We start from the raw sequence: 144,179 nt of genomic DNA, 5'->3' as shown, positions 1-144,179 counted from the left end.
GGCCTTATGTGGAAACTCCCAGTGGGGCCCAGCAGCACATTCCCCTCTGGCCACCAGAGCTGTATGCTCCAGGGATGCCCCCTATGTGGGCTGCATGGGTCCTTCTATTGTGACAAGGCCAATTACTCTGGATATATTGGTAGGTGGAGCTGACCCTTGAGGTAGCTGGATGATGGGTTTGGAGGTGCTTAGGGATGGTGCTGATCTGGTCTTCATGGGATTGAGTTTCCATATGTCTATGCAGGAGGGTCCTGGGACAAGTGCTGACCAGCTAATGGGAGGGCAACCCCCAGCACTATTAGGATAGAGGGAGGGCTCCAGAATGGCACTTGCCAGCACCTGCGTCCTTGTGGTAGGACGAGTTCTCTAAAATGGTTGCTGCCAATATCTGTATCTCAGGGTGATCACAGTTGTCTTCTCACTCTTCAGGAGACTCTTCAAGATTAAACAAGTAGGTCTGACCAAGACTCCTCTCAAATTACTGCGTCTCCACATGGCCTTGGAGTGTGTGGGATTTTGTGTGCACTGTTTGAGAGTGGGCTTCCCTGGTGGCTCAGACAGTAAAGAATCTGCGTGCAATGCAGGAGATGCAGGTTCAATACCTGGGTTGGGAAGATCCCCTGGAAGAGGGCGTGGCAACCCACTCCAGTATTCTTGCCTGGAGAATTCCGTGGACAGAGGAGCCTGGTGAGCTACAGTCTACAGGGTGGCAGAGTCGGGCACAACTGAGTGACTAACACTTTCACTTTAAGAGTGGAGTCTCTGTTTCTTAAAGCCATCTGGTTGTCTTGTAAGTGTGCTCTGCTGGCCTTCAAAGCCAGATATTCTGGGCCCTCATCTTCCTGGTGTAGGGCCCACGGGCTGGGGAGCGTGATGTGGGGCTCAGACCCCTTACTCCTTAGAGAGAACCTCTGTAACTGTGATTGCCCTCCTGTTGTGGACCGCCTACCCAGGGGTGTAGGCGTGGTGGGTCTCGACTATACCACGTCTTCATCCTTCCTACCCATCTCATGTGATTCCTTCTTTACGTCTTCAGTTGTGGAAGAGCTTTTCTGCTAGCCTTCAGGTTGCTCTGATTGATAATTGCTCTGACAATAGTTGTAATTTTGGTGCATCTGTGGGAAGAGTTGAGCTCAGGGTCTTCCTATTCCATCATCATGGTCATTTCCCTTAAAATTTTGTTGAGTGACAATGCCAAATGTTGGTGAAGATGTGGAGCGATTAGCATTGCTCTGCATGGTGATGCAAAATCATGCAGCCGCTTTGGAAAAGAGTTTGGCTGTGTAAGTTTAACATATGTTTACCATGTGGCCCTGCAATTAAACTCCTTGTCACTTACCCAAGAATAATGAAAATATGCACCCCCTTTAAAAAAAAGAGTTGTACAAGAACATCCTTAAAGGAATTATTCATAATAGCCCCAAACTGTAAATAATCAACTGGTCATCAACTGGTGAATGAATAAACAAATTGTAGTGTATCCATGGGCTTCCCTGGTGGTTCAGCAGTCAAGAATCTGCCTGCCAATGCAGGAGATGCAGGTTCGATTCCTGGGTCTGGAAGATCCCCTGGAGAAGGCAATGGCAACCCACTCCAGTATTCTTGCCTAGGAAATCCCATGGATAGAGGAGCCTGATGGGCTATAGTCCAGGGGGTCACAAAAGAGTCAGACGTGACTTAGTGAGTAAAAACAACAACAATGGTATACTACTTGATAATAAAAAAGGAGTGAAATATTCATATACAAACAAAGTGGATGACTCTCAAAGAGCATGAAGCTGAATGAAAATACTACATACTGTATGATTTTATTTGCATGCAATTCTGGGAAAGGCAAAACTGTAGTTACAAAATGCAGATCAAGGGTGACTGAAAATCAAGGTACAAGGGAGGGGATTGACTGCACAAGGGCTCAAGGGAACCTTTTTTGGTGATAAAAATGTTCTGTATCTTGATTGTGGCTGTGGTTACATGACTATATATAATTACCAAAGTTAATCAAACTGTATCCTTAACATAGGTGAGTGTTATTGACTGTAATTTATGCCTCAATAAATCTGAAGAAGAAAATATGTCAAATACCAAAAAAACTGACATTTTCAAGTGCTAGGGAGGATGTAGGGTAAGTGTAACTCTCATATATGGTTGGCTGAGGTGTAAAATTGTACAGCCTCTCTGGGAAACAGGTTGGCAGCTCTTTTAAAGTTAAATATGCACTTAACGGTATCCCGTTCCTAGGTGTTTATTCAAGAGAAATGGAAACATATGTCCACCACGAGACATTTATATGAATATTAATAGCAGTTTCACTCCTAGGAGCCCCGAACGAGACACAGTCCAAATGCTCATCAGTAAGTGAATAGATAAACAAGTTGTGGCAATTCATGCAATGAAATAAATACCACCTAGCAATAAAGATCAGGAAGCTACTGAAATACACAGTCTTGTGGATGACTCTCCAAAACATTATGCTCAGTGAAAGAAGAACACATCTTCCAGGATTCCATTTACATGATGTTTTAGCACAAGTAAAAGTATCGTGATTGAAATCACATTCATTGCTGGCTGGAGGTGAGGGAAAGTGACTGTAAAGAGGGTACGAGGCAACTTTTGAGGGGATGGAATTACTCAAGATCTTGACTGCAGGTTCACATATGTGTGTGTATGCATACATACATAAACATGTTATATGTATATGTAAAATATACGTATAAAAATGCCATCTCTCTCTTTATATGTGTGGCCTAATGTAAGTTCTGACTAAAGATCCCTCAGTTTGAGTTTTTAGGCATCCTGAGTTATAAATATTAGAAAAATAAGTTAACCTTTTTACCCAAAGAGGTAGCTGTGTGCAGCCTTTAAAAGTATGCTTCCCTGGTGGCTGAGGGTCAATTCACACTCATTACGACCTTGAATTGTTACCCTTTTAATGTGATTATTTTACTTCTTCAGGGATTCTCTTTAGCTTGGTTCCCTGTACTGAGAGAGTATTGTGAGAATTACATTTTCACTTCTAAGTGCTCATCTTACTCTCTGCCAAGGCTAAGTCGTCCTTCCAGCTTCTGGAAACATGATTAGGGGCTGGTCTTTCATCCAGGGCCACTAAGTCCCCTGTTTACCAGTCTGTGTCTACTGTACATGTCAGAAACTTGAGGCCGTTTAGATAATTTCCATGGTTGGGGGGGGCGGCGGGGGAAACCTTGTTATTTCAATTATCTAGTGGCATTCATTAAAAAAAAAAGATTTTTGCTTTATCTAAGCAGTTGATCCACTGGCCCACTTTGAGAAGAAGGGTGCAGATGTACTGTATTCAAAAGTGCAGCCTGTTATTGGGAGCAGGGGATGCATGTTATGAAGTACCGGGGGTGTGCCAGGCACAGGGCTCGGTCCTTCACGAGCATTAGTTTTTGCCCTCATATCAGGCACTCAGGCAGCTCCCATCAGCTCCATCTTTCTCCAGTGCCTGAGGGGGTCAGCTTAGGGAATTAATGCTGCTTTCAAATTGTCGAACAGAATTGAAACCTAGAATCTTATCCCCAAATCCATGTTCTCTCTGCAGCATCTCTCCATCGAAAATAAATTATGGTCCACAGATGGCCAAGGAAACTGTCCCACTTTCATTGTATCTGAAGTGCCATCTTGCCTTCGTTTGTCTAGAGTGCATGTTCCTGCCACGTGTGAATGACTGAGGACCATGGCAGGGGACAGGTCCCCACTGTGTCACCATCCAACAAGCAGCCAGCAGGACTAGTTTCTAAAGTCCCTGAGATTCTGGCCTGATCTGGCTCCCCTCTAAGTCCGCAGAATGTGTGCCTCCTGACCTCTCAGCCCACCTGGAAGATCCCACAGTTTTCTTGTGAAAAAATCAACCCAAAGTTCTCAGGGTTTCAAGGGCTTGTGTTACCCACTCCTCTACCAAGCACATTTTACACTGGATTGAATTTCCCCTGCTTTATGCAGGAACTCTGCCCTGTGCATGAGCACACCACCGGAGTCATAAATATTAAGAACAAATTTTTCTTTCGTTTTTTTTCCCACTGCCCAGTGGTGATAAGAGTCAGCGAAACCAGGCAGGTGGATAATTCTGCATGGATCACCTCAGTTCTGTGGGTTCCCCATGGGCAGGGTGCACTGGGCTGGGTGGCGCTTGCTTTGCTGAGGCAGAAGAAATGCTTTTGTGCGTGTTGGAGGCTGGGGGAAGGTTCATGGCCAGGTCACGGCGCCAGCATTCTTGCCTCGGCCACAGAGGCAAGGCAGCGGTGGGCCCCAACCCCAGAAGCCCAGGCTAGGGAGGGGCGGGGGGCACGGGTCCTGGGAGGCAGAGCTGCAGCTGCTGTGTTTGGTTTCCCTTTGGTCCCAGGGATTTAGATAAAAGGGCTGCTTTTATTGATTGGGGAGATTGGGAAAGGGAGGGAGGGGGCTCTAGAATCAGTCTTTGCCTTTTTGTTTTTCTAAGCAAACATTTATTGAGCATTTACTGTGGACCAGGCATCGTGGTGAATGCTTTTCATGCATTATCAGGTCGAATCCACGTGACAGCCGTGCTGTTAGAGTCTCATTCCAGCGAGGAGGCAACTAAAGCTCAGAAAGGTTAAGTAATCTGCCCAAGGTCACACAGCTTGTAAACGGGTGAAGAGTGTGGGCCCCGGAGCCCTCTCTCACCTCAACTATTGCAGTGGTCTCTTTACTGCTTTCTTCTTTCTATCCTGCACCCCAAGTCCACTTGCCACTCTGACCCCAGAGTGATCTACTTTTTAAAAATTCTTTTTAATTTTAAACTTTACATTTGGTATTGAGGCATAGCCAGTTAATAATGTTGTGATAGATTCAGGTGAACAGCAAAGGAACTCAGCCATATATATATATACACAAACACACATACACACACATGTTCCATTCTTCCCCAAAGCCCCTCCCATCCAGGCTGCCACATAGCATTGAGCAGACTTCCATGTGCTGTACAATAGGTCCTTGCTGGTTGTCCATTTTAAATATAGCAGTGTGTACATGTCCATCCCAGAGTCCCTAACACGATCTCTTCCTCCTGGCAACCGTAAGTTAATTTTCTAAGTCTGTGAGAGTCTCTTTCTGTCTTGTAAGTTCATTTGTGCCATCTCTTTTTTGATTCCACATACAAGGGCTGTCACGATATTTTTCCTTCTCAGTCAGACTGACTTCACAGAGTGGTCTTTCCAGGACTCAGCCCTGCTCTCCAGCTGCCAGTGGCCCTGCTTTTCCCATGGTGCAGAATTTGCAGAGGGACCAGAGCACTACTTCCCCTTCCCCCGGGACCCCCACTGAGCTGGGCCCTTCCCCTGTCCCGGGCTTCCCTCCCTCACACCGGCCGTCCCCTACAATACCCCCACCCTGGCCTCCTGCCCAACGCTCAGAGCACCTCTTGAGGGCCCTGCTGTAGGGAGCCCCCTTGCCTGCCAGTCACCTCCCCTCCGCCGGCTCCTCTTGGCCCTGACAAGCTTGGCCGTGGTCGACAGGGTCCCAGTGGGGACAGCTTTGTGTGCTGTTTGTCTTCCCCCACGGCCCGTGTGGGAACGGGCTGTGTAGTGGATATTCTGCTACCCCTTGTTACGCTGACTTTTGTGGGAAAACTTACCTTTTCCCCGTTTTGTCCTCAGCACCCAAGGTGCTTCACAGTCTCAGGAATCTCCAAGACCCTTCTCCCACTTGGCAGCGGACCCATCCCTAAAGCGGGGCTGGCCTTGGTGGCCTTTTCCTGCCTAGTAATAAAGTCACAGGAAGAAACTGACCATCGATTTGAGAGGAAGATGCTGCCTCTGGGTGGGACGAGGCAGGCAGAAAAAGATGACAACTGAATGGGCCACACAGGGGGAGGGTCTGGGTGGTCCTGAGAGATGCTGGGATAGCGTATGGGGCCATTTAGGGACAACATCAGTCCCCCACAGGGATGCAGCATGAGAGCAGGTGAGGGGCCTCTGAGAGCCCAGGTGTTCCCTGGCCAACAGGAAACCAGAGGGGCAGGGATTATCCCACCTGAGATCACAGAGACAGAGGTGCTTTGGATGCCATTTGCTGAAATGAATTAGGGCCCCAGCTGGGTCTTCAGGCTGTATAAAAAACCTCCAAGAGGTATTTCTTGGGGATCAGTGTTACCCACTCTAGTTAATGAGCAGATAATGCTTCCATGGGAACCCCTCCACTGAGCGCTATTGAAGAGATCTCCCTGGGCCTCAGTTTCCTTGTCTGTGACAAGAGGCCCCAGCACAGCGACTTCCGTCAGGCAGGTGATGGTGTCTAGGAGATGAGACTCTGCACCTGTGCTGTGGGCAGTGAGGGCGCACTGCCTGGAAAGGTGTTGTCCTGGGATCTATAGTGTCAGCAGTCACTCCGTAGGATAGCATAGAACACGACTTGCTGTCGGATGCTTGCATTTCCTTATAGGTTCTATCAACTCAGAGTTTTCACAGCAGTTTCTGGGTGGGGGCACGTCTCCTGCCCCACCCATCCTGCATGTGGGGCACAGGGGGGCTCGTTTCCCTCCTAACAATCCTGGGGGTTGGCAGGGGTGGATGGTGGGGTTGGTATTCTCATTTTTCAAATGGGTGTGATGTGGCTCAGGACAGGTGGTGGTCCCAGGTCACACAGATGAGTTGTGGGGTGGGGGGTAGAAGTCAGGTCAGGCTCACTTGAGCGCTTGTGCCCAGGCTGCTCTGTTGGTGGCCTTGCTCTGAGCTCAGTGACAGAAAGGCCTCCCAAGTGCACGGCGTGGGACAGCAGCCTGGGGCTCATCCTTTGTCCTCTCTTCCTGGTCCTCCCAGGACACAGGGATCATAGAATGTACCAACCACGTTTCTCTGCAGCCACCCCTTGGCGAGGGCCAGCAGATCGTGGGTGGAGGTGGCCCTTCCCTTCTTGACCTGATGGCCCCCATGTGTCACAGGTGGCTCTACCCTGTGCAAGGCTCACTCAGTCTGGAAGGTCAAGCTGGAGGCAGCTAGGGGCAGCATTGCTTGGTTTATGGTTCCTTCCCAAGCTTACTGGCTCAGGTAGAAACAAAAGACAATGACGCTTGGGGTGATGGCACGGGCTCACAGGTGTACGTAACTCCTTACAGAGCGCTGCTCCCCTGACGTCATGTTGGAGAGGCCCACAGGCCTGACGTCTTTGCTGAAGGACGCAGGAAGGGTGTCTGGGACAATGGCTAGGGCTTGCGGCTGGCCGACCATGGCTGCCAAGGGCCTAGGGAGGATGCAAGTGCGCACAAGAGCTCAGGCCTCTGTGTCGAATGGCCTGGAACTAGCTCCCGTTACCTTCTGCAGTCTGAGCCTGAGCAAGGTTCTTTGGCTGCCTGCCCCCGCGTCTGTGCAGCAGGGGGGTGATGTTGTTGATGGTGGTGACAGTGACAGGTTCTCACCACTGGGGCAGGGAGGCCCTGCAGGGACCCTGGGTGGTGGAAAGCAGCCCCGAAGTGCTGGAAGTGGTTGACGGCTGCTGTTAGGGCTCTGGTGGAATCAGGTTCCCCCCAGTCCCCTTCCTCAGCAGGGCAGGAGGAGGCCGACTGGCTGCTGACCCCGCAGGACAGGTTCCTCCACAAGCCGGGTTTTGCGCCTGCCCAGAGCCCTCTCTGCACGGGAGACACATGGCGAGCGTGTTAAGGCCCCAGCGTCCATTGTTCAGTCAATCAGGCTAATCTGCCTGGCCCTCGATAAGGGCAGGGATCAGGTTTCAGGGAGATTTTCCTGGGATTACTTCTAGTAGCCGCTCAGTCTAGACAGGCCTCTCAGTTACAGAGGTGCAGACAAAGGCGAGGACCGGGAGTGCCTGGCCACGAGGCGGGCCCAGAGCCCTGCCCCAGGAGCCTTCCCCCACAGTCCCTGCTTTCTTCCTGGGGGGTCAGGGCAGGGAAGGCGTCACCTCACTGGTAGGCGGCCCTGGTCTGTCTGAGAAAGGGTCCTGAGCCCCTTTCGTGTGTCCAGGCAGGGCCCTAACATAGTGTGAGTACCTGGTGTCCATGGAGCCCTCGTGCTATATGAAAGCACAGCTCACACTTTGCCCCGTTCGGTCCTGCAGGGGTTCATGAGGTGACTGCTGATGACAATGGGCTGTCCCCACACTGAAGAGGTGGGCGGGAAAGTCTACCTACCTGCTCGCTTCTGGTTCCTAGCCTGGTTTTTTTTCCTACTTGCTTGTTCTGAGACTTGGGCAGTTGCTTTTGGATGTCAGTGTGCCCATCTGTAGAATACCTACCCCGCCAAACAGAGGCACCGTGTGAGTCACACAGTGTGTACGAAATTGTTTTGGAAATTGTGAAGGGCTGTGCTCATGATGGTCACGGGTTCCTAGCGTGCTGACTGCCGCAGAGCTGACCATGAATAAGTGGATGGACAAATGAGTGGGTGTGAGTGACCCACCCTCTAACACAGAATTGCTGAGTCTCAACTGCTCCCCTTCTCCGCCTCCCTCACTCCCCCAACCCTGGGAAGTGTGTGGAGCAGCCTGAGGCCAAAAGGGACAGGGAGCTGCAGGTCCAGCCTGCTCCCCAGTGTTTCTGGAAGATGAGGGGGAGCCATGTCCTGCCCTCACTGGCATCCTGGGGACATTGTCACTGTGACCCACTCCAGTGTCACTGTGTCCATATGGGATGTGTCTGCCCTTCTGGAGCCTGGAGAGGGGCTTTGAGGAAATGTCCTTTGGGGCTGGATGCCAACTTTGGTCACATACGTGTGCACAGGGCATGGGGGGTGGGAGGAAAGGAAGAGACGGATAAACCATTCTTTGTTTCCTGGCTCATCTGCCTGGGGTTTGAAACAGGCTCTCCATTACTGCCTGGTTCTCTTCAGCTATGCCTGTGCCCTCTAACAGAGCTAGACTAGGCTTAAAAGTACAAAGTATCACTCATTTAATGAATTGGGTTTTCTCAGAGTAGCAAAACTAAAAGTCAAAACAATGGAAATAACAACAGCAAAACTTACAAATTCAGTGAGACTTTCAGGCATTGCTCTCGGGACACGTGGAACCTACCTCTTAGGGTTATTTGATTTAAAGCCTCTGATCCAAAATTGACCTTGTACATGAAGCTTGGAGGGCAGAGGCTGCATGGTGATGACCCTGGCTGACTGACTTGCACACCCCTTACTCAGTGTTGGGCAGTTATCCAGTCTGTCTGCTCTGTTCTTCAGATCAGCGTGTAGAATGAGCAAGGGAGAATAGTGAGGTGGGCAGAGGAGGTCTCTATAGCCAGGAACCCCCAGGAGAGGCATGAGGAAGGCATGGGGACCTTAGGGAGCTTTGAGTCTCAGTGACCTGAGTTTGAGGCCTGGATCCACCATCTGCCAGCTGTGTGACTTAGGCAAGTCAGTTAACTCTCTATGAACCTCTGCTTTCTCATCTATGCAATGGGGAGAGTGATAGCAGTAACGTCATGGGGCCATTGTGAAGGTATGTTGGAGGCGGTGGGCAGGAAAGGGCGTGTGGGGAGAGCAGGCCTTCAGAAGGGCCTGCCTTTGGGAGGATGAGCGTGGGGAGCTGCCAGCAGGGCTGTGAATCCACCAGCAATGCCTTCTCTGTGGGCTGCGGCAGGTGTCTGACTTGTCTGGCCTTGGGTGCCTCAACTCATTTCCATGTTCACAAATGTATTAAAAAAAAAGGCCAGTGGGCTCAGGACAAATGCCAGGTGAACCCTGTAATGGAGTCTGAATCTCCATGCATGGCTGCTCCCAGAAAGACGAGTAGAGTTATGATGAAATCAGCATGTGTTCACGGCCATCGACTGTGTTAATAGCCTCTTTGGATCTGATGAACCCAACTCTTTTCCACAGTCCCTGAGCAAACCACATTGGTGGATGGGAAGTGGGAAGCGGGTGGAGCAGGAAATGGTAGTGGCTCTGCCACCGCCTCTCTGTAGGACTTTGAATGGACCTCTTGACAGCTCTGGGCCTCAATTTCCATCATCTGTCATACGTGATCATTCCTGTTCTGTATACCCACCGGGCCATTTTGAAGACCAAGTGGAAATATGTACTGAAAAGATGTCAGAATCTTATGTGAGCATCTTGAGTTGTTATTAATGGAAGAACACGGTGATGTATGGATAGTCACTGGCAACAGTTGATTTGTAAAATTCTGTGGTTGATTATTAGGTTTCTGAGCTCCATGGGTGACTTGGAAAATATACCAACCACAACAAACGTTTGCATTTTGAGGAGTCTACACGTTGTGTGTTTTACATTTAATTGCACACCCTTCTATCTTCCTAAATGGAGCAGAGGAGACAAAATTTCGCCTTTTCTTGTTGACCTGGCCATTATAAACATTATCAGCAATGGTAGCTGCTGGAGGCCAATTAATGCATATGCATTTCCCATGTATTATCTTACTTAATTCTTGTCAAAAACATGGGAGAGAGAGCACATTGTTTATTCTGTTTTATACTGAGAAAACTGAACTCATAGGAGTGAGATAGCCCACAGCACACTGCCAATAAGAAGAGGGACAGGTGTTTGAGACCCTGAAATCTGTTGCCCTCCTGTATTGCCAGTAAGTCGTTTAAAACTTCTTTGCCTCTCTTCCCTTGCTCTCTGTTTCCTTCCTTCCTTCCTTCATCAGTACCTCAGTCAGAAAGCCATCAGGCATTGGTCTGGTGGGAGTGAAGGACTTGGCAAATCCCCTCCCCAAATAACACGGGACCAAATTGTCAAAAACAACCATTTCAGGGCTCTAGAAAGTGACCAAGATTACACGTTTCTGGTAAGAAGGTAAAATGTTACAGCAGCTTTGAAAAACAGCGTGGCAGTTTCTTTAAAAGTTAAATATAAACATACTATGCAACCCAATTAGGTATCTGCCTGTATTGGTTTCCTGTCATTGCTGTAACAAATTACCACATCTTAGTGACCAAAAATCACACAAATGTATTATCTTACCATTTAGGAGGTTAGAGGTCCGCCAGTCAAGGGGCCCACAGGGCTGCACCCCTTAGGAAGTACTGGAGGAAACTGTCTGGCTTCTAGACGCTGCCCACAGTTCCTTGGTACATGGCCGCCTTCCTCCACCTTCACGCCAGTCGGTAACAGTGGGTTGAGGCCTTCTCACATCACTCTGACCTTCTCTTCTGCCTCTCCTACTTTTAAAGACCCTTGTAAGTAAACAGATAATCTTGCTTTCTCAAGACCAGTCTATTAGCGACCATAATTCCATCTCCAACCTAAATTCCCCCTTGCCATGTAACATATATTCACAGGTTCTAGAGATTAGGACACGGGGGCTTCCCAGGTGGCTCAGTGGTGAAAGAGTCCACCTGCCAATGCAGGAGACACAGGAGACTCGGGTTCGATCACTGGGTCGGGAAGATCCCCTGGAGGAGGGTATGGACAGAGGAGCCTGGCAGGCTATAGTCCACGTGGTTGCAGAGTCGAACATTACTATGTTACTGAGCATGAGCATGGGTGTTTAGGACATAATATAAAATAATCTAGGATAATCTTGCTTTATTAAAGTTGGCCGATTAGTAAATTAGACTTCTTTGGGCGCCATTATTCTGACTACCATACAACCCAAGATAATGAAAATATGTATCCACACAAAGACTTGTGCATGAATGTTCATAACATTATACATAATGGCCCCAAACTGGTAACAATCTAATCTGTCTACTGGTTAACAGCAGATAAACAAAGTGTGACACATTCTTAAAATGGAATATGATATGGTAGTAAAAAGGAACTCTGGATGCCTGTTACCTCATTATGTAAAAACATTGTGCTAAGTGAAATGAGATGCAAAAAATATATAATTCCCTTTATATGACATTTCCAGAAGAGGTAAATCTACAGACAGGAAGCAGATCTGTGGTTGGTCTAGGGACGGGGAATGGGGTCTGGCTGCAAATGAACACTGGGGAGCTCACCAGAGTGATGGAAGTGCTCGTAAACTGAATTTAGATGATGGTTAGGTGATGGTTACACAATTATATGAATTCCCTGTACAAATCTGTGAATGATATAAGGTGGGTTAATTTTATGGTAATGTATAATTCACTAAAACTGTTCAGGAAGAAGAGCGTTTATGCAGGTCCAACAGGGTTGTGGCCTGGTAGAGGTTCAAGGCCAGGTGAGGAAGGTGGCTGAATATGGTAGCAGCCTAGTAGACCTGAGAATTTGATTATACACAGGATGATTGAGCAGATAAGTAAATACATTAGGATAATCGAGGCTGGTTTTCTCACTATTAGAGGAAGGAGTTACAGACAAGGAAAGGGGAAAGTGAGATTGAACTCAGTGTTGTCAGCCTAGAATTGGAGGTGTTGGTATAAACACTTGGTTTTAAACATAGATAAATTTAGAAATTAGCATATATGTAAATGTGATGTATATTTATGTATTCACATATGTAAATATTACTGAGCTCTTTCTACTAGGAGGGCTTAGAAACACCTACATAGCAAATAGCACACCTGGTTGCTAAGGTAATGGTTTCTAATGCTGTTTTTCACTAAAGAAGACCAGGGCTACTTGGAGAAATGGCTGATTCCAGGGGTGGGGCAGGAAAAGAACACAATGAGTTGGAAATACCTCCTACCAGAAAGTATGGAGGTGGTCAAAGAATGATGTGGACATGTCAGAAGAACAACTTGAAAGGACTCCCACTGGTGCAATCTGGGACATTTGAGCATCATATTATATAATAGTAATGGGTTAAAACCTAATAAATAGCATTCCATGCATCCACACTGGTTTAAATTAACGCAGAAAAGAAAGCTCTTCATCATGGTAGAATGCCAGCTGATCAGTGTAGGAGTGATGGGGTTAGAAAAAATCTCCACTCAGCATTCATTATAGTAGTAATGAATTCAAGTAAAACTCATTCATTAAAGTAGTTTCCTATTAAAACATTCAGGGACTTCCTTAGCCGTTCAGTGGTTAAGACTTCGCCTTCCAGTGCAGGGGGTACCAGTTCGATCCTTGGTTGGGGAGCTAAGATCCCACATGACTTGTGGCCAAAAAACCAAAATGTGAAACAGAAACAATATTGTAACAAATCCAATAAAAACTAAAAAAAAAACAAACACCCAAAACATTACCAAATACATTTGCATGCAATGATAAGCCAGGTCTTGCTCTGTGCTAATCAGATATACAAAGCCGTCTGCTCTCTCTTGAATGGTCAGAGGCTACTTTTTTAAAGTTTATCTGTTTCATGGGTCTGCATTCTTTTCCTGGGCGTCTGCTGGCAGTTAGTAGCTGTCTTTTTTTTTTTTTGCTGTGGCCTGTGTTCCATCTTCAGGTGGTCCTGCTTGATCTTATTGGCAGCTCCCACCTGTAATTTCCAATCTGTTGTGGCCTAGGATACCATGGAACAAGCTTCTTAGGGGCAGCACCACTGGCTCTGAGGGACTTGTGCACGAGGAGAGGGCATGGGCTTTTGTACATGGAAGTTGGGACAATATTTTGGCTGCTCAGAGACCTTGTGGCCTGTTTCCTGGCTCCTATGATACTTTGAAGAGGTAAGATTGCCTGAGCGTTGGGTATAACTAATGACCGCCTTTGGTTTGGGGGGACATCTAAAGTTGAGTCGCTTGACAGGTCAACATGAGAATACACACTCTCTGGTCAATATTGGAGCCAGTAGGTTGCCCAGTGTTAATAAATTGGCCAAGACCACCTGCAGAGGGAGTCGTCCACAGACAGACACTTGGGAGATGGCTCCAGGGGAACACCAGTCAGATGATCCCTTTAATGAAAATGAGCAAACTCTTGGCCGTTAATGAGCCGAATAATTGCCCCAGTCACCGGTAGAGACTCAGACACTTTTGCTCAGAGACAAATGCTGTTTCTTCACTTGCCAGTCCACACATTCCACAAGCCTCTTCACTTCCATGTAGGCTGGGTCATCATGAACCCTGCAGCTGTGTCTGTCTTTAGCTCTCAGGGCCTGGGAGGAAGATATTTGCGGAGGCATATCCTCAAGACAGCTGTCATGGGGCCAGAGCCCTCATTGCCAGTGACACCTCTGGGACTGGGAACGTGGGCAGGACAGATGGCCCTGGGCTATGGGAAGCTGTCCCAAGATGTTTGGTCTACCACCCACAAATAGACATCCATCATCCTGAAGCTGGAAATTTGGTTTCTGTACTCATTTTTATGTGTGTTTATGTTGGCTGCTCTCCTCAGAATAACCTTGGCCAGCTGAGGAATAAGGAAAGTCATGCCGTGTCCACTCTGAGAGGGTAATTCCAAAGGGATGGGTGGGGTGGTCAGGGACTTTTCTGATAGGGTACGACATGCCTCTGCTTGGCTGAGCTTGGTTTTAATGTGGACCTAGTGCTCTCTTGGGAGTGGTAGCAAGGGTATGTCATGCCAGGAGAGGCCCCAGAAGCCAGCTGGCACCAGGTGGAAGGCAGTTTCTTCCAAGGAGCAGCCATCATGAGCCAAAGAAGGTCTGGGTCTGGGGCCCATGCATCAGAGCCCTCAGTGGCCCTCCTTTCTTCTTCTGAAAGTGAAAGTTGCTCAGTTGTGTCCAACTCTTTGCAACCCCACAGACTATAGAGTCCATGGAATTCTCTAAGTGAGAATACTAGAGTGGGTAGTCTTTCCCTTCTCCAGGAGATTTTCCCAACCTAGGGATCAAACCCAGGTCTCCTGCATTGCAGGCAGATTCTTTACCAGCTGAGCCACCAGGGAAGCCCAAGAATACTGGAGTGGGTAGCCTTTCCCTCTCCAGCAGATCTTCCTGACCCAGGAATTGAACTGGGGTCTCCAGCATTGCAGGCAGATTCTTTACCAACTGAGCTATCGGGGAAAGCCCTTTCTTCTTCTAGGCCCTGAGATATGGATTTGGGAAGTACCTGTTCTTTGTGTACCCCTCTGTACCGGGCTGGGCACGTTCAGCCTTCTCTGATAGGAAACACAGGCTGGGAAGTGATGCTCTGGACTCTCACATCTGCCAAGAGAAAGAGACAATCTACACAGTCACTTCCTCTCTTTCCTTTGGAGCCCCGTGTCCCCATTTGTCATTGAGGGGGCCAGATTAGAGACCCTCTAAGGTGCCTTCCAGATAACATGATACCTGCAAAGCCACCTGCCTGACAACTGTCCTCAGTGAAGGGTGTAAGCATCTGTCCCCATATGTAGACCCCTAGGCATGGAGTTCATGCCAGGCAGGGGATCAATGGCAGCCTTGTTGGCAACTTTTAAGATTGTTTTTTTTGTCTTTGAGTTTATACATTGTCACTATGGTAGGTCTAAGTGTGAGTTTCTTTTTTTCTGTTCTACTTGGAATTCATTTGGCTTCCTAAATCTGAGGGTTAATATCTTTTACCAATCCTAAAAAAGGATCTGATGAGATATACAAGAAATAAACTTTCTCAATCTATCTTCCATTAAATTTTGCAAGGAAGTACTTATGATAGAACCATTTACTCTTTGCTCACAGATTCGTCAGTTGGGCTCTGGTGGCTCCACTCCACATGGAGGGTTAGACTTGGATCTGATCCATATATTGTCATCCCAGGATCCAATCTGAAGGGACAGCAGTTACTGGGGACATGTGAGAATCCAAGGCAAACCACAGAAGCACGTTTAAACTCAGTGTGCTTCATGTCCACTCACAGTCCATTGGCCAAAGAAAGTCACATGGCTACGCCTAGAACAGTGGGTGGGAAGTCTCGTTCACTCATGGAAGGGGCTGAGGAAAGATGATTTTTTGTTGAGCAACAATGCACTGTACCACAGTCTGTCCACCTAGTCACAAATACTCACTTTAAGCCTCAAGCAGAACACATTTCCTTTCTCCCCAAGACCGTCTGAAGTTTTACTCAATGATAGAATCTGGCTCAGAGTCTTGTAATCTCAGGTCTCTTGGTCCAGAGTCTTGTGAACTAAAGAGACAAGTATTTGCTCTCTACCCCAGCCCCTTCCCCTGCAAAAGGAAAAACTACACAATGTGTAATTGAAGAATGGGGACAAAGTGGCCACAATTATTATTCCTGTTGACTAGCGAAGAATGGGAGGCACACAGCAGTGGTCCATGGTAGATTCCTCTTTCTGGGAAAATACAGAGAGATCCTCTTCTTGGGTGGGTAGGCAATAGTCCTTGATTCTTTCTTGAATATTCCTGGATTCCTTGATTCTTGGAGCAGTACCCACATCCATTGTTCTCCGTGGCTCCTGGTTTCACCTCCTGGGATTTTCTCCCTCTTCCATTACCCTCCTTGCGTCCCTCCAAAGAGAGTGTTAGAATGTATGCCTTCCTTCTATGGCCGAGAAACTTTCTGTGGAAAGTGGGGGTGGGTGGAGGCAAAGGCTTTTGAAAAAAATCTATTTGTGTTTGGCTGCTCTGGGGCTTCGTTGTGGTGCGCGAGGCTTTCTCTAGTTGCGGTGAGCAGGGGCTGCTGCCTAGTTGTGGTGTGGAAGCTTCTCATTGCAGTGGTTTTGTTGCAGAGCATAGGCTCTAGGGCTCACGGGCTTCGGTAGTTGCAACACGTGGGCTCTAGAGCACAGGCTTAGAAGTTGTGGCACACGGGCTTAGTTGCTCTGTGGCATGTGGAATCTTCCCAGACCAGGGATCGAACCTGTGTCCGCTGCATTGGCAGGAGGATTCTTAACCACTGGACCACCAGGGAAGTCCCAGGTGCTTTTTTAATGGTAATGTAACACTCTCAGAATCATGTTTTTAAATGTGTTTGATTTTATTGTATTTTTATTACTTACCTCTAAAAATGTTTTTGAGTTCCAACTCCATATGCCACAAGCCTTTGGAGGGCTGCCCCCCCTCCTTCCCTTTCCCTCTGCCTCTCTCTCTTTCTCTCTCACTTTAATTATAGGTATGCTGAGTTAATCAGGCTTCCACAAGAGGAAAGCCTGATTTTGTTCTTTATCTACCAGGTATGATCTTAATCCCCTCAGATTTTAGCAAATGCTATGTGATGGTCACGTCTGTGATTCGATCTGTGCTCTGAGACAGTGTCTTAAAGCCAGTGCCCTTGATTTGGTCTTTGACCTAAGACTGCATCTTTATGGCCATACCCTCAACTTGGTGAGAAAGCAGTTCCAGGTTGCAACTTTGCAAGTCCAGGGATTTCAGGACCCTCTCCATTCTGCTTGCATGGTCAGTTCTTTCCTGCGCTCTTTGCTCTCCTGTGTCACGCTATGAAATGCAGTGAGTAACATCCAACTCACTCACAGAATCATCTTTTATGACACTTCTTCACTGGAAGCCATAAATACATGAGGTGACTCTCTGGCTTTCCGGGTTTCCAGGGCAGCAGTTTTCCCACCACATAACGCAAGTGCCATTTCTCTAGCCCTGCTTAGTTTTCCTTAACCATCTGCTGCCCGGTCCCAAAGCCAGTGCCACATATTTTAGGTTGTGATAGCAGCCCTCACCTAACCAAGTTCTGTATTAGTTCTAGCAGCAGCAATAATTTCTGATAACTTCAGGGCTTACAGCAAAAACAAATACTTCCTTTTAACTCAGGGATGTGCAGGGCTTTTGTTCTGCTCCAGGCTGTGGGTCAGGTCTGGGTCCATGCCACTCTTTGAATATTCTGGGCTCCAGACTGAAGTGCCGACCGCTATGGAGGGTGTGTTCATCTCATGGTGTATCACAGTGTGAGCACTAGCTTATTTCTGCACAGTGGTTCTTTCATCCCCCTCTCCCTCATCCCACTCTATCTTTGTGCCAGTTTCTAACTTGTCTAGAGCTTTTCCAGTGAGTTAATTCTCACATCAGCTGTGATTCACCTGTTCCTTGGGCATTTAATTTTGTTTCATTTCTGAAAATTCCAAGTTGATTCTTTTTCAGGTATGCCTGGTCAGTTTTGAAATGTTCTTTTCCCATTATGTTTAAGCTCTGCTGCTGCTGCTAAGTTGCTTCAGTCGTGTCCGACTCTGTGCGACCCCATAGACGGAAGCCTACCCGGCTCCCCCGTTCCTGGGATTCTCCAGGCAAGAACACTGGAGTGGGTTGCCATTTCCTTCTCCAATGTGTGAAAGTGAAGTCGCTCAGTTGTGTCCAACTCTTAGCGACCCCACGGACTGCAGCCCACCAGGCTCTTCCATCCATGGGATTTTCTAGGCAAGAGTACTGGAGTGGCTTGCCATTGCCTTCTCCGATGTCTAAGCTCACCAGTCTTAATTTCTATTTCATGACTGCAAATTTAGTATCTGGTCCTTGGGGCCCAATTTTGCTGCCATTGTTCTTGCTGACTCTCACTCCTGGTGCCTTCTTTGGGTCTTTGGTAAATTTTCATGGCGAATTCAGAGCTGACTGATTGTAATCTGCAAGATTCCTGGGAGGCCTGGGCTGAGTGTGCATCCCCTAGGGAGCTTTTGTGGGTGCTTCCTCTTGATGCCCGAGGATACCACTCTCTGAAGTCATTTTTCTTTTGTTTTTTATTTTATTTTAATGTGGACCATTTTTTAAAAGTCGTTGTTGAATTTGCAACAATATTGCTTCTGTTCTGTTTTTGGTTTTTCGACTCAGTCCAAGGCATGTGGAATCTTAGCTCTCCAAACAGGGATCGAACCCGCACCCCCTCCATCGGAAGGTGAAGCCTTAACCAAAGGACCGTCATGGAAATCCCTGAAGTCACTTTAAATCAGCATACCTTCCAAAAGTTTCCCAGACTGAGAAGGTGTTGAAAATTCATGTTCAGAGCCAAGAGAGACGGCCACGTTTCCCAGTTCTCTTGTCCCAGGGACCGAATTGGAGGAAGTAGATCTCTTGCAGAGTCCTGGGTCCAGGCAGAGGTCTCAGTTCAGACCTCCCCCTTGTGTCTGCTTCTGGCTTTGGCAGAGGCCCCAGGGACAGCCCATGGCTTTAGTGTTCACGTGGCTTTGGACTCCATATAGCACTGTCGCCACATCTGTTTGCATTCCCCACATCTGTTCCTTGCCTCTCTCCCTGCTTTCTTGCCTTCCTCTGCTTCATCTTTGCATTTAAATTTATCTTTATTGTGCCCAATCCAGCATTTCTGGATGTTTATAGTGGGAGGGTGGTCGGGCACAAGGTAGAAGGTCTCCCCTCCTTGGGATACTTACTGCTTCCTGGGTGCACAGCAGGCCCTGTTTCTCTAGAGGCCTGGGGGCACAGTCCTGGACACAGCCCAAGGACCATCCAGAGGAAGGAAGAGGCCCAAGTGCCCTGCATTCAGAGGACAGGGTGGATGGGCACAAGAGGTGGAAAAGGAGTACTGACTGTGAATTTATTGAGTGCCTCCTGTGTGCGAAAGTCCCATGTTAGTGCCTCTTTACTCATATTTAATCCTGTTTAAATATGGACTTCAGTTCAGTTCAGTTCAGTTGCTCAGTCGTGTCCGACTCTTTGCGACCCCATGAATCACAGCACGCCAGGCCTCCCTGTCCATCACCAACTCTCTGAGTTCACTCAAACTCATGTCCATCGAGTTGGTGATGCCATCCAGCCATCTCATTCTCTGTCGTCCCCTTCTCCTCCTGCCCCCAATCCTTCCCAGCATCAGAGTCTTTTCCAGTGAGTCAGCTCTTCGCATGAAGTGGCCAAAGTATTGGAGTTTCAGCTTTAGCATCAGTCCTTCCAATGAACACCCAGGACTGATCTCCTTTAGAATGGACTGGTTGGATCTCCTTGCAGTTCAAGGGACTCTCAAGAGTCTTCTCCAACACCACAGTTCAAAAGCATCAATTCTTCGGCGATCAGCTTTCTTCACAGTCCAACTCTCACATCCATACATGACCACGGGAAAAACCATAGCCTTGACTAGATGGACCTTTGTTGGCAAAGTAATGTCTCTGCTTTTTAATATGCTATCTAGGTTGGTCATAACTTTCCTTCCAAGGAGTAAACATCTTTTAATTCCTGGCTGCAATCAGCATCCGCAGTGATTTTGGAGCCCAAAAAAATAAAATCTGACACTGTTTCCCCATCTATTTCCCATGAAGTGATGGGACCAGATGCCATGATCTTTGTTTTCTGAATGTTCAGCTTCAAGCCAACTTTTTCACTCTCCTCTTTCACTTTCATCAAGAGGCTTTTCAATTCCTCTTCACTTTCTGCATAAGGGTGGTGTCATCTGCATATCTGAGGTGAAGTCAGTTCAGTTCAAGTGGGCCAAATATGAACTTAAATCCTATTTAATCTTCACAACAACCTTTTGAAAGGCTTATTATTTAAGCCTTATTTAATCCTCACAACAATCTTTTGTTTAATCCTTCTTATTTAATCCTCACAACAACCTTTTGAAAGGCTCAGAAATGGCAAGGGATGTACCCAAGATCACACATGTAGTGGGCGGCCAGGTTGAGAAGCCAGGTCCACCCCATTTTCACTTCTTTAGAAACCAAGGCGCAGGTGGGCCTGGCTGTCTGGGATGGGCCATAGGAGCAGCAGCCTGACCCTCCATGTACCGCCCTGTGCAGCCGGGTCTGAGGGTGTGTGTGCAAGCTGACAGTGGGCACCCATGAGGGGGCCTTGAGGGGACTTTCCCCCTCGCCCCTTTTCATGATGGTTGTAGAATCTCAAAAGCATGCTTTTTAAATGAGGTCGAGAGACGCTGTATTCTCTGGGGGCAGAGGGCTGTGGTGCGGTGGGGGCTGGCAGGACTGCCGAAACCCTGCCTTCGTTAAAGTCAGTGTGTGGAGTCACTGGTGACTCCAGCATGGACTCTTCAGGTTGAGAGGCAGGGGTGGGGTGGGGTTGGGGGTGGATGGGGCTTGGCTGTGTGGTGCTCACTCTGCAGAAGTCCTGACTGCCGTGTCTGTTGAGTTGCTCCGAAAACATTCGCCAGCCAGGACTCAGGAGGCCCAGGATCCTCAGGTGTTTTATTATTTTTTAAATCTAGATTCATTCCCAAGGATGACAGCAGCTTTAACACACAAGGCTGGCTCAGACTTTCTCCCCCAGCCCAGTAGTGTCTGCATACACCTTTGCCACTGAGCAAGCCACATTTGCTGTCTCCCCCTCGGCACTGCCTCAGCCCCCAGGCGGTCTGCTCCTTTGCGTCAGGGTGTCCCCATCGCTGAGAGGGAAGGCTTCAGCAGATGTTGGAGGCAGAGTTGAAGGAAGCTGCCCTCAGGGGATACTGAGACCTGTGCCGTGCTCACCTTGGCTTTCCCAGGCCAGCAGGGGTAGGGTGCTCTGTTTAAGGAGGGGGTGGCCTGGGGGCTGAGGGGTGGGCTCAGCTGCTGCACAGTAGTGCCCTGAGCTGACTTTAGGTCCACAAAAGCTTTCTGGGCACAGCAGCCTGGATGCTGGGCGTCTGGGCAGAGTTCTGTGATGGGAGGGCAAATGCCAGGGCAGGGAGCAGAGAGGTTCAGAAAGTGGATCCAGGATACAGATAAGCCTATTTTCAGGGCAGAAATAGAGATGCAGATGGAGAGAATGGACCTGTGGATATGGGCGGGCGGGGGGATAGATTAGGAGACTGGGAATGACGAATGTGCGCTGCCATGAATTAAACAGACAGTGGGAAGCTGCTGTACAGCACAGGGAGCTTGGCTTCATGCTCTGTGGTGACCTAGAGGGGTGGGAAGGAGGTGGTGGGAGGGAGGGCTGTGAGGGAGGGATGCATGTATGCATACAGCTAATTCACTTTGTTGTACAACACTGTAAAGCAACTATACCCCAACTTTTCAAAAAGAAGAGAAAAGGGACCCTGGGTTCAGGTTGTGGTCCATCGCTCGCCTGTGTGGCCCTGGGCAAGTTGCGTGACTTCTCCGAGGCTCACTGCCCCCCACCTTGCGAGTGAGAGTGACAGCAGCGCCCTCCTCTGTGTCGCTGCTGCCGCCTTTTGCTCACGGCCCGACACACGCTAGGCAGTCAGTGCTCCCTGCTGGTGCTGTCATTGTGGTCGGTGTTGAGGAGTCCTGGAGTCCATGCTGCTGACTTCCATTGGCTCTGGTCTGAGCGTCAAGATGAAAGCTCAGACCAGAAAGCCCAATAATTCAGAGCACCAAGTCGCCAGTACTGGTGTGGTGACACCCCTCATTCTGGGTGGAGGGCATCTGAAAGGGCAAGTGGGGTGAGCAGGTGGTTGAAGCGGGAGAGCCCTCCTGGTAGCTTCTCCAGCGAGCCTGGCACTGAGCCAGCCTTCTCCTGCTCCTCACTCAGAGGCGGCTGGTCTACCCTGCCTGCCTCCGGGAGGTAAGGAGACAAGGGCCTTTCCTGGAGGAAAGCTGCAGAGGAGGCTGGGCTGCCAGGGATGAGAATCTGGAGAAAGAGCAGGCATACCAGGACCTCGGAGAGAATTAAGAGAAAGCCACCATGCCTGACGTTTGGAGCAGGGGAGATACTTACCCACTAGACTGCACTGTGCCTGGGACTGGGGTTGGGTCAGGATCTGCAGGCTCAGCCAGCTGCAGAGGTGGGCATTGATCCTGGGCTCATAGACTCCAGAGCCCGTTCTCAGCCTGTTCGCTGTGTGTATCCCACGGGAGCTGCAGGGGTGGCTGCTCGGAGCCTGCTTCTCCAGCCCTCTGTGGCTCTGCATCCCCTACATCACCCCCTGGCTTGGCTTCACAGAGTCAAAAACTGGTCCAAAACCAAGTGGCTGGAGCCCATGCTTGGGGTCTTTGTTAGGTGGCACCAGGAAAGATTTGAATGGGGCCACAGCAGCCTGATGGGGGAAGGTTTGGGTTAAGTAGTGGAGGGCCTGGGTTCTAATTCCCACTAGAGCTAAGGGCATGCCTGACCCTGGAGCCAGCTCTGGCCCAGGAGAGGGGCCTTGTGCCCCTGGGCCCTCAGAGTCATGTTCATCGGGTGATGCTGGGAGAAAGCACTTTGCAGGGAAAGCTATGTTTCATCTACTGGATTTCCTTCCGTGCATGACACACATGATTCTGCTAACACTTTCTTGATGGCAAGTCCATCTTTCCCTGTTCCTGCGGGTGTGGGGGCCACTTATGCCCCCAAGATCTAAGAGGACAGACTCTTGTAGATGGAATACCACACCTCCCTCCTACCCAAAGGTGCTCAATCCTAATCCCCTTTACATGGCACAAGAGACTTTGCAGATGTAATTAAGTTCAGGATTTGGAGATGAGGTTATATGGCTGGGCCCAATGTAATCATAAAGGCCCTTAGAAGTAAGGGAGGAAGGCAGGAGTGTCAGAGTCAGAAGGGGTGGGATGACAGAAACGGAGGTCAGAGGGAGGCAGGGAGGAGTTGGAAAGGGCTACACGGCCAGCTTTGCAGATGGCAGAAGAAGCACAAGCCAGAGGCTGCAGGGGGCCTCTTGACACTGGAACAGGCAAGGAGGTAGGTTCTCCTTTCGACCTCCCTGCTGCCCCCAGAAGAAACACAGCCAGGTGACACTTTGAATTTTAATATGAGACCCACTGTGGACTTCTGACCTCCAGAACTGTAGGATAGCATGTGTTGTTTTAGGCCACTAAGTTCAAGATAATTTGTTACGTTGGCGATGGGAAACCACTCCAGACACTAGACCCGAGGGGCCGAATGAGACAGTGGGCATGGGCCTGTCCCGGATCCGCCCCAGGGCCTCTCCCTGAAGTGGCCCTGGCCACTGCTGTCTGTGTTGGTTTCCACTTCTTCCCCTGCCGCTCCCCGACACTCCGCTGGCGCGTCTTTGTGAGCATCTTCTATCTTCTCGGTGTTCGCTTCCTTCAGAGTTGCGTCCAACAGCCGATTAGGAGCAAACAGAAAAGACAGCAGGCCCCCGAGGGAAGATCAGGCTTTGCTGACAGGGAAGGGAGCCCCCTTTTCCTACCAAGTCACAACTGTGAGCTTTGTGACAACAGTTTCTCTCCATTTGGCTGCACTTTGTCACAATTTGTGGCTTTATATCAGTGTTGCAGAGGGCAGAGCTCCCAGAAGGCTGAGTGCCAGTCAAAAATGGGTTCCATGTGCTCTCAGGAAGACAGGACAGCTCACTCCACTCTGGCCTTTAGAGAAAGCCAGCACAGGAGTGGAATCTGGGAGTTTTTATCAGAAACACCTTTGGCTTTGGTGTACTCAGAGAGCAAGCCCTAAACACCACCTTCACCATGGCTTAAGGAAGACAGCATGCGATTGGCAGCTGGCTTTGTTAGAGGACCTGGCAGGCCCTGGTGATGGACAGGGGGTGGGAGCGGGGTGCATCAGCTTTGGTGTTTTGCTTTTTTCTAAGGCCTTAGGAATCTTCCATGACTAGGCCAGCCTTTGCTCCTAGGGGGCCTCCTCCCAGAACCCGATTGATCCACACATTCCTTGACATTTTAGAAACTTGAAAAAACAAATTAGCTCTTTATCTAAAAAAAATTTAGCACGGACAATTAACCTTGGGATTTGGGCATTTCAAGGCTGTTATAAAGGAGAGTGAGGCAAAACAGAAAGGCAGATGGACCAAGACAGTGGCGCTTACTTCCCCAGAACTGACACCAAGCTGGTAACTGGGTCTTGAGTGGTTTCTCTGCACTGGGGCCTCAGTTTTCCCACCTGCTACCCAGGTGGTTCCCCATACATCCAGCCACTGACTTCTACCTCATACTACCGGTTGATTCTGAGTAGTGCCACAGGCCTGTGTTTTACATGACTTTACAGTGAGGAGGTCTTGCTTCATTCAGAAACAAGGAGAAAATATTTCATGAATGATTTCAAGAAATTCTTCTAGAAACTAAGAATTCCCTAAAGGTGGTTAGCAGATCTCAGAATTTGCAAAGAGAGAATCAATTTTCCAGGTGCTTCCAGACTAGGATGTGGCAGAGAGATGTCAGATCTTTGAGAGGAATGCCAGGCAGCCAGATTCCCACCTGCAGTCCCTCCCCACCCCACCCCTTCCTGAGGGCACTTCCAGAGCACTTCTGTTGGCCTGGCCTCCACTGCTGATTGCAGAGCCTGGGCTCTTGGAGCCACAGTTAGTTAACTCTGGAGTGTGAGCCCATGGAGAAAGTTTGATTTTCTGCAGCAGGTAGTAAACTGTCCCCACACACTAGATCAGTTCCCTGATCCCTGAAAGCATTACAATAAAACCACTACCCCCCCCAAACCATCGCCAACTCAAATGAAAATGATTCCTTTGTAGAGTTGCTGATTACAAAATCCCAGCTAAGTTTCTTGACACTAAGTGTTTCTTACTGATTAAAGGGCCTGCTTGGCTTTCCAGCCTGGAGTGTTCTGTTCTAAAGAGTTCATGGTCATGGCCTTTGGAGTGTGAAAGAACTGAGATTTAAACCCAGTTCTGTCTCTTTCCCTTATGTGAGTGTCTCATTTCTCTTGTTCTCCGGAAGGGGAAGCTGGTGTCTTCCTCATGGAGCTATTAGGCTTGAAGCTGCCATTTATGGATGCTTGCACTGTGTGTGTAGGCTCAGTGGTGTCCGACTCTTTGGGACCCCATGGACTGTAGCCCGCCAGGTTTCTCTGTCCATGGGATTTTCCAGGTAAGAATACTGGAGCCGGTTGCCATTTCCTTCTCCAGGAGATCTTCTCGACCCAGGGATTCAACCCACGTCTCTTACGTCTCCTACACTGGCAGACGGGCTCTTTACCACCAGTGCCACCAGGGAAGCCCAGGTGGGAAGCTGCACTAGGGCATAATAGTCACAGCAAGCTCACGGCGGGTGTGCGTGTGGGCTGGGGACATCACTGTTCCTATCTTAGAGACCGACTATAGACTCAAAGAAGCTAAGTGACTTATCCAAGGTTACAGCTTATAAGTGGCAAAGCTGGAACTTGATCCCAGAAATCGACTCAAATGTCTGTGTTCCTGACCACTGAGTTCATGCTCACCAAGTGCCCAGGAGGCCTTGTACTTAGTAGGTGCTCATGCAGATGAGCGAATAGAAAAAGAGCCGTGTGCATGTCTGCAAACCTGACCCGAGACACGTCCTATCACAGGCGTGAAACCGTGGCCCCCGTGACCTTGGCGTGATGGCACGCAGACGGCGCCCTTGGGGATTGTGCCAGGGCGAGGCTGGGCAGTAGAAAGCCTTCTGGGATGCCTGAGCCGTCTCATCTTCCTCCTGGGCGAGCATCACTGGAGCTTGAGTCCAGATCCCGGATCCTGGGGGCGGGCACAGAGGTGCTTAGATTTAAGGGGTAAGTTCAAAGCAGAAAGGAAGCTCTCTTAAAAATGAAGGGCAGCATGAGTGTCGGGGCCAAGGGAGGATGGTTGAGAATTCCTAGTAAAACTTTACAGCTTCCGCATTTCCCCTCCTCTAAATCTTCCCATGAAAACCGTGCGTCTGGGGGGCCGTCTCGGCTGAGTGAGGGCAGGAGCCACCCATTAGCCCAGCTAGGGAGGGCTTTCCGGCTTCATTAGTGCCTGCCCGTGGTCTGGTAGACAGTGGCATGCTAAGTGGGTGCCCCGCTGCAGGCCCAGAGGTGAGGAGAAGCAGCTACAGATGCCCGCGGCAGCCGGGTGGTACCTGTGCTGCCCTGCAGCTCTGCTGGACTGCATCTGGGCAGGGGAAGCTCAGCTGTTGTCCCTTTTATGCGTATTGACTTAGTGGAGCACAAACATGTTAAAAGTTCACTTTCTCCTTTATAGAAGTCTATAAAAAGGCTCTTAAACCAGAGTCCTAGGGCTTCAGCGAGACACACGTAGGCTCGGGCCCTGGGGAGGGCACGGTCCATCCCTCTGCCTCCACCACGGGGGTGTGATTCCCTCAGCTCGAAGCCTGGAAGCCCTGGTTTAGCCAGCATGGCTGCGGTGGGTGCATGACAGTGGGCAGAGAGGTCCCGACTCAGGGTCTGCCTGAGGCCTGCGGGCTGTCTGAGCCCAACGCCTGGCAATCCCTTGTTCAGTGACTTATAGACAAGTGAACAAAGGCTCTGGGGCTCATGCCAAGGGCCTGGCCACCATTGCCCTGTCCTGCTCCCTGCGCCTCTGCACAGGCCACAGCTAGGGCTTGGGGCAGGAGCGCCTCCTTCTCACAGGTACATAGAGTGGCGTGTCCACCTGACACCTGCTGCCCCTTTGCACCCTGCTGACCTGACCCTGCAGACGGCCACACTCCCTGAAGGGGGCTGGCAGCACAGCTAGGGATTGTCTGCCCCCATGGTCCCTGGCCGTGGGTGGGTCCACTGAGCTGGTCCCTTTAGGAACTCGGGGGCCTGATGGGCTGTGGCAGCCCCCCTGGCCAGGAGGGGTCTTCGCAGATAAGGCTGAGCTTTCTTGAGAGGAAGAAACATCCAGAGCTATGTGAAAGGCCAGAAGGGAACTGGCACTTTGGGGATAGAGCAGGTATTCCTCTGGGGTCAAAGCACAGAGGGTCAGATGGAAATCCGCACCTCGGGGAGGCCAGCTGTGCAGTTGGAGCTGGTTGTCCCCCTCTGCCTCGCTTGAGCTCTGAAGTCCATTTTGGCTTGAGTAAAATGGAGATGTGTCACTAACTGGAGCGTATTTGGAAGGTGGGGGTTAAATGTAATACAAGTATGAGGCATGCAGCAGTGTCTGGAACATAGAAAGCATCAGTGCATGGGTTTTACTGTTTCCACCAGCACGATTATCAGTCCCTGTCCCTGTCATTATTGGCGGCATAGAAACATTTGCTGGTGGAAATGCCTCAGCCACGGTTGTCGCTCCATGCACTGAATGGTATGAAAAGCTTGGGGTGTTGCTCGGAAGGGCTCCGTGGACCGATGTTCTAGAACAGAGCTGCCCGATACAGTGGCTCCTGAGTACTTACAAGGTGACCGGTGAAAACAGGGAGGTGAATTCTTAATTTGATTGTGTTTTAATGAATTTAAATTTTAATAACCACATGTAGCTAATGGCACAGCTACATTGGATGGCACAGTTCTAGAAGGTTCCCTCCAAACTGGGCATTGCCCAGCTCCTCTCTGTGCTGTGGTCACACGAGATGGGGAAGGGCTTGCCAGTGACTCCAGCCCCTCAGCCATACACAATGCTGGGTTAGAATTGACCATGGTATTGATAACCACATGGCCACGTTCCCTTGAAACTGGCCGCATGGAGGTGAGCTGGCTACTGTCAAACACTGACCCTAGCCAGAGTTTGGATTCTAGCCATGACAGCCACGTGGCTTCTGACCTTCACGGGAACCAGAGCAATAGGAAGAAGTAGCTCACTTTGATGGAGCGTCTGTCCCTGTCGCTGGGCTGCAACTCCATTTTAACAGATGAGACCACCCCTGGAAGAGGCAGGGTGACTTGTTGGGGCTTCATCCCCTAGCAGTTCCTCAGACCACAGAGAAAAAGCCGAGCCAGGTTTTGCACCGAGTGAAGAGACACCAAAGAACAGGATCAAGGTCTCGGGCGCAGAGTGGCGCTTTCCTGGCCAGGCAAGGCATGGTTTCCCATCAACAGCTGTGGGGACGGAGGCTCAGAGGGTCAGGGACCTGCCCAAGACCCCACAGGGAGGCGGACAGTCACTGGCGGCAGGATGGCGATCAGGGGCTAGGTCTCTGAGCCCACTTCTCACACGCCCCCCTGCCCCTGTCCCCCCTCAACCCTGCTTCCACTTCCTGCGGCCACCCTCAGCCCCTGAGTGGACAGGCCCCACCCCGGGGCGCATCCTCCTGCTCTGGAGGGTGGGCGGGGCCCAGAGTGGGGTGGTCCTGCCCCCAGGGGGCGCGGTGTTGGGGGGGTGGGGGGCTGACAGCTGACAGCCTTAATGGGCACATTGTCCCCTTGCTGCCGAGAGCGCAGCCCGGCTACTTCCTCACACGCCGCGCGCTGGATGAGCTCATGTCTGAGGCCGCGGGCGGCATGGGGCGGCCGAGCTGGGCTGCAGGGAGGCCCGGCGGCCGCGAAGCCCGAGCGGCTGGGGCGGCAGGGTCGTGAAGCGGAACGTTGTAATGAGCGACGCCGGCTGGATTTATGGGGCTGCGCACGTGCGCCTGGCCTTCCTGCGAGGGCCTCGCCTGGGAACAAAAACAAGTCCTGGCCCAGGCATGGCGCGACTGGGTCTTAACAAGAGCCCACTAATTACTGGAAGGCCCCGGCCAGGTCCCCGGCCTGCAGAGGAGCAGAGTCGGTGCTGCTTCCTGTGTCAGCGTAGGCTTCGCTGGAGCCGGTCTCTGCCCGGGAGGACGCCCAAGGCCAGCCTCTCCCTGGCTCTGTGGCCTCGTGGAAGGGGCTGATCCCCACCCACCTCAGTTTTCCTCATCTGTGAAATGGGATAATGCATCTTATGAGGCCATTGTGGGGCGTTCTAGAATGGGCAGGAGTTGACTTGAGAGGGACGCATTCCTGGTTTTGAATCCTGTTCAGCCAGGTTCCTGCTGGGTGGTCTGGCCAAGTCACTTCACCTCTCTGATGCAAGTTTCCTCACCTAGAGTGTGGGACTAGTCTTCATTGTCAGGGTCATTAGGAAGGTCTGACAAGAGGAGCATGCAGGCTCCTTGGTGTTCCTAGCATTCACACTGCTGCCGCTTCTCCATGCATGATTGTGTTGTTAGTGTAGTTTCCCCCGAGCGTGGAGGTGCCAGACAGGGTCTTGAGCAGTTGGCATCAGGTAATTCTGCCCTGCGCCCTGGTGGTCTGAGCAGTGCAGAGTCGGACCCACGTCCTGTCCAGGGCATTTGGAGACTCACCAGGGCCAACCAGTGCCATGAGCTTGTGATCACAGCTCTCTCTGCTGGTTGTGGAGCCTGACGGGACCAGGATCCAGGCCTTAGACTGAGCTGCAGCCTGTTGTCCTGTCCCAGGGCTGGGGCTGCGAGATGCTTCCTGACTCAGGCTTGTATGTCGGGGTCATCAGGAAATGCTGCCCATGGCCCATCCAGGACACCTGCCCTGTGGTTAATACCCTTGCCTGTGAAAGGTGTGACCGCAGCCGCACTGGCACACAGGCCAGGGCTCTCAGCCCTCATCACACAGAGGTTTCTCCTGCACACATTTTCCGCTGCTGTTGATACTGTGGATTTAGCATCTAGCCAGAAAGTTTCCATGTCCACACCCTTTTCAAATCAAGATCCAGGGAAGTGGAAACAGCAGATACCATGAGATCCAGGCTGCCGTTAACTGTGTGGCCGGCCAGCTGGTGTAAGCCGAAGTCTAGTGCCAACATTGGACTTCACTCTGAAGGCTCTCTGTGCACACATGGAGCCAGAGACCCAGTAGGGTGTTGCTCCAGAACCGGAGCTTCAGGAGTGGGCATACGCACCTGGGTCTTCCTCCTGCTTCCCCTCTGAGTCAGGCGCTCTGGCTTGCCTTTGAGGGTCCCAGCAGGCTCGGCTTGACGGTGATTTGTGCAACCCTGAGAGAGAGTCCCTCTTCCCTTTTTCTTCCCTGGGGTGAGGTGCTGAGGCTGCCGTGGGGCACTCAAGGAGGGTGGGGGCTTCTTTGCTTGCTCACTTCTGTACATCAGAGCTGAGTGCGGTGCTTGGCTCAGAGGGCTCCGGGGATTTGTGTGAATGAACAGTACTTGCTGTCTGATGGGGAGATGGCCATGTCAGCACCGGACAGCTGTCCAGTAGGTACAGTGCTGTCACTGGTGGGTGGGCAGGCTACACCAAGGGAGGACACCCGGCTGGATGGCGGGGTCAGGGAGGGCTTCCTGGAGGAGGTGGAAGGGCAAGAGAAGAGACCTGAAAGGTCGAGTAGGGTTACACAGAGGCAGCAGTAATGTGCTCTGGCCGAGGAACTGACTCATGCCTTCTTGCAAGCAAGATATGACTGGCCTGAAACAGAGTCAGGACAGGTATAAACAGGGGCGGAGGTGGAAGGTGAAGCTGGATAGCACGACCAGCCTTCCTCCATTCCCAGGCCTCTATTGACTTCGAAGACAGCTTTTAAAACTTCCATGGATGGTCTCGTATCCTTAACCGTTTTGTGAATGGAGACATCAACCATCACCCTGGGTGTGTTAGTACTGAACCCTCTGTGTGTACGCAAGTCTTGCATGCTGGGAAGGGCCAAGTGATGGGTATGGTGATGGTTTCGGGGTGCTGCCCTCTGAGAAGCCCTGGGGTTTCTGGGGACACTTGAGGCAGAGGAGGTTTCAGCTGAGGGGCCCCTAGGAATTGAGGCTCCCTGGGTATCACCTCAATGGATGCTGTTAGCATCCTCCAGGTGTTAGGATCTGCTCATAATTAAATCCTGGAGGGGCCATCAGTGGCTGTTGACAAGCATGTCATAAGTACTTGGCTGAGTCTGAGTTCTCTGAAGTTGGTCCAGCCTTTGCCCAAGGTGGCATCTCTTTATAGAAGCTGTGTGGCAGGACAAAGTAAGTAAGTGCCTTCTCTTCTGGGGCTCAGAGGCCGTCTCAAGGTGGGAATCCGTAGCTCGGACCTGAGGGGCCCTAATGAGGAGCTGCCAGGGTTCAATTAGGCGCCCGGCCCCAGCTCTGCAGTGTTTGACTGACAGCTCATTACCCTGCTGCCATTTTGGGGCAGTGGAATTTAATCTCCCAGATGGAAAGCAAATCAATTTGCCCATCGGCCGCAGCTGAGCCTCCTTGAACTCAACTCTAATTTATTCTCCTAAGCTTAGGAAGCTTTGTCGTTTCAAGGTACAGAAATATCATGTTTCCCAGCCATCCTGGGCATGGTGTGCATAGGTGAACATGTCGAGGTCAGGCCTGGAGCCCACCCTGGGCCAGCCCTGTTGGTTGGCGGGGACTGTGCCATCAGCCTGGCTAGGAGGAGACCAGGGCTCTTGCCCAGGAGGCCAGGCTTATCTGTGGGAAGGTTGTATATGGAAATTGAGGGCCATGTGACATCCTAGGTCATTGGGATCAAGGTCGCCTGTCCAAGAACTCGGCCTGGAAGGGACTCCTGCCAGCAAGGCACATGTGACCGGCTCACCTGAGTCACCTGCATCCTGGGGCCATGTTCTTCTGTTTTGGGGTCATGGCTCTGGTTTCCTAAATTTAGATACAAGAAGATTTGGAGGGTGTCGTCCTGGGACTCTGAGCTTTCTGCCCTCCCTAGTGAAAAGTGAAAATGTTAGTCACTCAGTCGTGTCCGACTCTTTGCGACCCCATCAGGCTCCTCCATCCATGGGATTCTCCAGGCGAGAATACTGGACTGGGTAGTCATTCTCTTCTCCAGGGACTCTTACTGACCCAGGGATCAAACCCAGGAAGCCTCCCTGAAGTGTCATCATAAAACCACAGTGCAGACGGTGACCTTTACCTTGTGATACCAGGTCTGTGCCCAGGACTTGGGGTGGCCTCTAGCCGGTGATGACATTACCCCTGGCATGTGAGCCAGGGCATGTGACAGTGCCCCCTCTGCTGTGGGTGCTGGGCCCCAGCGGGCTCTGGCGAGCAGTGGGTGCCCCTTCTAAGCATGCTCAAGGGAGTGTTAGCAGAAGATGAACATTCAAAGGGTAAAACAGGCCAGGGAGGGCTTTGCTGAGCAGGAAGGTAAGCTGTCTTATAGAGCAGAGAGTCCTGGCTGATTCTGTTCAAGGTGGATGTTTCTCTGCCTGTCACTTGATTTTGCCCCCTCTGACTCACCGGGCCTGGAGTCTCCCATCTTAGGTAAGTGAGAGTGAGCACATGCGTGTGTGTGGGAGGGTGTGTATGTAAACGTGGGAGCGTGGGTGTGAGTGAACACGTGCGTGATGGTGGGTCTCTTGGGTGGGAGTAGGGGAGTGAGGGGAAAGTGCCGTCTATGGAGGGAGTTTCTGAGATTCTTTCTCTGGGTTTGACAAAGGCGCCCGGCTGGGTTGGTTTTCAGGGGTCAGGGAAAGGCCAGTCTATTTACACACCTTTGCTGAGGAGCATGGAGGGGCGGTGATGGGGGCCGGGATTAATGAACAGTTTTATTGCCTTGCCTGTCAGGAGGGTCATGCGATATTATTTTGATATCGGGGCCCCCAGAAGCAAACACAACGGGCCGGGTTATAAATGGGAGAAAAGCCAAAGAAAAGGCGGCCTCACCCTTTGCCATTGACGTTTCCCTTTCTTCTCGGCCAGGGTTGGCCCAGGACCCTCCTCCCACCCCCAGTGCCTTCAGGTGGATCACTTCGAGGCGGCACCGAGGCCAGGCCCCAAGATAACACTGGTCAGTGGCGCCTGGCCGTGAAAATTAAACACCATGGTTGCTAAAGAATAAACGGGCCACGCCATCCCCCAGCCACCGTGGCCTCTGAGAAGAGCTGGACCACTCACGGTGACTGAGGATGCAGCCTGCATGACAGAAGGAAACGAGGGGGCTACCAGCCCCCTGAATCGATTGGTCCAGGCTGCTCCCCTCTCCAGGAAGGCCAGACTCAAGAACAGACCAGCCGTGGAGCCACAGGGTTTTGAGGGCTGTAGTGGAATGAGAGAGGGCAATTACTGTGCGTCTCTTGTTCCCATCCCTTCCCTTCCCTTTGCTCTTCTCTTCCCTTCTTTTCTCTGTCAGGGCTAACTGTATCTAGGACCAAACACAGTCACCTGACCCAGGTAAACACACCCATGGATGGACAGCTCCACATGCTGGGGGCAGGGATGGGGCAGAACTAGGGCTGGCGTGGCTGCCTGGCTGTGAGCAGGCCACAGACCCAGGCTTCCCAGCACAGGGACGTGGTGAGCTTCCCCGGCTGGGACAGAGATGCCTGTGTGCCATCCGGCCACTCGTCCCTATCTCCCGGCTATCTTGGCTTAGAAGATTCCAACCTTCCCCACACAGCCTGGCTGTAGGTTGTCTGCTCCAAGAGAGTCTTCCTGAGCGCTGTAAGCCCATGGATGCAGATTCCCCTGCCAAGCCCCTGCCCATACAGTGGCTCAGTCTGTGGATCACCAACGCTGCTGGGCTGAGGCAGCGTCTCACCTGTCCTTGCAGGAGGTCCTGGCCTGAGCCTTATTCAGAGTAAGCACCCAGTGAGCCCTTGAAGCCTACTGTGCATGTGTGCTGTGTGCTCAGTTGTGTCTGACTCTCTGTGGCCCCATGGACTGTAGCCCACCAACCCCTCTGTCTGTGGGATTCTCTAGGCAAGAAGCCTGGAATGGGTTGCCATTTCCTACTCAAGGGGATCTTCCTGACCCAGGGAATGAACCTGAGTCTCTTGCATCTTCCTGCATTGGCCAGCAGATTCTTTACCACTGTGCCACCTGGGAAACCACTGGATTGTTTTAAATACATGTTTCTGTTTGCCTATCATCCAGGTTCTGGGTATACCCCCCAGGCCAGCTGCATAGGACCTAGCAGTTGAATAGGCAAGAAGCCATGTCTCACTGGAGCAAAATTTGGGAGTGCATACCACAGGAAGGGCCAGTCCCCAGGGCATAGGGGACAGGAGGAACTATCTATAGACAGACAGCGGAGTTCCAACCCCATTCCACCACTGATAGCTTGGGGGATACACTTCACCTCTCTGTGTTGTAATTTTTTCATCTATAGGGAGGGTGTGATCAACCTCCTAGGCTTACCATGAGAAGTAGATGAAATGATGGATATAGAGAGCCAGTACACATGTGTGAAGATACACACACACACGTTATTATTATTGTCAGTGTGGTCCCAGTTGGAGCCATGGCACTGTGTTAGATCTCAGATGTCATTTAAGGAAGCTCATAGGCTTTCTGACAAAATCGTCTGGATTATTCGTGGCAGAGCCCAGCTGCCGAGGGCAAAGGTTGCTCCTCAGAAACAAGCAGGAGGGGGTGTGGTCTGCCCAGCCACCGGCACAGGCTGCATTGCTGGCTGCAATCCTGAGGTTGGGCCGGGGCTCAGACGTGGTGGCCGTGTGGCCGTGGGGCGAGTGGCTCCCTCCCTGCTCACTGCAAGCCTGCCTCCAACACAGCTTACAGCACCAGGGAGGCTGGGACAGCCCTTACCTCTGCAGAGGCTGCAGGTTTCTCCCTTCCCAGAATAATCTCACTTCTGGTAAATTTTACTAACTGCAGACTTGTCTTTTCATTTGAGGTCTGTGTATGTTTCAAGTGGTTCCTTGCACTCATACCATTTTTTTTTTTTTAAAGTAATGAGCTGTTTTCTTTTTTCCCTGTAAACATGAGGCTGACATCAGAGAACAGTTTTTGATCTCAGTTTTGAAAACAGACGGGGTGGTTTAGAGAGGATGGGGATCTCAGGCGAGGGGTTGGCGTGCTTTCCCTCAGTGTCACTGAAAAGAATTTCTTCAGTGAGCCCACATTTCAGGGGCACAACACACTCTGGATTATCGAAAGTTTAGAAACACTTAGGTGATTATGGTAAATAATTCACACAAATCCTGACGAATGCAGTCTATTCTTTTGTGCAAACTCGAAGAGCAGAAACCTGCAGCTCTTTCCTCTCTTGGCTTCCCATCCTTTGAGTGACATCTAGTGGATGATCTCTGATAAACACAGCACTGGTTTTAAGGTGTTCCTTTTCCAGGGCGAAGGAAATGCCATTTACCGAGAAACTACTTAAACCTCTGTTCCATCTGTGTTTCAGGCTCTGAGTTGAAAATGGCACCAAGGCCAAACGGCCTCTCTTTGTTGCTGATTGCTGTGCCATCTTGGGCCCTGTCAGGGTGATCAGCATTTCTGTTTAAATCTGGTTATCACTTACTAGCAGTGTGATCACAAGGTACTCAGTCTCTCCCAGTGTGTTCTCAGCTGTAAAATGGCTCTAACGAAAGGACCTGCCCTTCAGGGTTCTCACAGACAGAGTGAATGATACCTGTAAGAGACCCAATACAGTGCCTGACACATAGTACATAACCAGCTCCTAGAAGCCACAGCGTCCACATCACAGATTTCATCTGCACAGACAACACTCTTGGGTGAATGGCTACTCAGTATGGTTTGTCCAGGCAGATGTGTGCAGATATTACTGATGGAGTGATATCATTTTAAGATGCATCTTTTTTCTTATTATTTTTAATTTTTTATTTTATATTGGACTATAGACAACTAACAATGTTGTGTGTTTCAGGCGTACAGCAAAATGATTCAGTTATACATGTGTTTATTCTTTTTCAGATTATTTTCCCATTTAGGTTATTAGAGCATACTGAATAGTTCCCTGTGCTATATAGTAGGTCTTTCTTGATTATCTATTTTATATATGGTAGTGTGTATATGTTAATCTCAAGATGAATCTTTAAAAAAACTTTTTGCCAAAATACAATTAATAAGTAGGAATATGTAATCTAGACACAGTAAAGATCTCGGGGAAAAAAATGTAAGTCTTAATAACACCTTATGTTTAGGAAGATTTCAAAAAATCTTTCAGGTTTGAGTGAGAAGTGTTGTAGTTGCTTTTTCATTGAAAAGGCTGGTTGTGTGATGGCTTAGGAATTCTATTTTTATTTCATTAGGCACAGTTTGGAAAGGAAAAATGATCCTTCACTTTCATCCAAGATATGCAGTGTGCTATGTATTTCCTTCTGGGTAAAGTCTGCTTTAGAATCAGGCACATTTCTTTTTTAAACTGACAAAAGCAGTCTTCTGTGCCTTTTAGGCAAATTTAGATTAAGGTGAATATACCTTCTGCAGAACAGAGTGTCTGCATTTTGCTAACAAGTTGAGATAGAGTTTTGCTACTCTAGTGTGGTAGGGATCATCCCTAAACACCCACAGCTGTAGGAAGGCGTGTAAAAGCTGACAGCATGATGGGGGCCTTGGTGACAGCACCTTCCTTGCCTTTGGAAAGCTCCCAGTAACAGGGACTCCATCCTGTAGGAACCAGCATGGCCCGGGTTGAGGGCTCAAGGCTTCTGTCACTCCATCTGGCAAGTAAGTGGCCCAGGGGATCTGGGTCCAGCCATGAGTCAGAGAGATGGTCAGGAGGGAGGAGGTGGCAGGAGAAAGCTGAGCTCAGAGTCTAGAGATCCAGACTGGAGGACCAGCCTGCCACCTGCCACCCACATGGCTGTTGGAACATCTGCTTTCTCATCCATGAAATGGGATCTCACCCTTGCCTGGTGTCACGGGATGAAAGGAGACTTTATATGAACTCCCCGCTAGAGACCATCAGGGTCTGAGGCTGCTCTCCCTACCCCAGGGTGCAGTGACCACTGTAGTATTTCTCGGGGGTGGGCTGCCCCACCCAGGGTCCCCCATTCCTGTGATGAGAGAAACCGACTTAGGACTCAAGGACACAGTAACTTGGAACACACCAGTCAGAACAGTTTAACATTTTACTAAATCAATTCACACAAATTCCAAATTGCAAATATAATTAAGGACAACAGATTCTGTTCTGCCTTTTAAATCTTTCATTTTTCAAATCCAACATTAAGACAAAAAGTAAACAAAAATTAAGTCTGCTGCAAATTCATGATTTTTCTTCTTGAGGGGAGGAAAAAGGAACATTATAGTAAAAAGAACGCCACTGGGTGTACAATAAAGCACCACGACACACGGTTACAAAATGGGCTTCCTGCACTCTGCCCCACGTAGAAGACGCTGCTCTCCCCACTGCTCTGCGTCAGGCAGGATTCCATTAAAATAAAACTATAAAATCTCCTAGGTTACACTAAAGTCAGACACGGTCTGGAACAGTGCTTAACAACAGTAATGTCAACTATCAGTGCTAACATAAAAACATTTTAGAAGGTCAAAAACAATTAAACTGGAAACCAAAACCTTATTTTCCCTAGATGAGCAAAACTGGGGGCAAAAAAAAATGAAAGGGTTCCCGCCTCCCACTAGGAGTGGAGGGTTTTTTTTTTTTTCTTTTCTTTCTTTCAAATTGGAGGCGGGGGCATGGTGCGGGCTGGCCTGCAGTTCCTCAGCCTAGTTGGCGTCCAGTTTGGCCATTTCCTGCACGTATATGCCTATACTCTCACTGTCGAAAAGCACAAAATACACCGTTTTGATGGAGGAGGACATTGTGGACACGAAGTAACTGGAGATGGCCTTCAGGATCAGCTGAGCTGCAGTCTGCTTCGGAAAACCGTTCCTGCGAGAGAGAGGTGGGCTCAGCAATTACAGGGGTCATGGCGGCCACGGGTCCGCCCTCCCCAGCCACCTCCTCCCTCCAGGAGCCCCTTGAGTTCCCTGTGCTGCGGTGGCCTGGTGCTGTGTCAGGGCTCACGAGTGGCCCTCGACCTCTGGCTGCTCGGACACAGGAGTGAGAGCCCAGTGCCACCAGGCAGGGGGAGGAGGAGGAGGCGGGGGAGGATGAGGCCGGGGAGAACTGTGGCCTGCAGAATACACTGTGTGCTCCAACAGAGGGCGTGCCATGAAGCTTTCTGAGAGGCAGTTAGCAAGGCGACAGGGTCTGTGTTTCGTGGCGTGTGGGGGTTGTGCTGTCTCTTGTGGGCAGTGTGAACACTCATGGTTCTCTTCCCAACATCACTGGGACTAGCATGGGGCTTGAGATACAGCCCAGGCTCCCAAAGGCTCCCCGGGGTGCTCAATCTCAGGGGCAATGGAGGCTGGAGTTTCTCCACGAAGTACCAGCCTCTGTCTTGTCTGCGGTAGAGGATTGCACCCTCCCCACGGGCCTTCCGATTTCATGGGTGCTGAGTATCCTCCTCCCAGCACACACCAGCTTGGACACCCCGTAGGCATGAGTGTCAGGGAGCTGTGTGAGAGAATAACGCTGGGACAAGTAGGCTCTTTATCCCAAGGGACAGCATTCAAGTCTCCAGGCCAAACTGATGTGAATTCACATACAGTTCCATTTAAAGTAAATGTCATGTGGCTCAGAACTCAGGCAAGAATCTGAAAGCAGGACTAATAGGATAAGCACTCTGCTCCGTGTGTGCCCGGGCCATTCCTGGGCAACACTGCAGGTGCGGGACCCACAGGATCCAGGACTGTGGCACTAGGCTTAGTCTAGGGGAGATGATGTGGCCTTTGGAGCCAGTGGCCCTGGACTCAAGCTCTTACTGACCCCAGTTTACAGTTCAGGACACTGAGGGCAAGAGTGAGGGGCTGGAATCCACGGGGATGTCTTTGCTCATCTGCAGGTCTACCGTCTTCCATCTGACCTGACCTTGGAGTGCGGGACCAACTTGCTGGTTTTGGTTGGGACTTTGCTTCGAATGGTGTACCTGCCGCCAGGCGAGAGGCTTTCAGATGTGTCAGGGACAGGACTTCTCCCCGGCTCACTCGCTAAGCGCTGTGAGATGTACACCACCTTAGCTTCTTTTGGAGGGTCACACTTAATCTCTTGTCAGCACTCAGAGCCTTTCAGTGCCGAGGAGAAAACCATTCTTGCAACTTGCTTTTGATCAAACAGGGCTTCACTCAGCTTGATAATGAACCGCTACTAACTCCTGAGTGCTTCCGAAGTGAAGTTCACTCTTAGATGACACGGGCACCACCCCAGGCCTGTTCCCAATCTGTGCAGAGGAGCCTGCAGGCTGCAGTCGGTGCACCCCAGAGTTGGGGCTCCCTCACAGGTCCCCCGCCCCAAGCACAGGGCACTCCTGCCAGGCAGCCAGCATACACGAGCCTGTGACCAGACCAGGGTCAGAAGCTGAGGGAGAGCTGCAGAGGTGTTCTGGCCAGGACGGTGCTCCAGACAGGCAGCCTCCACCTGAGGACCCCCTGGGGGCTCTGTGCACCAGCAGAATTGGGGTGATCAACAGGCGGCCTGGAGTGGAGGGTGGTGGGAACAGTGCAGGAAGAGTTTCTCATCCCCACTCCAGGACCCGCAGGCTCAGCCTGGGAAGAAGCTATTCTCACAAGCCTGGCTCAGCTGCCCTGACTCCCCCCACAGGAGTCAAGCAGCACAGAGGCCATGCTGTCCAGGAAAGACGCAGCCTGGAAAGACTGCATGAGGTAAAGCCGACCTTCTGTTTTGGCGCTTCTCTCAGCTGAGTGTGCTGTGGGGCACCCAGCTCACACCCTGGATGGGCTACCCTTCCTTCTCCACCCCCCACTCTTGAAAGGGGGACCAGGCCCACTTTGGGGGCGAGTGTGCAGGCACAGGGTCCCAGGGTCACCCGAATAAGGGCTCACTTGAAGCATCTCACTGAGAGCAAATGTTTATTTTCCTGCTGTAAATACAGATGCTGTCCGGAGAACTCAATTAAAACGATACTACTTGCTCTGATCCTGATGAGAAAAGCATGAGGAGGCAGCTGCCGCTGGGCAGACAGGCAGGAGTGGGGTCGCGGCAGGGCGGTGGCAGGACCGCAGAGCTCCACCCACTGTTGGGGGGCAGCCTGCACTCAGGCCAGGAACTCCAGGGGCTTCTGATCAGGCAGAGCTCGGCCTGTACACACCATCTGGCTGGGTAGGGGCCGGGCAGCACTGGGAGGTGTTGCCCCTGCAGTGGAAGCCCAAGACCAGGCTCCACCAGCCCCAGGCACCCTACTAACGATGCCCTCCTGGGTGTCCCTGCCTGCACCTGCACAGGGGAGGTGGGCCGAAGTGAGGGCCTCTGTCGTGTGGCCTGATGGTCGCAGCTCACCTCTGGCGTGTGCCCCACTGGAGCTGGCTCTGCTACAGAGACATGGCGGGGCCTCCCTGGGGCGCCCCCAGCAGGCCAGCCACTGCACCCGTGCCCAGCGCTTTCTGACACAGACCTTCTCCCCCAGCTTCCCATTCCTCTGTCCTGGAGGAGGTGTGACTCTGACTGAAGGGACGTTAGTCCCTGTTTCTCTCAGTCAACAGTTCTCCACTTTAGCTTCTATCAGGATTATGGAGGGATGGCCAACATGCAGTTTGCTGGGCTCCAGCCAGGAAGTCTGATGAGGTGAGCCCAGGGACCATGCTCTGAGAGCCACTATTTTAGATGCAGTCAGGGTGGACTTAATAATCTGAGCTTGTAGGGTAGGGTCGGAGGTTAAGACCCTACAAGTGGGGAGAAAGGGAGGGGTCAAAGGTCATAGAGCTGCAGTGCCCAGGCCTGCATGCCCCACTGTTAAGGGAGCACGGGCTGATCTGGCTTGTCCTGCAGGGTTGCTGTTGGTTGACTATGAATGTGATCTGTTTCCAGGAAACCTCTTGCTGACAAACCCAGCCCTGTGTCCAAGGCAGTCACAGCCTGAAGAAGAGACCCAGCCATGGGACTGTGGCCACTCTGGACCACACAGGCCACCAGGAAGGAATGGAGGTGGCAGTGGCTTTCCTCTTGTCTTCAGGTAGGGCCTCAAAACGATTTCTAGAAGGCACACTTAGAAGTATTTGTAACAGAATGGAATGCGTAAGTGGACGCTTTCACAGGCAGAGCCCTGCACCCTTAAAACGGGGCAGCTGTGTGCACGCCGCAGCCTGGAGCCCCACACAGCCTGGCCCTGGCTCTGTGCCTTGTTTCCCCACCTGGTGAAATAAGGCAGGTAATCAAGTATTTATTACCTGGAGAGGCTGTGCTCATTGAACAAGATACTACACAGAGCCCTCAATCAATAGTGTCATCTATAAAGTGGGAACAAAAGGTCCTTCTAAAGGTACACGTGGAAAATGGCCTCCCAGGCCCTGTGACGGCTGGGACTGGGTGACCACTGCTGTCTCTGCTGACAAAGTTGCAGTCAAGGCCCCCGAGGGCCGCTGTCCAGGCCTGTGGCACCCAGTTCTCTTGGAGGGCCGTCAGCCACTGACTGTGGCGGCTGTGGTGTGGGCAGGGGCTCGTCGGCCCTCCCGGCGCAGCACCGACCAGTCTGGGGAGAGGCGCTCACCTCTGTGTGTCTCACTCATCTCTTGGCTATGGGCTGGCTGGCTGGGCGCCCTCGTGGGTGGAATAACCGCTGGCTCTCTGCCTGGCGGGGTCTTCCTCTCCAGTCACTCTGTTCTACCGCCACCGCGCTGTGTCTGCCTCCTGGCCAAGACCAGTCGCCGCCGCCTCTAGAGCGAGGGCGGACACGGGCTCCCAGTGCAGTCAGATTCCAGTCTGAATCATGCCGAGCTCTCTCAGCACACGCTCCCTCCACTGGGAAGCAGGTGCCACGTGGTGCTGACGATGGGGATGCAGGCGTGGCTCCCCCTAGGGCTGGGAGTCCCCATGCTCCATGCGGCCCTGGCCCCGCCGGCTGTGCTTATGTTCAGTGTCTTAAGCTGCTTTGTAAGAAAGGGCTTCCCACCCCTCAGAGAGTTTACCTTACACTTTGACCTTTTCTTATTGCCTTGTCTTGACCAGACTAAGAAGCTGTCTGAGGCCTCAGTCTCCATGGCTGTTGCAAGTGGACCCCATGGGCTGCCTCCGTGTGGTGCCCTCCCTGGTCACCTACTCAGTGATGGCTGGGGGCTGTCTACTGTCCCATCTGGACGGCAGAGATTCGGGTTCACGTGGCCCAGAAGAGGGTTTCCTGCCTCCAGCTGGGCTGAGCCCCTCTTCATTTAGGGCTTTGCCAGGCGTCCCTGCTTCCAGTGAGCTTGGCCTCCAGGGCTGGGTAAGGCAGGCCTGCACAGCTGCAGGCCAGGGGCAGTGCTGAGGAGGCTGACCAGGGACCCAGAGACTCCTGTGGGGAGAGGCTATGTCTTGGGAGCTGCAGAGCCCAGATGGATTTTCTGGGGGGACAAAGACTAGAGGCCCAAGCCTGAAGGCGAAGAACAAAAGCGGCTCCTAGACGGACTCTGGTTTGCATACTGGACCAGGCCACCTGTTTATTAACTGAAGATGGATAGGGCAGGGTAGCTTGTGTGGGCAGTGTCTGTCGCCCCACAGGGACCCCGTGCTCCTGGGCCTTCCTGTGCTGTCTGGCTTTGAATAACTCCCCAACCAGAGACAACTCCATTCAGAGGTAAAGACCAGGCTCTCAGGGTCCGGGCTGAGAGCGGTGGGTTACGAGAGGGTGAAGCTAAAATTCAGAAGGCATTGGCATCCAACACAATGCCTCCAAAGCCAGAGACAGGCCAGGGCAACACAACCACCCCCCCAAGGCCTCTTACCTTCTCTCCAGGGATCAGGTAAGTAAATCTCCCCAATAGAGTTTGTCTCTGTTCTTTGTATTTGTCTTCTAAGGCCCATGCCCAGGGAGCAGGGAGGCTGATGCTGTGCCTGGGCAGGTCAGGAAATTCCAAGCAGTGTTTCCAAGGTACTCTAAACTGTACTCCCACAGAGAGTGCACAAGGAGTGGTGTGATCCTCTGGCAAGGCTGACCAGAGGGGACAGTAGGCAGGGGTTCCATGTACGTAATATCAAGAGCACTGAAGCCAAGGGCCTCGGATGAAATGCTGGCTCTACAAGCACATGCTGTGTGACCTCTGGTGAGTGACTTAACCGCTCTAAGCTTCCCCTTCTTTGCTTTTGAGTGGAATTAACAGTGCTGCTCACCTTGTGGGATTGCTGTGAGGCTACTGCAGATAGAAGGTTTAGCACCACTCCTGAAACTCAATGAACAGCCATAAATGGTAGTTTGAAGAAAACAAACTGGCTTTCCTTTTTAGGCTCATAAATCTAAGGAGACTTTAATCAAAGCCCCACACTAGCTATTCCCCAAGTACTGCCCCTCCAGAGAGGGGTCGTCCCCTAATGTCAAACAGAGTGGAGGGAGTGGGGGGATCCATAAATACTGTGAGCAGGATGCCCAAGGACAGGAGGGCCAGAGGCGGTTTCCCAAGCCCGGGCTTACACTGTGGGGTCTCATTTGCCTTCACTGGGCTCTAGGATTGGCTCCCACTCTTGGGGGCTGGAGGAAGGCAGTGCAGGGCTGTGGTCATCTTCCACACGGCTGTGACACCAGGCCTTGGCCAAGAGAAAGTGATCCCACAGTCCTTCACCAACATGTTTGCATTTATATTGTTTTTATTCCACCATGACTTTTATGCTGGAGACACTGGATGCCACAAACAAGCTGTTTTATTTCCCCTCCTAAACCCCACTGTGATTTACTGGCCGGCTCTGGTGTAATCCCATTCTCTGCTCATGAAAGGGAGGGCAGCTGTTTACATGGCTCTGTGGGGCGAGGTCTGCCCCACAGATGTGGGGCCGGGCGGCAATGCACATGTGCTTGTCTTTGGCATTCTGCCCTCTTAAAAGCTTTCAACTGATTATTTTTTAAAACATTTTACTCCGTGAAAAATGTAAATAAGTTTGTAATAACAGATGCTCTTTTTATGGGCATGACTTTTATGCTTCAATTAAAAATTTCCCAATAGTCATATGAAAGAGCGTGAAATTATTACCTCCAATAAAGATTCCTCTATTGCTTCTCTCCTCGGAAGCACCTTTCATCAGAGTAGATCAAAGTGCATCCGAAACGCTAATTAACTGTGCCTTAGAACCGTCTGTGAGGAAGGGCAGTCCCTTAGCCTCACTAGCTGATAAGGCAGGCCAGGGACAGAGAGGGTGATTCACTTTCCAAAAGGTCAAACAGCAGAGCCATGCCAGAGAAGAGAATTTCTGTGGGAGGATGGGAAAGTGGGAGAAGCAGGAAGCTGGCTAATTATGCTCAGATCCAAGAGCATGTTGTAAAAAAAAACAAAACACTTGAAAGAACTCTGGGACCGAGTAGGGTCAGCCCCTGTACCCCTCTCCACAGCTCCGGGGAAATTCGGTCTGCTGGGTGCCTGCGGACTACCTCAGGACGGGCGCCGTGTCTTTGGCAGGTGCTCTTGAACCAACTGAAAGGGCTGTTAGATGCTCTAGCTCTGTCAGCTGGGCTTTCTTTTCAATATGCAGTTACATGGTATTGACTTTTAAAATGAAGGTCAAGTTTTGCTTCTGGCAGAAGAGAACAGAATGAAGAGGTAGGGCAACTAGCAAAACAGACGGCAATCCAAAACAACAGTGGCGTCAGTCCTGGACTTCCCTGCACTTGGAGGTGAAGGGGCTACAGCACAGGGCAGGGTGAGCATGAGAACTCGAGCCTGGGGCGGCGTGCAGTTTCACTTGTCCTCTGTTCAGGGTCCCTCCTCCCACACACCAGCTTCGCTAGTAAGCCCCAGAAGAGAGCCCACTTCCACAGTGGGGCCCTCGTGCCCCCTCCCACTGCCCAGAACTGCATGGCCAGAGAGGGCAGGCGTGGCACCCATAGCTCATCTCCAGGAGGGGAAGCAGGGGGATGCGCCTTCTGTCCTTGCTGGAGGGGGACGGGGAGAGGCAGAGGCTCCAGGGGAAGAGTTTTCCCGTATCAGGTCCTCTAGTGTGACTACCGGACCCCTGGGAAGCCCTGGCGCACAGTGCCTGTCTGTCTATAGGCAAGGCCTTCTGGGTATAGCGGCTAAGCTCTGCTCAAGCACATGTCCCAGGACCGGCCCTGGCACTTGGGCTGTGGGACCCTCAGTGATGGCACTGTTCAGGGAAGCAGCATTACATGTCCTTCCTGTGGGTTTGGAAGGGGAGTGCTCTGAGCAGAGCAGCTTTCTCTGTGCATAGGGAATGGTTCTGGCCCCAGAGGACAGTGTGGCTGGCTGCAGCACGGAGCGCTAGCGTGCTGGACCTGCGCTGCACTGCACAGCCCACGCTCCTCAGGCACTGGGGGCACCGATGGCAGAGACCCTGCAAGGCTCTCCATGTGCGCAGGATGCCCCAGGACAGCCACCTGCCGACACAGCGCCCTGGGCTGCAGCAGCTCTGAAGGCCACTTTCCACTTGCTACTGTGCCCTGTCCAGAGGGTGAGGCTTCTAGAGGCCTGAAGCTCAGACCCTGGGGAGGAAGGAGCCTGGAGATGCGACGGGCAGTGAGACACAGCCTCAGAGGCAGCCATCCCACCTTCTTCATGGCAGAGTTCTCAAAGCATGCTCTTTTCAGAGAGCACCTTAAATGAGCAGTCCTAAGATGCTGCATCGTGGGGGGACGATCACGTTTCTTTTATAGGGTAGGGGGTTAGAGCCAAAGGTGGGATTTGTTTGCCTACTGTCACTCGGCTGGTTAGCGAGGCCCAAGCCCGAGCACAGTGCTGCTGACAGGCAGGGACCTTATGGGCTATGTGCTGACATCTGGGGTATACCACTTGGGGTGGGGGGGTTGTGGTTGGGGCTTGTGGCTGAGTCCTACTTTCCCCATTAGAGGTTCAACAATTACACCCTTCCAGGGCTGCCCCTCTGGGTTGTGTGTCTGTCTGACGGGCAGCTGTGCTGCTCCCCACCACCTCTGTAAGTCTCCCTGGGGAGATTCAGGGCTGGGAAGAGGGGGCAGCCCTGTTTCACGTACCTGCCCACTCAGATCCACCTCATGCACAGGGCAGTGAGACACAGGTAGATGGGGGTTGGAGAACGCGTGGGAATCCACAGGTAAGGGGCAGACGGCTTTGCCTAGAGAGCGCTGGATGCAGCCTCAGCTGACGGTTTGCACAGAGCTCTCTGCAAGTGTGGTCCACACACACCGGGGAGAGAGCCACATGCCCTTACCTGCCACTACCAATGGATGGAAAGGCAATGGACTTCAGCTTCTTGTCATCCGCCAGCGCCAAGCAGTTCTTCACCGTCTTTTCCAGAAGTTCCTCACACTTGTCTGCACCCCAGACGGGACTGTTACAGTGGATCACAAACTTGGCGGGCAGGCCATGGCCTGCGCTGACAGCAGCTGCAGGGGATGAGACAGGAGCAGTGAGTGGGGCTCCCACACAAAGCACAAGGACCAGTCCCCAGCACACCCCCCAAGACTGCCTGGTCCCAGTCTCCCCCCTCAGTAAGGGGGACGCCCACCTCCACCCCTGGGAAGTTGGCGTTAGGATGCATCACCACCAGGAACTTTAGCCAAGGTCACAGTAAACCCTCTCCCTACCCTCCCAGAAGGCAGAGCCTTAACCATCTAACTTGATCAAATGTGTCAGAATGTTTGTAGCCTTCAATTAATTGCCTTCTGGGGTCTCCAGCCACCTTTTCCTCAAGTGGACTCATGTGCATTTAATTATGATGTATCTATAAATCTCTCAGACACGGCTCAGAATAAACCTATTGGGAAAGTAATCTAAATAGCGTGTCTGCTGCTCTAGTCTTCTCCCTGACTAACCCATCCTGCTAGTTTTGACAGAATTAATTGGACGGTGTTTTTAGGATGGAACTATTTTCCATCTTACTCTTTTCCTCTCCTAGAAGAAGCCTCTTTCCAGCTAAAGATCTCTACAGCAGACCTGCCTTTCCAGGTGTTTTCTCACTCTCCGCCCTGGGTCAGAGCTAAAGACAATGGTCTTGGGTATGCTCCTACCAGGAAATGTGACATGTCAGCCCATGGCTCCCAGAGCATGTTCCAGGATCCCCATCCCAAAAGCTGCAGTGCAAAGAACTTGGTTCTAGAACCCAGGCGTCTGATGAATGCTGCCTGCCAGATTTCTATACAGGAGCACACTCATGTCTCCACCCACCATTCCACTAAGACACCCAAACCTTTTTGATCAAATGTTCCCTAAACCCAGTTTGTGAAGAACACCCAAGAGCTATCCAGGGGTCTTGATACTGGGTCTGCTATTTGACTAGCAGAATCCGGAGAAGAGGGTTTTGTGAGAAGTGTCTCCTGGTGCAGTAGCAACAGTCTGAACCCAAAGTCACAGGTCTGACTTTGGGTCCTGGCTCTGCTGACTGGTTCAAGAACTGTGGGCTTGACTGACACTGTGGGACTTAATTCACAGGTCTGCCCACATGAAAAGTAACTGCTAAACCATGCTTGGAAAAGACAAAACCTGTGTTAGCAGTGATTATCTATTTCCTTCATACTTAAAAATATTTTAAAACATTTTCTAAAATAGATCTTAGAATAAAGAACAAAATGTGTTCTTGTTTTTGAAACAAGCAAACATGCCTTTAGTTGTGCTAAGTCTAATGGTCTGGCACCAGCTGTGGCTCCCCTGTCACCAGCTAAGATGGTATGTGGCAGGATCAGGGCCCCCTCTCATCACACCTCCCGCTGAGGGCCACCAAACGGGCTTGAACCGAAGTACCAATGGGAAGGACACAGGGCTGGCACAGAGAGGTGCCAGGAGGGGGCTGAGGAAAGGCCAGGAGCCCTGGCTGGGTGCTTTATGCGATGTGTGTCCTCCTGGTTCAGTGTGGGCAGTTCCAAGGGCAACTTCCTGCAAGAACCTGGTAACTGTGCCCCCCATAAACTCTCTGCAGTGCCTTGCCCTTTGTAGGCAAAACTGAATTGAACCGGCAGAGCAGAGGTCAAATATAATAACACCCTCTTATCCCCACTGGGACCCATGACTAGCCCAGGATGAGAGGTCATGTGCAGGCACTGGGGAAGGAGGCGTAAGGCCTGGGGGACCCTCAGAGAAGGCTGTGTGGGTGTGACCTAGGAACCACTGATGCCCATATTTAATTAAGATTCATTTTAAAAACCATAAATAGGATGTGGAATGGGCACTGGGGAACCATCTAGGAAGAAGAGGAAACGGGCCCAGAGAGAAAGGGAGGGAGCAGGCTGCTCTCACACGGCTGCAGGGTGAGCCAGCCCTGCCCCTGCCCTGACTCTCAGATGCTCAGGAAGCCCTGTGTCCACCCAGTGCCCCCAGGTCAGGCTGGCAGCAGTGAGCAGCGCCCGCAGTGAGCTCTCAGAAGTAATCCTCCTCATTTCACACTTCATTTCCTTACCCCTCTTATCAGGAAAGGTGTAACTGGCAAATGAGAGATGTGTATTTATATTACTCCCACTAAAAACACAGATGGCTGAATGGCAATGATTCATTTGCATCTCTCATCAGCAATTTTGCAGATGGCTCAGTATCACTATAATTCTCGGCTCTCAGATTTGCCAAGTTTGGCTTCTGTAACTGCTTAAAATTTGAGGACCAGACATCAAACATTTAGAAGCTATTTTAAGTAATACGGAAAAAACTTTAGAAAGGCAATTTTCACAACCCTTAACTCCCCTGACAATTAGTGTGTGATAAAAAGTCTACCAGGCTTTCTTCTGCCTTCATCTCGGAGACACCCATACACCTCTGAATTCTAATCTTATCCTGTAAAATGGTTTCCGTGATATAGCATGTACCACATCCCAGATCAGCAGGGTGCTGCCCTTCCTTACCTCCAGCTACTTCCAAGGGCCCGTTCTTTTTCCGGAGTTCCAGGACAGCTTCCACAAACTCCTTGCCACCTTTCTTCTCTAGCGTGTTTCCTAGACAAGAACAGGGCGAGGTCAGATTGCCATCCCTGGGTCCCAGGGCACACACAGACACTTAGCATGTCAGATGATTACATACTAAAAATGATCTGACCAGCTAAATTTCCAGGCAGCTGCAAGATAGGAACAAAGCTGTGGCTGAGTCAGAAAAGTGAAATGTAGAAGAGATTCACTATCGGCCAGTCACCACTCTGCATGGCTGGTCACTGGGCCACCTTTGCTGCCCCTTTATGTGGGAGTGACTTGGGGTGATCCTGGTCGTGCCAGAGATGTGAAGGAGACGCCTGTTCTCTGCAAGCACGCCTGTCTCGCATGCTTTCCCTCAGCGTGAGAAACCAGATGGTGCTGGCTTCCAAGGCTGATGCCTCCCCCTGGATTTTCTTCTCTGTCTCTGGGGAGAACCCCCAAATAAGGAGGTTTTAGAAGAAGCATACCAAGCTTCCATCAGGCAGCTAGCTCTCCTCTTGGCAGCAGGCCCAGAAGAAAGCATTCAGATTTGGCCACCTTTGGACTAGCACTACTACCACGCTTAGTTTCTATTTTGCAGCTTTGGTGTCATATGTGAATTAAAAAAAAAAAAAAAAGGCCTCAGACAGTATTTCCTTAATCACACTAATGATTCAGAATCGTTTTAGGTAAAGGAGGGCAACATCAGAAACAGAGCTTAAAGATGAACTTATATCAAAGCTTGGAAAGAAGGAGGTCTGTTCAGGACCAGATTTTAAAAATCAAATGGGATTTTGGGAGTACTTCTTAAATTAGGGTACTTACTAAGTAATCAATTCCTCCTACGAAAGCCAAGTTCCCAAATATGATTATCAACACCTATAATAAGGGCTGTGGGTTCACTGTCTCACTAGGGAGCAGCAATCAGAATCGCCCTTCCGAGTTTGGCCAGCATGGGGCCTCGGTCTTCCCTAAGCTCTGCTTCCTCAGTTGTGCACATTTTAAAGTACGTTCCTCACAAGAGGATAAAATACTCCCCTTAAGATTCACCGTTTGTCATGGAAAATTCCAGGTGCCCCTGGCACACTCTGGTACGGGTCAGTCAGGGCGCACTGGGATGCACCAGCCCAGATTCTCTTTGGACTCCCCCTGGAATGACTAGGTCTGACCATCTTAGAGAAGGCTGCCTCATTAGCATGTTGCTGTGGAGGGGTAAAGTGTCTAGAAGGAAAAGCAGATGGCCTGGGCACTGTCACAAGTAAGTCAGCACAAGGGCTGCTGGCAAGCACCGCCTATAAGCCGCCACTCTACGAAGTCTGGGGGCCTGAGTGAACGTGAGCAGCAGGCTGTCTTTCAGACAGAGACTCCTGTGGGATCCCTGAGGTGGGGTCTAGTGGCCCTCCTTGTTAGCCTTCACCTATCTTAGAAAGCGGTGAAGGGGGCTTGAAATGGCAGAGCTGTGCAGAGGTAAAATACATCCACCTGCCTCAGAGATTGTCACTGATAGCGGTAGCGGCCTCTGTGTCTGTGACAAAGTTCAGCGTCAGGGACAGTGGCCAGTGGGCTTAAGGGAGCAGGCTTGGGCCTCATGGCTCAGCTCCAACCACCAGGAAGTGCAGAGTTTGAGGCTACAACCCAGGTGAGTGAGGCCCAGTTACAGGTTCACCCGAAATATCCATGCAACAGAGAGAAATGAATCTGAAGTCTAAAGTCGCTGGATCCCAAACACTGCTGCCCAACTGCACGTAGTCTGGCCTTCCCTCCTCATCCATCCTCCAGCTTGAGGGATGGATATGAACATGCTCTAGGCAGGACTATTTCAGGATGCATTCTCTATTCTACCTACTCTTTAGGAGGAATGGGAAATTTGGAAGACAAAGTAAAATCAGTGCTGTATTAATACTACCGATACCTTTCTGAAACAGAAAATATTAAGAAAATGGGCTGATTTATAATTAAAGGTGTTTTATCTTAGGAAGAGTGTTTACTTTAAAATTTTTACTTATAATTAAATCTTGCTTTAATTAGAAGTGAAATTTGCACGTTAAATTACACTTAATGCATTTCCCAAACTTAAAAATTGAACCCTAGATTGCAGGCAATCAACCCGGTCAGGACTTGACTCCTACACACACATATGTATGCACATGTTCATGTAGACACACGTGTACTTTTTAACAAGAAACAGGCCCATTTCAACTGTATTGTCAACACTCTTAATGTAGACTCTTGCTTTTTAGGCTTAACTTCAGGGTTAATCATAAAGCAATTGGCTTATTTGCCCCCAAGCATAAACATGTGTTACTCCCATGAGAACAAGAACATTATTTCATGCTTAGAAAGCAGGCATAAGTATCAGTGTTCAAAACAGCCTAAGCAAAAATTTAGGCTTGGACAAATGTCAGGCTCAGCCTGTGGTCTATTTCACTGTTAGAAAGAACTTTTGGATGGGTAAAAGTTAATCACTGGGGCTAAGCATTCCTGCACTCGCATTCCTTCTTCCAGCAGTCTCGGGACTCAGGAATTCACACCAAATATGAGAAGTGGAGTGATTACATCCTCGCTTCCTCTTTTCCCCGCTCACACATCAAAGTGGGAGCTGGAACCAATTGAGACCATGTGTGAATCTGGTTGATCATTATTTTGGTATTGTAGGAGATCTGGGTTCAGTTCTAGTTTGGACTGGTTCAGAGAAAAGGCACAGAGGTGGGCTTTGGAAGCCCTGAGTTCTAGTCCTGGCACAGTCTTGCTCCTTGGCCAGTCAGGTTGTCTGGACCTGCTTTGCTAGTGTCTGTGAGGGACGTGCCAGGTAGCCTTGGCAGAGCTCTCAGACCCAGGTTAATTGCATGTCACTGAGGCTGCTCTTTCCTGCCCTGTGCACGTGAGCGAGTTAAGGGCATGCGTGTCAGAGAGAAAAGCATTAGCGCTGTCATTATTCCAAGGAGGCCAGTTCCATTCATGGAATATGAAGGACTGGGCTCTTGTGGGGTGGGGACAGTTGGCTCTGCTTGTTACCCCACCTGGCCCCTGCCAGCCTCAAAGCCTCCAGTTCCACCTCCTTGTGTGGCTAATCCTGAGGAAAGACTTCCCAAGCAGCAGCAGGCTGGCCCTTCCTTTCTCTCCCCTGGGCAAGATTTTTTTGCCCAGCAAGTTTCATAATTTCCATTGCATCCAAAGTCCGGGATGGCAGGATGAACCCAGGCTTTAGCCAATCCTGGCTGAAAAGATAAGCCCTTAGCTGTTCGTTTATTTATTTTCCTCCAAATCAGTACTTCCCTCCCATCAAGTTTTCACTTGGTTAAGAAAAGAAGTATCTTTCACTTAAGCTGCATGACTTAGGAGCTCTTAAACTCCTCCAAAATCTTGAGAAAGGGGAGTTTACTTTAATTGCCTACAGCCTGATTTCATTTGGGCCTAGCAGGTTTGGCAAATCCAGACTTTCCATCCAGTTTGTCTTTCCATCCTTATCCAAAATCCAAAATGCCCAGGAGAGCAATCAGCCCAAATCCCAGTGGCTGGGGCAGACTGTGAACAGCGGGCCTTGTGACTGACACTGAGCAGAGTTGGACAGCTACAGATTGCTAAGCTGCTGTGCTTCTAGTGTCTGGGACACTCAGGCAGATCCCTACAGCCTCATCCTTCAAGGTGACTTCACTTCTGTCCTTAATAGAAGTGTATCCATTCTCTTTGGAAGCTGGTGTTGGAATCTACACCCAGAAGTGCTGCTCTCAGGATCAGCACGCCTACTGTAAAAAGCATACATGCACCTGAGAGCAAGACCACAACAGTAAGCCCCTCTCACGAGCCAGACGTGAGGCAGGGTGCTCTGTTTACAAGATTTAGTGTAATTCAACACGATTCTCACTGTGAATACTATTTTACAGACAGGGAAACCAAGGCACTGAGGAGGAGTTAGGTGACTTGCCGAGGCCCCAAATCTGGTAGATGCTAAGGCTAGGATGCAGGATCCTTCTACCTAGCTCCAAACCTGCACTGTTTTGCCTTCACACCCTTATTACAGAAGTCCCTCAACACATTCGTACAGCAGGGCACTGTCTATGCCAGTCTGCAGCCACAGAGTCTTGGCACCCTGCGTGCTCACTCTGCCTTGCCCCACCCGCAGCTACTTAGGGCCAGATGCCACCATGTGGGTCAGCTGCTGGGGAGGAAGGGGCTCTCTGGGTCCAGGAGAGTGTTTCTCAAGAGTGTTTAGAAACACAACATCAGAATGAGGGGACCTTCGTGCACTTAAGGTCTGAGAACACGAGCGTGGGAGAGGGTTGTCAAGCTCCCCCAGCGTGCACTTAAGGTTGAAGGCCACTGTCAGAACGAGTGTGCTTCTGACGCAGACCTGTGCACAGGTGCTCCTGCGTGTCTGGCCCATAGAAGGGCACAGAAGCGGTCATGGATGCCACTCAGCCCGTCGGGCTGCATCCCCCTGGCAGCTTCAGATCACACGTGAACCCAGTCTCCAACAAAGCTGTGCCTCAGGAAGCAAGCGAGGACGTGATGTTGCTGAACCAGTTTCCAAACCAGAAGTGGGCCCAGCTGGGAGCGGCATGATGCAACCTGGCTGACAGTTAGCTGTACTTCTCGCATTCACGACCCGGGGACGGGAGACCTGGGAAAGGTCAGGACAGCTGGAAGTGTGAAATGAATGCAGCCCTGCATAGCTGTCAAAGGATCAAGCTGTCTGCGGCGGCCGACTGACCATGCACACACACACTCGGCAGCACCCGGCTAGGCATTACCTACTTCACCACCGGTGTAGAAGTCAGTGTTTGTCGGGTGAACGACAGCATCACTGTCGATCGAGGCAATGTCAGCCTGTACAACTTGCAACTATAACAGGTAAACAAATGTATATCAACTGTGTTGGACCGAGACCCACGCACAGGCACATTTACTAAGGCCCCAGTGGCAGGGCTGGCCTACCTGGTCGATTCCAACATACGAGCCAAAGGGCAGTCAGTCCACGAGGTGTGCGCAGGTGTGGGTGGGGGTGAGCGGAGGACGGGGAGGGACATCAAATGTGACATGTTTAAATTAAACATTTGAATGACAGGCCCAAAAAAAGAGAAACACACACGCGATCATTTCCAAAGGTTAAAAGAAAGAACGAAGGCCCCGTTTCACTGCGCAAAAGCCTGTAAGACTGGCACCCCACTGAGAAGGCTACTAAAACATGGCATCTGTCTGTTTTAAAATATGTGGACTATCAGGCCAACCAAAACAACAAGTTTCTCCATTTTCCCGGCAGCAGTCACCGTTTAGGGTTTGATTTTTATTCCTGTGAAGTTCATCATTTTTGTCTACCTTCAAGGGACATTTCTTGAAAACGGAGAAAACAGTATAGGTGTGCACAGAGGGATGCCTTTCTTCTTCCCCTTAGATGTGTAAAAATATTTTTCTAGGCCTACCTCTTATTCTAATCTTGTTTGTATGTATACTGTGACTAGATGAATCCTCGCTTTTTCTAGCTTGTGGGCTTTTTTTTTCTAAATAATGAAAGCATCTGTTTAAGGCAGCTGGAAAGCAAGTTCAAGCAGGGCGTTTTTGAGCCCCAGTTTTCATGTCTCCAGCCCACTGCTGCACCCAGTTTGTGTGGGTCGGGCCTGGGCATCTCTCCTGGTAAGGAAATCTGCCATCTTACAAAGGTGGCTAAAAATGAGAGCTAAAGGCACACAAAACATACCTAAGTCAGTATCAGATATATGGCTGCCTTGGTGGGCGCCTGATAGCCTGCTGCCCCTGCAAGGCTCACAGCTAAGGAGATAGAGGCCTTCACTGTGCCTGGAGCCGACGGTTCCTCTCTGCGAAGATGAGACCACAGAGTGGGACTCCTGAGGGTTACCTCTCAGCTTGTCCTGAACTGTCCACCCTCCTGGACAGGGACTCCACAGCTCTGGCACAGTTTTCCTCTGGAGGAACTCACTCAGAAAGAGAATAAGTGCCTTCTCTCTAATATCATACTCAAGTCAAATAATTCATGAAGGTGGCACCTAGTCATATACTGTTTTCAGTTGTAGAAAAAGTTGAAGTGGCAGTATGTGGTAAATTTGGGGGAATCCAATTTGCTGGTGGATGAAAGACAACTTAATAATATCCTGATGTGCAGCTTAACTGCCTCCCTTCTCAAGTGTTTTCATGCTTTGTTTAACTGTCATTTCTAATTAAGGCTTAAATGGAGAAACTCATTTTGTAGTTACCTGAGATGTTTCAATTCTTAAAAAAAAAACAAAAAACACAGTTTTAAAAAATCCCCCCCAAAGTAACCAGCAGTCAGTGTGATCATTATGGAAGAGAATTTAGATGGCAATATATTTATAATCAAGGGGAAAGCAGCCAATAGGGCTTAACAAAACATAATCACATTGTTCCCAGTTGGAAGGGCTTATAGTAAGTAGACATTCAGTGTCTACCCTCAAATATTAATCTCGGTTTTGGGAATTTAGTTTGACCATCTGTAATTTGAGAAGACGAAGAGCCTAAATTCTGGGTTCCATAACTTTTCAACTGACAGCTGATGGTGCCAAACCCCATCCCCAATTACCTAGGTCATCTTTAAGGTCAATGTCAGCATTGGTAGGATTGATTATGGCCTCCACCTCAAAGCCGGCTAAATTACTGATTTCACTGTGAATAAGGTTCAGCTGAAAAGAAAAGCATGAGGTGGGAAATAACAGGACAGCTGGGAAGTCACAGAGATGGGAGCCTTGGGCTATAGATGAAGGGCAGGGGATACTCCAGGTGCACTGGGCACAAACGGGAAGAGGGACTCACTGGCTAAAATGAATCCATTTCAAACAAAAGACTCAAATGCCACTCAGGATGTTAAAAAGAAGCAAGCTAGGCTGAGGGTCCAGAACCTGTTTGGTGATGCCTGGGGCCAAAGGGAAGCCTAAGCCAAGTCAGACTGGGGGATCCACCTTCGTTTAAAAGAACTTGTGATCTGGGTGCCAAGGTACAGCAGCTGTCAGGACCCAGAGTCAACTACTCATGGCTGGGGGAGGGTCGGGGGGTATATGGAACTGTCCTCTTTTTTGAGCACTGGGATGCTGCAGAAGTCCTAGCTGGTTTGAGCAAACACCTAGCAGCTCTGCCATTCTCTTCCAAGTGGCCATGGGTCTCTTAGGCTCTTCATGTCACTGTGAATACTGGCTAAGTGGCTCCCATGCCCTGCTCAGGGGTGGTGAGGAGCAGGAATGATCTGTTATTTAGTAACATCTAATTTTACATGCCTGTTAGTTATGTGATGCTGAAGATCTGGCCAAACCCAGGAAGAGACACAGCAGTTCTCCATCAAGACAGTGTGTCTTTTAAACTGTGTTCACCTTGTTGGTGAGGCTACTCTGAGGCGCAACGGGTAGAGTGTTTTCCTTGAGTGACTTTTATGAATACCCCACCAGCCGAGTCCGTGTAAAGCGCCACTGTATGCCCTGCCTCCCCGCTGCTATTCTGGTGCCACAGCAACCCTCATTCTGAGAGGAATCTACATTCTAGACTGGCTGTCAGAGGTGCAGTGGGGTTGAGCTGGCCCAGGACTCCCCTTCCTGTTCTCAGGCCCAAGGGCCTGCAGTGGAGTGCTCACTCTCTCCCAGGGAAGATGGCTGTTCTTCAGTGACAGAAATTCTGACCAGCTGCACAGAGAGCCATGCCTAAGCAGCCCCTAGAGGAGCTGCTGCCCAAGACAAACTGCAAGCCTGGCTAGAGGAGCTGACCACACCCACTGGGCCCAGCGGGGCAGGCGTTCATCCCCCAGGAGAGGGCCATGTGTGGACACTCGGCCGGGATGCTCCTGGCCACCGAGCTCCAAGTGACTGAATTTCTGGGGCCAGAAATTTTGTTGCAAATAAAACTAAACACACAAACCAAACCCTGACATTCTATAAGCAATAGAAATATTACCCCCCATTTCTGATTCCCAGAAGCAATAAGCAGATTCTCAAAACAGGGACCTGCTTAGACTAAAAGTTGTGGAAACGAACTGGTCTTATGGCCAGGGAAGGACCCTGGCTAGGCCCCGCCACAGCGAAGGGAGGCCTCATCTTTAGTTCGGGCTCAAAGGGAGAAGAGGCACAAGTTCTCTCCACTTACACTCCCTGCGGTGCAGGGTGATCAGGGGCCCTGGCGTTCCTGCAGCTGAAGGATGCCCACCGAGGTGACCTCACACAGCGACGCACTCAGAAGCACGTGTGGGCCCTGGTGCCAGGACAGAGGCACAGAAGGGGTGGCATCGGGCGAGGGCACTCGTGGTTGTGCTCAAGGGGAAGGGGTGTGGGTGGGGTGTGATCTCAGAGTAAGGCAAGTGCAGCTTCAGGACAAGGCAAAGGGTTTGATTATGTATCATGTACGTATTATGTCTGACGTCAAGCAATACTGTTTATGAAAGTTCAAATTAAGCCAATATTCCCTGCTCCCTCCACCGAAAATAAAACTCACACTGTGTGAAGCAGCAGGAGGTTCTAGCGGGAGGAATGGAAAGGAGAAAGGGGCTGGGGAAACCGTCCACTTGGTGTTATGGGTGAATACGCTTTAAAGACATCTAGTTTTTTGTGTATTTTTTTGTTTTGTTTTAAAGTCATACATGTTTAAATCTTTAAAACTCATGCTGTTTTTCTCCCCAATTGTATAGATGCTTCTGGATTTGTATTCAGAAATGCCTCAACGGAAAATCGGCTATTTCCGTGGGCTCTAATTCAACTAGCCAGGGAGACCCTGGTGGATTCTGTCTCTGCCTCTGCCTGGGAAGAACCACCCCCTGCTCTTTACGGGGAGGGGTGTTCTGGGGAAACCGTAGGGCTTCAGGGCCTTGCTCAAGTGAGGGAGAGGTTGCAAACAGAATTCCGAGGTCTCCCTGGGCTCACCTTCCCTCTGAGTGGAAGCAGTCCCCCTCTTGGGATCACAGAACCCTGCCTGGCAGGCAGCCACTGCCCCTAGCATGGATAAGCCCGAGCTAACCAAGCACACCTTCACTCTCACCCATGCTGAGCCTTGATTTCCCAACTCTGTTCTGCCAGGTGCCAGGCTCAGCAGAAGTCCTCAGGGTGAGGGGCTGAGCCACAAAACAATATTGCTATTAAAAATGTTTGTGCCTGGAGGAGGCCCAGTCTGCGTTTGTGTGTGGGGCAGAGGAGTGGGCAGGGGAGAGGACAGACGGCTTCAGGCACTCTGGAAAGGTGCATGGGCAATCATCTTGGCTTGGGCAGGCTAGGCCAGGTGCAGAAGCCGACAGTGATCTGATCATCTGATCACAAACAAGGACAGAAGCTCCCCTGGACAGGACAAGCAGAGGCCGTGCATGCACAGGGCTGGAAAGGATCTGGATGTGCAGAGGGCATACGCCAACAGGCCTGGCAGGCCCAGAATAGATGTCCAGTAGGAGGAGGCCCCAGGACCGCCGCCCCAAGACCCACCCAGGGTCAAAGCCACTTGGGCCTCTCACCCAAAGGGGTGCACAGCTGTCTGAAGCACATGGCAGAGCAGGGGTGTTTGTGGGCTGGGAAATCAGATGTCTGGGGCACTGTGAACATTCCCAAGTTGAGTCTGATTTTCTGGGAGCAGGGAGGCTTGTTAATGATTTCGGAATGTGAGTAAGGTGACTATGTCCTTATCTTAATACTGGGAAAGGTGGAAAACTAAGTTTTAAATCCCAGAATGGTGAATTTAAAATACCTGTGAAGACTACTGGCCACTGGAGAAAGTGACCAAAGAGCATCACCAGGTATACAGCAGAAAGGGGGCCTCACCCGGCTGTGGGGCTGGGGGAATGGGACTGAGCCAAGGGTCCTTCAGGATCTCCTCCACCATGGGGACCTGATAATGCCCAGGTCACTGGGCTCTGCTAGAGCCAGCCTCTGATGTCTACGGTCCCCAGTCTTCCCTCGAGGAGTTATGCCTAGTGAATCCTTGTTGTCTACTTCTGATGTGAACTCGTTAGGGTGTAAGCTCCCTGAAGGCAGAGAGAGGCCATCCAATGCCTAAGACAGTGCTCGGGTCTCTGGAGGCCCACAGACAGAGCTGGGACTGAACGTCAAACATCCAGACACAACTTTGTGATGAGATGAACAAACCGCTTCCCTGAAAGCAGGGATATGGCGAGGTCAGAGCTCAGGAATTGCCCTTGTCCTGGCTGGGACCTGGGGTGGCTCAGAGCTGACCTGGCCATCCTGGAGCTGGATGGGAGGCAGCCTGTCTGTGGTAAGGAAGGAGCTGGTGGCTTGGGGCTACTGGAAGGACATCTGGGATATCCTGACATGACCTCTTTGGCTAAAAGAAGTAGTACAATACTTTTTTTTTTTAACATATGTGGTCAGAAATTCAATTTTAGGGAATAAAAGTCAGTATTAAAGATTATCTTAGTGACTCACTGAGTACAGACTGTCATAGTCCAAGCTTCGTCTCTCTCATTCCCTCACAATGGACAAGGAAGAAGACTTCTTTCCCTGAATCCACCACATAAAACGGAACTCTTCTCCTGTCCCCAGAGTCCACTTCAACTAAGGTGGATGGAGAGGCGAGGTCCTCCACAGAACTGTCTCCACCTCCTCACAGAGCACAGCGTGTCCCCGTGGCCTGCTTCAGGACCCACTCCCGCCCGGGCCTCTCAGGTGGAGGGGCTTCCTCCTCTGTGCTGTGCTGTGCTGCCCAGCCTGCAAGCATGCCTGGTCTGAATCTCCCAGAGGCTCAGGCCTGGTGGTGGCATCTGGTGTGTTTCAGGCTAGAATGTGCCACCCGAGGATAAGGACTCAGGACACTGTTGGAGGAAAAGCATGGGATCGCCTGTGTCCTAAACTGTCTCAGAAGCCAACTGTCTGCCGTAGGGTGGAAGCGGGTAGTGGGCCTTTCCTCCATGTTACTGCTTCAAGAGCCCTCTCTTCTCTTCACTGTTCCCTAGCCCCTGGGACTAGGGTGTCTGGATCTGAGGACAAAAACCCCTGGCGCCTACCCCTGCCTTGAGCAGCCTACAGGGGTCTGGCTGCTATTCTGATAGTGAGTGGTGGGGGCGGGGAGGGCACACACGCATGCCCTCCTGACACCGCCTTCCCAGCCGCTTCCAGTAACACTGACTCTTCCAGGGAAGTCTGCATCACTTATTACCACTGACGAAGATTTATAATACACCTTGGAAGTACTGCTTTTGAACATAAAGCTTTTTAAATCTCTGAAAAGACGCTGAGACTCTCCACTGAATCACAAAGCAAACACATCTAGTCAACTCGGATTCACAGCACCGTTTCCCTTTTGAAAACAATTCAACAATGTGTGTGAACACTGGGTAAAATCAAAGAATAATGAGAGTGATTACTCCTGAGACAGCTGTATGTGAAATACATCATCATCAACAACAATTAGAGCCCAGGCTCCTAAGCCCTGGGCCAGCTTCTCCTGTGAGTAGTTTAGCAACCATGCCTTTCAGGACTGAAGTGAGCACAGTATCACCTTTCTGACCTCAGCGTGCCTGCACTACTCTAGCATTGGTGTCATTGTCACAGGTGGAAAACTCGTAGAACATAGGGTACCATACAGCCATCACTGTGAAGTACCCTTTCTGAAACATTTCCAAAATTCCAAGTCAAAATTAATGCCTGTACTAATGACGTTTTAAAATGTGCTTTGTGTGACAATTCCTGTGTATCAGTCTGACAACTCAGGCCCCTTTTGCACTAAATGCCATGACTTTCACCCGACAGTAAAAACTAACAGAGGGCCAGAAAGTATTGCTTCAAAGTAATGCTGCTAACTATGAACATTTACTCCCTTTCTCACGCTGCAGGGGTACAGGGTTCCAAGGACACTATTTTCTTAGAGGGTACCCCGGCTGACTTGAGATGTTGATTTATTCTGTGACAGCACTTTTGGGGAGACACAGTTTACTCTGCTAAAGGATGCCTACAGGACTGGGTCTGGGGTAGCTCATCCTGGATGTGTGTATCTGGGGTCATGAAGCTGGCCGGGAAAGAAGGTGGGTGTTTCTTCCAGCTCTGCACTCAACCACTTCTCTCACAGCTGACCATGTTACACTGGGCTCCAGCTCAGCCCATCCTTTCAGGCTCTCCCTCCAAAAGTCAAGATATCGAACAGCCACGTTAGCTTCACTGTCGAGCCCGCTGCTTCCATTTTCCTGTATTTCCTATATAGTATTAGATAACACACCTGTAAATTACTCTAGAGTATCAGTGCCTCTCTACAGCATTTTGGACTTCCCCTTCAACCTAAGTCGGGTGTAGTCAGTGTTCACTGGATTTGTACTTTCCGGTACTTTCCTGCCTGTGGTGCTGACTCTGAGGTCAGAGGCCAGACTGTACCCATCACGGAGCAGGTGGCGCTGCTTGGTTGCAGCCTTTGCTGGCTCCCTCCCAGGCCTCATATGGAGCACATGAGGCCCTGATCCCATGGCCAAGAAGAGCATTTCTATGTGTACATGGGCGCCGTATGGCCGAGTACTGCCACTGTAGGGATCCTGCAAGGGGGTGCGAGGAGTTGTGATCTGAGGCTGGTTTTGGAGTAAACAGCAGGAGAGAGCAAGAAGAACACAGGGAAGGGAGAGGCACCCAAGGGTGGGGCAGGGGAAGGAGTGATGGAGAGGGTGGCCCCTGGGCTGAACTGTTGTACCTGTTTAACAGGCTTCCAAGTCCCGGCTAATAGTCAGCATTGGGGATCTAAAGCACACTGGAGCTAGTCCTTAAATCACAGAGCTTTTTCACACTTTAATTCAAACGAAAGCAATCTGGGTGACAGGTCACGTTAACTTTCAATGTGTTACCCAAAGGACAGGTTAAAGGGCGAAAGAAAACCCAGGTGGTTGCCTTCACTGCTGTGCTGAAATTTTATCAATAAAAAATATTTTACACAAAAACTTTCAAAGCCCCAGACCTTAAGATGACGAGTGCTGCTTATATTTTCCCTCTGAAAAATGCATACAAAATACAGACAATGGTTATAAAATGTACACTGTAATGGTTATTTGCTGGAACAGAGAGTCCACCACAGGAATTGCATCATGAGGGCCTGAGTGCAATTAGTGACAGGAAGCGGGAGGGGGAGGAGGAGGCTTGCAATGAAGTGAGCAGGAGGACTGTGTCACTGAGATGCAAAAGAAAACTGATGGTGAGCTTTTAAAAATGATGCAGCTTCAGGACCAAGTTATTCACCACATTCAAACTAAATGCAATTTACGTGGAAGTTCAAATCCATGTCTTTAATACTTTTTAATATAGGATAAAAAAAAAATGAGCCAAGTAGTTCCCACTGTCTCTCCACCCCCTTTTTTGGTGTTAACAGAAAAATATTAACCCTCCTTCTGAGGTCATAAAAGCCTTTGCATCATTTTTATTTTCAACAAAAGTGAATCATCTGTTACAAAACCATGTAGTGTCCTGGCAAATTTGTACCACTAGGGCAGCTGAAAACATACTGTCCATGGTTAAAACAAACAAACAACTGGCTTGAGGACTCCTCAGGTGGCACGGTGTGTCTAGCAACAATCCTGGCCCCTGGATCAAGGCTCCGCCTCCAGTATCCACCAGAATGCCTGGGCTGCCAGCTAGATCTTTCTCTTTCCAGGCCCTGGTTCTGACTTTCTGGCCAGGATTATAGGATGACCAGGTCCTCCCATGTACGCGGCTCCTTCCACAGACTGAGCCCAGGGTGTCTCCAACCCCACAGGAGCTCCTGTCCCTCTTCTTCACCACCATATCTCCTCTCCCCACCTGCCAGTCTCCCCTCAGCTCCTGGCCCAGCCCTCCCGAGTTCTTTCCTAAAGCTGCCCGCCCCTACTCTCTCTGCCAGCCCACAAGGCCAGGAGTGGTCCCCAGGCAGCTTTTCTGTTGGTAGAGGCACCCATCCGTCCCAGGGCCCGCGAGCAGACTGGGGCGAGCGGTAGCCTACCTTCTGGCCGAGGAAGAGGCTCTTGGTGGAGAGCACAGTGAAGCCGTCGGCGGGTGTGCCCTCAGTTGTGCTGTCGGCGCTGGCGGCCTTGCTGACTTCTCCCTGCTTCTTCTTACACAAATAGAAGAGTCAGTATGAGGCCCGCACAGGTGGAGACCACGTGAATCTGGGCTTTTCTAACAGGTGAAAAGAAAGCCTTGCCCATAATACTCAAGAGAAAACAGGAAACTAAACCACTACCAGTTCTCAGCATTTGGGGGCTGCAGGCCTATTTTCAAGTCTAAGAATTCCATACAGAGTGCTAAATTGTATTTTCATCACTTTAGAGTCTTAAAAAAAAAAAAAAAGCTACTTGAAGGCAAAATTTCACAGTGATAATTTACAACAGAAACACTTGTTTAACTGTAGACCAAGCAAATGTCTCTTAATCCAGGGTCTTCACGTTCTAGATGCCTGTAAATATTCACATCTGAGAGGAAAAAACAAACTGCTCTGGGTAATTAGTTCTTAAAGGGCCAAAAAAGCAGACCAAGGACCACCACCCTCCAAGCCTCCCCAGCTCAGGAGGTAAGATTCTCCCACTTTCTTTCACTGAGACCCGCCTTGGAGAAGCCTCCATATGGGGGCTGTTGGTGAGCTGATCTGCCCCCTTGAAATGCCCCAACCCCCAGCAGTGGGCATGAATCTTGGGAGGTTCCTGGGCCTCTTTACGGCATCATTCACATTGAAGGATGTGCACCCTGGGGTTTCCAAGAGCCTTGCAAGGGTATGTTGTGTAGAGAGGCTTAATTACTCTCCAGATCCTCAGCTTCCTAAAGTATTTACTTCCTGAAATGGATCAGTCCTAAGAGTGATCTAAGCCAGCAATCAAGGCTTCATGCTGGACCTCCCCTCACAACCATTTCTCAGTTCCCAAGAGTGAATACTGCATGGCACACCACCCTTCCAGTAGGGATACATGCCTTTCTTAGTCTTTCATTTCTGTTAAGGATGAGGTGTGTATTAGAAATGGATATTTTGGCTCATTTGGGGGATTTATTTTATATTCAGATATATTGTTGAGTGAAGAAGGTGAGCACAATGGCAATTTTTGTTTAGGTTCTTCACTTTTTTTCTTCCCCCAATTATTATCAAAAAGGACATCACTCCTGAAGGATGGTCTAATGGGAGCAAATCAAGAAAGTAGGGGGTGAGGAATATAAGTGGCTATGCCTTCCTGAAGGAAGGATCTGGACAGTAAATTCAGGGTAAGGCCTGTGCCCTATCCATTTGCCCTTTTAATACTCAAATTCATTAACATATTAACATTTTTACTAATATTGAAAAGTAATGTCTAGTTTTACTAAGTGCTTTAAAAATAAGGACTGGTTTGGCATTTAGGTTACATGGCTAACCTGGAAATTTTTCTATAAATTAAATGAGCTAAATTTGATGCTCCAAGGTGTTTATATAAATGATAAGACAGAAAGCATTTTATTAAGAAACATGGTATTAGCAAAGATCTATTAAAATTATCTCTATTCTGGTTCTCCTAACAATTTGAGTGTATGAAATTTGACAAGTAAAAGAGAAGCAGGTATAATCAACAATTACATGGTAAGTCTTAGTAAAGCCTTTTTTGATATACTTTCCAGGAAACAAGAAAGGCAAAGGCTGGATGACAAATCCTTTCACAAGTCAGATGTTTCTAATTCTGTGCTTTCAACAAAACTGAAGAAATACCAAACTGAGTTAGCAGCTGATTCATCATTAAAGAGAGGACTGATGGAGTTTAGTTAATAGTAGCGTACCAGTACAGGTTTCTTAGTTGTGATGAATGTACCAGGGTTATGGAAGACGTTAACAACAGTGAAACTAGGTGAGGGATATTCAGAAATTCTCTATACATGCTTTGTAACTTCTATAAATCTAACACAATTCTAAAATAAAACATTTATTAAAACAAATTGATGACAGATTACTATGTGATTGTTGGCATGTAACTCAGAAAGAGTTCAGAGGATTGAGTGATGTTGCTATAACAAAATCCTTTCCATTCCCATTTAATTATTTTTGTGAGCAAGACTTTCCAGGCACTGTACCTATAAGAATAAAAATATAGGATGATGATTCATTTTTACAATAAGCAACACTCATCTTAGGGTACTTGAGTTAATTGAAAAACTATCTACTTGAATCCTATGACATGATACAGCTTCAAAAACTTTTACTTTCTCAATAGTTAAAATGTGTCAAGTATTTATCAGCTTGATCAATTGTGTATTATTAATAAAGATAACTACCCAATCTTGTGTAAACCATAACATTTAGTGCTTTTATGATAACCGGAAATTTTTTCAAAATGAATTTAAATTTCTGTTCATTATTTTTATTGTGCAAATCACTAACACAGTACAAGCAAAGAAAAATGTATTATGTTAGAATAAAATTTTCTGGGGAAAGGGAAGAGAAATAAGGGCTCAAAGGAGAAAAATAATGTAGATTTTCCAACTGTTAAAAAAGAGCCTGCTTGTGTATTTTATGGTATATCAAACCATCACAGTAATTAGATTTACTCGGATACATTTATATGAGTAATGAAAGGGCTTTCTTTTTAAATTTCAATATTTATTATATATCAAAATTATGCCCTGTATGATATTTAAATTTATTAGTATGAGAAGTTTAGTTGTCAAATTTTATATGTATGAGATATGAAGATTTTCAAAACTGCTTTAGGAAGTATGCAAGCAAAAAACTGTTAAAGCCAATTCTCTACCCAGTGAACACCATTCATATAGGAGATATTCAGTAAATGCTTGGGAACGGAGTGCAGTTGATAAGTAGACAAAGATTTACTGCTTCTGTCCAAGGATACATGAATTTTAAGAGGTCAGAAAGCCCTAAGTGATACAATTTCAGGCATCTGGGAATTGGAGCTGGTTTTACTGGGAGGAGGGGCCTGAAAGGCTCCCTGTGCCCCTCATACAAGCCAGCAGCTGCCTATGCAGTCAGGCTACAAAGCTTCAGTTCAGTTCAGTTCGGTCATGTCCGACTCTCCGCAACCCCATGAATCACAGCACGCCAGGCCTCCCTATCCATCACCAACTCCTGGAGTACACTCAAACTCATGTCCACAGAGTCGGTGATGCCATCCAGCCATCTCATTCTCTGTCGTCCCCTTCTCCTCCCGCCCCCAACCTTTCCCAGCATCAGAGTCTTTTCCAATGAGTCAACTCGTTGCATGAGGTGGCCAAAGTATTGCAGTTTCAGCTTCAGCATCAGTCCTTCCAATGAACACCCAGGATTGATCTCCTTTAGAACGGACTGGTTGGATCTCCTTGCAGTACAAGGGACTCTCAAGAGTCTTCTCCAACACCACAGTTCAAAAGCATCAATTCTTCGGGGATCAGCTTTCTTCACAGTCCAACTCTCACATCCATACATGACCATGGGAAAAACCATAGCCTTGACTAGACGGACCTTTGTTGGCAAAGTAATGTCTCTGCTTTTTAATATACTATCAAGGTTGGTCATAACTTTCCTTCCAAGGATTAAGCGTCTTTTAATTTCATGGCTGCAATCAGCATCTGCAGTAATTTTGGAGCCCAAAAAAATAAAGTCTGACACTGCTTCCACTGTTTCCCCATCGATTAGCCATGAAGTGATGGGACCAGATGCCTGACACTGCTTCCACTGTTTCCCCATCGATTTGCCATGAGATGATGGGACCAGATGCCATGATCTTGGTTTTCTGAATGTTGAGCTTCAAGTCAACCTTTTCACTCTCCTCTTTCACTTTCATCAAGAGGCTTTTGAGTTCCTCTTCACTTTCTGCCATAAGGGTAGTGTCATCTGCATATCTGAGGTTATTGATATTTCTCCCGGCAATCTTGATTCCAGTTTGTGCTTCTTCCAGCCCAGCGTTCCTTATGATGTACTCTGCATATAAGATAAATAAGCAAGGTGACAATATACAGCCTTGACGTACTCCTTTTCCTGTTTGGAACCAGTCTGTTGTTCCATGTATAGTTCTGACTGTTGCTTCCTGACCTGCATACAGGTTTCTCAAGAGGCAGGTCAGGTGGTCTGGTATTCCCATCTCTTTCAGAAATTTCCACAGTTTATTGTGATCCACACCGTTAAAGGCTTTGGCATAGTCAGTGAAGCAGAAATAGATGTTTTTCTGGAACTCTCTTGCTTTCTCCATGATCCAGAGGATGCTGGCAATTTGATCTCTGGTGCCTCTGCCTTTTCTAAAACCTGCTTGAACATCTGGGAGTTCACGGTTCACATATTGCTGAAGCCTGGCTTGGAGAATTTTGAGCATGACTTTACTAGCATGTGAGATGAGTGCAACTGTGCGGTAGTTTGAGCATTCTTTAGCATTGCCTTTCTTTGGGATTGGAGTGAAGACTGACCTTTTCCAGTCCTGTGGCCACTGCTGAGTCTTCCAAATCTGCTGGCATATTGAGTGCAGCACTTTCACAGCATCATCTTTCAAGATTTGAAATAGCTCAACTGGAATTCCATCACCTCCACTAGCTTTGTTCGTAGTGATGCTTTCTAAGGCCCCCTTAACTTCACATTCCAAGATGTCTGGCTCTAGGTCAGTGATCACATTATCGTGACTATCTTGGTCGTGAAGATCCTTTTTGTACAGTTCTTCTGTGTATTCTTGCCACCTCTTCTTAATATCTTCTGCTTCTGTTAGGTCCATACCATTTCTGTCCTTTATCGAGCCCATCTTTGCATGAAATGTTCCCTTGGAATCTCTAAGTTTCTTGAAGAGATCTCTAGTCTTTCCTATTCTGTTGTTTTCCTCTATTTCTTTGCATTGATCGCTGAAGAAGGCTTTCTTATCTCTCCTTGCTATTCTTTGGAACTCTGCATTCAGATGCTTATCTTTCCTTTTCCCCTTTGCTTTTCGCTTCTCTTCTTTTCACAGCTATTTGTAAGGTCTCCTCAGACAGCCATTTTGCTTTTTTGCATTTCTTTTCCATGGGGATGGTCTTGGTCCCTGTCTTCTGTACAATGTCACGAACCTCTGTCCAGAGTTCATCAGGCACTCTATCAGATCTAGACCCTTAAATCTATTTCTCACTTCCAGTGTATAGTCATAAGGGATTTGATTTAGGTCATATCTGAATGGTCTAGTGGTTTTCCCTACTTTCTTCAATTTAAGTCTGAACTTCGCAATAAGGAGTTCATGATCTGAGCAACAGTCAGCTCCTGGTCTTGTTTTTGCTAACTGTATACAGCTTCTCCATTTTTAGCCTGTGATAATTAAAACTGGTAATTTTCAGCAAGCATCCATTTGCATACGGTCATCTGCACTAAAGCTGTTGCCCCATGCTGTAAACTGGTCCAGCCACTATGGAAAAAAATATATAGATTCTTCAAGAAATAAAAAATAGAACTACCATGTGCTGTAGGAATTCTACTTCTGGGAATGTATTCAAAGGAAATGAGAACATTATATGAGGAGATACCTGCACCCCATGTTCACTGGGGCATTATTTACAACAGCCAAGACATGGGAACCACATGAGTACCCATCAACAAATAAATGGATGAGGAAAATGTGATACAAACACATACATACAATGGAATATTATTCAGCCATAAAAAAGAAAATCCTGCTGGGAACCTGAAAGAGTTCCAAATAAGATGAATGCAAAGAAATCCATGCCAAGACATATTATAGTTACAGTGGCAAAAGTTAAAGATAAGGACAGAATCTTTAAAACAGTAAGAAAAAACAACTTGTTACCCAAAAAACCCCATAAAATCACCAGCAGATTTTTCAGCAAAAACTTTGCAGGCCAGAAGGAAATGCCTTGATTTTTCTAAGTGCTAAAAGTTAAAAAAAAAACTTCCCACCAAGAATACTCTACCCAGCAAAGCTCTACTTGAGAAGTGAAGAATACAGATAACAGTTCTCCAGACAAGCAAAAGCTAAAGGAATTCATCACCACTAAACTCACCTTAAAAGAAATAATAGAGACTTCTTTAAGCTCAATGGAAAGGGCACTAATTTACCAACAGGAAAATCTATGAAAGTATGTGTCACTGGTAAAGATTTACAAATACATAGCAAAGGTGGTAGATTAATAACTTATAAAGCTAGCATAAAAGTTAAAAGATAAAAGTACTAAAAATAACTAACTACAGTAATTAGTTAAGGACATACACAAGGAGAGGCTTCCTAGATGGTGCTAGTGGTAAAGAACCTGCCTGCCAATGCAGGAGACACAAGAGACGTGGGTTCGATCCCTGGGTTGGGAAGATCCCCTGGAAGAGGGAATGGCAACCCATTCCAGTATGCTTGCCTGAAGAATCCCATGGACAGAGGAACCTGGCATGGACAGAGGAGTCCACAGGGTTGCAAAGAGTCAGACACGACTGAAGCAACTTAGCACACATGCAAGCACATACAAGCAAAGAAATGTAAAATGGAGGGAAGAGTAAAAATGTGGAGCTTCTGAATGGGATCAAACTTGTTATAAATTTTAAATAGACTGCTATGTTGTTATACATAAGCCTCAAGTTAAAGAATAAGCCTATAGTAGATACGCAGACGGAGAAGGCAATGGCAAGCCACTCCAGTACTCTTGCCTAGAAAATCCCATGGACGGAGGAGCCTGGTAGGCTGCAGTCCATGGGGTCGCTACAAGTCAGACACGACTGAGCGACTTCACTTTTCCTTTTCACTTTCACGCATTGGAGAAGGAAATGGCAACCCACTCCAGTGTTCTTGCCTGGAGAATCCCAGGGACGGGGGAGCCTGATGGGCTGCCATCTATGGGGTCACACAGAGTCGGACACGACTGAAGTGACTTAGCAGCAGCAGCAGCAGATACGCAGAAAGAAAGAAATGTAAGCATACTACTAAAGAAAATCATCAAACCACAAAGGAAGAAAGCATGAAAATAAAGTAACAGAGGGACTACAAAACAGACAAAAACAATTAAAATGGGAATAAATGGGAATAACTAACAATAGTTGCTTTAAATGTAAATGTACTCAATTCTACAATCAAAAGACAATGAGTGGCTGAGTGGATGAATACATAACACCCATCGATGTGCTGCCTACAAGAGACCCATTTCAGATGTAGGAATATACACAGACCGAAAGTAAAGGGATGGAAAAACATTTTCCATGCAAATAAAAACCAATAGAAAGCTGAGGTAGCTATACTTCTATGGGACAAAACAGACTTTAAAACAACAGACGATGAATGACACTGCATAATGATAAACAAGTCAACCCAACAAGAGGTTATAATATTTGTAAATATTTATGCACCTAACATAGGAGGAAATAAGTTTGTAAAACAAATACTAACAGACCTAAAGGAAGAAACAGACAGCAACACAATGATAATAGGAGACTTTACACCCCTCTTTCATCAATGGACAGATCTTCCTTACAGAAAATCATTAAGAAAACACTGGCCTTAAAAAACATATTAAACCAGATGGATTTAAAAGATACATATAGAATATTCCACCCAAAGCAACAGAATACACAGTCCCTCTCAAATACACATATAACATTCTCCAGGATAGACCACAAGAATGGCCACGAAACAAGTGTTAATAAATGTAAGAAATCATAAAGTATCTTTTTTTGACCACAATGGTATAAAACCAGAAATCAATTATACGAAGGAGACTGAAAAAAAATCAAATATGTGAAGGTTAAGCAACATGTTACTGAACAACCAACAGGAAGAAAACCAAGAGAAATTTAAAGAAAAAAAAAACAAAACCTAGAAATGGATAAATTCCTAGAAACATACAACCTACCAAGAGTGTATTGTGAAGAAACAGATAGTCTGAACAGACCAATTACTACTAAAGAGGTCAAATCAGTAACTAAAAACCTTCCAATAAACAAAAGTCTAGGATCAGACAGCTTCACTGGTGAATTCTACCAAAGATTTAAAGGATTAATACCAATCTTTCTCAAACTCTTACAAAATATAGAAGAGTTGGAAACACTCCCAAGGCCAGCATTATCCTACCAAAACAAGACAAGAACACCAAAAGAAAATTAAAGGCCAATACCCCTAATGTACACAGATCAGAAATGCTCACCAAAATATTAGCAAATTGAATTCAACAATACATTAAAAAGACAATACACCATGATCAAGTGGAGCTTACTTCAGGGATAGAAAGATGGTCCAACATCTGCAAATCCATCAGTGTGACACACCATATCAACAAATGAAGGCTAAAACTCATGATCATATCAGTAGACACAGAAAAACCAACTGAAAAACTTCAACATCTATTTGTGATGAAAAACCCTCAGCAGAGTAAGTACAGAAGAAGCATACTCCAACATAATAAAGGCCATATATGCCAAGCCCATAGCTAATATCAGATTCAGTGGTGAACAGCTGACAGCTTTTCCTCTAAGATTAGGAACAAGACAAGGATGCACACTCTTGACACTTTTACTCAATGTAGTATTGGAAGTTCTAGCCACAGCAATCAGGCAAGAAAAAGAAAAGGTATCCAACTCAGAAAGAAAGTAGTAGAACTGTCACTAGTTGAACATGACATGATATTATACACACAAAAACTCTGAAGTCTCCACCAGAAAAAAAGTTAGAATAAATGAATTCAGTAAAGCTGCAGGACAAAAAAAGTCAATACACGGTTTTCTGTGGTGTTTCAAAACATACACTGATATTAAGCTATTATAAACAGAAATTAAGAAAACAATTTACAACCACATTAAAAGGAATAAAATGCCTAGGGCTTCCCTGGTGGCTCAGAGGTTAATGTGTCTGCCTCCAATGCGGGAGACCCGGGTTTGATCCCTGGGTTGGAAAGATCCCCTGGAGAAGGAAACGGTAACCCACTCCAGTATTCTTGCCTGGAGAATCCCATGGATGGAGAAGCCTGGTTAGACTACAGTCTACGGAGTCGCAAAGAGTCGGACACGACTGAGCGATGGAACCGAACCGAACCGATACTTAAACAAGAAGGTGAAAGTCCTGCACAGTGAAAACTGTAAGACATTGATGAAAGAAATTAAACACACAAATAAATGGAAAGATATTCTTTGCTCAGGGATTGGAAAAATTAATACCATTAAAATGTTCATACTACCCAAAGTAATTGACAGATCCATTACAATCCCTATCAAAATTCCAATGGAGAGAGATCTCTGCAAGATGGCAGAATAGAAGGGCCTGAGCTCACCTCCTCTCATGAAAACATCAGAGTCAAAACTAACTGCTGAGCAACCAGTGACAAAAAATACTAGAACCCACCAAAAAAAAGCTATTTTCAAAGAAAAGAAGAAGCCACAACAAGATGGTAGGAGAGGTGCTTTTGTGATGTTATCAAATCCCAACCTTTAGCCAGACTCATCAAGAAAAAAAGGGAGAAGACTCAAATCAATAAAATTAAAAATGAAAAAGAAGTTACAACAAACACTACAGAAATATAAAAAATCGTAAGAGACTATTGCAAGCAAGTATATGCCAGTGAAAATAAACAATCTAGAAGAAATGGACTATTCTTAGAAAGGAACAATCTCCGAAGACTGAACCAGGAAGAAATGGAAAATATGAACAGACCAATCACAAGCAATGAAATTGAAACCATAATTTAAAACCTCCCAACAAATGAAAGTGCATGACCTGACTGCTTCACAGGCGAATTTTATCAAATATTCAGGGAAGAGTTAACACGTATCCTTTGGAAACTGTTTCAAAAAGTCAGAGGAAGAAAACTTCCCAACTCATTTTATGAGGCCACTATCACCCTGATCCTAAAACCAGACAAAGATACCACAAGAAAAGAAAATTACAGGCCAACATCACTGATGAACATAGATGCAAAAACCCTCAACAAAATACCAGCAATCTGTATCCAACAATACATTAAGAAGATCATACACCATGATCAAGAGGGATTCAACCCAAGGATGCAAGGATTTTTCAACATCCACAAATCAATCAATGGGATATACCATATCAACAAATTGGAACAAACCCATATGATCATTTCAAAGACACAGAAAAAAGTTTTGACAAAATTCAGCACCCATTTATGATAAAAAAGAAACTCTCCAGAAAATGGGCATAGAGTATACATACCTCAACATAACAAAGGCCAGTTACCTGAGAATCCCCATGGACAGAGGAGCCTGGCAGGCTATAGTTCATGGGATTGTAAAGAGTCGGGACACAACTGAGCAACTAAGCACAGCACAGCACACATGACAAATCGACAAACCTACAGCTAGCATCATATTCGATGTTGAAAAGCTGAAAGCATTTCCTCTAATATCAGGAACAAGACAAGGATATTCACTGTCACCACTTTTCTCAACACAGTTTTGGAAGTTCAAGCTATAGCAACCTTAATCTCCAGAGACGAAAAAGAAGTAAAGGGAGTCCAAACTGGGAAAGAAGTTAAACTGTCACTGTTTGCAGATGACATAATGCTATACAAAGAAGACCCTAGAGACGCTGCCAGAACACGACTAGAACTCATCAACGAATGTGGTAAAGTTGGAGGTTACAAAACTAATACACAGAAATCTGTTGCATTCCTATACACTAACAACGAAAGATCATAAAGAGAAATTCAAGAAGCAATTCCATTTACCTTTGCATCAAAAAGAATAAAATACTAAGATGCGGATGAAAGAACCTGAAGAAAACATAAACAGATGGAGAGATATACCATGTTTGTGAACTGGAAGAATCCATTCTATCAAAATGACCATACTATCCAAGGCAATCTACAGATTCAATGCAATCCCTATCAAATTACCAACGGCATTTTCCACAGAACTAGAACAAAAAACCCTCAAAATGTGTATGGAGACACAAAAGACCCTGAATAGCCAGAGCAATCTTGAAGAAGAAAAATGGAGCCATAGGAATCAGGCTCCCTAACTTCAGACTAAACTACAAATTCACAGCCATCAAAACAGTATGGTACTGGCACAAAAATAGAAATATAGATCAATGGAACAGGACAGAAAACGCAGAAATAAGCCCATGCATCTGTGGTCAATTAACCTATGACAATGGAGGCAAGACTATACGATGTTGGAAGGACAGTCTCTTCAACAAATGGTGCTAGGAAAAACTGGATAGCCACATGTGAAGATATTAGATCATTCCTTAACTGCATACACAAAAATAAGCTCAAAATGAATTAAAGACCTAAATGTCCGACCAGCCAGTATAAAATACCTAGAGGAACACATAGGCAAAATATCCTCTGACATAAATCACAGCAACATCTTTTTTGATCCATCTCCCAGAATAATGGAAATAAAAGCAAAAATAAACAAATGGGACCTACTTAAATTCAAAAGTTTTTGCACAGCAAAGAAACTAAACAAAAAGACAACCCACAGATGAAGAGAAAATATTTGCAAAGGATGTGACTGATAAGAGATTAATCTCCAAAATTTACAAACAGCTTATGAAGCTTAATAGCACCAAAAAATGGGCATAAGACCTGAATAGACATTTCTCCAAAGAATACATACAAATGGCCAATAAGCACATGAAAAGATGTTCAACATCATGTTATTAGAGAAATGCAAATCAAAGCTACAAGGAGATATCACCTCACACCTGTCAGAATGGCTATCATCATAAAATCCACAAACAACAAATATTGCAGAGGGTGTGGAGAGGAAGGAATCCTTCTCTGCATTGTTGGTGGCAATGTAAATTGGTATAGCCATTATGGAGAACAGTATGGAGGTTCCCAAAAAAATGAAAAATAGAGCTACCATAATCCCACTCCAGGGCATATATCAAGAGAAAAACATGGCCCGAAAAGATAAATGCATCCCAGTGTTCACTGCAGCACGGTTTACAATAGCCAAGACATGGAAGCAACCTAAATGTCCATCGACAGAGAAACAGATAAAGAAGATATAGCACATGTATACAATGGACTATCACTCAGCCATAAAAAAGAATGAAATAACGCCATTTGCAGCAATATGGATGGACCTAGACAGTGTCATATGGAGTGAAGTAAGTCAGACAGAAGAGAAATATCATATGACATTCCTTATATGTGGAATCTAAAAAGAAATTATACAAATGAAGTAACTTACACAACAGAAAAGAGACTCAGAGACTTTGAAAAAGAGCTTACGGTTGCCAGGTGGATGGGGCGGGAGTTTGGGAAGGTCATGTACATGCTGCTGTGTGGAGAACCAACAGAGACCTACTGTACAGCACATGGAGCCTGCTCAACGTTATGTGCCCGCCTGGATGGGAGGGAGTTTGGGGGAGAATGGGTACATGTATATGTATGACGGAGTCCCTTCACTGTTCACCCGAAACTACCACAACATTGTTAACCAGCTATACCCCAATACAAAATGTTATTGCTGTTAAAATTTTTTAATTAAAAAAAAAATCACAACTAGCTGCTGAGCAAACGTTGACAAAAAATAACAGAACCCACCAAAAAAAGGTATTTTCAAAGAAAAGAAGAAGCCACAACAAGATGGTAGGAGAGGTACTTTTGCGATATTATCAAACCCCAACCTTTAGCAAGACTCATCAAGAAAAAAAGGGAAAAGACTCAAATCAATAAAATTAAAAATGAAAAAGACGTTACAACACTACAGAAATATAAAAAATCATAAGAGACTATTGCAAACAACTATACGCCAGTGAAAATAAACAATCTAGAAGAAATGGACAATTCTCAGAAAGGTACAATCTTCCAAGACTGGACCAAGAAGAAATAGAAAATATGAACAGACCAATTACAAGTACTGAAACTGAAACTATGACTTAAAAGCTCATGACAAACACAAGTCCAGGACCACATGGCTTCACAGGTAAATTTTATTAAAAATTTAGAGGGACATTAACACCCAATCTTCTCAAATTCCTCCAAAAAACTGCAGAGGAAGCAACACTCCCAAACTCACTTTACAAGGCTACCATCACCCTGATACCAAAACCCAAAGATATCACAGAAAAAGAAAATTACAGGCCAATATCACTGATGAATACAGATGTGAAAACCCTCAACAAAATACTAGCAAACCAACCCAACAATATAGCAAAAGGATCATTCTATGCCGTGATTAGGTGGGATTTATCCCAGAGATGCAAGGATTTGTCAATACTGCAAATCAATCACTGTGACATACTATATTAACAAACTGAAGAATAAAAACCATATGATCTCAATAGGTGCTGAAAAAGCTTTCGACAAAATTCAACACCCATTTATAACCAAAAAAAAAAAAAAAACTCCAGAAAGTGGGCATAGAGGAAACCTACTTCAACAAAATATAGGCCATACACAACAAGTTCGCAGCAAACATCATTCTCAATTGTGAAAAACTGAAACCATTTCCTCTAAGACCAGGAACAAGGCAAAGGTGTCCACTCTCAACACTATTATTCAACATAGTTTTGGAAGCCCTAGCCACAGCAATCAGAGAAGAAAAAGAAATAAAAGGAATTCAAATTGAAAAAGAAGTAAAACTGTCATTGTTTGCCAATGACATGATAGTATACACAGAAAATCCTAAAGATGCCAACAGGAAACTACTACAGCTAATCAATGAATTTGGTAAAGTTGCAGAAAACAAAATCAATGCACAGAAATGTTTTGTTCTTAAACACTAACAATAAAAGATCATAAAGAGAAATTAAGGAAACAATCCCATTTATCATTGCAACAAAACAAATAAAATACCTAGGAATAAACCTACCAAAGGAGGTAAAAACTTTTACTCAGAAAACTATAAGACACTGATGAAAGAAACTGAAGATGACCCAAACAGATAGTGAGATAGTCCATGTTCCTGGATTGGAAGAATCGATATTGCAAAAATGACTATACTACCCAAAGCAATCTATAGGTTCAACACAATCCCTATCAAATTACCAATGGCCTTTTTCACAGAATTAGAGCATAAAATTTTATAATTTGTATGGAAACAGAAAAGATGCCAAATAGCCAAAACAAGCTGGAGAAAGAAAAATGGAGCTGGAGGAATCAGGCTCCTTGACTTCAGACTATAAAGCTAAGTCATCAAGACACTGTGGTGCTGGCACAAAAACAGAAATACAGACCAATGGAACAGACTAGAAAGCTCAGAGATAAAGCCACACACTTAATCTATGACAAAGGAGGCAATAACATACATTGGAGAAAAGACAGTCTCTTCAATAAGCAGTGCTGGGAAAACTGGACAGCTATACGTAAAAGAATGAAATGAGAACATTCTCTAACACCATCTAAATGTCAAAGAACCGATGCTTTCAAATTGTGATGCTGCAGAAGACTCTTGAGAGTCCCTTGGACAGCAAGTAAAACAAACCAGCCAATCCTAAAGGAAATTGGCTCCAAATATTCATTGGAAAGACTGGTGGTGAAGCTGAAGTTCCAGTACTTTGGCCACCTGATGTGAAGAGACTACTCACGGGAAAAGACCCTCATGCTGGGAAAGACTGAGGGCGTAAGAAGGGGACGATGGAAGACGAGATGGTTGGATTGCATCATCAACTCAACAGACATGAGTTTCAACAAACTCTGGGAGATGGTGAAAGAAAAGGAAGCCTGGCGTGCAGCAGGAAGTCCATGGGGTTGCAAAGAGTCGGACGTGACTGAGAGGCTGAACAACACCAAAAACACTATACACAAAAATAAACTCCAAATGAATTAAAGACCTAAACATAAGACCTGGCACTATATAAACTATTAGAGGAAAACATATGCAGAACACTCTTTGACATAAATCACAGCAGATATTTTTTTTACCCACCTCCTAACGAAAATAAAAACAAAACTCATCAAATGGGACCTAATTAAATGTAAAAGCTTTCTGCACAAAGATAACCATAAATGAGACAAAAGACAACCTTCAGAATGGAAGAAAATATTTGGAAATGAAGCAACTGACAAAAGATTAATCTCCAAAATATATAAACAGCTCATGAAGCTCAATAACAAAAAAACAACCCAATCAAAAAATGGGCAGAAGACCTAAACAGACGTTTCTCCAAAGAAGACAACTATTGTCATTTAGTCACTGAGTCATATCCAACGCTTTTGTGACCCCATGGGCTGTAGTCTGCCAGGCTCCTCTGTCCATAGGATTTCCCAGGCAAGAATACTGAAGTAGGTTGCCATTTCCTTTTCCAGGTGATCTTCCTGACCTAGAGATTGAACCCATGTTTCCTGCTTGGCAGGCAAACTCCTGCATTGTAGGCAAAGTTTTTTTTTTAAACCACTGACCCACTAGAAAGCCCATAAAGATGGCCAAAAGGCACATGAAAAGATGCTCAACATAACCAATTACTACAGAAATGCAGATCAAAACCACAATGAGCTATCACTTCACATCAGTCCGAATGACTAAGCAGGGAACTCAGCTCAGTGCTCTGTGGTGACCTAGATGGATGGGGTGTGGGGGAGAGTGGAGGTCTAAGAGGGAAGGGATATATGTATACACAGCTTGTTCACTTTGCTGTACAGCAAAATGAACACAAAATTGTAAAGCAACTATACCCCAATTAAAAAAATAAAATAGGTATGTATATAACAAAAATCACTTCGCTGTACACCTAAAACTAATACAACAATGTAAATCAAATATACTTCAATATAAAATTTGAAAGATAAAAATGTGCTCTTAAATAATTTTACAAGAATCTATATATAAACATATGTGTGTATGTGTGTGTAACTGAATCACTGTGCTTTACAGCAGGAATTAACATTATAAATCAATAATACTTCAATTAAAAAAAAGAAAACAGTAAAATGTGAAAAAGATTCCAACGGCATTTTAAAAAGAAATAGAACAATCTTAAAATCTTGTGGAACCGTGAAAGACCCTCAACTATTCAAAAGTGTCTTGAAAAAGAACAACAAATCTGGAGGCATCATGTTCTCTCACTTCAAACTACATAGGAAAGCCATAGTAATGAAAACAGTATGGTACTGGCACAAAATCAAACAATGGAACAGAATAACAAGCCCAGAAACAAACACAGGCATATATGGTCAACTAACTCACAACAAAGGAGCCAAGAACATACAATGGAGAAAGGACAGTGCCTTCAATAAATACTGTTGGGAAAATTCAACAAGCAATGGAAAAGAATAAAACTGCACCACTATCTTACACTATACACAAAAATCAACTCATGATAGACTAAAAACTTGAACGTAAGAGTTGAAACCATAAAACTCCATGAGGAAAACAGACAGTAAGCACTTTGATATTTGTAATGACAATGATTTTGGAGTTGATGCCAGAAGAAAAGGCAACAAAAGCAAAAATAAGTAAGTAGGTCTGTATTAAACTAACAAGTTTCTACACAGCAAAAGAAACAATTGACAAAATGAAAAGGCCACCTATGGACCTATATAAAAATTCTGACAACATAAGAGCTAAAAACTCAAGAGCACTTTTCCAAAGAAGACACACAAACGGCCAACCAGTAAATGAAAGGGTGCTCAACATCACTAATCCTGAGGGAAAATGCAAATCAAAACCACAATGATACAGCACCTCACACCTGTCAGAGTAGCTATTATCAAAATGACAGGAAATGACAAGCGTTGGTGAGGATGGAGAGAAACGGGAACACTGGTACACTGTAGATGGGAACATAAATTGGCGCAGCCACTATGGAAAACATTGTGGAGGTTCCTCAAAATATTAAAAATAGAACTACCAAATGATTCAGCAATTCCACTTCTGAGTATTCATCCAAAGGAAACAAAAACACTAACTCAAAGGGATATAAGGGCTTCCCTGGTAGCTCAGCTGGTAAAGAATCCACCTGCAATGTAGGAGAATTAGGTTTGATTGCTGGGTCAGAAGGTCTGCTGGAGAAGGATAGGCTACCCACTCCCGTATTCTTGGGCTTCCCTGGTGGCTCAGCTGGTGAAGAATCTGCCTGCAATAGGATATATGCACTCCATGTTAACTGCAGCATTATGTGTAATAGCCAAGATATAGAAATACGGAAACAACCAGAATGGCCATCAATGGAAGAATGGATAAAGGAACACACACACACACACACACACACACAGACACACACACACACACAGACACACACACACAGACACACACACAGACACACACACAGACACACACAGACACACACACACACACACACACACACACACACACACACACACACCCCTATATAAACAAAAAGGAGTATTAACACACACACACACACACACACACACACACACACACACAGACACACACACACACACACACACACACACACACACACACACACACACACACACACACACACACACACACACACACCCCTATATAAACAAAAAGGAGTATTAATCGTCATAAAAATGAAGGAAATTCTGCCATTTGTAACAAAATGGATGGACCTTGACAGCACTGCTAAGTAAAATAAGTCGGAGAAATTAAAATGCCATATATACCATATAATCTCTCTTATATGTGGAATCTTAAAAAACAGTAACAGGAAAACCAAACTCACAGGAAAAAAGATCACATCCGTTATTAGGGGCAGAAGGTTGGGGGAGAAGGGATTGGAGGAAAGTGGTCAAAAGGTACAAACTTCCAGTTATCAGGTAAGTACTAGGAATGTAACATCCAATATGAGGACTATGGTTAACACTGATGTATGAGACACAGGAAATTTGTTGAGAGCAGGTCCTAAGAGTTATTATCACAAGAAGAAAAACCTTTTTTTTGGTACATGAGACGATGAATACTAACTATACAAATAGTTGAATAAAGAAGAAAAGTGAAAGGCAAAGGAGAAAAGGAAAGAGATACCCATCTGAATGGAGAGTTCCAAAGAATAGGAAGGGGAGATACAAAAGCATTCTTAAGTGAACAATGCAAAGAAATAGAGGACAATAATAGAATGGGAAAGACTAGAGACCTCTTCAAGAAAATTAGAGATACCAAGGGAACATTTCATGCAAAGATGGGCACAATAAAGGACAGAAATGGTATGGACCTAACAGAAGCAGAAGATATTCAGAAGAGGTGGCTGGAAAACACAGAAAAACTGTACAAAAAAAGATCTTAATAATCTGGACAACCACAATGCTGTGATCACTCACCTAGAGCCAGACATCCTGGAGTATGAAGTCAAGTGGGCCTTAAGAAGCATCACTACAAACAAAGCTAGTGGAGGTGATGGAATTCCAGTTGAGCTATTTCAAATCCTAAAAGATGATGCTGTGAAAGTGCTGCACTCAATATGCCAACAAATTTGGAAAACTCAGCAGTGGCCATAGGACTGGAAAAGGTCAGTTTTCATTCCAATCCCAAAGAAGGGCAATGCCAAGGAATTTTCTAGAGCACACAATTGCACTCATCTCACATGCTAGCAAGGTAATGCTCAAAATCCTCAAGATAGGCTTCAACAGTACATGAACCAAGAACTTCTAGATATACAAGCTGGATGTAGAAAAGGCAGAGGGACCAGAGATCAAATTGCCAACACCCAGTGGATCACAGAAAAAGCAAAGAATTCCAGAAAAACATCTACTTCTGCTTGGTAGACTATGCTGAAGCCTTTGACTGTGTGGATCACAACTAACTGTGGAAAATTCTTAAAGAGATAGAAATACAAGACCACCTTACGTGCCTCCTGTGAAACCTGTATGCAGGTCCAGAAGCAAGTCAAAACTGGACATGGAAGAACAGACTGGTTCCAAATTGGGAAAGGAGTACGTCAAGGCTGGATACTGTCACCCTGCTTATTTAACTTACATACAGAGTACATCATGCAAAATGCCAGGCTGGATGAAGCACAAGCTGGGATCAAGACTGCCGAGAGAGATATCAATAACCTCAGGTATGCAGATGATACCATCCTTATGGCAGAAAACGAAGAGGAACTAAAGAGCCTCTTGATGAAAGTGAAAGCGGAGAGTAAAAAAGCTGGCTTAAAACTCAACATTCAAAAAACTAAGATCATGGCATTCAGTCCCATCATTTCATGGCAAAGAGATGGGGAAACAATGGAAACAGTGACAGACTTTATTTTTGGGGGCTCCAAAATCACTGCAGATGGTGACTGCAAGCATGAATTTAAAAGATATTTGTTCCTTCAAAGAAAAGTTATGACAAATCTAGACAGTGTATTAAAAGCAGAGACATTACTTTGCTGACAAAGGTCTGTACAGACAAAGGCAGGAGGAGAGGGGACGACAGAGGATGAGGGGGTTGGATGGCATTACTGATGCAAGGGACATGAGTTTGAGTAGACTCCAGGAGATGGTGAGGGACAGGGAAGCCTGGCGTGGTGCAGTCCATGGGGTCGCAGAGTCAGACACAACTGAGCAACAAAGCTATGGTAAGCATTTTACGATATATGTAAGTCAAGGCATGCTATATACCTTACATGTAGCAATGCTTTATGTCAATGATAATTCAATACAAGAATACTGTAGAAGGTAAGAGGTAGAAATTATTAAAAGAATATATATCGTGAATGTACACTCAAATTTAATGAGAGGCCAGAATGTGGTATTAAACAGTGTTTATAAGCTGTTGCCCTGCTCACCCTGCAGTGTGCAGTTTTGCAGCTCACCACCATCGGGCTAGAGGGATTCTGCCTGGAGAAGAGGTCCACAGTCACAGGACACACAAGTAACACTATGTTTGAACCCTCAGGTCCCGCATTTGAGTCCTGGTCTACTGGCTGAGAAGCCTTAAGTAAACAGTTCACCTTCCCTAAGATTTGACTTCCTTATCAGTAAAGGCAGAAGAACTGACTAAACGAGTGGTCAATGCAGAAAAAGAGGTAAACGGTGTGCAAGACAGGCCACTCCTTCCCAGTTCTCACAGTCTATCCACCTGGAAACCAACACCTGCCTCTTCCTTGCAAGGTGTGCAGCCCATGACAGGGTGCTTCAGGTCTGCACAGCTGCCTCAGGAGACATTCCAATCATAGTAAGTGTGCCCAAAGTTTTCCTAAGGTCTGCAGTCAGAGATTAGGAGAAGGCAATGGCACCCCACTCCAGTACTCTTGCCTGGAAAATCCCATGGACGGAGGAGCCTGGTGGGCTGCAGTCCATGGGGTCGCGAAGAGTCGGACACAACTGAGCGCCTTCATTTTCACTTTTCATTTTCATGCATTGGAGAGGGAAATGGCAACCCACTCCAGTGTTCTTGCCTGGAGAATCCTAGGGACGGGGGAGCCTGGTGGGCTTCCGTCTATGGGGTCACACAGAGTCGGACACGACTGAAGCGACTTAGCAGCAGCAGCAGCAGCAGTCAGAGATTTTGTCCCTTTCTCACTTTTTGGTATTAAGATGCCGTTTCTTATAGGAAATGGTGACAGTATGTGGCAGATTCTTTTCATATCCTGGCCCAAGGGGGACAAAAGAGAGCAGGCAATACTTTGTCAATCTCCACAATGATTGACAGTTTGGAAATTCATATTGCTTTACAAATCCAAATGCTCCATGTATTGTGCCCACACTCAACTTTGTTTTCAGCAGCAAAAAACCTGTAAAGTCAGAGTCATCAGGAGGCATATTTAAGAATCTGTAGATGTGAGTAGTTCCAAAAGATTTGTGTGAAATTATCAACCCAAGATTACCTCGGCCAAGTCTCATCTGCTCTGATGTTTGAATCTCTGGAAATTTCATTAAAAAGTCAGCAAAATTTTGCAAGGATGGCATCTTCTCAAAAGAACCCATCCCTTTCTTTGGCATCCATTACCAGAACATTCATCCCTCATTTGCAGTTTAAAATATTTCTCAAAAAAGAAAGAGGCACTCTCCCAAAATCATCTTGGGCTTTTCGCCAGGCAAAAAGGAGCAAGTGTATTTTCTTGATCAAGGAGAGTGATTCACACTTGAGGGTGGAGTTCAGTTGAGGTGGTAGCATGGATATATATTTGAAAACTCTGAGGTGGGATAACTTTTTATCAGAATTTTTGGCAAATATTATCTTCTTGGTGATACCCTAAAGATTATCGTGTGAATCTTGGTGAGCCTTCTGACAAAGGGTCTCAACCTCGAAGATTTAGGCATAAACAATTTCCTTTGAATCTTCGGTGTTTTATTTTGAGAAAGGCCCCAAGGTTTCTATGATGTGTTGGGGACCCCACATGAAGGCCTGTCCCCTTCTCTCTGGGAGGAGTCAGATGTGCTCCCACCCTGTGCCAGGAGCTCTCTTCTCTGTCACTGGAATGCCTAGACACCTTCTCCTTCAAGTGTTGCCTTACCAGAGAAGCCTCCCCTGACCACCCGTAAGCCTCCCCTGACCACCTATGGAGGTGACACTGCCCTGCTGTCACTCTACTCTGCCATGGTCAGAGAAGCACTCGCCCCCCACCCCGCTTCTGCAATGACTCTGCCTCCCTCACCAGACCAGAGCTCACTGAGGACCGAGGTGCTATACCCTCACTGCCAAGAAGAGGAACAAGCACACGCTGACGAGAAAACATGGATCGCACGCATGCATCTTCCTTCAACAACTCAAGTGTCAAACGTGAAAGCAGTAAGGCAACTTTCAAAATTGCTTAATGGGATAATATGCTGTATATGTGAGTAACAGCCATCAAGGTTAAAAATTCACTGTCTCCTTCAGCAAGTCCACTTGCAGGACTTTCTCCAACAGATGCACTGGCACAGAGACCCAGGCACAGTGATGGGCACTAAGGCACGGTTTCTCGGAATGGACACAAGGAACCATCCACAGAGAACTGGGCACACTGGTTCTGTTTACAGCATCAGTAACTGGGGTCATACCATGAGCTACTAAAGCAGCTCACATGCCCAGATGAACAAGAACTGCCAAGGGAGTAAGAGAAACAGCTGACGTGTGCCAGACACTGCTTCAAGCATTCCACGTGGATTCTCTTTTAAGCTTCCCAACCACCCTGTGATATACCTCCAGTTTATAGATGAGGAAACTGAGACGCTAGAGAAGTAAACTTTCCAAAGTCACACAGCCCGGACTATCAGAACTGGAATACAAAGCTGGCACCAGTAACCACTGAAGCCACACTGCCAAATCATTGAGGAATAAGATTCATATAAATGTATATATATATGTACAGATGCGTGTGTGTGTATATATATGTATATATATTTTTTAAAGCTAGTAGTATGGGGAAGGCTTTATGTATCTCTATGATTTCATGTGCTTAGACTTTCTCAAACTCTAAAACTCTAGACTTTCTCAAACTGAAAACTCTGCTCTGGGGAGAAGTGGGAGGACTGTGGTGTGAGTGAGATTTTATGACCACGTACTCTTTCATACCGTCCAAACTCACACACACTACCCACACAAATGTTCATTAAAGTCACTAAACTGCAGGGCTGGAATGGAACACACTGTTTCACAGAGCAGGGGTAAACTGAGGCACAGACTCGCCTGAGGCCACCCAATTAGAAGGAGAAACCCCAAGGCACTTGCAAGGGCCCCGGACGCCCAGCACCCGGTGGGTTGTGTCGCCTTCTCCAACAGTTTCCACTATAGCTGACTCAGCTGTCACAACTGGAGACTTTCAAAACCTTCCAATTACATAGAATTGGGGGGAAAAATTATGATTTGGAATTCAAGTGTTGACACTTGAAAAATACCAACTCCCTTTCACTACAAGTGCTTTAACATGTTACTAAGGCTTTTTCTGCATGTCTCTGGAAAGGTTATTTTCAGAACATTCCACTTAAACCTGGAGATGCAGGGTTCTCTGCTGTTTCTGGGAGCTGACACCACAATTTACATTAAACAAATGTTTTGAAAATTAGCTGTTCACGGTTCCAATTTCAGCTTCCCCCAGGGTTTAATGTTAGCCAAATACTGGTACAGTAAGCAGACAATGTGTTTTATTGTGTAGAAGAAAAACAGACCACCATAACAGACTTCCTGCTTTTGTAATCAAGGGAGAAGCTGAGTGTTCAAGTGATTATTGGCATATGGTTATTAGAAACACCGCGTTCCAAATATAGCTACCAGAAGCTAAAGACATACACACACACACACACACACGCCCTCTATATTTCGAGTCCAAAAAGAAAGAAAAAGCATTCCCAACGTTTGTTAACTTGTGAAGTTCATAAAGTCATGGGGCTAAAACTACGGCAGAAGACTGGGGGTGATAGGGAGTGAGGTTCAACCCAGGATTGCCAGACACACTGGAGTTGAAGAGGTGCTCAAACATCAAGAAGCAGCGGCCCACGTGAGCAAGGCCACACTCTGGCCATGGTGCAGGAAGGCTACGTGGAGGGACGCAGTTCTGCCCCTACTGGCCCCTGCTCTGTGGGCAGCCAGCTCCCTGAGGCCCACAATCAAGAGATGATGGACTTGGCATCTCCGTTCTCTTTTTTAACATTTAAAGAGGGATGCACAGGCACTTTCCTTGCTTGCCCTGTCCTGCCCCTCCCCACAAATGCAAATGTTGTAAGGGAAAAAAGAAACAGTTCAATCTGCTAATTTTATAATTAGCAGGAATGTGTAACAGCATTCTATGAAATCCCCTGCCTGCCCCGAGCCTGCCCCAAGCCTCCTCCAGGACTTGTGAGCTAGGTGGAGTGCAGTGTCTGGAAATAACTTATAGGACACTCTCCAGTATTAGGTTTCTCTCTCAAAGAGGTGGGAGTGATTCTGAGCCTGGTGGGTGGGGTGGGGCTGAGAGGCTCTGTGGGCAAGAATAACTTAGATTTTGTAGTTTTCAGGGAAGTGTTTGAAGACTGAAGGCAGAAGGGAATGGCAGAGGATGAGATGGCATCACCAACTCAACAGACATGAACTTGAGCAAGCTCCAAGAGCTGGTGAGGTACAGGGAAGCCTGGCATTCTGCAGTCCATGGGGTCGCAAAGAGTCAGACACGACTGAGTAACTGAACTGAGGGAATGAGGAAAGTGACTTTCCTACATACAGAAGGGCAAACAAAAAATATAGCCTCTTAATACCTTAACTAAAGAGTCCACTATCAGTGTGGGTGGGAGGTGAGAGGTCTCAGAAGGTGCCCCTCCATTTGGTGAAGGCCTGCCTGATCTCTGGAAGGGCTTGAGGACGGACATGCTGGGAGGGCAGGCGGCTGTGTGGCTCTGGGTCAGGGCTCCTGGACCTGTCCTGGGAAGGTGTCTCACCATCTCACTCCGGTAAGGGCTCTGGTAAAAACGTCCTGACACTGACACTGCATTAGACCCCTCACGGCATTTCCAAGGGGGGTATGACTTACAAAATAGGAAAGCCACCTTCTGCCACAAAGAAATTCCTCTTAGTCTGGCTGGGGGCCTGGAAGGATGACTCCTGAGAGGACAGCACAGGGCAGGGCAGCCTTCAGATTCCATTTTACTAAACACAGAGCAGCACTGGTCCTAGCTTGCTGGTCCTGGAGTCTGTGACAACAGCTGAGAGGCAGGGCCCAGCAAGGAGGAACAGAGAACATGCGTCCCAGTTACCCTGGAGTCTCAGACAGGTGAGTACAACCAGTTATAGGCGTGGACCTCCCGAGGGCGGACGAGCCAGATCCTGGCTTGGGATCAGTTGGCCCGCCCTATTCATAAGACATTAGGTCACACTCACGAGAAGGTTTCACTCCCCACAAGATCAGCACCTATGGCCTAGTCTCAGTTCAAACTGGGTCTGGCAGGAAGCGCCCAGACAACGCATCCATTTTCCTCCTTAACAAGGCAATCATTTCAAAGAGCTGTCTGACCCATTCCTGCTACAACAGGCTCGGAAGAGGACACGAAGCCATGGCAACACAACGACAGCTCTGAGCATGTCAATGGCAAGCGTTGCAGCCGGCACCTCTGGGCAGAACTTGATAGTTGCTCGCACAGGGAAGCTCCTGCATACACAGGTCCCTTCCCACAGGCGTGGGCATCTCCTCCAAGGGCAGGCACCATCCCCTTCCAGCCTGGGGCTATCTGCCTTGGCACCTCCCCACATCACCTCTGCCTAGGGAAATCCGGTTTCCCACCTGCATCCAGACTCTGGCCACTTGAGCTGGACTAGCTGTCGTCAGCTGCATTTGTTTCCATAGGCCCCAGCCCAAGAGGGGAATGAGCCCTCAGCAGGAAGGGGCACCCTGTGACCCCACCGGCCTGCGCCTGCCGGGCCCCACACCTCACACACCCCCGCCGAATCACATACTCACCTTGGACTTCCGGGCCCCTTTCTTGCCCCCTGTCTTCTTAGACACAGGCTTCTTCTGGGATGGAGACTTGGCCTTTTTGGCTGGGGGTGGTGTGATGATGGCTTCCAACTTCCCTTTGGATCCTCGTTTCTTCGCTAGCAACTCTGGATGGATGTTTGGTAACACACCCCCACTGGCTATGGTGACTCCTTTTAGTAGCTTGCAAGAAAACCAAATGAGCAAATGGTGAGCCAGACCACTCCATCCATGACCTTCAAGAAGTCAATCCTCCCCACCCACGCTTCTGCTCTTGGCTGGCAAAGCTCTCTCCTCTATGGCATCTACAAGGATGCTAACAGGACCCTGGCTCACTACACAGGGAGCAGGCCTTCAGACTCCATCACTTGGGTGGAGTTTCCAAACCATCTTTCTTCCAGGAGAGTCAAATATCTTTCTTCATTCCCCCCACCCCCAACCAATAAAGTCCTGGGGGAAAATTGCCATGGAGGGTGGGGGGAGGGCAGGGAAGTGGCTAATAGTCACAAGCAGTCCACACCCCAGACAGCCAGCCAAACACCACCCTCCCTCCGGATAGACAGCTCTTTGGCTGCAAAACTGCCTGTTGGGGTGTCTTGGTGGGGGAGGCAGAGGAGAGCCCCATACCTGATTCAGCTCTTCATCATTGGCCACAGCCAGCAGGATGTGCCGGGGTGTGACCCTGCCCTTCTTGTTGTCTCTTGCCGCGTTGCCAGCCAGCTCCAGAATCTCCGCTTTGGGGAGAGGAGAGGAAGGGCGCATGGTCACATTATAGCATCAGAGAGCTGTGTGCACCCTCCCGAATCCCCTGTTCTTGGTGTCGGGAAGGGGAGCAGGCAGCAGTGTCCTGACCCTACCCTGAGCCATGAAGCTGCAGGCGGTCTGCCTGGAGACACTTGGTGGTAAGTCACAAAGGAGTTGAGAGGCAAAGCTGAGGGGGATAAGTGAGACCCCTGATCCAATCCCTTTGTTGTGGACACACAAAACTGAGGTTTAGAGGGGAGAAAGGACTACCAGCTAAAGGCCCTCAGTGAGGAGTGGTAGAGCTCAGATTTGAACTCTCTTCCCAGAACAGGGCTGCCCACAGTCAGCATGCCAGACACCATCAGCATCAACCTCATGGGGCCAGTAGTGTGGCCCCTGAGCTAGGAGTCATGCAGGGGTTTCTGGGACGTCAGGGGGAGGTGGCATGCTACATGGTACATTTCTGTTAACAGAATCAATGTTGACCGTCTGCACACTCAGATTCAAAACTAGAAGGATATGACTGCACTCTTTACAAATTCAACATCATAAAAACATAAAAGAAAAGAGGTGGGGTGCAGCAAATTAAAAGAGGCTACACAGACACAACAGCCAGATACAGACTGTCAATACTCAATGGGATCCTGATGGCAAAAAAAGTCATTCTGGAGACAACTGAGGAGATTTGAATGTAGGCTGCATAGTAGACACAAAGGAATTACTGATTTTCTTGGGTGTGATAACAGTATTACCACTCTGAAGGGAGCATCTTGTCCTTAGGAGATACATGCTGAAGTATTTAGGGGTGAAGGGCCCTGGTATCCGCAATTTACTCAAATAATTCTGAAAAAGTCTACAGAGGAAAATAAATGTGGTGAAAGGTTAACACTTGTTAAATCCAACTGTGAAGTGAGAGAGTAAGAAGTCACAGTTCCTCTCTCAACATTCTGTATATTTGACATTTTCCACAAAATAATTAAGAACCCAGAAGGAGATGAACCTGACCTATATAGTTGGTGCTAAGTTAGAGGTTACTGACCAGTCTTTTGGGACAAGGTCTCAGCAGACAAGACGACAGGTCTCCAAAAGCACCAAAGATGGGAGAAATGAGGAAATGCCCTTCAGTAAGAGTTTTTTCCCCTCCTTGGTGGCCTAGTTCTTTTTGTTAACTGTCAACCTCATTACTTTCATCTCATTTTCTTAACGAGAAATGCAGACTGTCCCCAAATGTATCTTACATCCCCACTTCTGCAATTCGGTCCACACCACAGCCCTGCCTGCAACATCCATCTAGCCCACCCTTCTGGGCTCAAGTCTGGCCTCTTCCTCGTACTAAAGGATTTATAATATTCAAAGTTATGTTGTAAACACTAGACTTGTCCAGCAAAGTTAAAACTTGGCATCATTATAAAATAACTGTGGGAAAAAATTCTAGCTACATTAAAATCACTTATTTAAAATTTACAGTATGACATGGTTTACCCTGAAGAAGGAAATGGCAACTCACTCTGGTATTCTTGCCTGGAGAATCCCATGGACAGAGGAGCCTAATGGGCTACAGTCCATGGGGTCTCAAGAGTTGGACACAACTTAGTGACTAAACCTATATGGTTTACAATGTAAACCACTGTTACAGCTGAGCCCAATGCAAAAATGAGTCCATGTGTCAAATTGAACAGCTGCTTGGCTACCCATAGCTGGATCAGGAGGGTTCCCCTCAGTCCAAGGCAGGAATTAAATAATCGCTGCACTGATGACAAGTGGACACCAGGGACACCTGAGGCTCTGCCTGCCTGATGCTCCCAGGTCACAGGGATCCTTATGTGCACGTGCTTGAAAGGCACACATGCAAGTCACTAGAGTGAGGCCCAGGGAGGAAGCGGATATAATAAATACACCTCCCACCCTCATCCATTAGCTTCAACAGGACTGTTCCCTAAACAGTCTGAGTACCAGGATCCCTGTCAATTTTACGGAAGCTTCCCTGTAACTGATGGTTGGCTGCGTACGCTGAAGCCCAGAGGAGATGACCCTATCGTGGCCAAGCACAAAAGAGTGCTTGGGATGCCTAAGTGACCTGATGTCCAGCTGCAGAAATGGGCCCAGCTTGGCCTCCACTCTCCCCCGTTCATGGAGGAGGCAGTATACATACAACACTATTGTCCAACTCACCGCCTGGAGGAAGCCAAGCGGGAGCCCAGACTGTGGGAGTCAGGGCACAGGAAGCAGAGCCAGCCACAGCCCGCCCATGTGGCAGGAAGGCTGGAGAGGGGCTGCTGGCACCACTAGGCTATAGCCCACCTGGCTGGCTTCCTGATCTCTACCACCCCCTCACCTCCCCAGCCTTTCTCCACTTTGAGGCCACAGGAAACATGGGGCCATCACTATCTACAGCAGGAATATACAGGAGGAGACTGGGGGATTACAACTTTGTCCCCATAATGCACTAAGAATTTGTTACCAGGCCCTCATTAAAAAAGAGACAGAGAGAAAAAGAGACAGAGGGAAACCCACAGTAGTGCCCTAAGCCCACGTGGTAAGAAGATCGTTTGAAATTACGGTTTCTCGGGAAGGTAGAGGTGGCCTGTTTCCTCTTCCTGCCCAAAGAACTGGTGCAGGCTCTCCCCAAGAGAAGGCACAGTGGCCGTTGGTGGGGGTAGAGGGAAGAGGGATGTGGTCATTTTATTTTTGGCATCACTGCTCTAGCTTTTTTCCTGTGGGGAAGGTGGTAACGATGAATTGCAAAGACCTGGAGGGTGGGGAAGGGTCACCAGAACTCCAAGTGTGTTCCAGTATCTGGGTGAGGGACAGGCAGTATGGAACACAAGCCCGAGAAGCAGTGCACTTACCACTAAGCAGCACCCACAGTTGAGAAATAAGATCAAATCTCCAGGAAATCCCCTGAACTTCCACTAATTTCACACTCCCCACACACCCCTACACTCTCACTTCATGGCGAAAATCTCCAATGGCCCAAGTCTTGTCCACTTGCGAAATTTCAAGGATTGTGCTCACTGACTGCTAATTCAAGGCTTCCCCGGTGGCCCCAGGTGGTAAAGAATCCGCCTGCAATGCCCGAGACATGGGTTCGATCCCTGGGTAGGGACGATCCCCTGGAGAAGGAAACGGCAACCCACTCCAGTATTCTTGCCTGGGAAATCCGTGAACTGAGGAGCGTGGTGGGTTACAGTCCATAGTGTTGCAAAGAGTTGGACACGACTGAGCAACTAAACAGTGACAACAACTGCTAATTCAGCCTGGACTCAGGGATGCCAGACAGGATCCATCTGGGAGTGATGACGAGATGGACATGGAGGGGTTGGGGAGGTGTGTGGAGTGGGGCGAGGAGTATCTAGCACCTTGGAAATAGCTGGGCTGGAGTGTCCTTCCTGTGTCATTCCTCTGCCTTTTCACCAAGATGCCAGAAAACCCCTTTCTTTTTGCAAAACTCCAGCTCACTTTTGACCTGTGAAGACCAAGATAGCTGGCCCTCCCACTCCCTATCTTCAAAGAGTGGACCCTCCCTGTCGGGAGGGAGGGAGGGATCCGCATCAAATGGGGTAACAAAGAAGGGCAGAGGTTCACATTTTGGCTGATTGAGCCAGAGCTTTATCTTCTGTTTACTCCTGCATGTTTTCCAGATGGATAGTTACCATAGCGACTTCTTCATCAAGGGACACACAAGATGGAGCACCTCAGAGACACACCTTTTATGAGAAGTGTGTTCCCGGCTCCACCCTACCCCTGCAATGCGGCAGGCAGAGGGCTGGGGCAGTTGACAAGAGACCAGAAAGAAGCAGGAACCCAGAGCACAAACTTGCCCCTTGCCAAGGATTCAGTAATATGTTCCCCTCTTTCATCCTCAGTCCAGTTTTAGAAACAGCGATCGTAAAGGGCTTTCCTGGCTAAGAGAGGGCCGCCTGCTGCGGGGCGGGGGGGGGGGGGGGGGGGCGGGGCGGGGGGAGGAGAGGTGCAAAATGCCAGCAACTCAACACGATGGATCAGCTCCCATCTGCTCTCCAGGGCATGTTTGCAGGAGGGCGGGAGAGAGGGCGCTGAGCACTCAGGAATTGGGGCAGGGCACACGCCACTAAAGGAGATTTCCTGATTAAGTTTCCTTCCTAGTTAAGTGATCCTAGGCTTTGCAAATGATAGCAAGGACACATTTGTGGAAGCCCTAGGCTCAGGGCTATGCCTGGGTTCCTGCTACTGTACCCACTGCCCACGGGGACAGGCCCCTCCTGGGCCAGGCCAAAGCCTACCTGGACTTGGATGGAACCCATGCCTTCCTACCAGGGAGGGTTTCCTGCAAGTGATTAATCTTGTATTTTGGAAGGTTTTGTGTGTGTCTAAATTTTTTTTTGCCTCTGTCTATTTTGACAGGAAAGGGATTCTGAGAAAGAGAACTAGACGAGCACCACATTTACAGACGAAAATTCTTTTCTCCACGGTTTACAGTCCGCGCTTGGATCCTGCCTCAGAGGGAGTTTCAGGAGCCACAGCGCAGAGACTGTAACCGAAACAAATGGAATCTGTAAGAAATCAGCAAAGAGTGGTTAGCAGGAAAAGAAACAGACCCCTGACTAGGGTCTGCACCCCCTCAGGCCAAGACTTCCTGACCAACGACAGTCTAACTTTGTCACCAATGGCCAACGCTGGGACAGGTTTGGGGCTCAGAGCCTGGGGGGTCACCCCTGAGAGGACTCTCGGTGTGGTGAAGTTCCCCAGTGACAGACACTGCAAAGGGGTCAGGTCGAATGATGAGTTACATGAGCCAACTCGTGTGCCAGCTTTCTGTTCTAAGATCTTTTTAAGATCTAATCGGTAAAACACCTGAGCATCTCTGGCTCCAACTCCTGGCCAGTCCCTGGCCAGTGGTGAGCCACTGGCTCCATCACATGCCCAGTGATGCGACCTTATTCTCTCCTCAGAGCAGCAGACAAGGCAGAGCCACCCCTGGGCCCACCATTCCCTGGCCACGAGGAACGTGATCATTTTAGGGCCACTTGATGAGATCCTCACAGCTTTGAATAACAGCATTATTTGGCAGCCTTCTCGGCTATAGCCCAGCTGTCTGAATGTGAATGCCTCTGACAGGTCTACTTTCCAAGTTCACCCAGAGACCAAAGGCTTAGTGTCTTTTTTTCTTCTCCAAGCGTCTTGCATGTAGCCCTATCTGTTGTACTGAAGTATTGTGTCTATCTTCCTTCAGGGAGATGAAGTCATGGTTTGCAGAATTAGACCCCTAACAACTAACAGGTGATGCATGGAGGCTGCGCCAAACTCTAAACACAACCCTCGCAAAGGAAAGAGTCGGGGGCTCCTACAGAACTGTTTGAAGCGTCTTCTCTCACAAAAGAAATATTGAAAAGAACAACCAGAAATCAAAGAAAAGCAAATGTTCACGTAATCCTAGGGAGAACAGAGATATTTGCTACGAAGCCAACAACATGACAAGGAATCTGTTTATTGTATTTCCTTCCATTCATCAGGCTGCCATCAGCAGTTCATTGAGTTCAGAGCTGTTTTACACTATTCTGGAAGGCCTTAACCCAATCAACCCCAATCGGAGACTGCTAAGTGTTTCCTGCATCTTGACTGCACCAGTTTCCTCCAATTCCCTCGGCAGCCCAGAGTCCACCTTTTCGGGTGATGAGTGGCAGGAACTGAAGCCCACTGAGTCATCGGCCTGGAGCACCAGGGCCTCGCCTGTGGGCCATAGCAAAGCTCTCCACTTTGCTTGTCCTGGGGGCCTCCAAGGAACCAGTGATTCCACAGGGAAAATAAAATACCTTGTCTTCTGCCCAGAACAGCAGTAACTGGGGGTGTTATGTTCTGGGCAGAAGACAAGGTATTTTGTAGCAATGAGCCATTCTGTCGCTTTTCTGCAGATATTCTGAGTCTCACATAAACTCAGCCATTGCTGTTACGCCCACATGACAGAGCCCCTTCCTCAGGGTCCAGGTTGCAGCATGTGGTCCAGTATCCCACCTTCCCCACAAAGTCTCCCAGTAAGAAAGAAATGCAGCTTAGTATCAAGTTTCTAAAGTAAGCTAATTCTTTTGCACATTTTAAAATAAATAATTAGTAATTTTGCATTATATACATTAATAAGAAATTATGATTCTTGGCAAATATTACCATCATCTAACCCGCCAACCCAGTCTGGAGCTTGAGTATCTTGCCTTTCAGGAGAGTCTTCCTCTTCCTTCCCCAGATCATTGGCAGGTCTGTGTGAGCTCACCTCCCGGGTCCATCTTCAATGGTGGCTGCAGCCCCACACAGCACCATGGTCAAGCGGGGGCATGCCATCAGACAACCTGGGTGCGAACTCCAGCTCCTGCCCTGAGCTGATTTGCCAAGAAACACCCGTGCCTCAGTTTCCCATTCTATAAACGGGGGCTGAGGTCACCTCTAGGCTTGTGAGGATTAATGAGTTACCAAATTACATGCCTAGAATGCTTGGTAAAAGTAAACTCCAAATACTGACGCCACAACCACACACTTTTATCTCTTTAATAGAGTATAGCAGGCTTGACTTCTAGGAGAAGAAAACTTTCTTTTCCTCGATTTCCTCTATCAAAATAGCTGGCTGTCTGGCTAGGTGGATAGATGGGATGTGCGTGAGAGCTGAGAGGAGGAGGAGAGATGCAATACGGAAAACCCGGTGTTTCCTCCCCTGATAGTTTACCCTTTGCTGTTACACTTAACAGTTTACATATGCTTGAAAAATGCACTTGAACCTGCTTAACCTCGGTGCTGCCAGACTTGCCTTGATATTACGCAGCACCCAGGGCGGCCCCACAGGCAGCCTCTGCCTAGGGATGGGGTCTGGGGCTTTTGTCTGACCCGGCAGGGGGTGGTGTGGTGGGGCAGGAGCAGAGCCAGCTGCTGAGGCAGCACAAGCTGAGGCCCCAGGAGGAAGGCAGGAGGCCAAGGTGGCTGGGGAAGGCCAGAGGAACCTGCTCCAACAGGGGGCCTGGCCGACAGCCGGGCAGGGCCCTCTCCGCACAGCTCACTGCTTCCAAGGACTTGAAATTCATTTACAAGGAGATGGTTAATATATATGTTTGTTTTGATATGGAAAATCATAGCCATTTGTTCTTAATTTATCTCAGAAAGGGGTGATCAGAGATGTCTGCTGAAATGAAAAGATTTGAGGAGTGTAATGTAAAGAGGAAACTCATTTAAAGAACCCTGACGTGGTGCCATTTCTGAGACAGACTTCTGAAGTGAAAACAAGGAGCAGAGCGGGGCTTTGGTGGGCTGCCAGAGGCGCATGCCTGTCACTGCCGATGCCTGTCGCCTGTGCTCACACATGCCATTTAGGAGCTATGGCATGGCTTTGCTGCCTGGGAGTGGAGTTGGCGACCAGGTCTGAGGGAGACATTTTGCTCTACCCGCGTGGGCGCTGACTGAGCTTATCTTGTGCGCGATTTATCTTTTCAAAATGTAAAAAGTAAACTGAAAACATAGCATAAATGAGAAGAAGCGACTATGCTAGATGCCACCCCACTGGCCTTGGCAACTGCATGTCATAAGCACCCCCTGCCTTGACATCCATCCCAGCCTGCTTAATCATGCTTCTGGGATTAAAAAAAAATCTGAGCACATGAAGACTTTTTAGGTTCTTTCATAAATGACTTTTTAGAGCCATATAAGGGTGTCATAGTAGGGGAGGTCCCCTAGAAGGGGCCTGGGGTCACCTTTAATAGCCCTGCCCCAGCTCTATCTGGCCAAATGGATTCCCAATGCCCAGGGCCACCGGTCTCAGGACTTGTCTCAGCTCTGTCACCCAGGATTCCACCTCTCATTTACTAAGAGGACGATCAAGGGGCATCAGGAATAAACCTTCTGGCTCTCAGTCCAGTCTCAGTGCTGCTAGTATACCCACCCCATACTGACTGGGCACTGCCCTCTGCTCTCGGCACTGCAGCCACCAGACCACCTCTGGCCATCTGCAAGCTTCTCCCCGAGGACCTCTGTGTCCTGCTGCTGCTATAGGCAGCCCCTCCCACACTGATCAGACTGCCCCTTCCCCAGAGCCCAGCACCCGTCACTCCAACGACCATCACCCATCCTGTGCTCATGCATTTCTTTCCTAAAAGCCCTCAACTTCCCTCCTTCCTGTCAGGGACTACCTGTCCTTCCAGGTTCATCCTGTAGGACCCCTGTCCTCTTTGCCCATGCCAGGCCACGGGTTGTCATCCACGCCATGTGCCCTCTGGCACTCATGTGAGATTGCAAAGGGCCTGCCCCTCTGCCTCCCCAGCTGGGCTATGAGGTCAGGAGCCAGCGTGGAGGACTGGGCATATCCCATCTTCTGGAGACGTCTGCTGAAGCCAGAGGAGAGGCAAAGTGGACCGAGTGGCCCCAAATCCAGCGCTCTCCTTTTAACAGCTAAGGTTTCAGCTCCATTGAGAGCCTACAGAAATGCTCTGCTAGAGATGAGTTACTGTGCTCAGTGACCTTCAAGAAGTACTTCAAACTCCCGGAGCCTCAATTTCCTCCTAAGCAAAATAGGTGGTTTGAGGATTCAGTGAGCTACTCAATGTAAAGCACTTGGCCAACGCCTGACACATAGTAAATGCTCCATGTACGGCAGGTATTTTATTACCTAAACTGCCCTGCCTTTGCCTGAACTCAAAGCACTGCCCTCTGTGCCCCCAAACTCACATTTTGACAAGCCACAATTTTAATCTGGGAGGGAGACTGCCAGGGCCTGGGGCAGAGGTGGAAGGGCAAAGAAAGCAATGCTACTGGAGTTAAGGACGGGCATTTTCTGAATGAACAGCAGACACTGACTTTTGGTGGTCAACATCCAGATTTACAGAGCCAACAGAGAGCTGTTAACCAAAGACTACCTCAGTTACCAATTACCACAGGGAGCATCAATCAGGACACTGGCGGCAAGGGAAACCGAAAGCTATCCTTTTCCAGAGACCCTGATTTCCACGTGGTTCTCACAGTTCTGCAGGCAAGAAATGTGGGCTCTGGTGGAGATAGAGCCTCCTTCTCTAAGGACATATATAAATGTCTTCTATCAAGGCCATTCGATACAGGTCCCCCGGTAGACCCCACAGGCCTCCTGTACCAGGGAACATAATGCTTTCTGGCCACTAGATGGAGGGCACTTGTCTGAAAAGGAAGAACGTAGGGTGGAAGATAAAGGGAGAAAGGGAAGGAGGGAAGGTGGAGGCAGGTCAGAGCCGTAGGCTGGCTGAGCCTGGCAAACCCGAGGAGAATGTGTGTCCTCATCCTGGAAACCAGAACTGGAGGGGGTGGTGGGAAGAGACAGGCCAGGAGATGGAGGGAGGCTGCCTGTGGTTAGGACCCCTTAGTGTCTGTCTTCTGGCTAGAACTTATTTATAGCTCTGAGGAGTGGCTTTTTGCTCTATAGTAGTTTATTCTGGATTGACTAGACACAGAGCCTTGAGACAGGAAAAGAAAGTAAGAGGGCTATAAATATGTTTTATTAGTTGCTGATAATTTTAATGGGAAGATATTGAGAGAAGAGATATTTGTGGAATTCTTACCCACTTCCTCCTCTAAGTTAGTAGTTCCTTTAAAGCCATTCTTGATGTTCATCCACAGGGGGACCCGGGGGAATGTATACCTTGAGCACCCCTTCTGGGATACCGCTACTTTAACCAGAGCTCCTGGCTCCTCTGCGATGCGAGGTACAGCTGAGACATTCTTTTCTGGCAGGAGTGAGAGAGCAACTCTTGAAATACCCCCACTGCCTTCCTGTTTGCCACCAACGGCTGCTCTGCCACTGGTCTATCCTCAGGTTGGGCTGGACCATGATGCCCCGAGGTTAATCTTAATTACCCATCATTAAAAACTCCAGGGGTCTAGTTCAGCTCTCATTCTTACCAATTTCCTGTTAGCATCTGGCATTAGCACCTTCCCCTCCCCTCCTGAAACTCATCCTTCCCCCAACTGGTCTTCCTCCCCTTCAACAGAAATCCAAGTGCTGAGCAGCGGAGTATACAATGACAGGAGAGGCGTGAGAAAGGCACAGCCCCATCCCTGGGGTCGCTAATATGTCCTCGGCAATGTCTGGCCTGTCAGTCAATACACCTCTGTTGAAATCAACAGTGATTATTCGGACCCCCCCCACACACCCTCCCAGCGCCCAGCTCAGAACCTTGTACCTGGTCAGAGCGTGGTAACTCTTTCACAAATAGGTCATTACAGATGAATTACTAAACCACTGAACAAGCACTGCAGCATTCAGAGGGTGATGCAGGACGGAAGTGCAGGGACACTCTCCGAGGCACTGGCCTGGTTTCATGGATTAGAACAAACACCACGATCCACAGCTTGCAGTGTGAACTACAAAGCTGTCATCCCAGGGCAGAGCAGCCCCTGGATGGCCCAGGATCCAGGCAGGCCACCCTTCACAGTCTCAAGTCAGGACGTGAGGTTGGCTCAGGGGGGTGGGGGGTGGATGGAACAGGGATGCTGGGGCAGGTTAGAGGCAGATGAAACACCCTCAGATTTTGGCTCAGATACACGTATGCACGTCAGTCTCTGCATCTCACATGCACCTATTGTTTTTCAGCATTACATTTTCTAGATTTATTTTAAAATGAAAAGGGGGAGGAATATATTTAGAAACATATATAGCATATATAAGAAACTGGTAATACTGACTGTCCCCTGGGAGAAGAACTGGGTGTGCAAAAGAGTAGGGAAAGAAATGCATGTCTCACTGTATGTCTTTTGGGAACACGGCTTTTATCACTGGCATATAGTACTTATTAAAGAAAATAATGTGCTACATGCTTAGTCGCTCAGTCGTGTCTGACTCTCTGTGACCCCATGGACCGTAGCCCGCCAGCCTCCTCTGTCTGTGGAATTCTCCAAGCCAGAATTCTGAAGTGGGTAGCTGTTCCCTTCCCTAGGGGATCTTCCCAACCCAGGGATCAAACCCAGGTCTCCACATTGCAGGTGGATTCTTTACCATCTGAGGCACCAGGGAAGCCCAAGAATACTGGAGTGGGTAGCCTACTCCTTCTCCAGGGATCTTCCCCACCCAGGAATTGAACCAGGTTTCCTGTATTGCAGGTGAATTCTTTACCAACTGAGTTACCAGGGAAGCCCAAAGAAAATAATTACTTTCTATAAAAACGAAAACAGTGAAAAACCTGCCAGATATGAGAACCATCTTATAAAACACATAACAAGATAAACATACCATTGAAACAGAAAACAAAGTCCAAAACAGTCCTATGTATATATAGACATTTCGTGTATGATAAAAGGAGCCTCTGAGATCATCGGGGAAAAGCTGGAATACTCAATTAACTGTGTTGAGATAAATGGGTAACCATATGAAATAAAATTCAGTCAATTCCTCTCCCACACTATATCAGGAAAAATTCCAAATGGGTCAAAGTAAAAACGTAAAAACTTAAACCATAAAAAGTACCAAGCAAGAGCATGAGGGGATTCCTTTGCAGCCTTGGAGAGATGCAGACACTCTGAGCAATAACTCAAAACCCAGCAAAAACAGGCTCATAAAAATTTCTGATACTAAAATTATTCAGATAAAATGGCTAATCATTTCACTCATATTAAGTCATCACTTTGTTCATTTTAAATATATACAATTATATTTGTCAATTATTCCTTAATAAAGCTTGGGAAAAAAGAATTATTCAGATAAACACATAAGAACTGTGTGTAAAATATAAAGAAAAATTTGAAAATGAAGAGAAAACAAGATATCGTGAGGAATGACCAAGTATATTCACAAAAGAACCAAACAGAACTTCTAGACTAAAAAATAACAAAACAAATTAAAAATTCAGTGACTGAATTAAATAGCAGATAAGACACAGCTGGAGAGAGTTAGTAAAGTGGGAGATAGTTTTACAAGACAGGCCTGAAGTAATTATCCAGAAAGTAATCTAAAAACACAGAAATGAAAAATATGAATGAGATAAACAGATATGGAGCTTAGAAAAAACACTAACAAACCGTTAATTTGCGTTCCATAAGGAGAGACTAGAGACACTGAAGAAATAACAGCTAAAAACTTTATGGATAAGATATAAAGGCATGTTCACAATCAGAGAAAGTTTACCACCAGAAGACCTTAGTCAATGAAGTTCTAAAGGATGTATGTAAAGTGAACCCAGACAGAAGGCCTGACGTGAAAGAGGCCTGCACATTTTGGGTCACACACTTTTCTTTGCCCACATCCAGAATCAGTTTTGTAGTGCTTTGAGCCTTCCTCCTAGCCTAGGCAAAAACAGAACCCCTCATGAGAACTCATCTAAGTACACGCAGACCCCAATGACAGAAATGAAAAGCTGCAAACCACCCTTCAAAGAGAAATCATGGAGTAACAGCGAGACTCCTTGACCACTGAGGTTTACTAGGCCATGCAGCTTATCTTCAAGAAAGCAGAGGTTTTCAACAAATGGTGGTGGAACAACTGCACATCCATATGCAAAAAACTGAATCCAGACACAGACCTAACACTCTCTGCAAAAATTAACACAAAAGGGGTCAGAGACCTAAATGTAAAATGCAAAACTAGAAAAATTCCTAGAAGATAACATAGGAGAAAAATCTAGATAATCTTGGGTTTGGTGATGACTTTTTAGATACAATACCAATGGCACAATGCATGAAAGAATTGAAAGGTTTTTTTTTTTATTAAAAAAAAAGAAAAGAAAGAAAACCGTCTGCTCTGTGAAAGACAGTGTTGAGAGAATAAGATAAGTCACAGAGCAGGAGAGAATATTTGCAGAAGAAAGCAATGACACCTTTCCTTTCTCTGGTCTAACCCATAGTGCTGGGAGAGCAGGGGACATGGGGCCACTGTTTTGTGAAGGGTGCCCAGATCACACTTACACTCTCCTGGACAACCTCATGGCCTCCTTAGGAGGACTGGGTGAAGAACCAGATAAAAATTCAGTTTTTTACCTCTACAGCAGATTCAAGAGGCCCTGAGAGAAGCATGTCCTCAAGCTGTGCTGCCACCTCCACACCATGGAAGGAGAAGCGGAGCACTGGGGCACCCCACTCCTCAGTGCTTTCCACGTCTGGCCTCAGCCCTGAAGTCTGACTCACCTGGGTCTGCTAACAGGCTGGTCATCTGACAAGTCACTAGGGAAATGGCAAATGCTAAACTGCTGCTTTTCCAAACACCTCTTGAAGGTTTATCCACCACGGAATCATCTAGGACTGCCAACGTAGCCCCCTGCTTAATGACTTCATGATTTGCTTCATATGATCATGTACAGTGATCATCAAGAGCAGATGTTAATAAAAACAGACTAAAATCTAACTCTTTCATGCATGTACACATATACACAAAAGGCATTCAGTGCCAGCTGCTATCTCTGGGCAGTGAGATTATGAGTTTTCACTTCTTCAATTTTCAAACATAAATTACTCACTTAACTGGAAAAGGGAACATACACTTAAATATAGTCTGCATACACTGAGTACTTGGCACACTGGGGTTTCAACTTCTGTGTTTCCGATTTTTTTCTAGTTGCAACCCTCCGGCTTATTAAAATCCAGTCCCCCCGAGACCCCACTTTCATCTGCTGACGGGCTTTGCAGAACAGTGAGCCCTGTGGGGTTCTGGGAGCCTCAGAAAACATGAAGTCTCTAGCAAGAAGAGTTAGCTGGGTCCTGGCCAGAAGTGTAAGTCTAAGGTTGGGTGGCCATGCAAATAAGCGAGAGACACAGCCATTCAGAGGGCTTCGAGCATCACAGAGCCAGCCTGTCCTGTTCTCCCTGCCCTATTTTTAGCTGTGTGAGTACAGAACACACTTGGCTGTTCCAGATAGGAAAGCGGTAAAAAAGGCCAGGTAAGTGACAGAGCCAACTGCAGGATCTTCCTACCCTAATCTTCCAGGCTTGTCGGATCCTTTCTTTCCCAGGCCAGAAATGCCAAGTGTGATGGATGTTTGTTGAAATGAATATCTGTGTAACAGGACACACTGCTGACAGAGGAGGCCTCTCCCTGTCATACCTACAAGAGAGGGGGGCAGGGATGGAGTGCAGACAATGAATAACACCAAAGGGATATGCAACAGCTGACCTGAGTTATAGATCAGAAAGCAAACAAACTGAAAACTTGGGATGAAGATGATCACTTTACGAGCTAACACCAGGTAGAGATGTATCTTTAACAACCATCCCTTTTCCCGGGGCTTTTACTACAGGATGTAGTCAGGCACAAGGGCTAGCACACATCCAGTCTGCAGAGTGGCCATAAGGGTCCCCTGGGGGAACCCTGCTTGTTCCCCAGGTCAGGAACTGACCCTGAAAACTTGACCGTGGTTAGCCTAGTACCTACAGACAGCAGAACGGAGCACCTGCCGTGAGAGACACCAGATGCCTGCTAGAAGTGTGTGGAGGTCCTTCCTGGTCACTAACAGGAGACAGGAGAGAGAAGACTGAGGTCTGAAACACAGGGTGTGGGGAGGGGCAGGAAATGGGGAAATGGAAAAGGACTGGTAGGTTAAGAATATGCAAACCTGGATGTCTTCATTATTTTGTAGATTAGAGCCAAAGATGACAGAAAAAAAGAAATTGTAGGCATGGCCTTATCCTATAAGAGGTGGAAATATACTATGACCGTTGGTTTTTAAACAGACCAGAGAAAACCAGAGAAGGGTATCCAAATCAGCAGATCTCTCATGGTGATCACCTTGAGAGGGTCTACACTCATTACAAAGTGTTGACATTCAGTCTTGAGATGCGAATTCCCATCCTCCTTACTGTCGAGAAATCAACTGAGAATAGATTTGATTTTTGTAAACAGGCTTATATCCTAGGAGACAGGTTGGCAGCTGTGTGACCAGGCTATGTAGCAGTTTCTAGACTTCCCCGCCCAAAAAAAGATGTCATCACACATCCTTTTGGATTTGATGACCAGGAACCAGGTCTGTCCTCTCAGAAGTTGGGTGAGTGACTCCAAAGGCACTTCCCTCCAGGGTAAACCCAGTGGGCAAGGACTCTCATCTGGCCCCTCAGTGACAAGCACAGCCCTGAAGAGTGGTGGGCCCTCCCCAAGTCAGCAAGTGAGTGGTTCAGCTTAGCAGAATAAGTACACAGCTTCCCCAGGCCACAGTCTCATGGCACAAATGCTGAAGCACCTTCTAATGTGTTGAGCCCTGTACGGAGGCGGCAGACCTAGATCTCCTTATCTATTAGACAAGCTCTGCACCTCAATGCCACAAGCCAGACCACAGTGCATCCTCCATGGTGGCTTTCAGCTCTGCTTCTTTAGCTGGCATTCCTCATGGTGCCATTTTCACATCCTAAACCACAAGTGTCCCCACACTGCATCACGCAAGGTGTTTATACTACAGCTGTTCCTCGAAAGGCTCTCAGATAAAAGTTTGGGAACCACTATATATCTAAGTTTCTCCCTTTGGGGATTCACGAGGATACCCATATGTTAAAGGCTCCGAAAAGTTCTGCAGTAAAGAAAGCTGCTTCCCAGTGATTCCCAAACTAAAACCAGTTGCTTTACTGAGGAACTCAACAAAAGTTATTCACATATCCATCTCAAAACAGGGAATGTGAATACAGCCATCTCCCAGTTTCACCCACAGAGCCCTGTGTTTTGGTGGACTACCTCTTACATTTCACCAAATGCCTGGGTTCTGCTGAACACAATTTGAGCAATGTTGACCCAGGGTGCTTTGCATCCATCTAGTCAGAGCATGCTTGCTTTCTGCTCTTCCACATACTTTTCATTCCCCCTACCATCCCCACTGTAGGACTCCAGTGCTTTTAACTTGTCCCTTCAGTTCAGTTCAGTCGCTCAGTCGTGTCTGACTCTCCGAGACCCCATGAATCACAGCACGCCAGGCTTCCCTGTCCATCACCAACTCCCGGAGTTCACTCAAACTCCCTTAGATCTGCCCTATTCCCTTACTGGTTTATGGACTTGTGTGTTCCCAACATCAACTTTCCCTAGGGCAAAAACCATGTCACATGTTCCTAGGTCACATCTCCTAAACCTCCCAGCACTGAGCAGGGCTGTACTGGGCACAGGGAAGAGACTCCAAAGAGGCTTTCTGAACTGAACTGAATTCAAGTTCCTCTAAATATCACTTAAGAAAAAAAGTACCACAGTAATACCAGAGCAAAGACAATGCCTCAAAGAAACGACCTCAGTTTCCCCATGATAATACTTCTTTTTATCTATAATTTATTGAGTGTTTACTAAGAATGCTGGCTAAATTCATAAGATACCAATCTTCACAGCAACCTGAGAGTTAGGGAAGGTCAAGGACCATGGGGAAGAGAATGGACTGCGCTGGGGCACCGGGAAGCCCAGCAGAGAGCATAACATTCCTCGGGAAGAGTCAGCAGGGCTCCAGAGCCAGGCACACAGAGAGCTGGGGAAGGAGCTGTCTGGTCGCCAGACTCAAGCCTGTTCCAGATGTTGCCTCTTCCTTTTAAGTTTGGCAGATGATTGGGCTCTGCACCCAAGAGGAGAAATAGATGCCAGCTTCAAGTTTCAGAGAAGACGCAGGCCCCATCCTCCTCCCATAACCACCCCAGCCTGGAGCAGACCATAAGGAGGAGTACTGCGTGGTCCCTCACCCCTGAAGACATGCTCTTCACAGGAGATTATCTATCTCGACTCTGATGGTCCCTGGTCTGTAGGGCTGCTGTCTGTCCTGATGCTCTCATGCTGGTCTGGCCTCAGCTCTGGCCTAACCCAGGCCCAGGGCTGGGCATGTTCAGCTCCCAGTTAACCAGAAAACCCCTCAAGGTTTTCATGAGTGTGCCAAGAGTTCAAGACAGAAGTAGCTTTCAACACCAGCCAGAGTAAGGGTTTGGCAATAGGGTACCTTGGTGTTGAGGGTGAGTCCGGCTTTAGGTGTGTTGTGTGTGTGAGCTGCTCAGTCATGTCCAGCTCTTTGCCACCCCATGGACTGTAGCCCACCAGGCTTCTCTGTCTATGGGATTCTCCAGGCAAGAATACTGGAGTAGGTTGCCATTCCCTTCTCTGGGGGAATCTTCCTGACCCAGGAATCGAACTTGAGTCTCCTGTATTGGCAGGCAGATTGTTTACTGTCTAAGCCAGCTTTAGGAAGAGGAGTCAGATGGCAGCTTGAAATAAACCAGAGGGAGCAGGCTTGTAACAGCCAGGATGTTCTGCAGGTGCCTGGTGAAAGGACACCACACCTGAGTGGGCAGGGACAGCCCCACCAGCATCCCCAAGGCAAGTGGGCCCCCTCGGTCACCTCAGCAGCCAGAGCAGGATTACTTCCTCTCTGCTGTCATCCTAACGTCACCAGGTTAACAGCTGGGCACCTACACGCACACATTCTCTCATTCCCACCTCATAGTAAGTCCATGACACTTACTGTAACCCCCATCTCACAGATAATAAAACTACAGCTTGGGGATGTGAGTGAGCTGCCTAGGCTACAATAAGGAAATGGCAGCTCCGACACCAAGGTCCATACTCTTAACCACTTGGTTCTGCTGCCCCTACCAGATTCTACTGGACAGCATGGCACCCCAAGTGGTGCCGCAGGCTGGCTGGAGATGTCAGCTCCCTGCTCCAGAGCTACCTGGTCCTAGGTGGGCCCTGCAGCTCAGCCACCCCGAGCAGCCAGACCCCTCCTCAACTCTCCACCAGGGTGTTCTCACAGGAGGCCTGGTCCAGCCATGTCAAAAGAGCACTGGGTGGCACTCCATCACCATGCCTGCAATTGTGTGCCACCTGTCAGAGAAGGAAACAAATCCTCCAGGGGACCCTTCAGGTGACAAATAGACAAGCAGGGTGGCTCTGGTCAGCAGGTTAACATACATCCTCCAGGAAAAGTTATCTGAAGCCTGATCTCAGCACGTGTGTTCCTGCATCATCACCGCCTTTTCCTGGTTTGTACCTGCCTCTGGACAAAGCTTCTGGGGGTCGGGGGAGGTCTTGCTCTGGCTTGATTCTCAGCACTGGACACAATGCAGCTCTCCTGAGGACCTGTGGAATGGGTGGCACTTTGCTCAGATGCTGTGTGTTGAAGCACAGTGTCTGAGCCCGAAGCTACATTAACGTTTCTCAGCTCTGGGAAGAGGCTGGCACCCAGTGGGTGCATTGTGAAGGTGGCAGAGCTCTTTCCTATCCCTCACAGGGCTGGCTGGCACCATCTCCCTCTCTAGGTCCAGCTGATTATGTCTCCTCCTCAAATAAAACCCTCCTGGGTCAGTTCACCTCCAGGCCCCCAGGCACTGGGGCTCCTTGGTCTGTTTACAGCCTCCACAGCCCTTGGCACAGTCAGGAACCATCTGGGTTGGCTGGTTCTTCCTTCCAGACTAGACCATGAGCTCCATGGAGCAGAAACTATTTCTGCCCCAGCCATTCCTGTGCTCTGGAGGCTGGCACAGTGCTGGGCACAGAGCAAGTGCTCAGTAAGCATGTGAAATGACTGGGAAAGGGTCTTCTGTGAAACAGAAGCAAACAGGAGAGCAGAAAGGAAGTTGGTCCACCTCTGCTTCTCTCTCAGGGACCAAAGCCCAAGTTCTGACCAGGCAGATGGGCTCCCACAGCCCAGCCCGAGGGGCTCAGGGCGGATCACTTCCTGAGAGCAGTCATGGTGAGGCGGGGCACAGCAGAGTCCAGATGGTGGAGTGTAGCAACGCTCCACTGATGTGGCCCTGAAACTCAGCTCCTGCCCATCAGACAACTGGACACAAGTGACTAGCAGTGATCGAGTACAGCGCCAAGGGCCCAGGACATCCCCCAAGGCCCCATCACACAGACCAGATGACAAGTCGGGGCCCCGGGCAGTGGTCACTCCAATGACTCAACACTGTGTGTAGGCAGAGAAGACGGCTCAGATTCAGCTGACTACAGCTCTTCTGGAAGGACTTGGTAAAATTTCAAAGTATGTATTACTTTTTAATACACAGGGGTTAACATGGCTAACGTCAGAGTAAGGATGTGCCTTGAGTGACTTGGCCAGCTCTAGCACTGGACGGCCCTGATCGTTCCCACTCCACTTTGGGACCACTATTGCACCCATGACAGTCAGAGATGGGCACAGTAAGGGGAGTTCAGAGTCAAGGTGCCCGGCTCCCAAGAGAACAAACCTGCTGACCTGGCCCTCATGTGCTCTGTGCTCAGTTTCAGAGCCAACCAAGTACAGAAAGGAAAACATACAGATTTTCTGTGTGGCACAGACAGTAGCTGCCTCAAACATGATGGAGCAGCAGTGTCCCCCCACCAACACCCTGCTAACTAACAAGAGGAAGCTTGATGGAAGAAGTGAAACTGCTGCAGTGGTTGGCCTAATGAATGTGTTTGTCATGCCTGTGCCAGGGGCATCATAGCATTCGGGAACCAGGAAACACAGGTTGGCTGGATTTACACATCACATCAACTTTCCTCATTGTGCTCAAACAAAGTCCCTTTGGATCTCACAGCTGCCTGGAGATGGTGAAGCAGGGACTGTTGCCTCCAAATGAGCTGAAAGGAAATTGGGATCCAGAGAGGTTAAATGACTCTCTCTGGGTCACACAGCATGTAAACTGCCAAGCCAGACCTTAAAAGTCTCCTCTGGGCCCTACCTAGTGACTTCTCCCCTGGTCTCCCCGGCTGACTGCCAGCATTACATGTGGTTTTCCTGGGTATGACACCGATGTTCCGGGCTTCTGTTTCCTCGTCTGCATCGTGAGAAGAACCATGCCTATGTCATGCTACCAGGCATGCCACCTATGAGTCTCTGACAAGCCCAGGGTCCAAGTTCCAAATATAAGCAAAGGCCTCAAAACTAGAACCCCAAAGACTTTTTATGCCTAGACACTTTTAACAGAACACAAAAACTCTAGAACCCTCATGGTTGTGAGGGGAAGCCTTGGTCTTGTCTTATCGAGAGGGCTAGGAGAGCAGGAAGCAACCCAGCCTTGTCTTGCTGAGTCAGTCTCTCCTTTCTCTCTAGAGAGATAGCTGCCCCCACCTGCCACTTGCCCTGATGTATGGAGAAAAAAACTGGTAAAAGCACCACAGAAGGACAGTAGGATGTGTCCCTTTGCAAGTACTTCCTGGTTATATGTGGCAAGTCTTTTTATGCCCTGAGATTGGTTTCCTCATTACTAAAAATGGTGACTGGGGTTGCAGCGGGGTGAGCGTGAATCCCTGCCCAGCTGCCTCCCACAGTTGCTATGGAGTCACCAATAAGACCTACAACATTTTATCTGGGAAAAGGACCAAGGACCCCCCCTCCACCCACCCACCTTGCCCCAGAGGGATGGCTGATTCCAAGACTGGTGCAGGGGAAGGTCAGGGGGAGATGAGAGTATCTCATTTTGTTGGAAAGAAAGGAAATGCACAGAGAGTGATGGAGAGGGGGAAGAAGGGCATAAAAGCAAGACTGAAGGTCAAATTTGAGACAATGGACCAAAATAATGAGTAAAGACATGACAGTACATAACATGTCGAATTCTAAAAATCCAGAACCAGCACTGATAGAAAAAAAAGAAAAGGGAAGGGCAGAAGGAAAGCTCTTTTCAGCAGTAGAATGCCAACTAATAAATGTAGGAGAAAAGACAGAAATAGAACAACCACTATTTTATAACCACCCTAGTGATAACAGATCCTGGCAATAAGATCATCAAGGAGTGCTAAAGCCATGGATCAAAGGCTACGATCCAGGATGTGCAAAAATGCACAGACACCACCTTAATCCAATGACCAAAGTGAAGATCACCAGTGACAGGACAAACCCACAGCAGGTGCCTCCTGACATGATGCCAGAGAAGGACTCAACATCGCTTACGGAATTCTCCTGCCAAAACATTTAACCTGAATCCAAGCCTGAGGCCAACACAGATTAAAGAGCATTCTGCAAAATATCTAAACTGTGCCTTCCAAAAACATCCACGTCATCAGAGTTTTTTTTGAAAAGCTAGGGAATTTTTTAAAATAAACCTAAAGAAACCTAACATACAAATGCAATGTATGATCCTAAAATGGATCCTGGATTAGGAAAGAAAATAGAACAAAATCATAAAGCATATTATTGGGACAATTGAGGAAATTTCGAAACAGATATTATTATAATAGGTAACAGCCAAAAATAAATGTACACATGTGCATGCACATGCACGCACACACAGAGGGGAGAGAGAGAAAGCAAGTGGGGCGACATGTTAACAGATGGTGAATCCAGGTAAAAATGCTCACTTACTCTTCTTGTAACTTTTCCGTAGGTTTGAACATTTCCTTACATTTTCTTTTTTTTTTTTCTCTAGTGAATATTTTCTGGGTCCATTATTTTTTTCCTCCTCTGTGGCTTATTTATTTATATTTTTATATAATTTATTTATTTTAATTGGAGGCTAATTACTTTACATTATTGTATTGGTTTTGCCATACACTGACATGAATATGCCCCGGGTACACATGTGTTCCCCATCTTGAACCCCCCTCCCACCTCCCTCCCCATCCCATCCCTCTGGGTCATCCCAGTGCACCAGCCCCGAGCATCCTGTATCACACATTGAACCTGCACTGGCGATTCGTTTCACATATGATAATATACATGTTTCAATGCCATTCTCCCAAATCGTCCCACCCTCGCCCTCTCCCACAGAGTCCCAAAGACTGTTCTATCCATCTGTGTCTCTTTTGCTGTCTTGTATACAGGGTTGTTGTTACCCTCTTTCTAAATTCCATATATATGCGTTAGTATACTGTATTTGAACATTTTCAATATAAACAAACAAGGTCCTATAATCCTTGGAAGCTGTGGTGTACACAGTGAGTCACGCACACTCACCTGTCAGGTACTCCAGGACAGCGGCCATGTACACGGGCGCCCCCACTCCGATCCTGTACTTGGGGTGGCCTTTCTTGATGTACCGCAGCATCCGGCCCACAGGGAAGATGACTCCCGCTTTGGCGGACCGGGAGGTTTTGGTAGACTTCTTCTTCCCACCCCGGCTGGACATGGCGGTGGCCCTGGAGATGGATCAGCAAGTACACTGTGGAGGCAAGAGAATGCTCGGGTCAGGATTACTGGGGACATCTCCCCTTTCCCCACGCCCTCTGGGCCCTGGAAGAAACGGGCTGTGCCGGCAGATGCCACCGCCTACAGCCGCAGAGCCCTGCGAGCCCAGTTTCTGCATTCCACCCGTGTGCTTCAGCCCTGAAAAAAAGAATAGCTTAGCTTTTCACATTTTATACCATGACATCAATTTTATCAGCCACTTCCATTTAAACATTACTCTGACAATGACTGCTCTTAAGTGCCTCGCCTTTATGCCACATGATGTAAAAGAAAATGGGGTTTCTTGGCTGAGATCTATACGCTTGTTTAATAATTGTATTTTCATACACTGGAGACCAGGGCTGATAAATTTGCTGAACACTTGATAAAAGAAAACTCTGTCACCTGCCTCTAAAATGAAGACGTTAAGTCAGACACTTAGGTTCTTTGATGAGAGCAGTCTCTCTCCCTTGCAGTCCTTTATCTGTGAGAGGCAAGAACTGCTCACAGGAGTTAAGTGGGCAGCCAGGTTGGAATATGAGGCCCTCGGAGCACTTCCTGACTGCTAGTCAGGCCTATCCTCAGAGAAGAGAGAGGAGATTCCTTCCTTCCTTCCCCGACCCACTCACCATCCAAAATTCCCCATACCTTTTGTGGGGTCCTCTCTTCTCCACCCCGACTATAACTGGATCCAGGTCACCACTATCTTAACCAAATGATCACACATTTGGTCCTGAAAAGGTCTTCCCACCACAGGCCACACTCTAATCCACCTACTCTCCACTGGCTGAGCTGTCTCCGTGCACACAAATCTGAATATGCTGTGGTACTGTTCTTAAGTTTTCCCTGCTGCCACAATTCCCAAGATGCAATCAGAACCTTTCACCTGTCATGCAACGCCCTAGAACTCTAGGCCTGCCACACCCATCGAGCTTTACCTGTGCTTCCTGAGGCCTAAATGCAAACACAGGGAGTAACCCCAAATGCCCTCCTCCACAAGAGTCATGCCCGTTACCCAGGACCTCCTTTATCCCCCACGCTTTTCTGCCTTCTGCCAACCCTCCCGAGTGCTCCATCCTCTGGGTTCCTATGTGCTTCACACCATGGCACTGACGTGAGCACATACACACGCTCCCCCGCCCCGTCTCTCTCGTCACACTGCTAGGTCTCAAAGGGCTGCCCGACTGTATTCCTGGTGCAGTACCACACAGCAAGGTTGCAGACATTTACTAAGAGCATCGAGTCATTCATGTATTCACTTCAGGAATCACTCTTGGGATGGAGACGACAATGCACAAGGCAGATGGGGGTCTTGTTCTCCCAGAGCCGGTGGTTAAGAGAAATACTAAATAACCCTGCAGTCATTCAAATGGAAACTGTGAAAGGCCAGTGCAGGGTGCTGCAGAAGGGGCTGAGAGGCCTCAGCCTATTCCAGGGCACCAGACAAGACTTCCCTAGAAGACACAGATGCTCAGACCACTGAACCAAACAGTCAGGTCTCCCATTTACTGGTAAACTGAGGTCAAGTTCCACAGTGTGTGGGCTCCTCCAGCTCTAACAGTCCCTATCTCTATGACCATGGAAGTCACAGAATTAGGAGTCCTTGTTCCTGACATCCGACCCTACATTCAAGATATACATGGTCCATACCTAACATCAGTATAACACTCAAGACCATCTTGGATGGTCTGCCTGACAGAGATGGCCAAAACAGCAGAAGGTAGAATTTCTGGGTACTCTGACAGGTCCATCAGAATTAAGGGGGCTCAAAGCCTGTGTGATGAGATCCCTGTATTTCACCCTGTCAAGGGAGGGACCAAGTCTTAATTGATCATTGATTGCTAAAGAGTCCCAGAAGGGTCTGGTTTTTCTGGAACAAGTAGTTGGTTCCACTTCTTCTGTAATGAGCTCTGTTTTAAAACATTCCTGGCAAACAGGTGCCCACGCTCACTCTGAGCAGGAAATGGTATTTGTACTTGTGTGTGCATGTGTTTGTAGGGAAAAGTTGTATCTGGGCTCCCAGCAGTCTTTGGCTTTAATACAAATATGTTTCACAGACTAACCCCAGATCTTTGGACTGAGAGTTTTTTGATTTGAACGGTTCCCCTCTTCCAGCAGGAGACGCCAGTGACCATGGATGGTTTATGAAGCTCAGCCCTGTTCTTCCTGGTGCACACACTCCAGTTCTGTCTCTGGGTGGACCTGCCTGGATATGTTTGGGGCTGACTTTGTGGGAATCGGACAATGTCCTGTCCCAGACAGGAGCCACTAACACCCAGGGACCAGACACTCCTATTCTTCAAAAGTAACGTTCCTGGGGATCCCCTCTGACTCAAGCCAAGAGTCTTTAGTCAGCAAGCCAGTGACTCCCGGGTCCCTATCCCAGAGCACACCTGGCTGCCGGGCCCCAGGGCTCTGTTCTGACTGCCCTCGGCAGGGCCTGCTTTTAAGTCCCACGTGAATGCCTGTGGGTTTCTCAGCCCGAGGGGTGGCAACATCATGCATCAAGCTACCAATCAGGAGCCAGTCTGTCCCTACTTTTCTGCCCACCTCCATGGCTCCCAGTCATTAGCCAGGCTCCGTTGAGCCCAATTCCAGAACTTCACAAGCTTCTTCCCTTCTTTGCCCTTCTTGCCTTGGTTCAGCTCCTGCTCCTCGCCTGTTCGCCACAGCACTAGTCTCTCTCCATCGATTCCAGAGGATCTCTGCCACTTTGCTGGTTCTCCTGCTCCCCAAGCCAGCCACAAACAGCATCCTTTACTTCTTCAGCACTGCTTCCCATCACCCCTGCCTGGGCTCAGATGCCCAAGTTGCCCTTGACTTTCTGACCTGTGAAGCCGTGTCCAGAATGTTTTTACACATGCTGCTTCTCCTGCCTGAAACACCCTTTGTCCTCTTGCCAAACCTGAATTGATGCTCACACAAACTCTCTTCTTGGTCCCGACCATGGACTGGATTGTTCAATGCTCCATATCCCCACAGTACATACCCTGGCACCTCTGTGTATGCCTGCCTCCCTAGCCAGGTGCTGCAGTCATCTGCAGGTCCCCAGGTTCCAAGAAAGGCCTTAAACATCAGTGCTTAAACGTCAGAGCCATCTTCAGGTCTCATTTGGAATCAGACTCCTTCTCTGATAAAACAGCCCTGAGTCTTCATTCCCTCCCCAAGACTGCCCTGAGGAAGTTCTGTTCCTTGCCCCTCCTCCTTTTCTTGCTGCACTTCTAATAGTAAATCCCCAAGCTGGAGCCACAGCTATAAAAGAATTCTAACTGAACCACGCAGCTTCATGATATCCAGTAATGTGTGGTGATTTTAAAAACATCATTTGGAAAATTGCCTTATAGCGGTGCAAACTCCAGATAAATCCATGAGTGTGGCAGGTCCATCCTGCTCTTCAGAAGTCTAGGAGACAAGGTCGGTTACGGCCAAGCACCAGCATGGGGAGGCAGGGTGGGAAGAGTAACTGTGACAGAAGTGGCTGCTGAGCACTGTGATTAATAACTTGAATTCCAAAGTCAGACTAACCCGGTTCAAGTCACAGCTCCACCACCGAGAGCCTACATACCCTAGGTCAGCTGCTGAAACAAATCAGCCCCTACTTCTTGCTTCTCACCTGGGTAAAGTCCACAACTGGTGTTTCTCTGCAGGATGATTCATGGGTCCAGACTCCTCCTACCCTTCAATGCACAATTTGGGGTTACCACTGGAGGTAAAGGGCATGGAGGAAAATACCTGCGGGCTTTCAGAGGCCAGGTCTGGAAGTGGAGCACACCACTCCTGATCATGACCCATCAAGTAGAACACGGTCACGTGGCTACACCTACTACAAGAGAGGTTGGAAAATGTCCTCCAGCTATTTCCTACAAGGAAAAGAGGAAACAGCCAGTCTCTGTAACCTGACAAACCAACTTGAGAGCTGACCCTGAAGCCAGGGTCTGAGTGACCAGTCAAAGCCTACTTTGACCCATGTCCTGCGTCGAGCCTTTTCTGAGAGGTGGACAGTCCTTTGTCATGCAGAAAGTGGCTTCCCATGCATTCAGCTTCTCGTTGGGGCACTGACCTTGTTCACAGGAGAAACAGGAACAGTACCCTGCCAAACTGACCAAACTGTGTCCTTCCTTCCTGGATTCATCAGCCAGGAGGGCACCCCATTCAGCAAACCAGAAGCCCTCAGCCCCACAGAGGTTCCCACATGCTTTGAAGACATTGATAGGTCTTCAGGCAACCCTGGCATGTGTTCATTACTGAAGATTAGCTTGACAGTTATCAGGTCAGGAAATGAAGATTTTGTGGTTGATCTTGACGGGATCTCTGTGGTCTTTATCTCTGCAACTCCTCCAACTATAAATCAATCACAATAGACATGAACCTTGTTTGCGGAAACCCAAAGTTCGTGCAGACACAGGGGCAGAGGGGGCTCTACAGGGAAGAGCCAGGCTTAGTGAGAAGCAGGTCTTTGACAACAAGCCCCTCAATGATCAAGATGTGACTGTGACAACGTGATCTGTCCTCAAAGCACAGGACAAACGAGATGCCTGGCTGTGAGGATCCCGCGAACAAGACAGACACGTAAACAAAGGGAAGGGGCAACAGAGGCAAGGAGGGCAAAGGGTCATCCTACTACACTGCTGTTCTCCTCACCAACAGGGCACCATACTAGCTCCTCCGTGTGCCGCAAACCACCTTCATCCCCACGTCCACCCTTTGGGACATGCTGCTCACTTGGTGTGGAACACTCTCTCCTGCCTTCAGTCTGGGGGGATTCTGCCTAGTGGATCCACCACTTCCCTGATGATGGAGATTTATCAAGCAGCTCCCTCCTCTGCCTCTCTGCAGTGGCTGAGCCATGTGGCCCCCCAGTTCTAGTCTAGTGTGGAGCAGCCCCATGCCCAGACTCTGGCTTTGTACAAGACAAAACGAACTCTGACCCATCTTTCCTATTACCAGCAAATGAGGGCTCCACCAGGCTGAATCACTGTTTACTCAGTAGACATTCCTGCAGTGGCCCCTGAGTCCAGTAAGAAATCCCTTTTAATGAACCTCAGCCACCATTGAAATATGTGCAATTGTTTTTCTCAGTCTATATAAAAGGCTCTCTACAAGCAGTTTCCAGCCCTTCCCTGACTGTCCCTCTGGATCCAAATATTCTTATACAAATATTCTAAAGCCACCTACCCCACTCCGAGCACTTGTTACACTGTATCACCACTACCTCTGTTCTCGCCTGTCTTGATGGGAAGGACCAGGCCACTCTGCTCACTGACTGTATCTCTTAGAACCTACCACCCTGCCTGGTTCCTGAGAGGCCCTCAAGTGCTAGCTTGGTGGTAACTGGTAAGTTACGGAGGCTGGGGTTCTCTTGACAAAAATGAGGGCAGCATTTGCAAGGACCACAGGACTCAGATGTGGAAAGTGAGACACCAATCCAGGAGCTTCTCTGGGACCATTCATGTGGGAGCCCAGACCCACAAAATTCAGGAAGCTTGTGGGGATCCCTTGGGGATTCCCAAGAAGGGACCATCACCATTTCCCTGATGGCTGAGGTATGAGCACGCAGAGGCCTTCGGTGACCATCCTATGACTCCAGCAATCTCCCTTTTTGCCGTTAAGACAGGCACCGTAACACAGACCAGAGGAAAAGACTTACCTTCCTCATATCTGTAAGATGCTGACCTCCGTTAAAGCTGCCGTCTAGAAAACTCTCAAATAATCAGGAAACTCACGAAACCATTGGAATGGTCAATGGTAAAGTCTTTTATTATCTAAGCAATGGATGTGTGCATATTGATCTTGAGCAAAATATTGATTAGAACTGCTGGGGGGCTGCTGGTCAGACAGCCCTATCTCTGGCCCTCAAGGATGGAAGAATCTGAGCTATCAGCGCTCAGGTCACTGTTACAGAGTGAGGACTGCCCCATCCATTCCCTGCCACTGGATAAGTGCCCACATGTCCACATGCATTTGTCACCTTCCCATCAACTCCAATCACGAAGGCAAACCTGAGACACTTAATTCTGAGGCGCAGGACACTAATCCTGTTTACAGCATTCTCTTCCGTTTACTGCCATCATACCAAATGATTAACGGTGACACTGCTGTCATGTCCCTAGAGGCATGTGGATATACTACACAACTATCACTCCCAGAGCCGGGGTTCACAAGATGCACTCTGATTGGCTCAGTACATGGTACTTTGGCCAATCAGGAAAAACATCTCTCTCCATTCATAAAACACTATACCATAAAATGAAAAACACTATACCATAAAATGAAAGGGATGATTAAAGAACTTACGGTCCATCCTCAGTGAACCAAGGGATTGCAAACAAGAAGAAAAGGACAAATGAAGACAATACATAAACCCTAAACCAAACACTTTGTTCCAGCAGATTTTACTCATGTGTCAGGATTTTAGCGTGGGAAAAAACAAAAGCCAAATATTTACTACAAGCAGGAACAGTCAGCAGAAAGGCAGTCTGGGATTAAAATGTTCACCTCTGCAAATCCACTCTGTGGTATGCATCCTGAGTGACACTAAAGGAACTAGCACTACATTTCAATAGTTAGTATGGCACTGCCTGCCTCCTTCGCAAGGAAATTTTCCTTCAAACCTCCTCTCCCTGTTAAAGGCTGTGCCAACTAGGAGACAGTCACCCCAATGGAAGGCCATCAGAGGAAAATGTGAGCTTCAGTGGGGCAAGACCCTGGTCAGGCTTAGCATCTAGAAGCTATTCAATGTTTGTTGAACAGATGAAGCATCCCCAATAAAAGACATCTTCCTCCTATCCAGAGCCTTCGCAGGCTGCTCTTCACACAGAGTCGGACACGACTGAAGTGACTTAGCAGTAGCAGCAGCAGCAAAAAGAAGTTTAAATCCCTCAGTGTGTTTCTGATCAGAATCCCCCTCTGTGATTTGGTCTGTTCAGCCCTCTGGCTTCACTAGTTTCCCTCTAGAATCACGACATTCTGAGCCTCTGGCAATTCCCCCATATGACCTCTGTTCTCACTGTTCTCAGACTTTGTGCATGTGGGCCAGGTCTCAAACACTTGTCCCCACCTGCCCTCCTTTGCCCAGCCAATTCTTACTTGGTCTTTCTGGGCCTAGCAAGGGCTTGCTCCTGGCTAGGTTACTGTCCTGGGAGCTGCTATGAGAGCTACTGTGGCTTCCTGCACTGACTTTGCAATGGCCACTTGCCTGCCTTCTGCTCCTCATGTCAGCTTCCCAAGGGTAAGAACGCGACTTTTTTTTTAAACTACATACCAGTTTATTAACAAAAGGATATAACTTGGGAACAGTCAGGTGGAAGAGATACATACATAAGGCGGTCCAGGGAAGGGCATGGAGCTTCCACGCCCTCTCCAAGTGTGCCACTCTCTCTAAATCTCCACTTGTCCATCAACCTGGTTGCTCTCTGAACCTTGTCCTTTAGGGGTTTTAAAGAGATTCCATTACATAGAAGTCATGACTGACCAAATTACTAGCCACCAGTGATTGATTCAAGCTCCACCCCCCTCCCCTCCTAGGAGGTAGGGGGACATGGCAAAACTGGACATTTTCTTGATCTGGTTCTGTCCTTAGTGCCTGACCCCCGAGAAACTTGATTCCCAAGAAATATTTCCTGAAGACTCCAAGACACTGATCTGGCAGGCTTGATCCAAGCTAACAAGCTATACAATTCTCTGGAATGAAGAGCTAACCACTTGGACTCACTCATAAGAGCTGAGGTGGGGCCCAACGTATTTCTAAACCTACAGAACTCGGGAAGGACCCATAAGACAAATATGGGCCCCACTGACCTCTGCCCTTTCCCAGTCCATGAGCCAAGAATGGGGCTCTGAGAAAACTGACACAAATCCAAGGGCACAATCCAAAGAGAACTAGAAGCTGCTGCCATTCTGATGAATACCACATATAGATTCTTGTTGGGTTTTGTCAAGTTGGGCTTTTGTCAGTTTGGGCTTTTATTTAAGTGAACCTCCTTTAAACGACTTGGGGTAGCATTAACTTTGAAGATATTAGAGGTAGGTCCCAAAATTCATGTATGTAGTCCAAGCCTCTCTTGGAAATAAGAGATGAAAGGGTCTTCCAGAGATCTGCTATCTGGAGCACCAGAAAAAATGGCAGACTAAGATGTACCACTCTCTGACCCTGGCCCACTGGGTACAGACCAAGCCAGTGACTTATAGTTGTATGAAGTATAGAAAGTCGTGTGTGATGGTCTAGACAACTCAAAGTTTAATAAAATGCAAGCCATCCCATCCTCATTCTAAAGGCCCTGCCTCAAGCAATTTTCACTTATTTAACCCCCTCCTGCCTTCTAAATGCCTTTATCTTGACTCACTGGAAAAGACTCTGATGCTGGGAGGGATTGGGGGCGGGAGGAGACAGGGGATGACAGAGAATGAGATGGCTGGATGGCATCACCAGCTCGATGGACATGAGTTTGAGTGACCTCTGGGAGTTGGTGATGGATAGGGAGGCCTGGTGTGCTGTGATTCATGGGGTCGCAAAGAGTTGGACACGACTGAGCAACCGAACTGAACTGAAAGAATCAGTATTAACAACGGCGGGACTTCCCTGGTGGCTCAAACGGTAAAGCCTACAATGCGGAAGACCTGGATTTAATTCCTGGTCTGGAAGATCTGGAGAAGGAAACGGCAACCCACTCCAGTATTCTTGCCTGGAAAAGTCCCATGGACAGAAGAGCCTTTGAGGCTACAGTCCACGGGGTCGCAAAGAGTCGGACACGACTCAGCGACTTATCACCATTTTCACCATTAACAACGGTAAGAGATCAAGACAGCAACAAAGTGGAGAGATTTCCTACTCTCCTCCTAAAAACAGAGCAAATAAGATTTTTAAGTCTTGAAGATTTAGAAAAAGAGGAAGAAAGAAAAATAGGTTGAAAAATACATCTCTCCTCATTGCGGAGCCTCTCGTGCAAGACTGAGATGCCGTTGCCCAGCTTTGGTTAGTAGTGTACATGGATGTTAATTCCAGGTGCAGAAAAGACGTGTCCATTTCAGAGCTAATAGCTCCTCTGAAAGCAGACTAGTAATCTAAAGGTGGCCTGGAGTAGGTGGAGTCCATCTAATTCACAAATAGAGTCTCCCACTCATTCAAATTAAAAACTATTCGAAATTTCCTGAGTCCTTGGAGCAGGAAATCTTGGAACAAAGCACTTTCCCCCTCTTTAATGATGAAACCTCAAACCACAAAGGTAGAAGAAAGAGAGAAGCTAGCAGGAGCGCCCCTCTAATTGTCTATTCTTATACGCTGTTTATTGGATCATTAAAGTCTTACAAGGATTTCGTGGTAACTGTAATTGTTGAATTTAAGGCTTGTCTCAGCTGTGTGTCTCTTATTTCCACACTTGGGAAAGTATCTTTCTCTAACATCTTGTCTAAAACAATGTTTCAAGCAATCCACTGACAAGATCCTTCGTGAGCGAACTGTGGTCCCTGCAGTAGTGCAGGTGGGACGCGCCATCCCGCACACCTGTTGGCAGGTGACATGACCAGCAGCATCCTGCGCACTCACCTCTTCTTTCCACCCCACCCCCCAGCGAGAGACTTCCCTCCTGGCCTTCCCCACTCGAAGAGCCTACAGACTTCTGGAGTTACCTTGGGGTGGGGGGGGGGGAGGGAAAAACACCTTCCAACCACAAAGCAAACAAAAGGCTGATCAGAAAAACGAGAGGGCAGCGGGGGTTCCCGTGGCCCCTCTCCAGCCAGTCCCTGGACAAACCCCTCCCCGCCCCGCCTAGGTTCCAGTCTTGCAACTATCCCCCAAACCCCCATCCCGCTCTCCCAGCACACCACCCAGACGCCTACACCACCGCCACCTGGGGCTCGAGCCCCACTTATTGTGCCCCGGGCCGGCAACTCGCGAGCGGGCGGGCCCCTCACCAAGGACAACTCCGCGCACAACAGCTCCCGGGCGCCCAGGCCCAGGCCGACCGGCTCCCGCCGCGACGCCTCCCCCGGCCTCGAGTCCAGCCCGCCCGCTGCAGGAAGGGTCGCCGGGGCACGGGCCGGGGCTGTCTCCTGCCCACAAAAGCGCCCAGGCGCGGGCAGGAGGACGCGGTTCTAAGACAAGTTGGCTTCCGGGTTTGCTTTTTGAACAAAACCAAAGAGGAGCCCGCGCGGCCCGGGCAGGGCCTGGGAGGGCGCCGTGCGCACGCGAGGCCCCGGCGCGGGCCGCGTTGAGCCCAGCAGCCCGAGTCGGCCGTGCGCCGCCAGGTGCCCGCCAGGCCCGGCAGCTCCCTGCACCCTCGGCCGGAAGAGCTGGGCAGCCGGACCCGGGCGGCGGGGACGCGGCGCGCGGCGAGGGGGCCCGCGCGGCACTTACGGGGCGGCTCGGCGGCGGCGGCGGCAGCAGCAGCAGCAAGGTGTCCGGCCTGTGCCCTCTCGGCCGCTCGCGCCTTTTCTCTCCGCGCTCCTCTCTGGCCCGCCCGCCCACCGCCTCGCTTCCCGCCCGCGCGCCCCGCGCTCGCCCCCTCCGCCCGGCTCCGCTGCCGAGTGAACTGGAACCAGTCGCCGCGGCCCCGGGATTCCCACAATGCACAGCGCGCCGCTCGTCACATCCCATCCCGTCCCCGCGCGTCCGGCCACCCCTCCCGCGCCACCCGGGCGCCCCAGCCTTGACCCCAGGCCCGCAGCCGCGCGCGCGCGGGGCCCTCCGTGCCGTACCTGCTGGACGTCGGTGGGTTAGCTCCCCGGCCGCACGGCGGCCCCAGCTCTGGTCCTCTGTCACCTGGCCCGGACGCCGCACGCCGGGTCCCGCCCGAGCCGGGGACTCGCCCTGAGCTAAGTCCTGGGAAAGGGTCGGGACCCTGGGCAGAGGCGCTTCTCCAGCGCGCGTCCCAGAGAAACGCTTATTGAGCGCCTACTGGGAGGGGAGAAGGTGGGGTAGGGCAGGGTGGGGTGGGTAGGGGGGAGGGCGGCTTTCCCTGCCGAGCTCTAGAAGCCTTCTCATTGACGCAGGGAGGAAGGCAAAATTGCTTTTGCTGCTGCTGCTGCTAAGTCACTTCAGTCGTGTCCGACTCTGTGTGACCCCATAGACGGAAGCCCACCAGGCTCCCCCGTCCCTGGGATTCTCCAGGCAAGAACACTGGAGTGGGTTGCCATTTCCTTCTCCAAAAATTGCTGTTAGCAGCAAGCATTTTCTCCTCCCCAACCAATGCAAACCTCCCTCGTACCTCAGAACCTCCCGCTGTCTTTGGACTCAAGCCCTTATCAAACCTGGTCTTCCCCACGACCAACTGCTGCGCATCCGGCTCCCCTGGAGTTCTTTGCAGTGACCCCTAGAAGTCTGGATGTGCTTTGTTGCGTGGAAGCCGTTTACTTAAGATTCAGCAAATGTTCACTCTTGGACCCAAGTTGAGATTTACTCAATAGTGATTATCATCACGCACATTTTTGTTTGCTTGCTTTTTAATTATTTTCCCTTTCCCTTTATTTTTTAAAATTAATTTAGTTTTGATTGAGACGAGAAGAAAGAGGGGCCCGCTGTAAAATGCAACTTGTTATTTCTAAATTGGTTTTTGGCCTTAAGACCTTAGTGACCCATCCCAAGAACTAACGCAAGAGCCCTCCGGCTCCTCCTCCTCCCCTCTCCATCCACCAAAGGGGGAGGGGGAGGAGGGGACGCATTAGCACCCAGCTGAACCAAACTTAGATAACAATACAGACCCTGCAGAGTTGTTCTGAGGCTGCTGAGTTGGTGGTGGAAAATTATGCGTCATTAATGACCACTCCCTTCCCTCAGGTTGCCCCTGTAGCAGCGGTGGTAACCTCCTCCCTTCACCAGGATGCTTTACACTGTACTTCAAAAGTCTGCAAACCAATACATGCCATTGATACATTCATTAATTCAGTTAACTACTGTGCCACGCACAATTTAGGTGATGAAGATGAAGCAGTGAATAGAACAGGCAAAATTCCCTGAACTCCAGAAGTCTGCTGTCTAGCTGGGAAAGAACGATTATAGGCAAAAGAGATGATGTATCAGATGGTGTAAATGCAATACAGAAAAATAAAACTGTAACAGGGAAGAACCTTTGTATTCTATTACAAGTTAGTCACTAAAGGAGTGTTGCCTATAAGCTTAAATTATACAAAATGGCCCATTTCTGGCAACTCTGATTTAACTCACGGGAAATATCCTGACCAGGCCCATCTGTGAATGGCTTCTTGGAAGAAGAAATTAACACATCCTCTTTCCAGGCTGACCAGAACCGGGAAATGTTTGACTTTACTCCCTCCCCTTTTAGTATAAAAGAAGCCTGAATTCTAACTCAGGCAAGATGGTTCTTTGGAGGCAAGAGTCCCCCATCTTCTTGATTTTATGGCTTTCCAAATAAGTCGCCATTCCTTCTCCAAACAACTCATCTCTCAGTTTACTGGTCTGTCAGGTAACAAGCAATATGAGCTTGGGCTCGATGACAAAGCAAGGAAGAGGGATAGGGGTATAAGTTGGGATGGGGCTTCAAATTTTAGAAAAGGCCTCACTGATAAGGAGACATTTAAGGAATTGAGTGAAAGTGAAATTCACTCAATCGTGTCTGACTCTTTGCGACCGCATAGACGATACAGTCCATGGAATTCTCCAGGCTGGAATGCTGGAGCAGGTGGCCTTTCCCTTCTCCAGGGGATCTTCCCAATCCAGGGATAGAACCCAAGTCTCCTGCATTGAGGACAGATTCTTTTACCAGCTGAGCCACAAGGGAAGCCCAAGAATACTGGAGTGGGTAGCCTATCCCTTCTCCAGGGGATCTTCCCAACCCAGGATTCAAACTGGGGTCTCCTGCTTTGCAAGTGGATTCTTTACCAACTGAGCTATGAGGGAAGCCCAAGGAATTGAGGGAGCAAGCCAAGTGGATATCTGGGAGATGCGGGGGGCGGATATTCTAAGCACAGGAACAGCAAATGAGGCAGACAGAAGCGTCTCTGAAATCAAAGTACAGTGAGTGTGTTCACAAGAAAAGATAATGTGTAACATGACAGAGGTGTTAACTCTATGTAATCATATGGCAGAATGTAAGTGTAACAGATCAACAGGTTGTACACCTTAAACTCACACAATGTTATAATGTCAATAATATCTCAACTTTGAAAGTGTGAGGTTGTCGTGGAATGAGTGAAAGGAGAATTACAGGAGATGAAACTGCAGAAATAATGATTCTTCGGGTCTAAAAACAAAGCATTAAGGATGTATGAGGATTCCCCCACGGAAGCTGCAGAGAGGTCTCAGAAGAGGGACAGAGACCGCCACCACCCACCTTTGCTCTGTGCTTCCCTTCTCCTTGGGGAGGTCCCTCAGTTCTGCAGGGGCCAGCTACCAGGTGAGGCTTCTGTAGGCCTCAGCGAGTCAGGTGGATGCCAGACTCAGTAAGTCATTCAACAAACACTTGCTGAACGCCTGCGTGGACCAGTCTCCTCCCAGGAGAAGAACCCTCTAGGTGCACTGCCACACTGCCTAGGTTCTGGTCTGAAATATAAGCAGTACAGTACTCCTGGAAACCTTCACAGGAGAGAACACCTGGGCTGGAGGAAAGCCCAGGCACGTGTGGAGAGGGGGAGACACCTACAGCCTGCTGGTGCCCTAGTCATGTACAGACCTGAGGCTTCCTCTTCCCCAGGTCCTTAAGTGACGGTGAAGGCCAAACACAGAGCAAGATCGTCTTAGAGATCTGCAACCCTAGCGGACCAAGAAGTAATTGGCGCACCTCGACCGCAGCTTTGGTCTCTAAGTTGGTTTCCCTGGTGACCTGGAAGTGGGTCAAGCCTACAAGACTGGCTTTTCTTTCCATCCTATTGCACATTCACCATGTGTCAAATCAGATACATCCCATCATTTCTGTTTCACAACAGCCCCAGCAGGCACACTATTTCTGGGACATTTCTATCCCCTTTTACAGATGAAGGCACTATAGATTCGGAAAGCTAAGAAACATGCTGGGGATCAGAGAGTGGGTAGTCTGGCACTGGGGTTCAAATCCAGGCTCATCCAGGACCTGAGTTTTCATGACTCGGTCCTGAATAAAGCCCTTCTGGGGGTGCCCTTCCTCTGCACCCCGTCTCCATCCTCCCCATGCTGCCATGCCCCAGTGCAGAGTGGTCTTTCTGTCCCCACAGTCATGCACCACTGTCCTTGGGTTAGAGTCCCCACCCCTCCAGAGCTGACCCTGGTGCGATCCTCACACCCCTCATCCCTCCACAGTGTGCCATTCACACAGAACTCACTGGGAACATTGTCCCTGAGAGAAGTTCAAGATGCCCTCTCTCTCCCTCTCTCCCAAAGGCTCCACACCCCCTTTCTCTTCCCTCTAATTTGTCTGTCCTGTTCTTGCATGTCAGTGGCATGCCCTCACCCTGAGTCAGGCTCAGAGGGTTCCATCAGATTTTTTTCTTTACGATTGCAAAATAAATGCAAGCTTACTATGTAAAACTTGGAAAATAAGAATGCCCAAAAGCATAAAAATCATCCTAAATATACCTAGGAGAAAACCACTGCTTCTTTTTCAGTCTTTATATCCATATCTACTTAATATTAAATGTATTTGTGTTTCTACTGCATTTAGGACTAATCACCTGCTTTTTAAACTTAATTGTCCTTTATAAACATTTGACTGTGTGGATCACAATAAACTGTGGAAAATTCTTAAAGAGATGGGAATCCCAGACCACCTGACCTGCCTCTTGAGAAACCTGTATGCAGGTCAGGAAGCAACAGTTAGAACTGGACATGGAACAACAGACTGGTTCCAAATAGGAAAAGGAGTACATCAAGGCTGTATATTGTCACCTTGCTTATTTAACTTATATGCAGAGTACATCATGAGGAACGCTGGGCTGGAAGAAGCACAAGCTGGAATCAAGATTGCTGGGAGAAATATCAATAACCTCAGATATGCAGATGACACCACCCTTATGGCAGGAAGTGAAGAGGAACTCAAAAGCCTCTTGATGAAAGTGAAAGAGGAGAGTGGAAAGGTTGACTTGAAGCTCAGCATTCAGAAAACAAAGATCATGGCATCTGGTCCCATCACTTCATGGGAAATAGATGGGGAAACAGTGGAAACAGTGTCAGACTTTATTTTTCTGGGTTCCAAAATCACTGTGGATGCTGATTGCAGCCATGAAATTAAAAGACACTTACTCCTTAGAAGGAAGGTTATGACCAACCTGGACAGTGTATTAAAAAGCAGAGACATTACTTTGCCAACAAAGGTCCGTCTAGTCAAGGCTATGGTTTTTCCCGTGGTCATGTATGGATGTGAGAGTTGGACTGTGAAGAAAGCTGATCGCCGAAGAATTGATGCTTTTGAACTGTGGTGCTGGAGAAGACTCTTGAGAGTCCCTTGGACTGCAAGGAGATCCAACCAGTCCATTCTAAAGGAGATCAATCCTGGGTGTTCATTGAAAGGACTGATGCTAAAGCTGAATGGCCAATACTTTGGCCACCTCATGTGAAGAGTTGACTCACTGGAAAAGACTCTGATGCTGGGAGGGATTGGGGGCAGGAGGAGAAGGGGACGACAGAGAATGAGATGGCTGGATGGCATCACTGACTCGATGGACATGAGTTTGAGTGAACTCTGGGAGTTGGTGATGGACAGGGAGGCCTGGCGTGCTGTGTGATTCATGGGGTCGCAAAGAGTCGGACACAACTGAGCGACTGAACTGAACCAAACTGAAACATTTAACCTGTTGTAGGTATTCTATAATAGCAGTTCTCAAAATATTTGAATTGAAAATACCTTTACTCTCTTAAATTATTGAGGACTGCAAAAAGCTGTTGTTTTACATAGGTTGTATCTGTCAATATTTGCTCTATTAGAAATTAAAACAAAAATCTTAAATATTAACTTCAGTTCAGTTCAGTTCAGTCGCTCAGTCGTGTTATTAACCTTTAAGAAACTACTACTTTTGGGGTTTTGGAGTAGTATCAAAGAAGAATATCCAAAATTATCTGAAAAGGTTATTAAAATCCTCTATTTTTCCCAAATACATATCTGTATTTTTTATATAGACTGTACTTTTTCATATACTTAAAACAATAGATAGCAATGACTGAATACAGAAGACATAAGAATCTAGCTATCTTCTGTTAAAACAGACATTAAAGAAATGTGCAAAGTTGGAAGACAGTGATTCTCTTCTCACTAAAATTTGGTTGTTTTAGCATGATGTATTTGTATTAAAAATAACTATATTTTCCAAACAACCAAATTTTAGTGAGAAGAGAATCACTGTCTTCCAACTTTGCACATTTCTTTAATGTCTGTTTTAACAGAAGATAGCTAGATTCTTATGTCTTCTGTATTCAGTCATTGCTATCTATTGTTTTAAGTATATGAAAAAGTACAGTCTATATAAAAAATACAGATATGTATTTGGGAAAAATAGAGGATTTTAATAACCTTTTCAGATAATTTTGGATATTCTTCTTTGATACTACTCCAAAACCCCAAAAGTAGTAGTTTCTTAAAGGTTAATAACAATATAGAATCTGAGACCAACTGATTTAGTAACATCCATTAATCTATATTTTTATTATTTTTAATGGATTTATTAATCTATCTTAATTTTTATCCATTATTTTGGTGGACCTTTTAGCAATGCATGATTTGATATAATCACTCATTGGTTGTTTGGAAAACAGTGGTTCACTGAGTTATACAGATCTCCTAATCTTCCAAATGTGAACTCCTTTCATGGTATAATCAGAAAATCACATTTCTGATATCCTTGATATCAGCAGAGGTTTTTAAGTACTGAGAAGTTTCCAAGCTCATGGCGGCAGATACAAATTTCCCAATACTGTAATTTTTGGTTGAAATCAAATTTATCATTGGCAACATAACATCACAGTTACTTTTCTTCAAGTGACAAGTTCATTTCATTCCTTTTCAAGAAAACGTCCACCAGATTCTCAGGGCTGCATGGTGACTTTCCTGGGTCTCAGGCATTCTTACCTTCTTGGGCTCATTTAAAAACAAAAAACCTCCAACACTGGTGTAAAGACAAGTATATTAGCATGAAATATACAAGGATGCCTAGTGGGGATTGCAGCCTGGTACACACCAGAGTCTGAACAGTTCAATCAGTTATCTGTCAGGCAGGCTCACCTTCTCCATAAGGAATAGAGCCAAAGCCCACATGACTTTATGGGACCATGACAGTGTTCCCATTTCTTTAAAATCAGAAGAAGAAAATGAAATTCACTTCTTTTAGATCAAATAAAATATTTTAATATATAACATTCATATATTTGTCCCTATGCCAACACAGTTGTAAAATATAATCTTTATATCTTTTTATAAAGGAAGGGGCCTGCAAAGACAAAAGTGCCTGTAGCCCATGAAAATATTAACATAGCCCTGATGTCCATCGTCGTTTCAAGTAAAATGGTGTTTCGTGAAAAAAGCAGCTAGTTTAGCCCACAACTCAATCACACAAATGCTTTTCCTTAAGGCAACCATCCTAGTTTGTTAAATAGCCGAACATGAAAAGTGAAAGTGGTTCAGTTGTGTCAGACTCTTTGCGACCCCATGGACTATACAGTCCATGGAATTATCTAGGCCAGAATATTGTAGTGGGTAGCCTTTCCCTTCCCCAGGGTATCTTCCCAACCCAGGGATTGAACCCCAGGTCTCCCACATTGCAGGTGGATTCTTTACCAGCTAAGCCATAAGGGAAGCCCAAGAATACTGGAGTGGGTAGCCTATCCCTTCTCCAGCGGATCTTCCTGACCCAGGAAGTAATTCACATATACTTCTCATGTGGTCACAGAGAACATTTTAAAATGTAAATTATGTCCCGAAGGGTCGAGATCAATAAAATTAGTAATTTTTACTGCTTTATCGTGGAGAAGGACACGGCAACCCACTCCAGTATTCTTGCCTGGAGAATCCCCATGCAGAGAGGAGTCTGGAGGGCTACAGTCCATGGGTTCTCAAAGAGTTGTACATGACTGAGTGACTAAACAACAACAATTGCTTTATCAAGGACATTCTTAAATGAAACTACGGGATTTCTTTTTTCTGGCAGTGCTTGGCAATAAAGGATAAAATGATTATTAGTGCAGTTTTGTATCATTGCTGATATACGCTAAGTCATCAGCAGTTTTACCCACAATTGTTTTTGCACCACTGGTGCAAAGACCAACACAGTGAAAAAGCTAAATATTGTCTTAACATTATCACAAAAAGTTTGGATTTTGTGAACCCCTGTAAAGGGTCACAGTGACCTTCAGCGATCGGCAGACCCCATTTTGGGAACCACTATTCTAAACATCCTGGGCCATACCATCACTTAGTTAACCAATTACTATTGGTTATTATTGTTGTTACTGTTTTTCTTTCAGGCAGTTTTGCATTCTATTAGAAAAACCTGATGCATGTCCTTAGCAATACATCTTAGTGCACGTCTGATGGCTGGAGGTTAATTCTTAGACGTGGAACTGCTGGATCAAAGATCCACAGTTTAAAAGCTTTAACGCGGGTAGCCAAGTGGCCCTCAGAGATCCTGGGACTGGGCTGGCAATGGGCAGGACTGAGCATTCCTGCATTTTCCCAGCACCTCTTAGCTCCGCCCTGACTGTTCTCCAAGACCTTTGATGATCTGAGAGTCAAATGGTGGGGTGTCACCATTTCCCTGGTTTCAGTTCAGTTCAGTTCAGTCGCTCAGTCGTGTCCGACTCTCTGCGACCCCATGAATCACAGCACGCCAGGCCTCCCTGTCCATCACCAGCTCCCGGAGTTCACTCAAACTCATGTCCATCGAGTTGGTGATGCCATCCAGCCATCTCATTCTCTGTTGTCTCCTCCCGCCCCCAATCCCTCCCAGCATCAGTCTTTTCCAGTGAGTCAACTTGTCGCATGAGGTGCTTGACCTTATTTGTGACCTTATTTGTGGGCAGGGAGAGGTCTCTAGTTAGTTCCCAAGCTTTTGATGAAGCCAAGGGGTGGGTGTGGGTGTGGATGTGCATGCACGCTTAAGAATCCCAGGAAAGAAAGAAACTGCTCTCCACCACCCTCTGCCTCCACAAGCAAACAGATGCACCCTTTTCCACGGAACAGATGCACTTCCACTGGAGCCTTTCTTCCTTACTTGATTACTTCAGAGATAAGTTGTCTCGCTTTGATCTGTAATTAGCGGCAACATCTGACTCTTACCCCTATTCTCAACAATCCCCACCCCCTCCTGTCTTTGTTAAGCAGTTAATGCCTTTCTCTAAAAGAAGTAAAGGTGAATATTTACCCTTGGTTGAGAGTAACAAAGGGACCAAGGAAAACCATCCTGTGGTGTAGGAAGGGCTGTATTACATTTTTCCAGACCTATGGGCATCTCAAGATTTAAATATTTACCCAGCCACCCACCCCCAGGTTAGAGCTGGATTGAAAATATGGTTTGAAAAATTCAAGTTACCCGAAGAGCAGTGGTGCTCAAAGAGACCTTTGGGGGGTCCCTGAGACTCTAATGGGTTCTGTGTGTCAAGACTACGTTTATAATAATACTAAGGCCTTATTTGCCTTTTTCACTGTGTTGACATTTGCACTGATAGTATAAAAAGCACTGGTGGGTAAGACCATGTCTTGGCATAAATCAAGGCAGTGTCCCAAACTGTTAGCAGTCATAGAATTCTTTAACACACACACACACAGTTTCACTTAAGAATTAAAAGTGTCTTTAAATGAGCAGATTTAAAAATTTTGAAAGCTTGTGTCTGCCACCATGAGCCTGACAGCTGACAACTTCCCAAAACTTCAAAACCTTTCTGATAATACTGGTGATGGTATTAATTAATATTATTTTCTTATATTATATAATAAAAATCTGTTAACATTGGGAAAAATCTTAAATATCTTAAAGGTATATAATATAGTACAACTTAGTGAACTAATATTTTCCAAATGACTAATGTATGATGTTACAACATTATGCATTGATTTCAAAAAATCCATCCAAAGTTAAAGAAAAACTAATGGGTTTAATGGCACAGAGTATGAAAAGCCCAGTGATATGTTACATCACTGCCTTTAAGAAACTACCATTTGTTGAGTTTGGATGTAGAATCAGAGAACAATATCCATAATTATCTGAAAAGGTTGTTACTAGGTTGGCCAAAGAGGTCTTTCAGTTTTTTCTGTAACATCTGATGGAAAAACCCAAATGAACTTTTTGGCCAACCCAATATAATACTCATCTCTTGACTACATTAAAACAAAACAAAACTTTGTGTTGGGAAAAGAAAACCACCATAATAAAGTCAGAAGACAAATGACAAACTAGAAGAAAATACAGGCAAAATATAACACAGGTAAAAGTTACTATCCTTATCTTAATCTGCTTAGGCTGCCATAGCAAAATACCAGAAACTGGGTGACTTAAATAATATAATTTTCTCACAGTTCTGGAAACTGGGAAGTCCAAGATCAAGGTTTTGGTACAGGTCAGTTTCTGATAAAAGCTATCTTCCAGGTCACATGGCCACTTGTCTTCACATGACTTTTCCTCTGTGCACGTATACAGGGAGGGAGAGAGAGAGAGAGAGAAGGGGTTATTCTCTGGTGTCTCCTGTTATAAGGACACTAATCCTGTTGGATTAAAGCCCCATTCTTATGATCTCATTTAAACTTAATTACCTCCGAAAGGCCTTACCTCAAAATATAGTCACATGGGGGGTTAGAGCCTCAATACGAATTTTGGGGAGGGGAGACACATTTCAGTCCATAGCAGTCATATAAATATATCTTTGGAAAACTGGGGGAGGAGATTTAAAATTCTATTAAAAAATGCTCAAATGATACAATCAATTAACAAAAAGAAATAAAAATGGTGCTTAGACTTCTCTGGTAGTCCAGTGGTTAAGAATCCACCTGCCAAGGCAGGGGACTTGGATTCAATCCCTGGTCTGGGAAGATTCCACACGCTGTGGGGCAACTAAGCCCATATGATGCAACTACTGAAGCCCACATGCCCTAGAGCGTGTGCTCTGCAAGACGAGAAGCCACTGCGATGAGAAGCTCGTGTACCACTAGAGCAGTCTCACTGCAGCTAGAGAAAGCTCGTGCACAGCAATGAAGATCTAGCCCAACCAAAAATAAATCAATAATTTTTAAATGGTGCTTAAAATATGAAAAGATGTTCAACTTCACTCATAAGAAAACTATAAATAAATATACACCTAGATATTTCTCACTTATCAGATTAACGAAAGTTCAAAAGCTTGAAACTGCATTCTGTTGGCACAGCTGTAGGAAACAAGCTCTCATACATTCCTGGTAGATATACAAACGATTACAGACCTATGGAGGGGAATTTTACAATATTTAATAAAAGTATCTCTGCATTTACCCTTAACAAAGCAATTCTGCTTTTAGAATTTACCCTGAAAATGCACCCCAGTGAAACAAAAATGCCTGCTCATGAGATTTTTCACTGCTTCATTATTTGTAATTGCAAAATATTGACCAGTACCTAAGTATCCAAGCATATAAGATTGGTTGAATCAACTCTGATACATATACACAGTATACACTACACACTGTAAAAATTAAGGATGAAGATCTCTATGAACTGATTATGGGGTGATTTCCAGGAGATATTGTTAAATGAAAAAACAAAGTGCAAGGGAGCATATATAGTGTGCTACATTTTGTATAAGAAAGAATGAAAATGAAGAAAACATACATAGGGGCTTCCCTTGTGGCTCAGTGGTAAAGAATCCACCTGCCAATGCAGGAAACATGGATTCAGTCCCTGGGCCAGGAAGATTCCACATGCTGCAGAGCAACTAAGCCCGCACCACAACTGCTGAGCCCCTGCTCTGCAACAAGAGAAGCACACACCACAGCTAGAGCTTAGACTCTGCTCACGACAACCAGAGAAAAGTCCACACAGCAGTGAAGACCCAGCATAGCCAAAATAAATAAAGCAAAATAGTTAAAGGAAAAAAAATACATATATCTCTACAAATAGAAATAAGCATGCATGCCTACTTAGTCGTGTCCAACTCTTTTGCAATCCCATGAACTGCAGCCCGTCAGGCTCCTCTGTCCATGGGATTTCCCAGGCAAGAATAACTGGAATGGGTTGCCCTTTCCTTCTCCAGGGGATCTTCCCCACCCAGGGATCAAACCCATGTCTCTTGCATTGGCATGCAGATTCTTTACCACTGAGCCACCTTGGAAGCCCACAATAGAAAACAGAGGGGATAAACCAGAAAACAAAGAACATATTTAGCTATAAGGGATAATGGGTAGAAAGCAAGGGAGATGGATAAAATTTCTCTGAGTATATTTTGCACACTTTTGGCTTTTGGAAGTATGTTAGAGTTCTATATATTCAAAAACTAAAATTATTAATTAGAATGAACAAGGAAAACATTCCTAAAACTGAAATCAAACTAGTACCAATGAACTCAATAGTGTTCCAAATGAATACCATCATCGTACTGAATGCAGATGGCAAAGAAATAATCGACTTGCCATGGTGGCTCAGTGGTAAAGAATGCACTGGCCAATGCAGGAGACGCAGGTTCGATCCCTGGGTCAGGAAGATCCCCTGGAGAAGGAAATGGCAACCCACTCTGGTAGTCGCACAATTGCATTCATCTCACATGCTGGTAAAGTGATGCTTAAAATTCTCCAAGCCAGGCTTCAGAAATATATGAACTGTGAACTTCCAGATGCTCAAGCTGGTTTTAGAAAAGGCAGAGGAACCAGAGATCAAATTGCCAACATCTGCTGGATTATCGAAAAAGCAAGAGAGTTCCAAGAAAACATCTATTTCTGCTTTACTGACTATGCCAAAGCCTTTGACTGTGTGGATCACAATAAACTGTGGAAAATTCTGAAAGAGATGGGAATACCAGACCACCTGACCTGCCTCTTGAGAAACCTGTATGCAGGTCATGAAGCAACAGAACTGGACATGGAACAACAGACTGGTTCCAAATAGGAAAAGGAGTACGTCAAGGCTGTATATTGTCACCTTGCTTATTTAACTTATATGCAGAGTACATCATGAGAAACGCTGGGGTGGAGGAAGCACAAGCTGGAATCAAGATTGCTGGGAGAAATATCAATAACCTCAGATATGCAGATGACACCACCCTTATGGCAGAAAGTGAAGAAGAACTAAAGAGCCTCTTGATTAAGGTGAAAGATGAGAGTGAAAAAGTTGGCTTAAAGCTCACCATTCAGAAAACTAAGATCATGGCATCTGGTCCCATCACTTCATGGGAAATAGATGGGGAAACAGTGGAAACAATGTCAGACTTTATTTTTCTGGGCTCCAAAATCACTGCAGATGGTGATTGCAGCCATGAAATTAAAAGACGCTTACTCCTTGGAAGGAAACTTATGACCAACCTAGACAGCCTATTAAAAGCAACAAAGGTCTTTGCCAACTTTGCCAACAAAGGTCCATCTAGTCAAGGCTATGGATTTTCCAGTGGTCATGTATGGATGTGAAAGTTGGACTGTGAAGAAAGCTGAGTGCAAAAGAACTGATGCTTTTGAACTGTGGTTTTGGAGAAGACTTGAGAGTCCCTGGGATTGCAAGGAGATCAGTCCTGGGTGTTCATTGGAAGGACTGATGTTGAAACTGGAACTCCAATACATTGGCCACCTGTTGCGAAGAGATGACTCATTTGAAAAGACCCTGCTGCTGGGAAAGATTGGGGGCAGGAGGAGAAGGGGACAACAGAGGATGAGATGGTCGATGGCATCACCAACTCGATGGATATAGGTTTGGGTGGACTCTGGGAGTTGGTGATGGACAGGGAAGCCTGTCATGCTGCAGTTCATGGGGTTGCAAAGAATCAGACACGACTGAGTGACTGAACTGAACTGAACCAGTATTCTTGCCTGGGGAATCCCATGGACAGAGGAGCCTGGTGGGCTACAATCCATGTGGTCGCAAAACAGTCGGACACAATTTAGCGACTGAACAACAAATCCGATACTCTGTCTGTGGTGAGAAAGGGAGTCATGGAAGATTTACAAACAAAACCTGAACTATTTTTATTGAGTTTGGTATTTTGCAGTGCTGTAGGAAAATCAATTCTAAAACAGTCTTTTATCTATTATAGGTTTTAGGAAAAAGAGTAAATGTGGGTTCTCAGCAGTAGGGAAATAAGGGATGTAAAAATACAGAACGCAGGAAGGCAAGAAACAGCCCTACAGGGATGAATGGGAACTGGAAATACCAGGTGAATTCATTTCTGAAATAGGTATATATAAATGTGCATGTGTATATACCTATATATGTGCACACACATATATCTGTATATATATACATGTGTCTTACACATGCATACATTACCTAGCTGTGTATGCTGAAAAGAAACCCCTGGGGCAGTTAGCATATCTATCATACGATCTTGATTCTAATACCATTGCCTACTAAAAGGAGCCAGGGCTTCTTGGAGAAATGGTTCATTCTAGAGCTGGGGCAGGAAGTACATAAAATGAGAGTGGAGTATCTTGTTATCCTTAATATAGGGAAATGTACATGCACAGGTACACATATTCACAAAACGATGGGAGCCAGTTTAAGAAAGAGGCTCCCATGGGCCAAATCTGGGACAATTTGAGGGATTCGTGAATCCACACTGATCATAAAAAGATAATACATGTCCAAATATGTAATATTTATTTATACATATAATATATATATGTTGTTGTTCAGTCACTAAGTAGTGTCCAACTCTTTGCGATGCCATGGACTGCAGTATGCCAGGCTTCCCTGTCCCTCACTGTCTCCCTGAGTTTGCCCAAACTCATGTCCACTGAGTTGCCATCCAACCATCTCATCCTCTGTTACCCTCTTCTGCCCTCAGTCTTTCCCAGCATCAGGGTCTTTTCTAATGAGTTGGATCTTTGCATCAGGTGGCCAAAGTATGGAGATTCAGCTTCAGTATCAGTCCTTCCAATGAATATTCAGGGATGATTTCCTTTAGGATTGACTGGTTTGATCTCCTTGCTGTGCAAGGGATGCTCAAGAGTCTTCTCCAACACCACAATTCCAAAGCATCAAGTTTTCAGCACTCAGCCTTCTTTATGCTCCAATTCTCACATGTGTACATGACTACTGGAAAAACCATAGCTCTGACTGGTCAGAACTTTGTCGGCAAAGTGATGTCTTTGCTTTTTAATATGCTGTTTAGGTTTGTCATAGCTTTCCTTCCAAGGAGCAAGAATCTTTTAATTTCATGGCTGCAGTTATCCTTCACAATGATTTGGGAGCCCAAGAAAATAAAATCTGTCACTGGTTCTACTTTTTCCCCCTATATATATACAATACACATATATTAATAATATATACTTATATCAGTTCAGTTGCTCAGTCATGTCTGACTCTTTGCAACCCCATGGACTGCAGCACACCAGGCTTCCCTATCCATCACCAACTCCTGGAGTTTACTCAAACTCATGTCCATTGAATCGGTGATGCCATCCAACCATCTCATCCTCTGTCATCCCCTTCTCCTCCTGCCTGCAATCTTTCTCAGCATCAGGGTCTCTTTAAATGAGTCAGCTGTTCACATGAGGTGGCCAAAGGATTGGAGTTTCAGTTCAACATCAGTCCTTCCAATGAATATTTAGGACTGACTTCCCTTAGGATGGACAGGTTGGATTTCCTTGCAGTCTAAGGGACTCTCAAGAGTCTTCCCCAACACCACAGTTCAAAAGCATCAATTCTTCAGTGGTCAACTTTCTTTATAATCCAACTCACACATCCATACATGACTACTGGAAAAACCATAGCTTTGACTAGATGGAACTTTGTTGGCAAAGTAATCTCTTTGCTTTTTAATATGCTGTCTAGGTTGGTCATAACTTGTCTTCCAAGGAGCAAGCGTCTTTTAATTTCATGGCTGCAGTCAACATCTACAGTGATTTTGTTCAGTTCAGTTCAGTCGCTCAGTCGTGTCCGACTCTCCGCGACCCCATGAATCACAGCACGCCAGGCCTCCCTGTCCATCACCAACTCCCGGAGTTCACTCAAACTCATGTCCACAGAGTCGGTGATGCCATCCAGCCATCTCATTCTCGGTCGTCCCCTTCTCTTCCCGCCCCCAACCTTTACCAGCATCAGAGTCTTTTCAAGTGAGTCAGCTCGTCGCATGAGGTGGCCAAAGTATTGCAGTTTCAGCTTTAGCATCAGTCCCTCCAATGAACACCCAGGATTGATCTCCTTTAGAATGGACTGGTTGGATCTCCTTGCAGTACAAGGGACTCTCAAGAGTCTTCTCCAACACCACAGTTCAAAAGCATCAATTCTTTGGCGATCAGCTTTCTTCACAGTCCAACTCTCACATCCATATGACCATGGGAAAAACCATAGCCTTGACTAGACAGACCTTTGTTGGCAAAGTAATGTCTCTGCTTTTTAATATACTATCAAGGTTGGTCATAACTTTCCTTCCAAGGAGTAAGCGTCTTTTAATTTCATGGCTGCAATCAGCATCTGCAGTGATTTTGGAGCCAAAAAAAAATAAAGGCTGACACTGTCTCCACTGTTTTCCCATCTATTTCCCATGAAGTGATGGGACCAGATGCAATGATCTTTGTTTTCTGAATGTTGAGCTTCAAGCCAACCTTTTCACTCTCCTCTTTCACTTTCATCAAGAGGCTTTTGAGTTCCTCTTCACTTTCTGCCATAAGGGTAGTGTCATCTGCATATCTGAGGTTTGATATTTCTCCCAGCAATCTTGATTCCAGCTTGTGCTTCTTCCAGCCCAGCATTCCTCATGATATACTCTGCATATAAGTTAAATAAGCAGGGTGAAAATATACAACCTTGACGTACTCCGTTTTCCTATTTGGAACCAGTCTGTTGTTCCATGTCCAGTTCTAACTGTTGCTTCCTGACCTACATACAGGATTCTCAAGAGGCAGGTCAGGTGGTCTCGTATTCCCATCTCTTTCAGTATTTTCCACAGTTTATTGTGATCCACACAGTCAAAGGGTTTGGCATAGTCAATGAAGCAGAAATCGATATTTTTCTGAAACTCTCGTGCTTTCTCCATGATCCAGCGGATGTTGGCAATTTGATCTGGTGCCTCTGCCTTTTCTAAAACCTGCTTGAACATCTGGGAGTTCACGGTTCACATATTGCTGAAGCCTGGCTTGGAGAATTTTGAGCATGACTTTACTAGCGTGTGAGATGAGTGCAATTGTGCAGTAGTTTGAGCATTCTTTGGCATTGCCTTTCTTTGGGATTGGAATGAAGACTGACCTTTTCCAGTCCCGTGGCCACTGCTGAGTTTTCCAAATTTGCTGGCATATTGAGTGCAGCACTTTCACAGCATCATCTTTCAAGATTTGAAATAGCTCAACTGGAATTCCATCACCTCCACTAGCTTTGTTCGTAGTGATGCTTTCTAAGGCCCACTTGACTTCACATTCCAAGATGTCTGGGTCTAGGTCAGTGATCACATTATCGTGACTATCCTGGTCGTGAAGATCTTTTTTGTACAGTTCTTCTGTGTATTCTTGCCACCTCTTCTTAATATCTTCTGCTTCTGTTAGGTCCATACCATTTCTGTCCTTTATCGAGCCCATCTTTGCATGAAATGTTCCCTTGGAATCTCTAATTTTCTTGAAGAGATCTCTTGTTTTTCCTATTCTGTTGTTTTCCTCTATTTCTTTGCATTGATCGCTGAGGAAGGCTTTCTTATCTCTCCTTGCTATTCTTTGGAACTCTGCATTCAGATGCTTCTATCTTTCCTTTTCTCCTTTGCTTTTCGCTTCTCTTCTTTTCACAGCTATTTGTAAGGCCTCCTCAGACAGCCATTTTGCTTTTTTGCATTTCTTTTCCATGGGGATGGTCTTGGTCCCTGTCTCCTGTACAGTGTCACGAACCTCCGTCCAGAGTTCATCAGGCACTCTATCTATCAGATCTAGTCCCTTAAATCTATTTCTCATTTCCACAGTGATTTTGGAGCCCCTCAAAATAAAGTCTGTCACTGTTTCCCCATCTATTTGCCATTAAGTGATGGGACCAGATGCCATGATCTTAGTTTTCTGAATGTTGAGTTTTAAGCTTACTTTTTCACTCTCCTTTTTCACTTTCATCAAGAGGCTGTTTATTTCTTCTTTGCTTTCTGCCATAAGGGTGGTGTCATCTGCATATCTGAGTTTATTGATATTTCTCCTAGCAATCTTGATTCCAGCTTCTGCTTCATCTGGCCCAGTGTTTCGATGATGTACTCTGCATATAAGTTAAATAAGCAGGGTGACAATATACAGCCTTGATGTACTCCTTTCCTAATTTGGAACCACTCTGATGTTCCATGTCCAGTTTTAACTGTTGCTTCTTGACTTGCATACAGATATCTCAAGAGGCAGGTGAAGTGGTCTGGTATTCCCATCTCTTTCAGAATTTTCCACAGTTTATCGTGATCCACACAGTCAAAGGCTTTGGCATAGTCAATAAAGCAGCAGTAGATGCTTTTCTGGAATGCTCTTGCTTTTTCAATGATCCAGCGGATGTTGGCAATTTGATCTCTGGTTCCTCTGCCTTTTCTAATACAGCTTGAACATCTGAAGTTCAAGGTTCATATACTGTTGAAGCCTGGCTTGGAGAATTTTGAGCATTACTTTGCTAGCATGTGAGATGAGTGCAATTGTGCAGTAGTTTGAGCATTCTTTGGTATTGCCTTTCTTTTGGATTGGAATGAAAAATGATCTTTTCCAGTCCTGTGGCCACTGCTGAGTTTTCCAAATTTGCTAGCATATTGAGTGCAGCACTTTCACGGCATCTTCTTTTAGGATTTGAAATAGCTCAACTGGAATTCCATCACCTCCACTAGCTTTGTTCATAGTGATGCTTTCTAAGGCCCACTTGACTTCACATTCCAGGATGTCTGGCTCTAGGTGAGTGATCATACCATCATGATTATCTGGGTCATGAAGATCTTTTTTGTATAGTTCTTCTGTGTATTCTTGCCACCCCTTCTTAATATCTTCCGTTTCTGTTAGGTCCGTACCACTTCTGTCCTTTATTGTGCCCATCTTTGCATGAAATGTTCCCTTGGTATCTCTAATTTTTTTGAAGATCTCTAGTCTTTCCCATTCTATTATTTTCCTCTATTTCTTTGCATTGATCACTGAGGAAGGCTTTCTTATCTCTCCTTGCTATTCTTTGGAACTCTTCATTCAAATTGGTATAGCTTTCTTTCCTCCTTTGCCTTTAGCTTCTCTTCTTTTCTCAGCTATTTGTAAGGCCTCCTCAGAAAACCATTTTGTCTTTTTGCATATCTTTTTCTTCGAGATGGTCTTGATCCCTGCCTCTTGCACAATATCATGAACCTATGTCCATAGTTCTTCAGACAGATTAGATCTTATTAGATCTGCTTATCAGATCTAATCCTTTGAATCTATTTCTCACTTCCACTGTATAATCATAAGTGATTTGATTTAGGTCACACCTGAATGGTCTAGTGGTTTTCCCTACTTTCTTCAATTTAAGTCTGAATTTGGCAATAAGGAATTCATGATATGAGCCACAGTCAGCTCCTGGTCTTGTTTTTGCTGACTGTATAGAGCATCTCCATCTTTGGCTGTAAAGGATATAATCAATCTGATAAAGGTATTGACCATCTGGTGAAGTCCATGTGTAGAGTCTTCTCTTGTGTTGTTGGAAGAGGGTGTTTGCTATAACCAGTGCATTCTCTTGGCACAACTCTGTTAGCCTTTGACCTGCTTCATTTTGTATTCCAAGTCCAAATTTTCCTGTTACGCCAGGTATCTCTTGACTTCCTACTTTCCTACAGTTATACATATATTTATTCTTTTTTAGATTCCTTTTCATTTTATTTCTTTAAAAAACTAACAGTTTTTTTCTTTTAATAAAGACTTGCTGACAACTAATTCTCTTATATTTTCTACCTTAAAAATCTTAAAATGTCTTTATTTCATTTTCATTAATAGATTCTATTATGCAAAAATTCATACATTTACAAAGTAAGCAGGAAAATACAATTAACTCCAGTATATTCATCACTGGAGAAGGCAATGGCAAGACACTCCAGTACTCTTGCCTAGAAAATCCCATGGATGGAGGAGCCTGGTGGGCTGCAGTCCGTGGGGTCGCTAAGGGTCGGACACGACTGAGCGACTTCACTTTCACACACTGGAGAAGGAAATGGCAACCCACTCCAGTGTTCTTGCCTGGAGAATCCCAGGGACGGGGGAGCCTGGTGGGCTTCTGTCTATGGGGTCACACAGAGTCGGACACGACTGAAGTGACTTAGCAGCAGCAGCAGCATATTCATCACTTATCTATAACAATTAAATTCTGTCATTGTCTATACTCCCAAACGCCCCAACCTGATGGTGATTTTTAACAGTTCTTTTAAGGTAAAATATACATGCATAAAAGTGCACACATTTTACTGTGCAATTCTGACAAATGCATACATCATTTGCTTCCTTTTACCATGATACAAAACGTTTTCATCATCTTAGAAAATTCCCTTGAGTCCCTTTCCAGTTAATCTCTACCTCTGGAGGCAACCATTGTTTTGATGTTTTTCTTTGTATTGGTTTTGACTGTTTTAGAACTTCATAAAAGTGAAATTAGAGAGTATGTCTCTTTGTCTTCAGTTGTTTTTGCTTAGGATATCAATCCATGTTGCTGTGTGCATTGATTGTTTTTATTGTTGAATATCCCCCGCATTGTATAAATCAATCATGATTTGATTATCCACTCTCCTGTTGATGAATATCTGGTTTTGAGGTATTTTTTTTTCTAATTTTTTGTTATTGTGAATAAAGATGTGTGGCACATTCTTGTACAAGTTGGTTTATGGACGTATGTTTTTTTATCTCTTGGATAAATAACTAGGATTGAAACTGCTAGGTCAAAGTGAAAGTGCGTATTTAACTTGCTAAGAAATTGCCAAAGAGTTTTTCACAAAATGGCCATATTCCTTCATGTTCCTACTAGTGACATGAGAGCTTGGGTATCTCTACATTCTTGCCACTTTCCTAATGCCTTGTAATGTTGAGCACTTTTTCACAAAATTATTGGCCATTCAAATATCTTCCTTTGTGAAATGCCTGTTGAGTCTCTTGCTTATTTTTATAGGGTTATTTTTTCTTTAAATTATTAACTTGTAGGAGTTTTTATGTTTTCTGAATATAAGTTCTTTCCAAGTTATCTATCTTGTAAATATTTTCTTCCAGTCTGTGACTTGCCTGTTTATTTTCTTCCTGGTGTCTTTTGATGAACAGACGTTTTTGCTTTTGATAAACTACACTCAATCAATGGTTTCTTTTATAGTTATATCTTTCTAGTTCTGAGAAGTCTTTGCCTAGCCTCAGATCATGAAGATATTTTCTTTACTATTTTATAGTTATAGCTGTTACATTTAGGTTTATGATCCATGGCAAATTAAATCTTATATATAGTGTGAGGTAGGAAGGTCAAGTTTCATTTCATCTCATATGGATATTTAGTTGTTCTAACACCATTTGATGAAAAGACTTCTCTTTCCCCACTGGTTTGATTTGGCATTTTTACTGAAAATGAATTGACCACATACATGTCTCTTGAAAATAATGTGGATTCTGAATTCATTTGGTAAAAATTTCTCCCCTCAATGAAATCTTATATCCTTTTACCTCTATTGCCCCTATAGTTCTCTAATGCTTTTGAATATGATTTTTTATAAGTTGTCTGTGTTTCCAGGTGTTTTTTTTTTTTTTAACTGGGAGCACTGCCTTGCCACAAACTACTTCATGCATCTGGAAGTGGACCTCTTAGTGTTGAATATGATGTTGATAGTCTAACTTCGTGGTGACAGATGCTCTTTCCTCTTTTCTCTTCTATGAATTCTGGATTAACAATTTCCTTCTAGGTCCAGGTTTACTATATCCCATAATATCTTAGCCATTCCATAAAAAAACTCTATAGCCTGGATGGCTTAAGCAACAAACTGTATTTTCTCAAGTTTTGGAGACAGAGATTCCAAGATCAAGGTGTGAAAAGATTTAAAGCCTGGTGAGGGCCCTTTTCTTGGTCTATACACCTTTATTCTGTATTCCCATGTGGTGAAAACAGAGAAGGGTCTTGTCTCTTCCTCTTCTTCTAAGGGTACCACTCTCACCATGAGAACCCCATGTCACTTCATCTAAATCTTAACTACCTCCCGAAGGCCCTGCCTCCAATACCATCACACTGGGGATTAGGGCTTCAACACATGAACTTTGAGGAGACAGAAACATTCAGTCTGCAGCTCATGAGTTTTAGTATGTTATATTTTCATTATAATTCAGTTAGTTTCTCCTTTCCCTTGTGACATTCTTTTGACCCAAGATTTATTTAGAAGTATATTGTTTAATTTCCAAACATTTGAGTATTTTCTAGTAAGTTTATTGCTATTGATTTTTAGCTTAATTCTACTGTGGTTAGAGAATATCTTCTGAATGATTTCAGTTCTTTGAAATTTGCTTTATGGCTCAACATATGTTCAATTTTGGCAAATGTTCAAATACACTTGAAAAGAATGTACAGTCAACCCCTGAACAACCAGAGGGTTAGGAGCACTGACTCTGCACAGAAGCAGAAATCCTAGTATAATTTTATAGTCAGTCCTCCATATCCAGTCATACATCCTTAGATTCAACCAACAACAAATTGTATAGTACTGTAGTATGAAGTGAAATGAAGTCAGAGTTGCTCAGTCATTTCAGACTCTTTGCAACCCCATGGACTATACAGTCCATGGATTTTTCCAGGCCAGAATACTGGAGTGGGTAGCCTTTCCCTTCTCCAGGGGATCTTCCCAACCCAGGAATCGAACCCAGGTCTCCCATGTTGCAGGCGGATTCCTTACCAGCTGAGCCACAAGGGAAGCCCAAGAATACCAAAGTGGGTAGCCTACCCCTTCTCCAGGGGATCTTCCCCACCCAGGAATCAAACTGGGGTCTCCTGCATTGCAAGCGGATTCTTCACCAACTGAACTATCAGGGAATATATATACATATATGTGTGAGTGTTAAATTCATACTATAGTATATACGTGTGTGTGTATATATGTATATATACTACAATATATAGTGAGAAAAAATTCCACATATAAGTGAACCCACACATTTCAAACCATGTTGTTCAAGGGTCAACTATGTTCTCAATCTTTCACTGTTGAGAAGTGGTTCAGTTCAGTTCAGTTCAGTCACTCAGTCGTGTCCGACTCTTTGTGACCCCATGAATTGCAGCACGCCAGGCCTCCTTGTCCATCACCAACTCCCAGAGTTCATCCAAACCCATGTCCATTGAGTCAGTGATATCATCCAACCATCTCACCCTCTGTTTCCCCTTCTCCTCCTGCCCCCAATCCCTCCCAGCATCAGAGTCTTTTCCAATGAGTCAACTGTTCGCATGAGGTGGCCAAAGTATTGGAGTTTCAGCTTCAGCATCAGTCCTTCCAATGAATACCCAGGGCTGATCTCCTTTAGGATGGACTGATTGGATCTCCTTGCAGTCCAAGGGACTCTCAAGAGTCTTCTCCAATTCAGTTCAGTTCAATTCAGTCACTCAGTTGTGACCAACTCTTTCGACCCCATGAACCACAGCACGCCAGGCCTCCCTGTCCATCACCAACTCCCGGAGTACACTCAAACTCATGTCCATTCAGTCGGTGATGCCATCCAGCCATCTCATTCTCTGTCGTCCCCTTCTCCTCCCACTCGCAATCCCTCCCAGCATCAGAGTCTTTTCCAGTGAGTCAACTCGTCGCATGAAGTGGCCAAAGTATTGGCCATTCAGCTTTAGCATCAGTC

At 47.2% G+C, this 144,179-nt stretch overlaps 1 protein-coding gene across 4 annotated transcripts; it reads right to left on the bottom strand.

Moving 5' to 3' along the window:
• Positions 1–36,894: 36,894 nt before the first annotated feature.
• On the bottom strand, positions 36,895–120,912 carry MACROH2A1 (macroH2A.1 histone). 4 transcript variants are annotated; one of them, XM_055431447.2, is made up of 9 exons: positions 120,722–120,912; positions 110,161–110,365; positions 88,268–88,374; positions 87,626–87,823; positions 62,512–62,622; positions 53,373–53,463; positions 48,580–48,669; positions 45,963–46,137; positions 36,895–37,676 (listed from the first exon to the last, which is right to left on the bottom strand). In XM_055431447.2, the coding sequence occupies exons 2-9, from the start codon at positions 110,330–110,332 to the stop codon at positions 37,511–37,513; spliced, it is 1,110 nt and encodes a 369-aa protein (XP_055287422.1). In that variant the 5' UTR covers positions 110,333–110,365; positions 120,722–120,912; the 3' UTR covers positions 36,895–37,510. The 4 variants fall into 4 exon arrangements, with proteins under 4 accessions (XP_055287422.1, XP_055287420.1, XP_055287423.1 ...); XM_055431445.2 differs by lacking the exon at positions 53,373–53,463 and adding an exon at positions 55,175–55,274 and having other exon boundaries at positions 120,722–120,911; XM_055431448.2 differs by having other exon boundaries at positions 62,512–62,619; positions 120,722–120,910.
• Positions 120,913–144,179: the final 23,267 nt, after the last annotated feature.

The sequence above is a fragment of the Moschus berezovskii genome, chromosome 8, assembly GCF_049115385.1.
Source record: "Moschus berezovskii isolate FMDL1 chromosome 8, NW_MosBer_1.0, whole genome shotgun sequence".
Classification (NCBI taxonomy): domain Eukaryota; kingdom Metazoa; phylum Chordata; class Mammalia; order Artiodactyla; family Moschidae; genus Moschus; species Moschus berezovskii.
This window is presented reverse-complemented; position numbering and strand designations above follow the sequence as displayed.

Coding starts and splice junctions, on each gene's coding strand:
- MACROH2A1 (XM_055431445.2), bottom strand. CDS start 110,332: ATGTCCAGCCGGGGTGGGAAGAAGAAGTCTACCAAAACCTCCCGGTCC. Junction 88,375..110,160: donor TGTCCTGGAGTACCTGACAG/GTGAGTGTGCGT, acceptor CTCTCCCCAAAG/CGGAGATTCTGGAGCTGGCT. Junction 62,623..87,625: donor AAGGGGCCCGGAAGTCCAAG/GTGAGTATGTGA, acceptor TATTTGTGTAAG/AAGAAGCAGGGAGAAGTCAG.